Source organism: Crinia signifera, chromosome 2 (assembly GCF_055691185.1).
Source record: "Crinia signifera chromosome 2, ASM5569118v1, whole genome shotgun sequence".
Taxonomy (NCBI): Eukaryota; Metazoa; Chordata; class Amphibia; order Anura; family Myobatrachidae; genus Crinia; species Crinia signifera.
This window is the reverse complement of record NC_139218.1, coordinates 321,219,744-321,347,295: the sequence shown is the minus strand read 5'-3', so window position 1 is coordinate 321,347,295 and position 127,552 is coordinate 321,219,744. Positions and strand designations below refer to the sequence as shown.

General features: G+C 45.7%; 1 protein-coding gene and 2 long non-coding RNA genes across 4 annotated transcripts; 2 read left to right on the top strand and 1 right to left on the bottom strand.

Moving 5' to 3' along the window:
- The first annotated feature begins 8,809 nt into the window (after window positions 1-8,809).
- PA2G4 (proliferation-associated 2G4) lies at window positions 8,810-59,068 on the top strand. Its single transcript, XM_083169171.1, has 13 exons — window positions 8,810-9,159; window positions 20,957-21,085; window positions 28,224-28,329; window positions 36,735-36,804; window positions 37,986-38,078; window positions 41,383-41,446; window positions 45,228-45,306; window positions 50,979-51,057; window positions 52,439-52,572; window positions 53,080-53,174; window positions 55,071-55,198; window positions 55,742-55,795; window positions 56,324-59,068. The coding sequence occupies exons 1-13, from the start codon at window positions 8,844-8,846 to the stop codon at window positions 56,375-56,377; spliced, it is 1,401 nt and encodes a 466-aa protein (XP_083025297.1). The 5' UTR covers window positions 8,810-8,843; the 3' UTR covers window positions 56,378-59,068.
- LOC146057668 (uncharacterized) lies at window positions 41,189-111,228 on the bottom strand. 2 transcript variants are annotated; one of them, XR_014469762.1, is made up of 4 exons: window positions 111,097-111,228; window positions 108,811-108,909; window positions 73,864-74,031; window positions 41,189-42,890 (listed from the first exon to the last, which is right to left on the bottom strand). It is a non-coding gene; the product is annotated as an uncharacterized LOC146057668 (long non-coding RNA). The 2 variants fall into 2 exon arrangements; XR_014469761.1 differs by lacking the exon at window positions 41,189-42,890 and having other exon boundaries at window positions 72,622-74,031.
- A 4,187-nt stretch (window positions 111,229-115,415) lies between these two features.
- LOC146057666 (uncharacterized) lies at window positions 115,416-117,615 on the top strand. Its single transcript, XR_014469760.1, has 3 exons — window positions 115,416-115,555; window positions 115,974-115,996; window positions 117,327-117,615. It is a non-coding gene; the product is annotated as an uncharacterized LOC146057666 (long non-coding RNA).
- The last annotated feature ends 9,937 nt before the right edge of the window (window positions 117,616-127,552 follow it).

Below are 127,552 nucleotides of genomic sequence, written 5' to 3'. Positions count from 1 at the left end.
TTGAAAAATGATAAGGTCCCAGGACCAGACGGCTTCTCTAATAACTTCTACACTGCCTTTAATCTACCCTTATCCCGGTCCTTTTGCAGGTGTATGACTCTGGTCCTACATTAGGATCCTTCCCGACAGAAATGCTTGAAGCCCGTATTATCACCATATTAAAACCTGGTAAAGATCCAACTTATCCCCAAAATTACAGACCCATAGCCCTGCTGAACACTGACATTAGAGTATATGCCAAGCTTATTGCGAACAGATTGAACCCACGGTACTTATGTATTAGCAGGGCGACCCTTACGTAGTTTGCGTAGTGGTGTATTGAGTATACCAATACACCACTATGCTGGCTACTTAAACTACGTAATTTACGCAAATTACGTAATTTACGCAAATTACATAATTTATGTAACTGGAGCTGTGCTAATACATAAAGGATCATATCCCCACTACCCACGTATCCGCTTCGGGCTCGGTGGCTCGCTGCACTGACCCCAACTTCTAAAATTAACTCCACGCCCATGTGGTATGATGTGGATAGTGGGGATATGATTGTGTTAGTGCGTGTAGTGTGTGTGTGTGTGTGTGTGTGTGTGTGTGTGTGTAGTGTGCATTATACTTACCATCCAGGATGTCCCTGGCACCTCTGGCACTCGGCTCCCCGCTGCCGCTGAATCCCCGCCGCCCGTCACATATTAGCTGGGCGCCCGGCAATGGCTACTTTGTCAGCGTAGCGTAGCCGGGCGCCCAGCTAATACATAAGTACCAAACCCACTGCTCCCTAGTTTGATTCACCCGGACCAAGTAGGTTTTGTCCCTGGCCGTCAAGGCCCAGATAACACACGGAGAGCTCTCGTTATTTTGGAACACTATATACTTTCCGGCTCCTCCCTGATAGCTCTTTCTCTAGATGCTGAAAAAGCCTTCAACAGGATTCATTGGGGCTATATGAAGGCAGTGTTACTCAAGTATGGCTTTTCAGGACGTTTCTTACAAAGTATTCTCTCACTTTATTCATCCCCAAGTGCCCGGGTTTCTAGTAACGGCTTCTTATCTTTCCCATTCAAAATTAGTAATGGCACCAGACAAGGATGCCCCCTATCCCCGTTAGTGTTTGTCTTAGCAATAGAACCCCTTGCTGAGCGCATACGCACCTCACCCCTCCTCACTGGCCCAATTATTAATGGTTCCCACCATAGAATATGTTACGATGCCCTGGCCTGGGCGCTGGAGACAATCGTGGGTTCCCGAAGGCGAGGTGATCAGGCGTGAGCCCGCAGCCGGGACCGCCGGTTAGGAAGGCCACAGCGGGTCCTACACTCACTCTGTTGAGTCCCCGTAGCAGATGGCAAACCCCTGCGGAGCTAGGCTTCACCTGTGGCCGCCGCGTCCGAAGGAGCGAGTTAGGCCCGCTCCGACCCCGATGCAGCCAGGTCTTATGTAATGACAAGGGGTAAGCGATCGCCACGGGGTATCCCAAGAGGATAAGCGGACTAATGGACCTAACTGGGAAAAGGGCCCCTAACTGCAGGCACCTGGCCAAGACGGGGAGTGCGACCAAGTCGCAGACACCAGCGGATGGAAGGGAGTCCCCAATAAAGCACACCGGAGGGACCGTGACTCCCAAAGCAGGGATCTGAAGGAAGAGGCGATACTCCTGCCTAACCTGAATACTGATGACAGACAGGGGCAAGGGAACATATACTGAAAGAGGGGATAAAGAGGCAAAAAGAGAGGTTTACAAAAGATAATCCCACGGAGGGGAAACGCCACGGAGGGCCAGAGAACCAAGGAAGGAAAAGACCAGGGCTCCACTGGAGCACTTACGTGACCCACGGAAGATGGAGACTGTGGGTCCGATGCAGGCTCACAGGCTGAAGATGGAAAACAGCTGAGGAGTCCTGGGGATGACAGGAAACAATACCGCTGGAACAAACGGACTGGCAAGCTGGAGAACCAGGAGACTGCAGTGGGAAACCACAGCCAAGGTAACTAGGACCTAACAGACCTAGGAGACCGGAGGGAAACAGCAAATAGCTGACAAGCTGAAAAAGCTATAACCGGCGTCTGTGCCCAGCAGACGCCGGCTATTTATTCAAAATTCGCGCCGCCTGACTAACGTCAGGCGCGCGCGTTCCCGGCCGCCGGGCGGAAGCTCGGGGACGTTGCCTAGCAACGCCCCGGCACTTAGCCTCAGAGTGAGGCTTGGGACGCTGCCCGGCAACGTCCCCCGCCGCGTCAGATGACGCTGCACCCGCCGTCCGTCCGGGTGCAGGGATTCCCGGACGGCGGCGTGCAACAGTACCCCCCCCTTGAGGAAGGGTTAACAACCCTTTCCCACCAGGTTTATCTGGGAATTGTTGAAAAAAGGCCCTTCTCAGGTTGGGCGAATGCAAGTCTCCATTGGAAACCCAGGACCTCTCTTCGGGACCAAACCCCCTCCAGTGTACCAGAAACTGCAAGGAACCTCTCACTAGTCTGGAATCGAGGATTTTTTCCACACGAAATTCCTGTTGCCCCTGCACCATCACTGGGGCAGAGCCACTCCTAACTCTGCGAGGAAATTTTTGTGAAAAAACCACTGGCTTAAGAAGTGAAGCATGGAAGGTACTCGAAATTTTGAGGGATTTAGGTAGAGCAAGACGAAATGCTACCGGATTAACCCTCCTGACAATCCGAAAAGGCCCAATGAACCGAGGCCCCAACCTCGCCGAAGGTTGGTGAAGCTTTATATTACGGGTGGATAGCCACACCCAGTCACCAACCTTGAAAGGGCAAGGCCGTCTGGACTTGTCAGAGAATACCTTCTCTCTGAAAGAGGCTTCTTTAAGGGCCAAGTGGACTTTCCTCCATATGACTCTGAGTTGAGAGGCAGCTGCTGAAGAAGACCCAGGGGCATCAGGTCCCAAAGAATTAGCCCGTGGATGGAATCCGTAGACTGCAAAAAAGAGCGACGTCTTAGAGGCCGAATGATGTGCGTTATTATACGCAAATTCGGCTAACGGCAGGAAACTGACCCAATCATTTTGCAGTTTGGAAACAAAGACCCTCAAATACTGTTTAAGGGACTGATTAAGACGCTCTGTTTGTCCATTGGCCTGTGGATGAAACGCGGAAGTGAGGCTGATCTTTACCTTCAAGGCAGCACAGAACATTCTCCAAAACTAAGCCACAAACTGTGGACCCCGGTCGGACACGATATCACTGGGAAATCCGTGCAAACGAAAAATGTGCTGAAGGAATAGCGTGGCTAGTTCTTTAGCCGATGACCCAAATGACTTGACAGTGAGATGAGACTGGAAGACCGACAATAAAATCCATGGCCAAATGGGACCAAGGCCTGCCTGGAACGGACAGGGGCAACAACTCTCCCAATGGTCGAGAACGTGGAACCTTATGTCGGGCACACTCCGGACAAGACAACACAAAGTCCTTGTTGTCCCTGGCCATCCCCGGCCACCAGACCACACGGGATATCAGAGCAAGAGTCTTATATACTCCTGGGTGACCAGAAATCTTAGTATCATGGCACTCTGCCAAAACTCTGCGTCTCAATGAAGGGGGAACGAACAATCTATTCTCCGGAGTTTGGGCTGTAGCTTGCCCTTGAGCTTGCCGGAGAAGACCCTCCAAGGTCTGACTCACTCCGGCATGAATACAGGAAGAAGGAACGATGGGCTCTGACTTGATCCTACTCTCCTGTTGTGGAATGAAACATCTGGAAAGGGCGTCTGCCCTGATGTTTTTTTGATCCAGGAATATAAGAAATAATGAAATTAAACTTCATAAAGAAGAGAGCCCACCGGGCTTGGCGAGCGTTCAGTCTTTTGGCTGACTCAATGTATTGCAGGTTCTTATGATCAGTTAAGACAAGAATCTGATGAACAGCTCCCTCCAGCCACTGTCGCCATTCGTCAAAGGCCCATTTGATGTCGAGTAACTCCCTATTGCCCACATCATAATTGGACTCTGCCTGAGAAAATTTTCTGGACATGTAGGCACAGGGGTGGAATTGTAAAGACTCCGGATCTCTCTGAGCGAGAACCGCCCCGGCCCCTACTTCGGAGGCGTCGACTTCCACCACAAATGGCAGTTCAGGGTTGGGGTGTCTAAGAATTGGAGCCGAAATGAAGGCCTGCTTCAAGGTCTTAAAAGCCTGTTCTACCTGAGGAGTCCACGCTGATGGATCCGCCCCTTTTTTGGTCAGAGCCACCAAGGGTGCCACAATAGAAGAAAAGGTATGAATGAATCGCCTATAATAATTGGCGAACCCAAGGAATCGCTGGACAGCTTTTAAATTGGTGGGTCGAACCCAATCCAAAATGGCCTGTAATTTCTTGGGGTCCATTTGGAACCCTTGCGAAGAAATTATATATCCCAAAAAAGATACCTGGGTCACCTCAAATTCGCATTTTTACAGTTTTGCGAATAACTGGTTTTCCCGCAATTTTTGCAGCACCTGGCGCACTTGTGCCCTATGTGAGTCCAAGTCTTGGTAAAAAATTAAAATATCGTCTAAATACGAATTTGCCCAAGAATTCCCGAAGGACATCGTTTATAAAATCCTGATAAACGGCTGGGGCATTGGAGAGACCGAACGGCATTACCAGGTACACATAGTGCCCCGTCTGAGTACTGAATGCCGTTTTCCACTCGTCCCCTTCCTGGATTCTTATGAGGTTATAAGCCCCCCTTAGATCAATTTTAGAAAAAAATGGTAGCAGATCGTAATTGATCGAACAGAACCGTAATTAAAGGAAGGGGATAGGTGTTTTTTACCGTAATTTTATTGAGGGCACAGAAGTCTATGCACGGCCTCAAAGAACCATCCTTTTTTTCCACAAAAAAGAAGCCGGCACTGAGCGGAGATTTAGAGGGCCGAATAAACCCCTTGGACAGACTTTCTTGGATGTACTCATCCATAGCCTATGTCTCCGGGAGAGACAATGCATAAATTCTGCACTTGGACAATGGCGCGTTGGGGACTAACTGGATGGCACAGTCGTATGGCCGATGTGGAGGCAAACTGTCGGCCTTACCCTTCGAATAAACATCTGAGAAATCCCGGTAAGGAATGGGAACCCCTGCTAAAGAGGTGGATTTCACAGGGAGTGAAATATGAAGGCACTTCTGTTGACAATTGGGGTTCCACTGGGTAATCTCCCCAAGGCGCCAATCAATGATGGGATTGTGTCTTTTCAACCAGGGGAAACCCAACACGATGGGCACCGAAGGACATGAAGTTAACAGGAAAGTGATCTCCTCCTGGTGAAAAAGACCAATGGTCAACCGTAAAGGCGGAGTCTGAAATGTGACGGCCCCATTGGACAGCACCCCACCATCTAAGCCCCGTAGGGTAATGGGGATAGGAAGCTGGAATTGAGGAATCCCCAAACTCTGGGCGAGGGCAGAATCCATGAAATTACCGGCTGCGCCACTGTCGATAAACACAGACCCTGAAAAATTACCTCCTTGAAAAGAAATGTGCCCCGGGATTAATAATGAATCTAGAGAGGAAAACAGCTGGAGGCCAAAGTGAACCCTCTCTTCGTTCACTTGGCCCGGCCTTTTACTGGCCTATTGGGACAATTTCTCAAAATGTGACCCTTACAGCCACAGTATAAGCAAAGACCTGAGCTCAGTCGACGAGCCCTTTCTTCCGGGGAAATGCGAGCTGCCCCAAGTTGCATAGCCTTCTCGCTTTCCTCAGGGGTCACCGGAACATAGGGAACCACCTGAGTGAGCGAGCCCCGTTCCGACCTCCGCTCACGGAGGCGACGGTCAATTTTAATGGCTAATTCCATTAATTTGTCCAGAGTTTTTGGTGCCGGGTATTGAATGAGGCAATCTTTGATCTCATCAGTTAGACTGCAACGAAATTGACTGCGTAATGCAGGGTCGTTCCATCCGCAATCATTTGCCCATCGGCGGAACTCAGTACAATAAACCTCAGCTGGGTCTTTCCCTTGCCTAAGGGCCCTAAGATGAGTCTCTGCTGAGGCTTCACGGTCAGGATCATCGTACAATAACCCGAGTGAACTAAAGAAACTGTCTAAGGAGGACAGAGCTGGGCTGTCCGAAGGCAGTCCAAAGGCCCAGGTCTGGGGGTCAACCTGGAGCAGTGATATAACAAGTCCAATACGCTGGGCCTCGGATGTGAAGGAGCGTGGTTTGAGCCGAAAATACAACTTGCAGCTCTCTCGAAAATTAAAAAAGGTTTTGCGATCCCCAGAGAACCGATCAGGCAAGTTCATTTTGGGATCTGAACCCCCTGAGTCTGGAGGCCGCATCCTCTGCTCTTGGGAAGCTACCTTCAAGGATAATTCCTGGACCATCTGAGTAAGCCCTTGAAGCTGATCAGAAAAAGTCTGGGGAGTGGTACTCATAATACAAGATGACACAATTGACTACCCCACAAAGTATCTGACAGAGGAAATCTGTCTTATCCAGGCCGGTTATAATGTTACGATGCCCTGGCCTGGGCGCTGGAGACAATCATGGGTTCCCCAAGGCGAGGTGATCAGGCGTGAGCCCGCAGCCGGGACCGCCGGTTAGGACGGCCACAGCGGGTCCTACACTCACTCTGTTGAGTCCCCGTGGCAGATGGCAAACCCCTGCGGAGCTAGGCTTCACCTGTGGCCGCCACGCCTGAAGGAGCGAGTTAGGCCCGCTCCGACCCCGATGCAGCCAGGTCTTATGTAATGATAATGATATAATCTCCACGCCGGCAGAGCGCAGGAGCGCTCCTGAAGACGCAAGAAGCCGCCGGAGGACGGCGCAGAAGATGGCGGCGGGGAGAAGAGTTCCGGCGCCGCTGAAGAGGCCAGAAGACGCCGGTATCAAGACAGAAGATCTCCGGCGCCTTCTGCAAGAAGAAAGAAGATGGCTCCCGGAGAGGCCAGCGGGGGTGGGAAGCAAAAGAGCTGACGAAGCTCCCCCCAGCGGCCTCTCCCAACACCAGGTAGGGGCCTTTGGCCTCCTACCCCCCATCCACCCTAGACTACCGGGTGTCGGGCACTAGGCCCATGGGCACATTCAGGCCCTTCCGGCCTGTGGGCGCATTAGTCGGGCCCTCTTGGCCCGTGGCTCATTTGTTTGTTGGGCCCTCCTGGCCCTCTAGGTGGGCCCTTTAGTTAGGAAGCTGGGCCCTCCAGCATAGGTGTTGCACTGTGTGCAACACCTGTGCTGGAGGGCCCAGCTTCCTAACTGTGGGGGCATATGATGTTTGGCACTGTGGGGGCATATGTTTGGCACTGTGGGGGGCATATGATGTTTGGCACTGTGGGGGCATATGATGTTTGGCACTGTGGGGGGCATATGATGTTTGGCACTGTGGGGGGCATATGATGTTTGGCACTGTGGGGGGCATATGATGTTTGGCACTGTGGGGGGCATATGATGTTTGGCACTGTGGGGGGCATATGATGTTTGGCACTGTGGGGGGCATATGATGTTTGGCACTGTGGGGGGCATATCTGGCACTGGGGGCATAAAGTTTTGTCATGTGGCCACTCCTCTTGTGTCATATGACCATGCCCCTGGCCACTCCCCCGATCACGCCCCTTTTCAGCGCGCGCATGATGTTGGCTCTTTGGCTTGACCAACGATATTTTTCGGCTCTTTACCTCTGACCGGTTGGCCACCCCTGGTCTAACCTGTTCTCATCTGTCTTTAAAGTGTCCAAATGTATTTCCCATGTAGAAATGTATATGAAACTGTTCTACCGCATGTATCTAACCCCTGCTAGATTACACAAATTCTGGCCAGCACAGTCTAACTTGTGCTGGCGGGGCTGTGGATCGGTGGATGATGATATCCACATTTTTTGGTCATGCCCACATCTCCGCTCTCTATGGAGCTGGGTTGAAGACCTCATACTGAAGGCAACTGGTCTCCATATCACCTTGTCCCCACATGTCGCACTCCTACATATCTTCCCAGATTGTATTCCTAGTCATAATAGATACCTTATCACGCATATTTTTATCGCCACTAAAACCGCCCTAGCACAATTTTGGAAGCACCCTGCTCCACCCCCAGTAGACCTAATAACAGCTAAGCTTACTCACAATTGTACTATGGAAACCTTATATAGTCGATACTCCCCTTCTCATTCCTCACTCCTACCGAAATGGTCTGATTGGCAGGAGTTCCTCTCAGGGGGTTCCCAACACACATCCTCTATGTAGGCGGGCTTCTTTGTATTTTTCCCATTGATGCTCTGTTTTATAATTTTGCTATTCAAATATGTATACACGCATCTTCTATTGTCAATTGTAAATTTCATGTTATTCTGTTTTTCACATTGCCCTGTGACCCCCCCCCCCCCCTCCCATTTTCTCCTTTCTGTATCCCCCCTTATGTTTTACAAACCTAATAAAAATTATTGTGTTAAAAATAAAAACCATGGTGAGGTGCAGGAATAAAGACAGGCAGTCACAGAACATGTGGAGTGTCCCAGGTTATATGGATACTAATGGAAACTCTACCTAAATCTCTTTCTGAAAAGTTTGCATTAATAAGCCCTGTGTGGAATCTCATTTACTGAACAACAGTTGTGATGTCTATTGCACAGGTTCCCAAAATGGTCATGTTTTCCAGGTCACCTGAGGACCAGGTTTGAGAACCTGTGCTCTAAAGCTAAATACAAATACTACGAAGCTCAAGCTGGACAGTGCCCTAAAAACGGGACTGTCGGCTGAAACAGGGAGCATGTCGCTATGCTGAGAGTGACAGTGACAGGCAGCGGCTATAGACACTCCTCGCACCCCGCCCCGTATACAGTCACACTGGGAGCGCCTGGCATACATATCCCGGCATACCCTGCGGGCAGCGAGGCGCCGCACATGTGGGTGGCTCAAGTAACGACGAGCCGCCAGCGCGCGGCGCCGCACACGTCACACCCGTGCTGTGACTGCGAACTACAACTACCAGCGTCCTTAGCGGCCAGCTCGCCTGACCCCCGACCCGACGCCTGCGGAGCGCTCCCGCCTCCTGAGCCCTCGCTCTCTCTGTGTCTGCCGCTCGCCGCAGCCGCCTGTGCCCGTGCCGAGGGGAGACCGCTTAACGCCAACATGTCGGGTGACGATGAGCAGCAGGAACAGACCGTCGCCGATGACCTGGTGGTCACCAAGTACAAGATGGGGGGAGACATCGCCAACAGTGAGTGTCCGGCTGTCGGCTGGAGCCGGGGGTGAAATGTCAGGGGGGGTGAAAGCCGGGCTGACGGGAGAGGCCAAGAGGTCCCGTGTACTCCCAGCCCCGACCCTCACCAGTCCCGAGCCCGCGGGTGCGCTGCCTGGCTGGGTGCTAATGGGCGTGGGGGAGGGGATCGCACGTGTCCCGGCTGCCATGTGCCTCCCCGGCACCCATACACCTCCGGGGCACCCACGTGTCTGCCGGGCCCGCCGCCCCATGCTGCGCCCGCTCCATCGTGCGGCGGCACATGCGTGACAGGCCAGCAGCCGTCCCATTGTCCCCTCACTGCGCGCTTCCCGTCTCTGTCACTGCCCTGTGCCCCCATATTGTCACACTCACCTTCCCACTACCCGCGCTGCGTGCACACCCCCCATATGCCCGCCCCGGTCACCCATGGCATTGCTAAGGTTCTCGCAATACTTCATCAAATTACACCCCAATGCAGCCGGAGGAATCGAATAATATATAATCTAGGTCACTAGGATCCGTATTTATTAGACTTCTCTGGTACATGCAACACATCAGTATTGGCGATCATCATTGTAGAGATCAAGGGATGCTTCATCGGTGGAGATCTTTGCAAAATGTAAACTAAAGTTGGAAAATACAACTTTGATAGTTTGCAGGAGGCTGCATGTTATAGACAGATATTATAAAGTGATAACACAGCTAACTGTTCGAGATGTAGGTAGCGCTCACTCTGCGATAGTCAGGTGTTTGTTTTCCAGGCAGGGCCGGGGCTGTATGTGTGCACCCAGACAGGTCTAGTCTGTTTATATGCCCCTGTGGTATAAGGTGCCAGACAGTTTCAAGACAGTCGGGATCCTGACAGTCATTAACCTGACACTTGGGGTCCTGACAGTCAAAACCCTGATACTTGGGGTCCCGACGGCCACCGGCTATTCTCCCTCGACCCCATAGAGGGAGAACATAATGCTTTGCTTGCCACCGTGCCCACGGGGCTTAGTTGCGCTTGCCCTGCTGTCTGAGTCTGGCCAGTTGGGATCCTGACGTCGGGCTAATGGCTGTCGGGACCATATACCACACCCGTGGTGTACATTTAATTACTCCAGCTGTACCAAAGATTTTCCAACTCCTGTTGAAATGGTGTTCTGGAGCCAGCATTTCGTATATATCTGCATTCTACTCACTAAAACATTGGCCATGGCTGTTCACCTATGGACAGATGACATATTCCTATAGGCCTGATTTTTTTTTTTTTCTTCTATGGTACTAAATTTGAGCCAGGGGTTATTCCTCGCTCTTCCTCGGCTGTCTTTTAGCAAACATCCTAAATTCTACAGATGTGTTCACATACACCTATCCTCGTGTCGCTGCAATTACCATGCTACAGACTTTGTTCTGTTGCAGTGAATAACCTAGTATAATATCGCATACATTAATACAAAGTTGAGTGGCAATGTCAGTTTAGAGCAGCGGTTCTCAAACTGTGGGTCCTGGCCAACTCAGCATGGGGTCACGACTCTCAGGCTTATGTTTCTGTGAAGGGTATAACTCATTAATGCCGTATTCACACTGCGTGTGTGAACTATACAGCTTTGAGTGGCGGCGACGGACCCCTGTGCTCACTGCTAGGCAAATTCCCGGGTGAAGCAGTTCTACCCTGTAATTTGCCTTTTAACATGGTCTTTTTTTCCGCAGTGTGAACGGGTCAACCCATGTCTGCATACCCGGATCTCAAACAGGGGTAAAAAGAAGGGTTTTACCCATGTATGAGATCTGGATATGCAGGCAGTTCACACTGCAAAAAAAACAGTGTTAAAAGGCAAATTACTGGGTAGACATGCTAGAGAACAGAGTGAACTGCAGTGAGAACAGAGTATAAGCAAACACCCACTGCTAGCCACTTCCATCCCCTGGTCACCCTTTTCCATCCCCCCCATTACCCACTGCCGCCCAATCACAATAACGGTCACTTCACTGATCAAACATGTGGTGGCCATTCAGTAGCAACATGCTGGGTGTCTGTAATAATTATTATTGTCTGACAGGGTCCCATGGCAAAATAGTTTGAGCACCCCTGGTTTAGAGTAAACCTAGGTAAGGTGCACCCAATACAATGGAATGGTACTATGCATCCATATTCTGCAACTTTATAACAATTGAAAATGTCTAGGGGATGCGGTCATTATGTTAACAGTCGACATGAGTTTTTCATGTTTTTTTCATTTACTTTTTAAAACTGACTTGTTCATACGTTTACCTTCCCAGTGGGCATAGAGGGAGAATAAAAGTGCCCAAAGAACGGTGAGCAAAGCACTTATACGGTGTCCATGTTGAACTATGTCAATATAGATTAAAGAAAAAAAAAAACTGTTAAAAGCTTGTGTCGACATTTTGACTGTCAACCTAACAACCCATAAGCGTGTCTAGCACACTGAGGGTAATTCAATTGATTATTTCCACCCCCAATCCTGCATAGTGTTGGAAGATTGCGGGCTGATAATCATTTCAAGCTGCTGATCTCACTCCGCTAAATCCAACTAAACTAATGGGCGTGATACGAAATTCCCATTTGGGCGCACAAACATGTCCCTTTGCTTATTTCAGTTCGCCAATCATGGCGGTATGAGTTGACATGCTGGCAGCCAGTAGCACCTTAATGGAGCAGCAATTGAATAGCTCTGTTGGCTGAGCTATCTGCTGGTGTGCTAACTTTAATTCTACCCTTTAAAAAAAAATAGTAAAATACAGTAATATTGTTATGCTTTAGCTGCAACTTTGTAGTAATTACTTTCTAAACAAAGAGAAAAAGGCCAATCGGAAGTACCTGGTACGCTTTGTGAAAGATTCAACAATGTCAATAGCTGCGATAATGGGTGCTCTATGGAGCAATTCAATTGTTCTAGGTGCCCATTAATTATCCCACTTGTCACTCTCAAATAGTCTGGATTTGGCAGTGTAGAGTGGCTAAAACTGACTAAAGAATAAGGTGGAAAGTGCCAATCAGCCGCCCGAATGAAACCTTATCTATTCAATGTCTCGGTAGGCTGTATACAGAAATGCTGGCAGCTCTGCAATTGTTTCTGCCTACGGACGCAATTCCATGATTTCTATCTGGCTACCTTCTGAAGTGGCATGCTGAATAGGCAGAAAGGTCCAGTTTTTGGGCTTGTTAGCCAAGACCTTAGACAGATTTAGCTGTTTTACTCATATAAACTAGTCTGTTTGGGCATGATGTGTGGGGAATAAAATGTTGTCTAGTCTATTTAGACGAGGGATAATGTACAATCTGGAGAGCTAAGACAGTTGAATGGCCCCTTGTGTACAAAGATGCAGGGGAATTAAGACCTATGACGCAAAACAGGAGTATAGGTATAAGAGGACGTGTGTGTGTGTGTGTATAGTGAATTTGTAGCTTCTGCGACATAAGGATTGGAGGATAGAGAATGCTGATGCCATTTCATTATTAAATGGTGACAAGAAGGGCGATACTCATGTTTAAGCGTCAGCAGCCACTAGAGGCTCCTATCATAGGTATTCAAATGTTGTTCCATTCAGGTACGTCCAGCTGCCGGCCCTAGCAGTTGAACATCGCTCCACATGAGGGTGGCTAACTGAAACCTGCAAAAATGGCACCTGGTTAAACCCTCAAATGGGACATTTTGTGGCACGGCTATACCCCTGCAGTCTCCCATCGCTATAGAAAGTAGATTGGCACAAATTCAATTGACATATCCTGTCCAAAGTGTCTTCGTTATACAATTTAAATTGCCCCATCTAAAGTAACAGTCACTAAGTTCACATGAACAAAAATATCAGAGTTGCTGACTGCGGTTGGGTGCGCACTGGCGACAAGGATAGTGCAGTATGACGGTTAAGAGCCCTGCTTGTGAGAGTCTAGGGCAGTGGTTCTCGAACTGCCATGGTACGAAGGGGTGCCTCAACGTTGCAAGGGTACCCTGGTGGGTGGTCCAGGACCAATTCAATTCAGTGTTTGTGGCTTCCAGTCATAACACATGTGGACACATAGAAGTGGCTCCTGTCCTTGACCACAGAACTGACCCTAAGGATGACTTATAAACACAATTTACTTTAATATTTTTTCAAAATATCTCGATAAGAAAATTTGCCTATAGGTACCGTAAATAAAATTCTAATACTCTAGGGCACCAAGATGAAAAAAAAAAAAAAGTTTTTAAACCCCTGTTCTAGGGGAAAGGTGAGATGTGGAGGGGGCAGATTACCTGAATTAAGAGTGTAGTTGGGGCTGGTTGGCTTTAATGAACAGGTTGGTTTTCAGGCCACATTTGAATACATTCAGGCTGGTAGACAGATTGATTGTGTGGGGAAGGAAGGTCTGGAGCAGGACTTGCTATTTCTCTGCAGTTTTTTGCACAGCACTTAATGTGGCCAAATGGCTGTGCATATGTAATTTCATGGTCCCCTCGTAATCCGGAAGAAGAGTTGACACACACTATTCTTCTCTCTGTGACAGATCTAATGTAACATTGATTTTATACAGAATTTAGGGCTATCAGTTGTTGTGACTACTTTTTTGGTCATTTTATCCTTTAAGCGTAGCACATTTTAGATTGTGCCAATAATGGTGTGACCCATAGACGTCTGTATTTGACTTTGAAACTGTTATAAAACAAACTGGGCACTTACAGACGGTCAAGCTTACAATCTAATCTGTTCTGTGGTAAGTTTAGTAAAAGTATATGGTAAATCAGATGGCACACCAGTGTGGGAGAATGTGTGTTCTTTCCAGATGTGTTCTGATTTGTGTGAGTCAAACCCATCTGAACTATCGAAAACCAATTTCTAAAAACAGGCTTAGGTGCAGAATGTATGCAACCTGTTGGGTGGTCTGTGTTTGGGAGCATGACTTTGGGTGGATTGCGCACGCCACTTCTGTGGGATGTGATCTGAAAGAATGGGCATCCATTGAATAACTCCCAGTAGTTTAGACAGGAACGGTGGCTGCTAAGAACTGGACTCTGCCCACTCCACCCCCTCCCCCCCCCTTAGAAAGAAAAAGCAAGCACATGAAAATCCTATTCAAACTATATCAAAATCATGTCTGACCTTAACAGATAAATGGAAGTTGTGGTAGTAGCGCAGTGAGGGTGATATCCTATTACCCGCTGTTCACAGGTAAGTCTTGATCAGGTTTATCCTAGCCCGATAAACTGGTTTATCACGGATTTGCTAAGCATAATCCCGGAAAGTAATGTAGGGGAAATGGGTTTGTGGCTTTCCAAAAATACACCGGTTTCAATGATTTAGCTAGGATAATAGGATACCCCACTGCAATGTAATTGTGAGTATTGATAGTAATTACGGTCTGGATTGCTGCTTACCTTCCATGTCTAGTGTGGGAGAAGTGCATCTGAAATTAGGGGGAAGTGTAAATTGTTACTCATGATTTTAAATGGTTTTATTTAAATGATTTGCTTATACAATGAAGATAATAGATATCCTAATGTTAGGTTTTCTAGTTCTGTGCTTTTGTTCATAAAACATGTCTGAATGTGTTCTAGTGTAGAAGTGCGTGAGCATTATTATGGGTGTGGCGGATTATCAGAGAGGATCCTAACCATCTGTGTTGAGGCTCTCCATAAATTCATCAGTTGTTTCTGCACCTAAATTAATAAGGCCTACACATGCCGATATTAATAGTGTTCATTCTAGCACCAGCTATCTTTGAAAACCCATGCAGTTCCTCTTCCCTGCCTGGGGTGTCGCTGTCTGCTGTAGTGCTTCTAGCACAGTGTGGTCTGTATATCAGCACTGATATACAAACCAGACCTGTGCTAGAAACACCACAGCAGACAGCGACACCCCAGGCAGGGAACAGGAACTGCATATGTTTTCAAAGATAGCGGGTGCTAGAATTAACACTAATTAAGGCTTTTCTAAGCGACTTTGCTTAGTTTGACAAAGTCGCTTAGAAAATGCCCCTACATCGTTGTGTGGGCTATAGCGACAGCAATGCGCATCGCTGGATGAGATTTATGGACAGTGTTCTCCACCGGAGAACACTGGCGCTATCGGCTCGCTCAGCACACATTGCTGACAGCTCCCGCTGTGTGTGGGCTGTCAGCAGTGCCCGACCTAGCACAGCTAGGAAGCCCTGCACACTGCTATGTAGGGCCCATAAGACAAACATCATGTGTCTGATTTTATTTTATTTACAAAAGATTTTATTTGCTATCTGCTTGGAATAGCAACAGCCAGGTGCTATTTGCTTAGATTATGACTCCAACAGAGATAAATGTATTTACAATTCTGACTTTAATGGCCAGGTCCATTTTTTAGTTAAAATTTGAAGCTGTAAATATTAAATAGTAAGCTATTATCTTTATCTGTTCCACGGAGATGTCCGCCTTTCACTCTGCTGCCGCAGCACAATATCTTAGCAGAAAAAGTTAAATCCAAAATCAAATCTAGTGTAGCCATAATCAAATCAGATAATTTCGCCTTTTTGTTTATAAAACAGAGAAAAAGTTGTGTGTAATAGAAAACCTTGATGTGTTCACATACTGTAACATGAGACCTATAATTTCAGTGAGATCACTATTACAATATTACAATGTACAGTGGTCTAAACACAAATTTTCCCCTACAATTACCATATGAGAATTTGTCCCTGCGGCTGCCGCTAGATTGCGCCCTGTGGTGTCGTTCAATTGTTGCTCCATTTGTGCGCGCTAAGCCGCAGTGAGACGCATCAACTTGCAGCAAACCCCCCTTCTCCTGTGCATTTTTTATAACCATTTTATCTGCTCTTGGGGACTCTGGATTAAAACAAATTTGGGCCAGTGGAGAACTCTACATTCCGTGTATATACAGTATATAATAGACGTCCATCATTCGCATATGACGAGAGCAGGGTGGTGGTTTGGGAAATGGCCAGATCACACAGGTCTGCTTGAATTATTGCCCCTATCTTAATGTATATTAATTCAATCCCTGAGACAGCCCAATGTACTTTGCCTTCTTTAGACCTCCACTTACAGACCTTGCTTTATATCCTTGAAAGGGCAAATTTATTGTAGCTTAAAAATACAACCTATCAATTGCAGTTTGAATGATTGGGTGCTTAAATCCAGAATCTATCTAGCAGTCTCAAATCTAGCAATGAAAATACACACATTATGGAGCCCCAAATGATGTATAGAGTGTCAACTGAATCTGTGTGCTGAACTAATAATCAGATTTCAGTTACTTGGAACTATTGACATAGTCAAGGCCATATAGAAGGTCTTTGTTCCCAGGCCTGTATTGTTTAAACCTGCAAAAGGTTTATGTAGTGATTAGATACTGAAAAAGCATGATGCTTCAAGACCATAATGTGTTTAAATAGATAACCTTTCTAGTCTACAGTTCTTTACATTAAACTAATGGGGCCAACACACGGGGCAATTTCAGAGTATTTTCTAAGCAATCTGACTAAATTACATAGAAAATGCCCCTACATCAGTCTGTGTGTAGATGCGATAGCGATGCGTGGTGCTATCGCCCGATGATTTATATCAAACCTGCTGGATAAATCTACGTAATCGCCAGGTGCCCTGGCACTGGCCCTGACAGATTGCTCAACACACAGCGCTGACATGTTGGGGAGTGATGAGCGATCTAGCATCACTCGGAATGCTCAGCACTTAAGCTGGGTACACATATGTACAATTTCCTTTTTCTTGCGACCGTTCGATCGACCGAATACACGTTCGGCCGTCCAAAACATACGACCGTTCTGCGCGTACACATATGTACAATTTTACTTGCGACGTCCGATGTACTCCCGTCCAAACAATCGCAAGAAGAAGTATATGAGAGACCCTGTAACCCTTTGCCTGCTGTTTTAACTAATGTGTGTTTAATGCCTCACTGCTCAACACTTTAGACGCATCACTTTAAGACATTAATCAATGTTGAAGTTTTAATAGTGTGTTGGTGCCCTGAAAAGAGCTTCCAGCCCACTCTATTAAAACTTCAACATTGATTAATGTCTTAAAGTGATGCCTCTAAAGTGTTGAGCAGTGAGGCATTAAACACACATTAGTTAAAACAGCAGGCAAAGGGTTACAGGGTCTCTCATAATGCAGCATACCACCTTGCTTTGTCAAGCATATCGATCGAACGTGCGTACACACTTCACTTTTGTTCCGATATGGAGCCGTCCTGTCGGATGAAATATTAAGCAGCAAAGAACCTTCGACCGACCGACCGTGGACGGCCAAGAGCGTTTTTGGCCGTTTATCGGTCGCACAGCAGCAATTGGGACAGCGTACACATCTATACAATCGAACGGCCGTTTGCCCCCAGATTGGAAGAACGGCCCGACGATTGTATATATGTGTACCCAGCTTTAGGCCCCATAAAATGCTGGTTTGCAGCAGACAGATTACCGTAGGGCAAAGAGCAGAAATTCGGCTGACCAGAGTGTAGAGCAGGCATGTCCAACCTGCGGCCCTCCCAGATGTTGTGAAACTACAAGTCCCATCATGCTTTGCCACAGTTTTGCTATTAGGGAATGCTAAAACTAAGGCAAAGCATGCTGGGATGTGTAGTTTCACAACAGCTGGAGGGCCGCAGGTTGGACAAGCCTGGTGTAGAGCATGGGTCTTCAACCTGTGGCCATCCAGATGTTGTGAAACTACATGTTCCAACATGCATTGCCACATTTTTTTCCTATAATAGCATGCCAAAAAACCGCAGGGCCTGCTGGGACATGTAGTTCCACAACATCTGGAGGGCCACAGGTTGAAGACCTGTGGTGTAGAGGATGAGGTCACTGCATCAAGGACCCTTTGAGTTAATTAAAAATATCTTTCAGCAGTTAAGCTATTCCAAAAGTACATAAATACATTTCAGTAAAACTAAAATAACGTGAAAATGGTGTGAATTGTTTTTTCACATCTCTTTAGCAAAAATATTGATAAAACTGGCGACCACTATCCATATTATGTGCTTTTCCAAGATTATCTGTTATCTGGAAGAATACTGACGTGAGAACTACATGGGTAAATGTAATTGCGTGCATTTTTGAACCAGTGTGATTCCAGGAAGAAAAGGTGCGTACACACTGTACGATCCCCGCAGCCGCTGATATCGGCAAGTGCATGCACACTTACCAATAGCGACGGCAGGGAGAGTGGGCCCTTATCAAACCTCCAGTGTGTGTGTAACGGCCATTGGTGGGTGCATACACATTGCGTGATGTAGTCCTTCTATGAACCAGGTCGGGCAGGGTGCCGCTGCACTTGGGCGGACCAGGCCCGCCAACATCACGAAAAGGGGCTTCCCAGGCCTCCAATGTCACGAAAAGGGGCGGGCCCGGCCACCACAGTTACAGAAGGGGGTGGGCCCGGCCCCTCCGAAGGCTATGCACTGCCGGGGAAGCGCCCGGCATCACCATCTACGTCACAGGTCTTCAACCTGTGGCCCTCCAGATGTTGTGGAACTACATGTCCCAGCATTTCCTGACCGTTTTGGCATGCTCTTATTGGAAAAAATGTAGCAATGCATGTTGGAACATGTAGTTTCACAACATCTGGGGGGCCATAGGTTGAAGACCCATGATCTACGTCATCGCTGGGCTTCCCCGGTCAAACCAGCTGGGCCGGAGGCAGGCTTTTTTAGCGGGGCACTGCTAGAGGGGCAGTGCGCCTTTTGCCCTCTAAAAACCGGGCAGAGCGCAGCGCCCCGCTAAAACAGCCTAGCGGGAACACTAGTGATGTACTGAGTGATACTGCTCAGAAGGGCTAAAGGGGCAGCTGTATTAAGCCTGGAGAAGATATAAAGTATAAGTAGATAAAGCACCAGCCGATCAACTCCTAACTGCCATTTTTATACTCCATTCATTGGCTGGTGCTTTATTTCCTTTCACTTTATGGTACTTGTGTATCTTGGCGGCGCCCGATTTCAGCATCGTTCGATGAACGCATCGCATGCCATGTACCCGATGGCATGCGATGCGACGCGATTTTGACCCCCTATGCGATGAAAAATCGTATAAGCACCCTAATGGGTGCTTACAATGTTAAATGCACCCCCACGCCACCCCCCCACTATAAACGTGAACCCGAAGCGTGGCGCACAGCGAGCCCGCGAGGGGCGGCGGTACGCGTCCTACGACCTTTTCATACCCCCACTATCCACGTCGGCGTGGAGTTGAGAATAGAAAGTGTGGCGAGCGCAGCGAGCCACCGAGCCCGAAGCGTGGCGAGCGGACGCGGATACCTTCACAGGTATACGCGTCCCCTGGCGGGCTTCACAGGTGTCCGCGTTCCCTCGCGTGGCTCGCCACGCGGACACCTGTGAAGCCCGCCAGGGGACGCGGATACCTGTGAAGGTATCCGCGTCCCCTCGCTGCGCTCGCCACGCTTCGGGCTCGGTGGCTCGCTGCGCTCGCCACACTTTCTATTCTCAACTCCACGCCGACGTGGATAGTGGGGGTATGAAAAGGTTGTAGGACGCGTACCGCCGCCCCTCGCCACGCTTCGGGTTCACGTTTATAGTGGGGGGGTGGCGTGGGGGTGCATTTAACATTGTAAGCACCCATTAGGGTGCTTAACATTGTATAAGCACCCATTAGGGTGCTTATACAATGTTTAATCGCATCGCATCGTATGGCATTGTATGCCATCGTACACTATGGCACGAAATCGCATCGCATGCGTTATGGTATGCGATGCGATGGGCGCCGCCAAAATACACAAGTATCCACCTTATTTCTCTTCTCCAGGCTGGATACATCTGCCTCATTATTATGAGCTATATTGCTGTGTATGAGGCTATAGTCTTTTGATTTAAAGCAGCAATTAATTTCAGGATGAAATCATCCTTTGGCATTTGCTCTAATTGCCCCAATGACTCTCTTGTTGCTATTGCACTGGCTTTTGCAAATCTGGGGCTATTATGTAGCCAATACCTTCAATTTGAACTTTTTGGACTGCAGAATATTCGAACTGCCGTTTGTCTGAACTGTTTTAGTTCTCTCCATCCTATAATGTTATAATATATAGATGTGTCTTGGTGTTGTACCAGATGGATGGACATATCAATAGTGACTTTGGGCCAGATGCTCTAAGCTTCAAAAGTGATAAACAACCAAACAATCAACTCCTGCCTGACATTTTTCAAACCCAGCCTGTGACATAGCAGGTAGGAGCTGATTGGCTGGCTATTTATCACTCTCCATTTTATCACTTTTGAAGCTTAGTGCATCTTTCCCTATATCCTTTAATTTTACCTGCTTAGCTAAGACTGGCAATTAGCAGCTGATTGGCTGACTGTTTGTCGCTCCGTTTTTTTTTAATCACTTTTTGTAGCTTGAGTCATCTGGTTCTCAATTTGTTCTTGCAGAGTTATGGTGTATACACATGTGAACAATCTGCATGAGATTTTGACTATTGTCAGTGGTGATTTTGACTATATTGTCAGTGGTATCGCATGGGTTTTTAACCCTTGCGATCCTGATGCGTGTTCATGTATCGCAAGCGGAAAATCTTGACTGCCTTGACTGTACATAGTCAAAGTTGTATGCAGATCCCAATGCAATCAGATTGCCTCTGAATCGCATTGCATGGTACTCGCACCGTGTGTACACAGCTAATATATAATACTTCCTACATTACATATGCTCTACTAACTGAAATGACTGCTCTGCAGAAGAAGAATTCTAAGACTGGAATCTCCCACACTAACTAACTCAAATGCTGCTCAGCCCACTTGCTCAAGCACAATGTGGCACTTACCAATGAACTAATCTTCTGCTTGTCCATTTTAGGGGTCCTGCGCTCACTCGTGGAGGCTTCCACTGCAGATGCTTCTATTCTTGGCTTGTGTGAAAAGGGAGATGCCATGATTATGGAGGAAACTGGCAAGATTTTCAAAAAAGAAAAAGAAATTAAAAAAGGTAAGTACCATCTGCTTTGGTGGGAGCCTGCAGCGTTGGCCTAGCAGTTGAATAGCAGTGCGTCCAGCTTGTCTGTCTTTTTACAGAAGTTGTATCTTCCAGCTGCAAACACTGTGACCAGGGTGTGCGGATTTAAATAATGGCTTTGTCCGTCACCCTGGTTGTGACCAGTGCTAGTCCAGTTGTTCAGGATTCTATACAACAACTTGAATAATTATCAGTGGCTATACTAATGGCTGTCAACAAGGGAAATGTCAGTAAGGTGACACATGTAAAAAGCATAATCAGTATATAATCTAGGTGTCTGAAGTTATGTGTGCAATATGAAACTCTTCAATAACTTTGCTTGTGACCACCACACACAAACTATCCTTCTGTTTGTCTACTTCATACGGTTTTCAGAGCGAGTATTTCCTATGGCCCTGTAAGTGAACCACGGCCACTTATGACCTACTGCTGTTAGGGGACTGTCTCATAAGTAACACAGATGAGAAACAATCTCAATTCCTGTAAGGGACCTTAGAAATCTCATTCACTTCAGACTTCCTTCTGTGCCCCTTTTCACGCTTTCAGGAAAGATAAAACAAAGAATATTTAATGATATCTGTATTCAGACACTTGGTATATTCAATTAAAGTTGGATTTATTCAGACATTCATTGAATATACCCAATATATTCATTCCTATTCAATCAGCAGCCAAATCCGACTGTTGGATTTGACTACTGCTGCTGCTTGCCCGGCTGCGGTACTGGGCGGGTGAGCGGATGGCGGTGGTTGCGCTGCTCTGCTCACCTGGTGCCGTCCTCCCTGCCTCAATCCTACTTTATTTAAAGCAAGTCTGATTTGGCTGCGTTTCAGACAAAAGCACATGGATCCATGGCTAGTCCACCAATCCACGTGCTCTCCGACAGGTCGGAGAATTCCAACCTGTCAGGAATAAATGCCCTTTTCTCTTTCAATGGTCCTGGTGACACAGCTCAACACTGGGATGTAGGAGGGTCCGAAGGAGCCAGGCACCTATCCTAAAGCTTTAGAGGGTAGGCTCCTCCCCTACTGCATCCCTGGACTCTTCAGTTCGTGTTAGGTGCCCACTGGAGTGGGTGCTATTCTAAAGGGCTGCAGGAGCAGCCGAAGAATTAGAGTAGTTAGGGGATTTTTATTATTTTATTAACTATTACCCTAGCTAGGTAGGCACAGTGTGAGGATTTTCATAGTGAATCCTCACACTGCTAGCGCAGCAGGAGCTGACAGAAGCGCGTCCTGTCAGCTATCTGTGCACAGGGTAGACGCTGTCTGGTCTCCCTGTGCTGCGCTCATAGCCTCTATTAAGAGGCTGCCTGGGCTCCGGAGCTGCCTGAAACCGGCTCCACAGTTAGGTGGGGATCATGGGGGACAGGCGCTCCGTGATGGCGGCGGCCATTTTATGCGGAGCTTACACGCTGAGCTCCTGACTGAGAGGACAGCAGCGCTGTGACAGGCATGTTCCAAGTGGTCCCCATTTGAGGGGGAGACACTGGAACAAGGAAATCCTACCTAAGGAGCGGCTAGCTGGGGGTGGTTGGCGCCAAAAGGTCACGGACCCCGCAGCAGCAGGGACTTTGGTCTCTTCCTTCACTCTGACTTTGGCGCCTTTCAGAACGCTTGCAGCGGAGCTGAGCTGGCGAATTGATCCTGGCAGAGTGACTTGGATTTCCTGGGCATCGCTTCCCCGCAGAGAAACCTACAGACAGCTAAGTGACTGGGTGCATTGACTTTGTATAAGCGCTTGTACAATTGTTTGCACTGTGTATACTGTTAGTTATACAATTATCACTTGCATCATGTCTGAGCATCAGGCTGTGGTTTTGGGGGAGGGAGCCCTTAATGCACTGAGCGCGTGCAATGTTTGCACACAAAAGTTTGTCCCTGAGCAGATGGCCAAGGGGGGCTTATGTATTACTTGCGCTGATGTGAGACCCATGGGCAGCGATCCCCATAGGGCAGAGCATATGGAACCTGCGTGGGCCAGGGCCCTAGGCAGGTCAGTAAACGCTTTGGTGCAGCTTTTGGACAGGCAGAGTGATGGGCTGGTAGAATCACAGAGACCTATGCCATCATCTCAGCAGTCGTCTGGCTCCTTGCCTCTTACCCAGGCAGATCCTGCACTGATTCAGGTGATGCAGGATACTGCAAAAGGGATTAACAGGTTCAGTGAAATGCTGGACAAAATGGATGATGTGGCAGGGACCCCTAGAAGGTCTTATGCTTTAACTACTGTGGTAGATGAAGAGGAAGGAGAGTATAATGACATCCCCTGGGATCAGGGTGATGATTTGGAAGAGAACTCTGCTGCTGGTATAGAGGATCTCATTGTAGCTGTGAAGTAGGCTTTAAAGCTAACTGTGGAGGATAAGACTCCTGTTAAGGGTGTTTTTAAGCGACAGCGGAAGGAGGCTGTTACTTTTCCTTCAGATGAGGGGTTACAGGAATTATTAGAAGGAGCTTGGAAAACTCCTGATAAGAGGCTTCAGATGCCTAAGCGATTCCTTAGTCTGTACCCCATGCCAGAGTCTCATGCGGAGCTCTGGGAAAAGGTCCCAGTGGTGGATGCTTCAGTGGCACGTTTGTCCAAGGCTACTGTATTACCAGTACAGGGCGGTGCAGCTTTCAAAGATTCTGTGGATAAAAAGCTGGAGGGAAACCTCAAAGCTATCTTTGAAGGGGTGGGGTTTACCTTACGGCCCCTTATTGCTTCAGCCTGGGTCTCTAAAGCCATGATAGAGTGGGCTGGTGAATTATGCACCGTGCTGCAGGCTGACCCTGGTGCATTACTGCTTGCAGAAAAGATTAAGGCAGCAGCAGAATATGCAGTGGAAGCAGAGGAGGAAGCTATTAAAATGGCTACCAGAGTGTCCACAGTCTCCATTAATGCCAGGAGAGTGCTTTGGCTTAAAGCCTGGGAAGCAGACAATGAGTCCAAGAAGGCTCTGGAAACATTAGCCTTCAAAGGAAAGGTACTCTTTGGTACCGAGCTAGAGGAGATTATAAAACAGGCCACGGGTGGCAAAAGTACATTCCTGCCGGCCTCCTCAGCAAAGCAGATGTCAAGATTTTCTGCTTTTAAGCCGTCCTTTCGGCCCTCCCCTAGAGGTGGTGCGTCCTTTCGAGGACAGTCTTTCAGGGGAAGGTTTCAGTCCTCTAGAGGCAAGACACAGAAGTCAAAATTTGGCTCTTTTCACAAGAAGCCAGCCACAAAGGGAGAGGATAAACCCTCTGCATGACTGTCAGGGGCTTCGCCCGACAGTGACAAAAGTGGGGGGGCGTCTCACACTCTTCAGGGACGCTTGGACTGCTTTAGGCCAGGATGCCTGGGTGTTAGATATTATAACACAGGGTTACAAAATCCCTTACAGAGGGCCGCCTCCGAAGAGGTTCATCCCCACATCCTTACCAAAGGAGGCACGGCTTCGTACAGCTCTTGTGAGAGCAGCTCACTCCCTTTTGGAGAAAGGGGTGGTTACACCAGTCCCCAGGGCAGAGTGGAAGAAAGGCTTTTACTCCACGCTGTTCCTGGTGCCCAAACCAGACGGGTCTTTCAGACCAATACTAAATTTGAAATCCCTAAATGTTCATTTATGGGTAGACCATTTCAAAATGGAGTCCCTACGGTCAGTACTCCTGAGTCTGGACCAGGGAGAATTTTTGGCGTCCATGGATGTCCAGGACGCATATTTGCACGTTCCTATACACCCGGAGCATCAGACCTTATTGAGGTTTGCCATAGGAGACCTGCATTTACAATTCCGGGCGTTACCCTTTGGGCTAGCAACCGCGCCAAGGGTATTCACAAAGATAATGTCAGTAATGGCGGCGGTGCTGAGGCTCAGGGGAATCACAGTCATACCCTATTTGGACGATCTCCTGTTCAAAGCAGAGTCAGCAGTCTTGCTGCAGAGTCATTTGGCAGAGGCCATCAGTTTTTTGCAGGCTCACGGCTGAATTTTAAATTTGCAAAAATCTCAGTTGGTACCGTCGCAAAGGCTCCAATTCCTGGGAGTCATACTAGACACCCATCTTCATCGGGTATTCCTCACGGAGGTAAAGGCCAGGGATCTGGTCTCCCTAGTCCAGGAGATTCTCAGGGCTCAGAGCATTTCAGTATGGAGGTGCCTCAAGCTTCTGGGGAAGATGGTGGCGTCATTCGAGACGCTTCAATTTGCCAGGTTCCACTCTCGGAGGTTCCAATGGAACATCTTGTCAGCCTGGTCAGGAAACACTTTGACCATGAAATCCGAGATGATAGTGCTGTCTTCGGACACCCGAGAATCCTTGAAGTGGTGGACAGAAATAGATTCACTTCAGTGGGGTCGGTCATTACAGACCTGGGACTGGTTGATAGTAACTACCGACGCCAGTCTCAGGGGCTGGGGGGCAGTAGTCCTGGATCTCAGGCTTCAGGGCCTGTGGACGGCAGAGGAATCTGCGTTACCAATCAACATCTTGGAGCTGAGAGCTGTCTGGAAAGTGATTTCCTTGGCGGGAGACAGGTTACAGAACCTCCCTTTGAGGATTCAGACCGACAATGCCACAGCTGTGGCGTATCTGAATCACCAGGGAGGTACACGCAGCAGATTGGCCATGTGGGAGGTGTCCAGAATCTTCCTATGGGCGGAACAGAATGTTCCAGCTGTATCGGCTATATTCATCCCGGGGATAGAGAATATAGAAGCCGACTTCCTGAGCAGGGAGGAGCTCAAGGAAGGGGAATGGAGCTTACACCCTCAGGTGTTTCACCAAATCACTTCGAGGTGGGGAACTCCGGATGTGGACCTGATGGCATCCAGGATCAACCGTCAAGTGCCCAGGTTCTATGCCAGAACAAGGGATCCACTAGCGGAGGCAGTGGATGCCATGACTATTCACTGGCAGGGAGATCTCCTTTATGCATTCCCACCTGTACCAATGTTACCGAGACTTCTAAAGAAAATACAAGGGCAGAAGGTTCCAGTGATCTTAGTGGCCCCAGATTGGCCAAGGAGATCCTGGTACTCGAGGCTTCAGAGGTTGTCTGTGGACTCATGGCGTCTACCTCTGAGACCAGACCTTCTAAGACGAGGCCCATTCAATCACCTGGATTCAGATCGATTGATTTTGACGGCCTGGCTATTGAAACCATCATTTTAAAAAGAAAAGGGTTTTCTGACGCAGTAGTACAGACGATGATAAAGGCCAGAAAAGCTGTATCTTCGGCAAATTATTATAGAGTCTGGAAGACTTACATTCGATGGTGTGAGAGAAGAAAGGCTCATACATCTCATTTTAAGCTATCAAGAATGATGGAATTCTTACAAGATGGTTTTTCATCGGGCCTAAGCCTTCAGTCACTGAAGGTGCAGATCTCGGCCTTGTCCATCTATTTCCAGAAAAAGATAGCCATTTTGCCGGAAATTCAAACTTTTTTACAAGGAGTATCCAGGTTGAAGCCTCCATACAAGCAACCAGTAGCTCCTTGGGATCTATCACTGGTTTTGGAATGCCTTCAAAAGGCACCTTTTGAACCTTTAAGGTCGGCTGACTTTAAGTTTCTTACGTGGAAGCTAGTATTTTTGTTAGCAGTAGCATCTGCTAAAAGAGTTTCAGAGTTGGGAGCTTTATCATGTAAATCTCCCTTCTTAATTTTTCATGATGACAGGGCTGTTTTAAGAACAGTGCCTCAGTTTTTACCGAAGGTGCTATCTACTTTCCATTTAAATCAGGAGATTGTTCTACCTGTGTTTCAACCCCCAGAGGGTTCTAAGAAAAGGGACAAATTGAGAACTTTGGATGTTGTGCGTGCCTTACGCATATATGTGGACAGAGTGAAGAGTGTCAGGAAGACTGACACATTGTTGGTATTGTATGACGTACACAAAATTGGTTGGCCTGCATCTAAGCAGACTATTGCTAGGTGGTTGCGGTCTATGATAGCCTTTGCTTACACCAAAGTGGGTAGACCAGTACCGGCCAAAATAAATGCGCATACCACCAGGTCAGTTGCCACCTCTTGGGCGGTTCGACATGGGGCCACAGCAGAGCAGGTTTGCAGAGCTGCCACTTGGTCATCTGTTCACACATTTGCCAAATTCTATAGATTCCATGAGTTCGCGTCGGAGGACGCATCATTCGGGCGAGCAGTGCTGAGAGCTGCAGACCTGAGCGTACCCTCCCAAAGGACCGGCTCTGGAACGTCCCAGTGTTGAGCTGTGTCACCAGGACCATTGAAAGAGAAAAAGGGATTTTTGTAAGAACTTACCGTTCGAATCCCTTTCTCTGATATGGTCCTGGTGACACAGCGATCCCTCCCTTACGCTCAGTAAGTATGCCAGAATTTCATGATGTTCATGTTAAAATGGTTAAAAGTTAACAGTTTCTGTTATAAAATGTGCAGATAATGTGCAGGTGTTTGTACTGAGTTAATGTATTCCAGTGGCTTTGAAAGTTGAACTGAAGAGTCCAGGGATGCAGTAGGGGAGGAGCCTACCCTCTAAAGCTTTAGGATAGGTGCCTGGCTCCTTCGGACCCTCCTACATCCCAGTGTTGAGCTGTGTCACCAGGACCATATCAGAGAAAGGGATTCGAACGGTAAGTTCTTACAAAAATCCCTTTATTGAATTGGTCAGAACCCCCAACAACCTATTCAAGTCGGAAAAGTCTGTCTTTCCCACAAGATGGTAGTTTTGACGGCAAATTAAATATACCCCCATGTCAATCAGTCAGGTGTTATAGGAGGGCATTGTACAGCTTTGGACTTCTCTGTGTAATCTTGCATAGTAAGTAAATTGTCTGTTTGCCTCATAAAATATATGAAAGGTGTTGAGAGGGTGTACAGCTGCCAACACAACTAGCAGCCATTTGCTGCCAAATGTTGCAAGCAACCCAATCAAAACATGCTGGTAAATGACCAGACCAAACCAAATGGGCCAGCCCAACCAACTTGTTGAAATGTGCGATTGATACATGCTCCCATACATTACCAGATTTGTCTAGCTGGAAAAAAAATAAAAATTTTTAGATGTGTGGCTGGCTTTGTGCCGCTCAGAGCTATTCAGTTTAGAATGCAGCCCAGGTTTACAGTCTCTTTAGTTTCCAAACTTAATTTATTTTTATTTTTATTACAGGAATCGCCTTTCCGACCAGCATATCTGTCAATAACTGTGTGTGTCACTTCTCTCCTCTGAAGAGTGACCAAGATTACCTTTTGAAGAATGGTGACTTATTAAAGATGTAAGTAAGAGTTGGATGTTAATCATTTTCTAAATGAAAGGAAGTAACCTATAAATACTGTATATATAGTGCAGGTAACATATTGCTTTATGCTTCCTTCATTTCATATTGTTTTGCTGGATTTGGTTGAGCACAGCACATTGTCTGCTCTAGGATAAGTGCATCTCTGTCCGGTTTAAGCGCTAAAGGTGCGTACACACGGGTGCAATTTCAGCACATATCGCTGGGAATATGGTCGCTGAGCGACCACATTGCCAGTGATTTGTGTGTGCTGTCAGCGATGAATCGCCGGGTGCGCGCTCCCGTGTGCAGCCCCTGATGGTCTGCGATCAGCTATTTCCCTGCCTCTTCCCCCGGCAGAGTCTCCTTATTATCAGCGACCATCTCTGGTCGCTGATGAACAGGAGAGACACTCAGCAATATATTGCTGAGCAATATATCTCCCCCGTGTTTACGGGGCATTACTCAGTGGTTGATAAGCTGGTCCATATATTTGTCTTGGGTAACTTTATTCAGCGGTGAGATCTGCAATCAGACGGTACTTCTTTACTTTCACGGCGCCAGCATGGCGCCGTGCTACTTCCGGCTTCTACGCTCGCCACAAACTATGTAAAATAAAGGAACTTAACGCCATGCCAACATGGATAGTTCATACCTCCACTATCCATGTTGGCATGGAGTTGATCTTAAATAGCGTAGCGAGCCACCGAGCCCGCAGCGTGGGCGAGCGAAGCGAGCCCCGCAAGGGGACTCAGACGCACGGCGCCGTGAAAGTAAAGAAGTACCAATCAGACTTGCTATTACCAGTAAGATAAGCAAAGTGTTCATCTTTGTGGATAACAATAAATTGGGCATGGTTTTTAAATCTGATCAGGATGTCTCCTTGTTACAAAGGGAATAGAACAAACTGGAGGAGTGGGCAGATATATGGATAATGTAATTCAATGACTATAAATATAAGGTCTCGTACCTTTAGGATAAATATTCAGTGAGAAACCTACAAACTAAATGGGATAGAGCTAGCAGAATTGTAATTAGAGAAGGCCCTAGAAGTACAAATCAATAACAATCTTGGTTGCAATGCTCAGTGTCAAGGAGCGGCAAATAAAAAATTAGATAACATAGAAGCAAGGGATGACACTGTAATTATGCCACTATAAAGCACTGGTGAGGTCTTATCTAGAATGTGTGCAATTCTGGGCTCCACACTACAGAAAGGACATTCTAGAACTGTAAAAGGTTCAAAGAAGGGCAACAAATCTCATAAGGGTGTGGAGTACTTGAACTATGAAGCCAAGTAGGAATCCTTAGGCTGGAAAAAAAGACTTAAGGAGGAGATCTGCTTAACATGTACAAATAGTGGCATTATAAGGAACTGTCAGGTGTCCTATTCACCTTGAGGTCTGTGAACAGGACATGTAGGCATCCCCTGAGACTTGAGGAGAGGAAATTACATATCCTCCAAACAAAGGGGTTTATTGTTTTGGCAATAAAGGTTTGAAATCTCTGCTAGAAGAGGTTGTGCTGGCATAGATAATACAGTTCAGAAGGCATTGGGCAAATTACTAGCAGAAAACACCATCCAGGGTTAAAACCCTCTTTCTCTATCATTCTTATGGGATACAGGGAGTCGTTCATAACGATGGGGAAAAGAGCTTATCCGAAGGAGACAGGCACATATAAAAATTTATACAGGGTGTACTGGCTCCTCCCCTCTGCTCCCCTCCCTCTAGCTTCAGTTTGAGAACTGTGCCTCAGGAGAAGCACGCATCAGGAAGAGCTCCAGAGAGTTTTTCTTCTGTTTTATTTTCTTTATTATTTTGGGGCTGCTGTTTGGACTTAACAGCAGTCCTGCGTCGTGGGAGACTAGGGGAAGGGTTCAGCTGCTGGCCACTTCAAGGTACCGAGCTGTCCCTGCCACAGGACCACCGTCCTGAGTGGGTGATGTTACCGCGGGCATTGCGCTGCAGCGCGCACACCCCTGGCACGCCGCACACCCCTAGTCCAGTCTGAAGACGTCAGTGGTGAGTATTACCCCGGGGTCCCCCGCCGTGGGGTCCCCGGGTTATTGTGCGGCAAGATGGCGGCGGTATGGCGGTGCCCTGCACAGGGACCGCGTAACCCCCTGCCTACACTGAGACAGGGTACAGTTCCTGTTTTGTCCAGGGCAGTTACCAAAGAGGATTTGGACATTCCCCAATGTCAGTCTCAGTATAAAACGCAGGTAAGCTCCGGCGCCATTACGCTGGGCGGAGCTTACCCAGAGTGAGACCAACTCTGTGAGGGCGCCAAAACCTGCTTCCTGCTTCTTCCCTGGCTGCTGGAAACGCCATTATACTGCTCCAGACACTCCTCAGCGGTGTGGATCAGAGGGAATCTGCTTGCAGAGACAGCTTCAGGTTTTCAGCGCTTGTGTACTTGTGCACTTGCCTGCTTACACTGTAAAGTACTGTTATTGATTACTGTACTGTATTACCAGCTCTTCTAATCGGAGAGCTAAGGTTATCAGGTGTATTGGTCTCCTCCATTATCCTCTGTACACCACCCCACTGGCTTGTTAAGCTGTACAGATCAGATAAGGCTACACATAGTATTTATCTGGTTAATTTCACACTGCATATCCACTGTGTGTGCGCGCTGTGTGAGGGGAGACTGTTTGTTTGTCACAATGGTGAGGAAACTTACATGTATGGTGTGCAGTGATAAGTTTGTGCCAGCATCTTCATCACAGGTTACTTGTGAGCCATGCATGTCCCCTCAAAGTACTGGGGTCCCCCCACAACTAACTGGGCAGCAAAGTAGCACACAGGACAGCTCACAGGAGCCAGCCTGGGCTACAGGTATAAAAACCATGCTTGAAACTGTGACTACACAGTTAACTGCTACTGCAGCACAGACCCAGAGAGTACAAAGGGAGCTGGCTATCCTCTCTGCCAGAGTGGATGTAATTACCCCCACCCCTGGGGATACTCGTAAGAGAAAGGCCCCCTCTCAAACCCCTGATTCCGGGGCTGACGATGGGGATGATGATGATGATGTGGAGGATGCAGACGCAGGTGATGACGAGCCTGATGCTTCACAGTCACTACTGCGGGGCACAGAGCCATTGATTATGGCAATCAGGGAGGTGTTGGACCTTCCCTTGGCTGAATCCACAGCAGGGGATGCCTTCTTTGCTACTCAGAAAAAGCAACAGGTAGTTTTCCCTGAGCAGGCTGACCTGGAAAGTACATTCAAGTCAGCGTGGAATAACCCAGAAATGAGGTTTAAAGTGGCTAAAAAGTTTAAGTCCACGTTTCCCTTTGATCCTGAGGGACGTAAGGTGTGGGAGGAGCCACCAGAGGTTGATTCTTCTGTGTCTCGCTTAGCCAAAAAGATGGTACTCCCAGTACCAGGGTCGTCTTCATTAAAAGACACCACGGACAGAAAGGTTGAAAACACTTTGAAGTCCATTTTTACTGCTAGTGGCGCGTGTCAGCGTCCGGTATTAGCTAGTTGCTATATGGCCAAGTCCATATACACGTGGGCCTCCCAGATCCAGGAAGGTCTTCTGGGCGACATGACAGTAGCACAGGTGTCTGAGAAATTACACCATATTCAGGACACTGCTAAAGTTCTGTGTGAAGCGCAGAAGGAGTTAAGAGCCATTAACGGCCGTAACTCAGCCATGGCAGTGTCAGGGCGCAGGTCCCTCTGGCTCCGGCAGTGGGTAGCTGACGCTGACTCCAAAAGGAGTGTAGAAAGCCTCCCCTTCACAGGTGGCAGGTTATTTGGGAGTGATTTAGACGATTTAATCTCTAAAGCCACGGCGGGAAAGTCCACTTTCCTACCATCCACTCCACAGGCGCCGAAGCGTCCTTTTCAGGCTCACTCCCAGCAGTCCTTTCGGGCAAGTAAATTCCGCCCTAAAGCCAGGGGTGGTTCAAACGCTGCTAGAGGCTCCCGTGGTAAATTCAGGAAGCCATCCGCTTCAGCCACCGCAGAGCGGCCATCCGGGGCAGCTGCAGGGAAACCAGCAGCATGACGGTGGGGCTCCACCATTAGCTCCGGCAGAGGTGGGAGCCAGACTGGCGTTCTTCGGCCAGGTTTGGGAAGCCTCGTGCCTCAATTCTTGGGTGCAGGCTCTTATTACGCACGGCTACAAGCTGGAGTTTGCAGTTCAGCCACCTCAGAGGTTTTTCAAATCAGGCCTTCCAGCATCCCCAGAGGACCAAGTGGTGTTGCAGCAAGCAATCCAAAAGCTGGTACAGGCCAAGGTAATAACCAGGGTCCCTCCCCTAGAGAGGGGGCAGGGTTATTACTCGAACCTATTTGTAGTTCCGAAACCGGACGGGTCAGTACGCCCAATTCTGAACTTAAAATCCCTGAATCCCTTCTTGAAAGTAACCAAATTCAAGATGGAGTCCTTGCGGGCCGTGATAGCGGCACTGGAGGAGGGGGAGTTCTTGGCGTCCTTAGATGTGAAGGACGCCTACCTTCACATCCCAATATGGCCCCCTCATCAGAAATATCTGAGGTTTGCGCTGCTAAACGAGCATTATCAGTTTCGCGCACTGCCATTCGGCTTGTCCTCAGCCCCGCGCATATTCACCAAGGTGATGGCGGAGATGATGGTGGTCTTAAGAAAAAAAGGGTATCTGTGTGATACCATACTTGGACGACCTGTTAGTAAAGGCGCGGTCGCCACAGGAACTACAGACAGCCTTACAAGTTACCATACAGACCCTGTCGGGCCATGGTTGGCTCCTGAATCTGGCAAAGTCTTCTCTGATCCCTTCACAGAGACTCCAGTTCCTGGGCATGGTGATGGACACAGCTCTCATGAGAGTGTCCCTGCCACAGGACAAGGTGTTGGACATCCAGCGGCTGGTCACAGACTTGCTAAGGACCCCCCAGGTGACGGTGCACCAGTGCATTGTCCTATTGGGAAAGATGGTCGCCTCTTTCGAGGCTCTCCAATTCGGGAGGTTTCACAGCAGGATTTTCCAGCTCGATCTCCTAGGGAAGTGGTCCGGTTCACACCACCAGATGCACCGGCGTATTGCGTTGTCATCTCGGACCAGACTGTCACTACAGTGGTGGCTCCACACACCCAACCTGCTGGCAGGGCGTCGGATTGGCATCCAGGATTGGGTCTTAGTCACCACGGATGCAAGCCTCACGGGATGGGGGGCAGTGACCATGGGTCAGTCCTTTTCAGGGCAAGTGGACCCTATGGGAAACACGCCTCCATATCAACAGCCTGGAGTTACGTGCTGTGTATTACGCACTTCTGAAGGCGGGCCCTCTCCTCAGCGGTCAGGCGGTCCGTATACAATCAGACAACGCCACCACTGTGGCATTCCTGAACAGACAGGGCGGGACCAAGAGCAGGCCCTGTATGAGGGAAGCATCGAAGATCCTGTCCTGGGCAGAGAGTCATTGCCAAGCGCTCTCGGCCATTTTCATACCCGGGGTGGACAACTGGGAAGCAGACTTCCTCAGTCGCCACGAGCTCCACCCCGGGGAATGGAGTCTACACCACCAGGTATTCAATTCTCTGGTGGCTCGGTGGGGGACCCCACTGGTAGACTTGATGGCATCAAGAAACAACTGGAAAGTATCCAGGTACTTCTCGAGGGCAAGAGACCCTCAGGCAGAAGGAGTGGACGCCCTCTCCATACCGTGGACGTTCAACAGCCTGGTCTATGTCTTCCCACCGATCCCCCTAGTGGCTCGGGTGCTAAGGAAGATAAGAAGAGACGGAACCGAGGTGATTCTGGTGGCCCCAGACTGGCCACGAAGAACGTGGTACCCGGAACTTCTAAGTCTGCAAAGGGACTCGTGGCGCCTACCCCTGCAAAGAGATCTACTCATGCAAGGACCGTGCGTCTTCCAGGCCTTGGAACAGCTGCGTTTGACGGCCTGGAAGTTGAACGGCAGATCCTGACTCAGAAAGGGTTTCACACTTCGGTCATCAGAACTATGACAAGTGCAAGGAAACCGGTAACAGCTGCACATTACCACCATATCTGGAAAAGATATGTGGGTTGGTGCGAACAGGGAAAGTTTTCTCCATCAGAGTTCAAACTTGAAAGATTTCTTAGCTTTCTTCAAGCTGGTCTGGATCTCGGCCTACGCCTAGGCTCTTTGAAGGTGCAGGTATCTGCGTTATCAGTTTTCTTCCAGAGGAAACTGGCTAATATTCCTGAAGTGCAAACATTTCTGCAAGGAGTATTGCATATACAGCCTCCTTTTGTGGCCCCTACCCCACCGTGGGACTTGGATGTTGTGCTAAAGTTCCTTAAATCCTCCTGGTTTGAGCCCTTGGAGGAAATTGACCTGAAATATTTAACCTGGAAGACAGTGGTCTTACTGGCCCTAGCTTCGGCTAGGAGGGTCTCGGAACTAGGGGCGTTGACTTGCAAGAGTCCTTATTTGATATTCTTTGAGGACAGGGCAGAATTACGCACTAACCCGCGTTTTCTGCCCAAAGTGGTGTCTGCGTTCCATGTGAACCAGCCAATTGTGGTTCCTGCTGGTGGGCCTCATTCTGAGGTGCCGACATCCTTGGACGTAGTAAGGATTCTCCGTGTCTACATCAGGAGAACAGCAAGGATTCGAAAAACTGATGGACTTTTCGTCCTCTATGACGCCCAAAAGATTGGACGTCCTGCTTCCAAGCAGTCTATTGCACGATGGATATGTGCAACCATTAAACAGGCTTATGCGGTAGCAAAGCTGCCTATGCCTGTTGGGGTGAAAGCTCACTCTACTCGTTCCGTGGGGACATCCTGGGCGGCTGCCCGAGGAGTTTCGGCCTTACAATTGTGTAGAGCAGCCACATGGTCTGGCCAACACACTTTTGTCAAATTTTATAAGTTTGATGCTCTGGCCACTGAGGATACTCAGTTTGGGCAAGCGGTGCTGCGGCAATAGGTTCCGCACAATCCCGCCCGTTCTGATATCTTTGGTATATCCCCATCGTTATGAACGACTCCCTGTATCCCATAAGAATGATAGAGAAAATAGGATTTTAATACCTACCGGTAAATCCTTTTCTCGAAGTTCTTATGGAATACAGGGCACCCGCCTCTGTGCGGAGGTTTGCCTTGCTCACTTTGTGAGATATGGACCAATACTGGGTCCTTCTGCTACCCTTCTAGTTCCTGGTGGACATAGGGTGTAGGTTACCTAGGTAACTTAATCTTACATAGTGTACCTTAAAGGTCCACGAGTGTAATTTGTCATTTAGGTGATAATTCTATACATTGTTCCAGTTGGAACACAGTTCAAAATAGTTGTCATGTTGACATGTTCTTAGGCCCTTAGACTTCCCAGGTTATGGGGTTGCTAATGTGGTCTGTTATGTTGAATGTTGGGTGTGCTGGATGAATCTCACCACGGTAAATATACACATATTCCTCTCATATTGTTCTTCTCCTTCGGCACAGTTCACTTAACTGAAGCTAGAGGGAGGGGAGCAGATGGGAGGAGCCAGTACACCCTGTATAAATTTTTATATGTGCCTGTCTCCTTCGGATAAGCTCTTTTCCCCATCGTTATGAACGACTCCCTGTATCCCATAAGAACTTCGAGAAAAGGATTTACCGGTAGGTATTAAAATCCTATTTGTTATGGTTTATTAAGGTCAGTGTTCAACGCACTGACCATATAATCACTGGGTAGTCTAGCTTAGTATCCACTTACTTGACTCTGTTTTAGGGATATACAGCTAGACTTCGACTGGTTTCTAAATATTTAAAACCAGTTGCACTCGATGAGTCAAACAGGTTTTTTTTTCCACCATCATTAACTGTTACTATGGGCCTTATTTTGGTTCATTCTTTCTGACAAAATCCTTCTTAGATGGGCAAAACCATGTGCACTGCAGGTGGGGCAGGTGTTACTTGTGCAGAGAGAATTAGATTTGGGTGGGGTTTTATTTCAAAGTGAGATCTATATTGCAGTGTAAAAATAAAGCAGTCAGTATTTTCCCTGCACAGAAACAAAATTACTCACCCAAATCTAATTCTCTCTGCACATGTTACATCTGCCCCCCCTGCAGTGCACATGGTTTTGTCCATCTAAGAAGGATTTTGTCAGAAAGAATGAACCAAAATAAGGCCCTATGTGTGTTAGAAACCATATAAAATCCTAAAACTATACTTAAATACCATATACCAGCTATTTAAAAATATTCCACTTTTTGGCATTTTCTCTTAGATTATGGTGCCAAAGTGTGTGTGGGTGTGGGGGGGGGGGACAGGGGGGAGCGTAGCGAGGCACTGGGCCCGCTGCGTGGCAATCCACGGCGATCCACTACTTTGGTAGTTCCTCTGCATCTTTGTTATGTGCTACTTATCTACTTGTCTGAAGGTGTATTATAAATAAATGAAATTAATACCCGACTTTCTTCATTGCAGTGACCTAGGAGTCCATGTAGATGGCTTCATTGCTAACGTTGCACACAGCTTTGTTGTTGGTGCGACAAAGGTAAGTTTGTGGTAATTATTGATGACTTGGATAACATTTAAATGGAAATTCTATACAGCGAATGTTTTATGTAAGCTGGTTTCTGCTATTAGCTGTGCTTGATGAAAAGCTGTCCTGTCCTCAGGCAGGGTAAGCGTCCAGCCTGTGCGGTGCTTATGCATGGTGCGCTTTGGCCATGCAATGCAAACATCACACAGCACAAATAATATGTGCAGCCCGTACTTTTTGTACTAGATCGCATCTAGTATACAAAACGTACAGAGCACATTGCTCCAAGTATGGGCACATTTAGGGCTGTCAGCTTTTTTTTCCCTCCTCTCTCTGCAAGGAACTTGAGCTGTATCGTTCACAAATGGCACTATTGTGGAAAGTATCTTTTGTGTTGTCTTATATGGTAAGAATGAGGTGTGCTAATGATTAGATGTTGCAGTGTACACATGGTACAATTTTACCCTTCGATTTTAACTTTAGTCAAAATTGAATCGGTATTGCAAAGACATCGAATGGAGATAGAACCGGTTTAAACTTTCTATCCCAATTTGATGCCACTGTGCTCCCGTTAAGCTGAAATGGAAAAGCCAAATAGACAGTGCAGCAATGACTATATAGTGCAGATTGGATGTAGATCGTATGAATTGTATGTAAATAGCTTGAGTTTGCAAAAATTTAATAGTAATCGATCTAATGCTGTGTACACACTTGTACAATCTGCATGAGATCCAGATGCGATTACAATTTAGACTATCTGCATACAATTTAGACTATATAGTGCAGATCTGCACTATATAGACAGGGCAGCCAAGACTTTCTGGCTGAGATATGGGAGCGCGCATCTTGAACGCATCTGGATCGCATGGGATAATACACTCTGCATGAGATCCAGATGAGATTTTGACTATATAGTCAAAATCTCATCTGGATCTCATGCAGATTGTACAAGTGTGTCGAATAGCAAAGGAATCTGTGTGTACACACCATATTTTACCTGTATTAAGGATAGTTTAAGGCAAGCCTGGCCAACCTGTGGCTTTCTACCTGTTGTGACACTACATATTACATCATACCCTGCCACTATTTTAGTACACTGTTGGGTTTTGTAGTTCCCCCATTATCTGGAGAGACACTGGTCCGTCAGGTTTAGGGTTTTCTTTAAACTAAAAAAAAAAATGTCTTTGTTGCAGGAAACTCCAGTAACTGGTCGTAAAGCAGATGTTCTCAAGGCTGCGCACTTGTGTGCAGAGGCGGCACTGCGTCTGGTGAAACCAGGGAACCAGGTGAGGGCAGGGTCATCTCTAGCTTATGGGGTATTGGATGTTTTTGCGTTTTATAATCTGAAGTCTGCTGCAATCTTGTTGCGTTAATCTTTTTGCCATACTATTTTATCTATTACTTTTCTTGATTTAGTGGCTTGGATTACTGGTTTCACTAATGCCTACAGAGGGAAAATTGCTACACACCTTGCAGTCTACCTATACAGACTTAATAACAGTAATGATCTGGCTATAAATGCAGCAGAGCTGGATGTGATCATCTTCAGTGCTTTCTGCATTATACTTATTTTCCATAGCAACTCATTTCTATTGCAAAATATACATACATACTATCCCTTATCCAAAATGCTTGGCATCAGAAGATTTTTGGATAACTGATTATTCTGTATTTCAGAATTTTTTTTTTTTAGAGGTATCTTGAATTTATGTTGTATAAACACATGAAATACACACATTTTATTTGCACATAAAACCAGGTTTAAAACATGAAACAAGTTTGGTACTTGTGTATTTTCACGGCACCAGGCTACGCTACGTTTTCACTGTAGGCTAAGCTACGTTGTCAGCCCAATGGCAGCCCTGCGTAGTCAGCATAGCAGCCCTGCGTAGTCAGCGTACTGTCCCTGGCAAGCCAAGTGAGCGCCTCTCAAACAGTGCTGGTAACCGCCAGATCCCCTGCGCTGGCGGACCATCTGCCCGAGACATAAGAGCGTCTCATACGCTTGCGCATCTCAGTAATTCTTGCGGCAGCGTACGGCAACCCTGGACATGTCCGCTTCAGGGAGACGGACAGGGTTAGGGGTCTGGTAGCGCGTGCGCCTTGTGCGCAAAGGAGGGGGGTGCAAGTGTGCTAGTGGGTCTTATGAACAATAAAGGACGCATTTGCCAGTGCTCAATGTTACATACTGGCAAATGCCTCAATTTTAAATCCCCACTATCCAATATATCCCGAAGTGTGGCGAGGGCACGTGGTACGCATCCTCCCGACCGGTTCATACCCCCACTATACACGTTGGCGTGGAGTGGATTTTATCAAGTGTGGCTGACATGGATAGTGCGGGTGTTTCAGGAACACATTCACCTGTCATGTCAAGCAGGTTAAAATGGTCAATGGTTCCCACACAATGTAATAAGCGTTGACTGACTACGCTAACTGCGTAACACTGGCTAACTACGTAAGCTCTGGCTAAATGCACTGACTACGCTGGCTGCAGTAACACGATGCTGATACTGACAGGGACACTAGCCGCGGGAACACTATGCTGATACTGACAGGGACGCTGGCTGCGGGAACACGACGCTGATACTGACAGGGACGCACACTACGCTGATGCTGACTACGCTGGCCGCAGGAACACTACGCTAACTATGTAACGGGCGCCGCGATAATACACAAGTACCCAAAGTTTGTGTACAATCTCCTGCACTGAACTTGATTGCCAAGCATGATCTCTGTGCTTCCTTTAAATAGCTTTGATGTGGATCATGGTATCAAAGGTCTGTGTGACTGCAAAACATAAATGATGCTTCTGCTAATTATACTTATTTGGCAAAGGTTCTAGTGGTTCCTGCTTTTTTTTTTTTTTTATAGTGGGGATGTTTTGCCCATAAACCTTTGCCCTTCTGAAAAGAATATGTAACACCGGTTTATGCCACCATAGAACTTACATTCCAAATTTACAAACTCACTCAATTTTTTTTTTATTGCTGAGCAAAATCCACAATAGTCTTGGTTTCCTGTGGAGTGTGTGCTGGGCTCTTTTCCCATTGCAATGCTTTGACAACTGCAGGCGGAGACCTTCTGATATTTGTATCTGATCTTCCTTTAATTTTCTTAGAATCTTTGGTTGTGTGAAATGGAACTCCCTGCACATCTTTCATCCCTTGTCCTAAATTTTCAACTTCAAACTGTATTTGAGACTCATGTTAACATTCAGGCCTAACGTGTCTGCGTCAACAATAATCTCTCTCAGATATAGCAGCAACTCCCCTTGCACTGGCTGCAAGGACTGACCTCAACGCTGAGAAGGCAAATTGAAATGCCTGCCCAGTTGTGACGTGTGCACACATAACAGCAGCTGACATGTAAGTGTGTACAGGCATTCTGCTTATATCTGTACAGGGTGTACCCAGGTTTATTGGCTGGTCATGTCCACATGTCTCGGTTTAAAGGGTGGATTGGTTCAGAAACATTAAGGAAATGTATGGTCTGTTAAGAGGATGAACTACCATGTGTCACAGGAAGCCTTCCCTAAGATAAAACATATTCGGGTACTAATGTATTATCTGGGCTCCCATGTTAAATGCACCCCATTTTTTCATTCCCCTACTATCCAACTATGCATGGAGTTGATTTTATATAGCGCAGCGAGCCACCGTGCCCGAAGCGTGGCGAGCGGACGCGGTCTCATAAGAAAAACGGGAGCCCAGATATTACATAAGTACCCATATTCGTTTTGCACAATAATTACATCATTTAAGGCAAATGCATTTCTTGGGTTTTCATTACTTGAAAATAACATCAGAAATATAATTTACTTTGACTAATTTCAGGCTGGAGCAGTGTAAATGGATTCTCAAACATCTGGCTAAAGCTAAGCCTTCTGTCCAGTTATAACATTTCACAAAATGGCCGTTCCTGCAGTCGATAACATGATGGTGATTTACAGTTTCTGCTAATTCAAATGTGGCGACAAAGTGTGACCATTTTTAGTAGCTTCTGCTGCTTGTGTCCCCGGGAGCCCTACTTCTCCCCCACAAATTCTGGGGCAGGCAGGGAGGCTTACATCTCCCTGCCTGCCGCCGTTCCCCGGGGAACACCGCAGGAGTTAAAAATCGCCGTCAGGGGCAGCCAGCCCCTGCGGCGTTAAATAGGGTGAGAGGGAGGGCTGGCAGCGAATGCTGCAGCCCGCCGGAACCCTGCGAATGTGCAGCAAATCCTTGACAGGATTTGCTGCACATAGCATAATTTGTCATTGAATACTGCCCTGAGTATGGATCTAACTGCAGGAGAACTAAAAGTTCTACCATTACTTGTTCATATCCCAGTGTCTCTCTATTAATCCCCTCTGGTACATTACTTTCTACTGGACTGAATCTCCATTATCAGCCCTCGCAGTCTCCCAATACTTCACAATTCATAAACCATGTCCACTACTTCTGCTCCCTGGCGTCACCATTGTGGCTTTTTGTGCCATGTGCTATATATAGATCGGTCCTTTTCTATGCTTTAATGGGCAGATTACAATGGGAAACATGAGTTATAACAATGGGCTTGTTAATAATGCAGTGTATTTCTCACTTTCAGAACACCCAGGTGACTGAAGCTTGGAACAAGATTTCTCCATCTTTTAACTGTGTACCAATTGAAGGCAAGTAATCGTTATTAAATTTTTCCAAATGTATTCTGGGAACAAACCTGGGGGAAAAGGCATTGTATTGTCAAATTTAAGGAATAATATTTTTTGGTATATTTTTGGTAAATAATAGTTTTGGTTTTCTGCTACTGTGTTGAGGGCTACCATATTGAAGAAGAGAAAAATCATTGTAAAGGTGGCTGTTTGTGCAGCATTCCAGACTTTGATGAAGATATATCAAGATACTTTATAACCAGGGATTTTCTGCATTCTTTGGACTGTGTGGAAACAATTAAACACTATTTGGTCATTAAATCTAAATCACATGTTTACCGCAGTGTCTAGTGTGGCCTCCTATTTGAAATATGAGGCCAGCAGATCCCAAAGTGACAGCTTCTGGGTTGCGTAAAAAAAAACCCCAAATAGTGCTAGTGCGTCGGTTTTAATTTTTAAATACACCGGTCTTTCTGATTCAATTGATTTTCATTCCAGTGGTTGTTTTTTTTTTTTTTTTTTCATGTTTTCCCTATAATAATAATAATAATAATAATAATCTATACCTTTTTCATCCTATCTGGGGGACACTGCAGCTGTAGGTTTAGAGGAGTAGGCACTAAACAGCTAAAACTATTTGAGTTGAAACTACTCTGCTCCAGCAAGCCTTTTATGTAACACCCGCAGGAGAGTCATGAAGATCTGAAGTTGAGGTTATTTATTTTTCTAGTACTGTATAAGTATATAATCTATAGATAAACTTGCGAGCAGGGCCTCCAATTCTGGTGTTTTCTCACTGGTCTCAATTGTAAAGTGCAATGGAGTTTGCTGCGCTATAGAAGAGCCTGTAATGACCTAAAAATATATATTAATCGGTGATCGCAATAGCGTGTATTTTGCCCCAAATTGTGGACCAGGGGCTCAGTTTTACAAACTTGAGTGGGTCCCTGGGTCTGCTGCGGCCACTGTTGTGGAGCTGTTGGCGCCGGGAAGCAGGCGAGGGGCAGTGGCAGCCGGGAGCAGATGAAAAGGGCAGTGGAGGCTGAGGAGCAGCTGCGGCCAGAGAGCAGGAATGCCAGGAGTAATCCCTGTTACTGACAGGTCCCCCGTCCCGCTTCCCTTGCCACACACACCCCTACCTTCTCTCTACCCAGTGCTGTTTCTCTCGCTCTCTCACTCAAGCTTTAACACTTCCTGAATCTTGCTCCCAACTTTCTCTCTTCCTCTTTTGCTTTCTATCAATGACGTTCTCCTGGCCCTGGATGTCCTGAGAAGGAAAACCGTGCATTTCACCATGAGGCACCAAACTTAAACCAGTGGTTTCTATTTCATCCAGCAGGAGACGCTGCAATGTAGACTTCACAATGGGTATAGAAATGTAGTAACTGGGAGCTGGCACATTAAATCTTTCCTCAAGTCATCTTAGGTTAGTGTCTTCAGGAGCTGGTCACATTTTTGGATTCTCCTGTGAGGCAAGAATAGGAAATAATAGATTTATATAAAGTGAACACGCAAGATAATAAAAAAAAAATAGATATTACACCAGTGGTTCTCAACCTCTGTACTCAAGGAACCCCAACAGTGCACGGTTTCCAGGTCTCCACACAGAATCACAGGTGAATTAATTAGCTCCACCTGTGATATTTTAAAATGTGCCAGTGATTAATGACTGCACCTGTACAACTGCCAGGAGACCTGGAAAACGTGCAATGTTGAGGACCGAGGTTGAGAATACAATTACATTGTTTAGGTGGCCATCTATGAAGAATAATGATAAATACACTTAATAACTCATATCAATTGATATGAAATAAATTAAATAGAAATATATAAAGAGCCTCTAATGTTTACTTTCTGAAATATAAGAGCAATTTGTTTGAAAGATATACTTTTGCAGTAAAATGAATGGCCCCGTGGCATGATGGAGATGGCCACTTGTGGAAAAAGAAGTGGTGTCGTGTGAGGAAATGTTATTTAGCTAGGGATTATTCTCGCAGCAAGAGGAGGACAGTGGAGCAGCTGCTTTGCCTCTCCACGCCGGGGAGACCCCTCCGCCACTGTGGTTTGCGCAGGGGTCTCCAGCTCTGAGACTCTCTGGGATTTCTGGATGCTGCTGCCCACAGTGCTCCTCACGGACCCCAGCTTTGACCACACTGGCACCTTGTGAGTATGGGCAGGGCACCTGGTTAGGGGGGATGCCCTGAATTAAAAATCTGTTGAGTAATAGAAAAACGCCACTTTAAAATATGTGCCATTGTAAGGGTGGAGCTACACTCCCCCCTGCTTCCCAGCAGCCCCAGTGCACCAGAGTGCCGGTGGCCATATTTAATAATTACATCTGCCGATCCTTCTATGCTGGTCGTCTCATCCTGCTGCTTGGGGACAACGTTGATCACTAAACTGTCTTGAAGCTAAAATAAAGAGGAATGGTTGTGCACTAAGTATGCCCTAGGTGTGTAGAGGTGCTTTTTACTATTTGGAGCTGCAGTGAACGATATTGGTACTTATCCACATAAAAAATTAACCAAAACACTGCGGTGAAATAGCAAAAGGATTTTAATATTTAATTAAAAACAAACATATGTATGTGGATATACAAATAAAACGGTACTTGTGTATTATCACGGCACCCATCGCATTGCATACCTTAATTAGTGGTATACGATGTGATATTTGGGTGAAAAGACCCGCAATGTACAATAAAATATTGCATGGCATGCGATTTTTAATTGTACAAGCACCCTGATGGGTGCTTGCTATGTTAAATGCACCCCCATTATCAACGCCAACCCGAGCCGTGGCGAGCGCAGCGGTACGCGTCCTCCGACCTTTTCATACCCCCACTATCCACGTCGGTGTGGAGTTGATTTTAGATAATGTGGCGAGGGGACGCGGAATACATGTCAATCCGCATCCCCTCGCTGCGCTCGCCACACTATCTAAAATCAACTCCACGCCGACGTGGATAGTTGGGGTATGAAAAGGTCAGAGGACGCGTACCACTGCGCTCGCAACTCTTCGGGTTGGCGTTGATGGTGGGGGTGCATTTAACACATGAAAAGGTCGGAGGATGTGTACCGCCACCCCTCGCGGGCTCTCTGCGCTCGACATGCTTCGGGTTGGCGTTGACAATGGGGGTGCATTTAACATAGTAAGAACCCATCAGGGTGCTTGTACATTTAAAAATCGCATGCAATTAAACATCGCATGCGATGCGATCAGATGCCCTGCGATCAAAATCTTGGGCGCCGTGATAATGCACAAGTACCAATAAAACAAATCCCCAAATAGAGATATTAATATTTCAACAGGTGCAGAACCCTAATGGTTTAACTTAATACTTGTAGAGCCAACTGCTATCACTGTATACGAATATATTGATGATTTCGTATTATTATTAGACAGTTCAAGTATAGACTTAAAAATCTAAGCAGGTAGAAATGAGCAGATGTATTCTAGTAGCCAAAAGCAGTCCAATTGGTAGCTTAGAGTTTTATGAAAATGCCAGGATGGTAAGCAGCTGTTAGATGTTAGTGCAGCAAAGCAAATTGTGCTAGTTGTAAGTTAGCAAGCAGGCAGCATGTAGATGGGTTATATTTACCACTTTCTTATGTGATCTTATGGTAAGTAAATGTTTAGTTTTTACTGAAAGCGAAACATGTTTAACCATATGAGTTGGGGGTTTTTTTGCCCCACCTGTCGGTTTTTAATTAAAGGAATGTTTAGGAACAAAACTGTGTTTGTAGTTTATTTTCTTCCTCAAATGCTCACTGAAAGTAAGGCTATACTTCTCTTTCATCAGGGATGCTTTCTCATCAGTTAAAGCAGCATGTCATTGATGGAGAGAAGACCATCATTCAAAACCCAACTGACCAGCAAAAGTAGGTTTCTTTGTTTCCAGACTTTTTGTCCATGAAAATGCTACTCCTTAAAATGCCAGCTTCACTTTGGGAGAGTGCTGTTTGTTTGTACTGCCTGCATATTTCAGTTATCTAGCACACAATAGATTATTCCACGCAATCCAAAACTTTATTACTTTTTTGGTGATGCGACATGCTCCGATCTGTGGTTCTTCTACATGAGATTGGCGCTAAACAAAGAAACTGTGGAACCTAAATATGTAGCGCAGAAGAGAACTTTGTGTAGCTTCTCACTGTGCTTTTCTGAGTAACACGCTTCATGGTTTCCTTGCTCTTAATTTTTTTTTTTTTTAAAGAATTCCCCCCAAAAAATAAATGTACAGTAAGTAATATGTTAACTTCTATAGCTTCAGCAGTAACTGTTATCGGTTTTGTGCACTACAGATTTATGCTCCACTGCACTGGTGTACTGGTTTACTTTTAAACATTAATTTGAGGACCGGCAGACAGTTCATCCCTGTCTGCCTGCTACGTGGGAACCCTGGAGGGTCCTGGTTGCCACTGTCGTGTGCCTCCATGACCCGTCCAATGGTGCTCCTGGGACCCGCTGCATGTAGCTTGCGTTACGTGTCCACGGCTATCTGCCACACCACCAGGGTAAGCAGACAGTTAAGGGTGCACTTGCACCACCTTGGCACGCCCCCAGAGTAACGCACTGGTCGGCATGAGGACACAGACACTGTCAGGGTGGCTGTGTTTGGCGCGCCTTCCATTGACAGCCGCATTAGAGGATGCGCCATTATAGGGCAAGGGATTGGTTAGTGTCTATGGCTCATACAGAAATAGTTTATTTGGGAGTAATAGTTTCATGTGGAGATGAATAGAAAGTATAGTCTGTTTAGGAGGGTACATGAATCTCCAAGTGTTCACTAGTTGAAAATCATGGAGAATAGTATTTTTAACTTCTTTTAAAGAAGATCTTAGGGCTCCAGTAGATGTACCTAAAGAGGTTCCAAGGCCCAATTATAATCACCTCTAATTGGAAGTATCCCCTCGATAGTGTGTTCAATCACTTCCAGCGATTCCCTAAGGAAACTAGGTGGGGCAAAGTTTAACAAAAGTAAATGTCTGATGGGCAATATAGGCCCTCACCAATAATACCCATAAATGGCATAACCTTGACTTAAACAGTTTAAGATGTTTAGCAAATAGGATAGTGCCATCCCTAGCCTTTGCATCTGAACAAATCAGCATCCCTGAGGAAAGTGACAGGAGTGAAGACAATGTGTTTATTATAAGAAGATCCCTTCAGCTTTCACGGTGTGCAGAGTATGTAAAAAAAATGTGACCTTCTCTGCACATTAATGCCTAGAACATTGAAAAAAAGGTTTAAGCTAGCCATCTTTAGGTAAAACCCAGTTTGACTGTCCAGATAGAAATTCTCTCTCCGTGTAGACCCCTAAACAGGAACACTTTATCAAAATGACTTGCATAGTTGAATGAATAAAAACAAATGGCAGAAGGGGGAGGGAAGAGGACTAAGGAACAGAAGTTGAAACAAGACGCATAAATGTATGGTTATCGCAAACATACAGAGTCATGAACACAAAAATGCATGGATACTTTAAGAAAATTAAATCAAAAATAGCATTGTGATACTTTGATCCACAATGTTGTGACCAAGAGGTCATAAACGAAAAAAAAAAAGAACATTGAGAAATACTCGGCACGAATAGCCATGGAAAACCAGTGTTGGTCCAGAATATGTACAGCGGAGAACGAGGGTTGTAACGGATGTGACAAAAACAATTATTATGCTTCGTAGTGACTCGAAAGCCTAGGCAAGATTATATTGTCAAACAGCGGGACTTATTCAAAGTGAATAACCGCAGGATTAGCAACAGAGATCCTTTAATATGTAATCCTTCTAAAGCAATCTATAAGGGCAATATGGTGGAATAAGCTATATGTTAACTATATGTTAACTGACATTTATCAGCAATTCGTTTTGGATAACTAAGATATAAATAGTAGAAATAAATAGCAATTTATACTTATCCAGGACATATGAGATATTGAATATCCAGAATTCAATCAAAGGCCACTGTTGGTTAACTGCGGATGTGGTAGCTGTTCAACACAATGACGCGGTCTGGAATTCTTGACCTTGCTACATGTTTCCCTGCATGGAAGGGACGATGTGGGCAGTTCAAGGGGATCAATTAGATTAGTGTAATAGCTGGTAATACTGAAGCTGTACAAACTTTAGGGACATCTTCATATTCCTGTAACATGTAGAAGGATACTTCATGTACAACCCCAACTTCAGGGAAAACGCCAACAAAATCTTAGTTCTCGGTTTTTGAGTTAGTCAGTGAGGGGAACGGAGGAGATGTCTTTGCTGCAGAGTGGTCCATGAGAGAGCTTAATGTAGCTGTATGTGGTGACCATTAAATTCAATAGCTGGAGCTTGTCTGGCCTTTTTCATTAATTCATCTGAAAGTAGTGGAGGCGGCATATGAAATCATAAGGATGTTCTGCAGGGTGCCTTTAGGGCACAGTGCTCTATTGAATACTGTCAGAGTCTGGGGCAGCTTTTAATAACACATTTAAATATTTTGGTCTATGCATTTGAGACCTTGAAGATGGACATCCTTAGGCAATCCCTTCATCCTCGGATTATTTCAACCACTTCTGTTCCAGATGTCATCCAAGCTACACTTTATATCAACCAGGGCGTGAGACTGGCAAGAGGTCAGCCTGAATGAATGAAATGCGGGTTTAGATGGATTTCTGAATCCTTTATTCAATGGACTGATAGTCATGTTGTATATCCTGGCGTGTCGGAAGTGATCGCAATTGAGATAATATAGCAATCCTATCCGAAGTCTTCCTTTTGGATTTGGTGCAAAGGTGTATGAGGCGTGGCGGAGCCAGATGCTAAATTCCTATCCATGTTTGATGGTGATGATGGGGGTAGGTAGATTGAAGTCAGAGACAGGAGCACAAAACAAGGAATGAAAGGCTGCACTCTGAGTAGATTTTGCAGGGTTATTTGTAGATTTCTTGTAATTATGGAGTTTCCTCATAGAGCAAAACTACACCGTATTAAAGCTAGATCCATGTTCGAAGCTTGTAATAGGGAGCTAGGGATATATTCAAAAACTTCACATCAGTTTCCCCTTTCGTTATGTGGTAGGTCAGGTCATAGCGACTCAAGGCACTCCAACATATGCACTGAGGAAAAGTCATCTCCCAGAGAATGTTAGCAAAGTGGCATCTTCAACGTATCAGATATAATTTCACTTACAGTGCATTCATATCTGATGATGGGGCAGATGTATTAATCCTTGGCAAAGCGATAAAGTGGAAGGAGATTACACACCAGCCAATCAGCTGTGTTTGAAATACGACAGTTGGGAGTTGATTGGCTGGTGCGTTCTTTCCACTTTATCTCTTCGCCAGGCTTAATAAATCTGCCCCAATATTACATACATTTTAGCTGCGTTTTGCATAAAGGGGACAATGAGATGTGTACTTTTTATGTGTATTTCAACCCCAAGAGACTCACATCAGCAAATGTATACAATGCCTTTGGGAATATGTATTCTAGGTATCAGAAGATGCCTTATCCACTTAGACTGTAAAGGGGTAATGTGAGTGTGCAGGTAACGCAGGCTTTGTCTGCTATCTTAGTATAATATATCTGCTGAGGGTAGCATGGCATAGCGTGTGGATGCTTCCAGCGTATAACCAGGTGATTGGAGTAGCCTCAAACAGGTGAGCCTCTGTGGCCTCCAGCAATAATGCTTGGCTTCTGGTGCCAAAATTGAGTCCGAGATTGTTAATATGATCTAGGCCTTGGACCCATTTTTTCGGGGATGTCTGCTACTCCCGGAGATTGGTGATTGGGTTGCCCTGGTCAGACTTTCCCATCTAGTGACAGCACCGTGGTCACCATACCCAGTGTGCGGCATCCACTCCCGCCATGGCAACCAGATTCACGGGCGAGGAATGGAGGGATCCTCAGTCGCCAAAGGGTGCAATGAAGTGGTTCCACGCTTCTAAAGTCACCAGGGCGAATACATGGACCTTTGTGCCAACCTCTGTTCCTGTTCTGGATGTGGTCCAGCACACGATGCCATGGCTTCTCCTTGGAGGTTGGGCCACAACCTCAGGAACACAATAGATGCGCTCCATGGCGATACCTACAGGTACTAGGGGGTTCTCCGACTGGAACTGGGGTATAGAGGGAGATCACTTTTCAGCGCCCAGGACGTTTAACCCTTTCACTGGTGGGTTTTTTTTTTGTTTTTTTTTGTTAGCGCTCCCCACTGGGCAAGCTATTCAGGGGGAGCGCTACCTTAAAAAAAAAACACCACTGTGTCCCCCTGGGCCGGGCAGCGCCGCTGATCACTGTCAGCCACTGGCCGGCCCTGCACCCCGACGCCGTGACTCGGCATGTCAGTAGCCGGTGCTGGAGACTTACATAGAAAAGCCGGGGGGAGTAGGAGGCGCGGCGGAGGAGAGGGAGCCCAGGCAGCGCTGGAGCTACCCAAGTTCAGCAATTGAACTCAGCAGCCCTGCTCAGCTCTAAACAGTGGCAATCCCGAGAATTTTCCGGGCTTGCCAGACTGGGAAATGGGGCACAGCCTGGAAAATTCTCGGGATTACAAGTTAAGGGGTTAATGTGCAAATTATAGGGATAAGGCTGGAAGCTCCCTTAAGGTGCTGCCTTACAAGTCGCAGCCCAGGCCATATCTCCTAACCAGGCCATGCCCCTCATATTTTTTTATCCTAGTGATGCCCTCTTTGAGCATACAGCTATCTAGTCAGTCTCTCCTAGGGGAAGCTGTTGAATGTCCCATGGTCTAGTGTCCCACAGCCTTGCTGACATGGAAAATTATTGTTGTCTGCTTACCATTGAATCGTGTCAGAAGTAGGCTATGGCACAGGCCTACTTCAGAGTAGGCCTGTCTCATAGCCTACGCGCTCAGTTGAGCAGGGTTTTGGCTCTTGAGTCTTTTTTTTTTTTTTCTTCTACTTGTGTGGGTTTTTTTTTTTTTTTTTAAGAGCGCTCATATGAGTGAACAGACAGTGTCAACAATGAGCTCATATTTTCAAATGGGGAAAAATACAGTAATCCAACCAATGAAATAGAAAGGTGGGGGAAGCAACAATATAAAGTAAAAAGCATTGGGGGATGAGTGGTATCAAAGGAGGGAGCAGAAATATGTCGAAAGAACATCTGGAGGAGCGTCAAGAGATGTGCGGGGACTAGTAATATATCAAAAGTATCCAACTGAGGAAGTAGAATAAGGAAGGGTGCGGCAAGTAAAGAAAACGTCCATCCTATTGCACATGGGTCCAGTGGGGGATTTAGGTATAAAGGGTGTGTGGTGTCTAACTATTTCTCAGGGTTACTGCTACTTGTTAGAGGACCCCCCCCCCCCCCCTTTTTTTTTAAATATATATAAATATAAAGAACTGGCATGTTGGTCACAAGAGGAGCTCCGATTTAAAGCTATAGTTTAATATTCAAGTGCCAGCTCCCAAAGTCCCAACCTTCAAACCCTGTGGTGCAGTGTCCCCCCTCCCCCAGCCTTCTTCAGAGAAAGATTCCACTGTAAGTGACCAAAAATTATGTCTTTTTTGGGGGGTATTTTAGTGATCATGTCTTGGTTTTGTTGTAGGAAGGACCATGAAAAGGCAGAGTTTGAGGTTCATGAAGTTTATGCTGTAGATGTTCTCATTAGCACTGGAGAAGGAAAGGTAAGATTTGTGGTATTGGTCAAACCATTAACTTGTACATACTGTGGCTACATTGTTGGGTACACCTGTGTGCAAACACTATTGACTTCTCCACCAATTATATGGCCTCAACTCAGTGTATGAAACATTCATACAGTCCCTGTCAAGAAGTGCAGTAGTTGTCAAGGCCAAAATTCACTAAATGACTGGAATGATGGGTGATAGAGAAATTCCCAGAAGATCAGCGCACAGATTTCTAAACCACACATCTATCATCCATAAGTGATACTGGGGTTCACTTAGTACGATGGGTCCAAAGGAGCCTGTGCACATAAAAAAACTTTCAAAAGGGTCTGCTGGCTCCCCTTCCCCTCCGCCTCTCCCACAGCCCAGTTTAGAAAAATGTGCCCTCAGGAGAGGATGCAAACTCTGGGAAGGGTATTCAATGTGGGGTCATGGGTGTGGAGCTGGCTCGGCAGCCGTGACCCTGTCCCATTCTCTGCGGGATTCAATGTCCTGCCTGCCATGAGGCGAGAAAGGGGTGTGGCCGGGAGTTGGCGAGCTGCGGCCGGGAGCTTGGCAATTCCCAGACGTTCTCGGCAGAACAAGCCCGACTGCTTGTGAAGTCGGGCTCATTCTGGGAGATCCGCTGTTCAGTTGTGTCGAGGAAGACCGCATTGAATAGGGCCCGGCGGCCATCTCCCCCTGACAGGAGATGGTCACCAGCGATTGAATATCCCCCTGGAGCTCCAGGAATTTTCTTCAATTTCATTTAAAAGTATTCTTTATTTCGGCATGTTGTTTGAGCATACAGCAGGGTACTCCGTTTTGGGCATACTGACCCTCTCTGGGGTGGCATCCCATACCCCGTCTGCATACACTGGCATTGATGGGTGAAATAGGGCTCTTTAGCTCTCATTTCCCACTGTATAACAGTTTTGCCAGTATAAATATCAGTAGTTCCGGTACACACACAGTTTTTCATGTGCACTGGCTCCTTTGGACCTCGTCGTACTAAGTGATCTCCAGTATCCTTACCGGTAGGGATTTAAAATCCTATTTTCCCAAGACACCGCTTTTAGCATTCAGAGAATGGTGTGTAGAACCGAAAACCTGGCTTGAACGGCTTCAGCTGTCTGAAATAGCCTTTTTAATGAGGGGGCTCTGAGAAAATTGTCAGACTGGCGGTACGCATGTGTACAACAGAAATCTGCAGAAGCGGTGTGATGTCAACATGGATCAGAATCTGTAGAGCATGTTTCTAGTAACTTGTTTAACAGTGGTCATGAATTTAGATACAAAAAATGTGTAATTAATAAAGTGGCCAATTAACTTTTGTCTATTGTGTATTACCATGTTTTCTGTAGGCAGACAGACATGCTTCTTGATTTATTTTAATTAGGCAAAAGATGCTGGACAGAGGACAACAATTTACAAAAGGGACCCCACAAAGCAGTATGGTCTGAAAATGAAAACCTCTCGTGCCTTTTTCAGCGAAGTCGAGAGGCGTTTTGGTGCCATGCCATTCACTCTCAGGTATAGTTCACTAATGGCTGCTGCCTCCTAAATACAGAGACTACTGGCAAATCAGGAGAATCTAAGATGTAATATCTGGTTTTTATCAACCTTTTTCCATTGTTTCACCATACAGTGCAATTGTTCTGGTTAATTGATCTTTAAGGAACCTAGACTTTTTTTGTATGCTTTGTATCGCATGCATGTAGCTCTTTCCCATAGGAACTGTGTGACCATGCTAATGGAATGGGCACTGGAGTACTTTCCTGGCTTAGATTTCTACATTGACTAATGCTGGCCTCAGCCTTGCTCGGTCTACTAGACTGGATTAATCCGTACTGGCCGCGAATGCTGCATGCAACCTATTGTAGATGGCTGCAATGCGTTTCCTGGCTTTCCAAGTGTAAATAGCTTCTAAACTTTTCACGTTTAATGTTTTCATGTTTAATTCCCTGTGCTCATTGCTGAAATTATTCTGTGAATAAAGTAGTATGAAAATTGTTTTTTTCTTGTCCAATTTTTCTATAGGGCATTTGAAGATGAAAAGAAGGCGCGGATGGGTGTAGTGGAATGCGCCAAGCATGAGCTCCTCCAGCCTTTCAATGTACTATATGAAAAGGAAGGTGAGCTTATGATTAAACAGGGCTTAGCACTTGCTCTTTCCTCCCTTCTTCTTTACTGATTTGTGTACAAATGTCCTTTTGGCTCCAGCACTTGTTTTCATCATGAACAGTTAGAACAATAAAGGGCAGATACAGCATTGGCTATTTGCACAGTTTTACACATGTGTGACTGCACTGGTATGTACACTTTGTTCATTATTCCTGATACAATAAACCCCTCTGGAACCGTGGTGTGGATCGTTGGAGCAATAAGTCAACCTGTAAAAAGGGTCACCATGCCATAGGTCGACAGAGGCCAAAGATTGACATGTAAAATGGGCAACATGAGTAGTTTTTGTGTTTTTTTTTTTTTTCTCATCCAGCAGAGAACACTGGAGTGATACTTACAAAGGTGCCCATACACTAGCTACTTCTACCCTCGGCGAAGTCTCCTACAATCCCCTGCCAGTCGCCTGGGACCCTCCCGGGGGCAGGATCGCATGATCCACTCTCCTGCCGCCGGGAGGGGGACTGTCACGTATGATCCCCCATGAAGTTAGGCGGTATCTGTCCTTTCCTATGGTTTTGACAGGCTGTTAACAGCTGGCACAATAAATTATAATTTCCTCCATTATGCTACTGCAGTCATTATACTGCAGTAATTGTGAACCTGATGCAGTTCAGAGGCATGCAGGCCTCCTAGAGGCTTGTACAGTTTTTCTGTTAGTCTCATTCTTTAAAGGACCTACAGTTATTTCTGTTCAAGTCTCATGTCTGACGGGGCTTGAAGGTTGTCTCTGTTTAGGTCTCAGGCATGACCAGGCTTACAGTTGTCTTTGCTTAAGTCCTTTGCCTCACGGGGCTTCCAGTTCTTCTGGTATAGTCCCAGGCATGAACCCCATAGTGCTAGGGACCTGCTCTAATGAGGAGACCTTAACGTTGGTGGGCAGGTAGATATATTTGGCCAAATGTATGCCAACATCCTCATAAATGAATTATAAAAGGAATACATGTTAGCAGTAATGATTGCATAGTGCACCTGCAAACCCCCTCTGTCCTGCATATAGTCCCATGCCTCACTGGTATGAGACTGTTTACTGCCCCGGCCTAATATAGCTTACAGTGGTCTCTGTTTGTGCCACATGTCTCACAGGACTTCTAGTTCTCTCTGGTTTAGACCCATGTTTCACAGGGAAGTCTCATAACTGCATTGCATGCCTTTATCTATGTGTCACCAGACCTCACGGGTCTGACAGGACTTAGGGGGTTTTCCTATTCAACTCCCAGGAAAAAATTATGTTTTTGTATAATGTACCCTGGGACACACAGTGAGCGCTGTGTTGCTGCTTCAAATATAATCCATGTTGGTGCCAGCTCCTGTAGCTCTTCCCTATACCCACAGTCCCAGTATTCACCATGGATTCAGAAGAAAGGATTTTCCAGGCAAGACAAATACAGTGACTGTGTGTGTATAAAACCTGTAAAGTGTTGACATTGATCAATGGAGGTGTATATGTTAGTAGGTACCCCAGTATACAGTGAAAAAGATAAACCATTTTTATATACACAATGATCAGGTCTGTGGTTTTGTGTAGATCTGCCCATAAGTAGGTGATGTGTACCGCCATGTAAATAAAAACCCAAACTCAAAATCACACACATACATTTCTTGGAATAAAATATCAGATTGGTTCTGTAAGTTGCTGAAACTACTATAACGTTAGGTATCATTGCATTTACTTTTGAGATAAAAATGATCCAATGTGAATTATTTATTTTGCTGGTGACAACATAGGTTGCCTCAATTATATCCAATCAAAGTGCAAAGACCCCTTCTAATCATTATGCTGGAGGATTCCTGATTTCTATTTCTTTGCATTATGTAACTTCTTGCTTCTTTTAATCCTCGTTTCTCAGGGGAATATGTTGCACAATTCAAGTTCACGGTTCTTTTGATGCCTAATGGTCCTATGAGAATAACAAGTGGCCCCTTTGAACCAGATGTTTACAAATCTGATCTTGAGGTGCAGGATACAGAGTTGAAGGTGGGTGCACTTTTCTGGTGTTGGCATAGTGCAATTATCGGTTTGTAACCGTGAACGAGCCTGCCGAATAAGGTGAGGCATCTACATATCTACATGTGCTGTATTTAGCATATCCTCTACATTCCACATCTAGTAGAATCACACGATTACCGGAAAGCTCCCGGTGACTCAAATGGTCACCTCTGGCAATTAGCCCTCATTGTAATGTGTATCGCATTTATCCGCGGTTGACACCTTTTGCTGTGATGATGATTTTCTGGTGGTCCTCAAAACCGAACCACTGTGTTTGTGCAAGTCTTTGGAAGGGGGGGCACGCTGGCGCACAGACTGTTAGGTGGGTCTTTGTAATGTGTTCCCCATCCCTGTATTTGGCATATACACAACTCTACAGTGGAAGAGCACATCAATAATATGAAGGTGGAGCTACCTGCTTACAATTTCCAGCTAGTAAAATTGAAAAGATGCTCTAGAGGTTGTTAGCTAAAAATATGGTAATAGTGGACAAATAATTTGCTTTCTTTAACAAGATCTTTTACTTTTCAGGCACTCCTGCAAAGTTCAGCTAGTCGGAAGACTCAGAAAAAGAAGAAAAAGAAGGTAATTCGTATACAGGGTTCTATATACTAAGTGTTAAAGAGATAAAGTGGAGTGACAATGTTTGCGCTAAACAGCCCCTGTCCTTTTTACATACAGGCTAGAACGTTGCAGTTAGGAGCGGGTTTGGCTGGTACTTATTCATTCTCCCTCTCTCTCTCTTTTTCTCAAAGGGTAAATAGACCCAAGAAAGGTCTTCTGTTCTACCCAGATAAGACTTTATAATACATTGTGTGGTCTATTTACTAATAAGTCTTAGAGAAAAAGTGTAGTTGGGAGCTGGTTGCCTAATCCTTATTTTCTCCAATGTTACAGGCTGTGTGTAAAAATGACAGGATCTAGTGCAGTCACAGTTAATCGATTTTATGTTTTTAGCCAGAATACCTTAATTCTCAATCCTAATAGTGGGACAGTTGGAAGCTATAAACAGGTGGGAAGGTTTTGTTTACGCACAACTTTCTGTGTTGTAAAGAGGGCTGGTACTGTAATTTAATCTTTAAATGAGACTTATTACAATGTTGTACGTTGCAGGCTTCAAAGAACGCTGAACAGGCTACTGCTGAAGATAATGAAGGCACAGAGTGAGGGAAAGCTTTTTGGAAATGATCGACCTGCCAGTTTATTTTTTAGTATGTGTTACTTTTGCCTCTTTCCCCCCCTCCCACCAAAAATGAATTGAAACCAATAAAAGCCTCTGTCAAGAGATTTCAGAGTGCTAGAGGATCCAGGCCTATCCCCCACCCTCTTTGGATACAAACATGGACATTGAGGAAAGGGCCTTTTTGGAATTCACATCAGACTACTTAACCAAAAAAAAATATATATATAAAGACAAAAAATAAAATCAGGCATAAAAACCAGTCTTAAGCCCCTCTTTCTAAAATAATGTTCAAAGTTTTTCTATGATTAGGATAAGTCGTCATCTTTAAGATTAAACAACTGCTGCCGCGAAGTCTGCATAAATGTTACTCTGCTCTCATGTAAATCGGTTACAGACTACCATAATACTACTACTTCTCACTGATGTGTGCATCTCATGCCATTTCTGGACACATCTACTGGAAACTTGAAATTGGAAACATCAATTGTAGGGTATAAAGCACACCGTGCGTTTAATAGATTTTGGGGAAAAACATTTTTTTTGTATTCTTTCTGAAGAGCCTTTTGATGTCCGGTTTATTTACTTGATTTATAACTGATTACATCTGTAAGAAGGTCTCCACATGCTTGCCCATACTTTGCTGCCTCCGCTGTTCTGAATCTCCTTACCACCTACACTGAATTCCTCTTCTGCACTGTAATTTCCTTAGAATACGTGATTGTTGGTCTAGAGGGGAGGGCTCATTTAGTATGGCAAGAGCAATTTAAAAGTACATATTGGAATCGTGTGCCAAAGAAAAATGTTCCCAATTCTAAAGATTCTGTTCTAGTATTAGAATTTGGTACCTAGAGATATTAAATAAAACTTTATATTGAAGGAAATTAAGAGATGGGGGCCAGCAGATTTTTTTTTTTTTCCCCCCCCAGATACAGCTGCGCTCATTGGTCGCGCTTGTCTGTCTGGCTCACCAACATCACTCTTGTGGTGCAGAAACTCTATGAAGCGTCATTGCCACTTAATGCGTTTCTTGAGCCAAGACTGAGTGTATTCGACGCACGCGTGTCACACCCGGTTCACCCCATTTACGAGTTATGTCCCATGTTGCATTTGGCACATCGCATGTGGCGATGAGCGTGGCTGCATCAAAATGTGGTGTAAATGACTACTCTGATCTTAGTCATCCAGTAACCCTATATAGTATTTCCTTTTTTTAAATTTTTGATTTGTCATAAATGGCCTTTGATCGCCATTCTTATAGAACAACGTGATAGTTACATGATACGCCTATTATGTGATTTCTTAATGAAATGGACATGCCTAAAAATCTTCCTGACAAAATGACTTTTTGAAACCATGATTCAGTTCACTGTAAGTGTGGGATGTTGATCAATTGATTCTTTTTTTTTTTTTTTAAAGCGGCAATCCATTACTAGGCTTGGTTTTTGCCTTGTAAATGATTGCTGCTTTAAAAAAAAAAAAAAAAAAAGTCTAAAGTTTGACCAGTCAGCATCTGGCACCTACAGCGAACCCAGACTCGATTACATCCAGCCAATGAAGGCTTATGTGTAGCTTACTTTTGTTCCCATTGTGTGCGCTATGACCAGCACAAAGTGGTTAAGAACCTGCAGTGGTAGGAGAAGATCCTCATGAGAATGAAGCCTATTCATTCTCTAAGCGCATCACTAGCTCCTAGTGCGTAAGTAGTCCTAAGTCCAAAAAAGAACTGCCACAAAATTGTACATGATAGGTACACTTGAAAGCAGGGCTGTACAGTAAGGGGAGCGAAAACCTAAACCACTTACTTGGGAGAACCAACATGCTTCCTAAACTCCAAATTAAAAATGAACAGAGCAGAGTGTGTCCCTGAAACTGGTATAATTCATCATACTCAAATTAATAAAATGTACAGATTTCCTTATTCATGGCTCTAAGAATATTTGTGGTTTATTCCTGTGGAAATGGTGACCCAGTTGTAGCGCTGAGAAAATGTTGCATCAAATTGTGCATTGTTAGTGCAGCAGATTGGTGATGGGATCTCCCTATTCCTTTTAGTTTACCATTGGATCACACATCCATCCAACTCTCCCCCCGCACAGGGGAATATATATATTTTTATATCATGTAATTAAAATATCAAATAATCTTATTAAGAATGCAATGTGGATTGTGCAGAACATGTGAAGTGTGGAAGATCTTCACTCTCAGATGTGTGGAAGCTTCGGAACATGAACGTCTCTCCTGCCTATGTCTGCTGCAGGAGACTTCAGTGTCCTTTTTACATCTTATGAATTGTATGTTGAAGAAAACACTGCTGGCTGAAATTGGCCCAACTTAGATTAATTTAAAGCTTTGCATTTTAAAGATGTTATACACGTTTTAACATGAATGTGATGAGAAAGGACAAACCTTTTCTTATAATGAGGAAGAGACTGGGCGACCCATGTGCATGGTAAATCCGTGTGCTGATGGAGGACTTATGGTGCAATTTCCCTGTGGGGCAGTTGCAGTCAAGGACAGGTGAAACCACTGTGACTGCAACAAGGAAGTAACATGTTTTCTACTCCATTTTACTATTGGATATGTATTTCTTTGAAATAAAAAAAAATCTGCAAGTTGTGTATAAAATTCCCTTGCAATCTGTATATTTTCCCAAATAAAATTGGATTTGACTGGTATGTTTTAGCAAAGTATTCTGTATTGATCATGTTGAAGTTGGGTTTCTGGTAGGAATTGTTATGGTCTGTTGTATGTAAGGTGCAGTAAGAAACTATACTTATTGCAGATTGGTTTGCCTGGACAGTTCCTGTCCAATTAACACAATAAAGGTGCGTTCACGTCACATGTACAGATTTTTCGGTCTGATCCATCTGGTGGGGACAAAAACCTGGAAATGTATGGGAGCAAATGCCAATCCAAAATTTCCACCCAAATGCAGGAAACCAGAAAAAAATATCTGCTTTGATAAATTTGTTATCAGAATGATGAGAACCAGGCATGTCCAACGTTGGCCCTCCAGATGTGAAACTACACATCCCAGCATGCTTTGCCACAGTTTTGCTATTAGAGAATGCTAAAACTATTGCAAAGCATGCTGGGATGTGTAGTTTCAAAACATCTGGAGGGCCAATGTTGGACGTGCCTGATTTAAACAATTGGTCTGACTGATCACTGTTTTCCAGCATTTGGGAACAATTTTTTTTTGATTGGCATTTGCTCCCATACATTTCCAGGTTTTTGTTCCCACCAGATAGATCAGACAAAAAATCTGTACGTGTTTTTGCACCTTTATTGTGTTCTACTTATTTTCTTCATTAAACGTTAGACATCTTTTAATTGAGTATCAAGATGATAGGTTGACACCATATGGTTGGCATGGTCAGGTCGACCCAAGCAAAATGGTTGACTAAGTTCAACATGAATTTTATTTTTTTTGTGGTGTTTCCACCCATGTAGACTTTGATTGAGAACTCTAAAGTGTGCCAAGCTTGGCAAGCGAAACGGTACAATGATTGGGGGTCCGCATGCTTTGGTGTCGACATTGACATAAAAAGTGTGTGAAACGCAGATGATTTTTTTTTTTTGTGGCGCTGTCGTCCTTTAGGTGTATTAGCCTAGACATTGACACAATATATCCCATCTGGCTTTTTGCTCTAACAAATATACAATAGGTGGTGGTCTGAGTGACAATTTTATTATTATTAAATGTGTTGCATGTACACTAAAATAGACTTCAATTTCATTCTCCAGTTCATAAATGCTTTGTACCCTGGCAGATTACGCAGTATTACACTACCTCCTTTTAACCTCTATACACAGATATCTGATGTGCTTTTGTTTTTTCAATCACTTGAAGGATATTGCACTGGCCTCATTAAAGTACTCAGTCACTCTAATTTTGGATATTTTTTTTTTTTTTGGGTGATAACACAAAATATTAAAGTGATTTAACCGCCACACAACTCACTATATGTGTGTTATGTTTGGGTACAGGTTTCTAAAGCAAATGTCTTAAAGGCATCCTAAGCTTCTATCTAATATGGAAAAGTGAAAAAGACAAGTGCTGTGTACAAATACTTAAGGTATTATAGAAAATCTTAGTGTGTTTTGATAAACAAACATGCATGTTTATACTGCACCCTTTTAAGGTTTTCACCGAAGACGAGTACATTACATGAGAGCAAAATCTAGGAGTCTAAAAGTGACTGAGCAATTCAAAAGGGCAAGTTCTGGTATCGAATGTAAGGAAAAAAAATGTAATTACATGTATTCAGTGCCTGGAAGATCATTATTATTATTTTTTTTATGTAATAAAAAACCTTTTTAAATAACTTAGGCAAAGGAGAATAACATTGTCCATAAATCCACACAAGGCATAAACACAATACATCACGAAATACTGCAATGAGACAACAAAGTAATTGACACTACAGTGTACTAGAATATCCATTCTGCCCACCTTAATCTCAAACTCAACCTGTACGAATAAGTTTGAGGGGTCCAAATAAAAAGTACATTTATCCCTAAGGGCCACTGGACCATTGGTAGTGGGTAAATATCTATTTATTTATTTTTTGTGATCAAGGAGCCCTCTCCTCACATGGTTTTTCTGACTGCTGTTTTTTGGACCACCTGTAGAAACCAGCATGACTGTTAACTCCCAGGTGATGTATTTGTCAAAACAGGTTCTAGTCCAAACCCCTGGGGCCATGTCAGCTGCTGCTCGGCCCTGCCCTTGTCATCCCAGCGTTTCAGAACACCGCTCCGCAGGCTGTAACACAGCAGCCAGGGGGGAGAGGAGGAGGTGCGGCCGAGCAGATAGAGCCGGGCAGCACTGAAGCTTGCGGAGTTCAATGATCAACTCATCAGCACTAAACAGTGGCAATCCTGAGAATTTTCCGTGCTTGCCAGTCTAGGCACTGAACCATAGCCTGGAAAATGCTCGGGATTACCAATGAAGGAGTTTAGACACCTGTGTTTAAAACTAGATATCTATAAAACCTGGACTGTTAGTGTAGATTGTGGTTGGGATTTATGGGAACCAAATGTTACCTTCTATAGAAAACACCAATTTGTAGCTCAGTCTTGTTACCCTGCAGGAACATCATCTGGTAGTGGAGGATCTTCAGACACACAGATGGCGCATAACTTTGCACAAGTCCAGGCTTTTTACTTATCAATGGATGATTCATGGGAGGGTTTTGCTGCATTCAATTTGCGAGGGCATTGTTCTAAGGAGGGTCAAGATAGTGCTCATGTAGACTATAGTACTGTATCTTCTAGAAAGGCATTGGGTGTGGGATCACTTATAACTGTTGGGCAAGTTTCCACTATGATGGGGTGAAATATGCTCCGCTTTTGCGCTGTGCCAGGAGACCTGGAGACGGTTTCTATTTTTTTATAGTTTTTATTTTATTTAATATTATATTAATAATATTGATTTAATAATATTGTTACTAATGCTGTGTACATACGGGGTAATATGATTGCTGGGGATATATTGCTAGCAATATATCCCCAGCAATCATATTGCTCAGTGTCTCCTTTTCATTAGCGATGAAAAGGAGACGGGGCGGAGGGGGAGCGCAGCAGCAGCAGCAGACGCCGCTGCTGTCACTTTCATGGGAAGAGGGAGGGAGCAGCGGCACGGGGCTGGGGAGATCAACGCTGATCTCCACGGCGCTGACCTCCCGTCACAGCGAGCGCCGGGGAAAGCCGCTGGTCGCAGGAGCATGCTCCTGCGACCAGCAGGGAGTGCACACGGGAGCGCGCAGCTGGCGATTTATCGCCAGCTGCGCTCCAAATCACTGGCAATATGGTCGCCCAGCGACCATATTCCCAGCGATTTTACCTAATATTGCTCCCGTGTGTACACACCTTAATATAAATATTTCTAGTTGTCCCCAAATGTTTCAGTGTAGCCCCCCACCCCCACTGCCCCAGCGTAGCTGCTCCTAAACTGTAGCGCCCCCCCGCCCCAGTAATGTAGCTGGGGTACATATATTGTTAATTGATGGTATAATTGGTTACAGGACTAGTTACAGTTTTAACAGTTGTACGTGTAGTGTGTCCCCTGCTTGGGGAGGTGTGCTGCTGAGCCTGGTGAAAAGTGAGATGTGGAGAGGAGGGAAAGCGGTTAGCTGACACGCATGCTGAAATAAATCAGAGAGTGATAACCTAACGAACTGTGCTGATGATTAACAGGGTAGTGTGTGGTGGGTATGATAAATAGTGCTGGTCTGGGGGAGTGTACCACGGATGGGATTGTTGTGGCAATGAATATATACTGAAAGTGAACAACAAGCAGTGCTCTGTCACCTCCGGGCTGAGCCCCAGCAGCGTACGGTGTCTGCGCGGCTCTCTGTGGACTCCTGTTTTACATTCTTATAACACTGGAGTCTACAGAGAGCCGTGCAGGCAATCAGCTACCGTACACTGCCGGAGCTCAGCCCAGAGGCGACGGAGCACTGCTTCTTTTACCGCTCAGTGCTGTCACTTCGTTTGTGACAGCCTGACAGGAGGAAGCTGCGGCGGCTTCTCAAGTTCTCTCCGGCAGCCGAGCGGCCATTTCCGGTGACGTACACATGCTGCGGGGGGCGGGTACAAACATATAGATATATCGCATCTGATACATCATGGGTGCAAAAGCACCCACGATGTGCCCATGATGGGTCAGATGCCGACATATCTTATGTTCAGCAGGTCCGATCACCTGATCAGATCCGATGCGCACGGGACCGCGCATCGGATCAGATCAGATGTCAAACACATGCGATTTTTGGCCGATGTCACCCGATTTATTGGCCAAAGTGCCGATATCGGGTGAAATCGGCCGAAAATCGCATAGTGTATGGGGGCCTTTACTTCAGGCTCCTTCATTCAGGACATCTATCCAGGTTAAGCTGATTCTACATTCATCTTCTATCTCCGGTTTGTTACTACTTGCAATGGTGGCTCCAGCATACCCTCCAACATGACCCATTGCATTTGGTACACAATGCTCTGTTCCTGGACTTCCCTCAAAATGTATGAGTGCAATCGCCTCAATTGAAACACCCTTCTTGTCAATTACCTAGTTCCACACAGGTGATGGCAGTCATAAATTAAGAGGGAAGTCTAGACACAGAGCATTGTTCATGTGGGAGGGTATGCTCCAATCGTCCTGCTTGAACAAGGGATAGCGTTTCTAAAGGTGCGTACACACGGGGGCGATTTTGTGTAATATCGTTGGAAATATGGTCGCCGAGCGACCATATTGCCAGCGATGGTAGTGTGCACCGGCGATATATCGCCGGGTTGCGCGCACACGTTTTTACCCCTGTAGTGGAACATGTGACCAGCTGTTTACCACTGCCGGGCTCCCCCCCCCCCCAATATATCTCCCCCGTGTGTACGGGGCTAAAAGTCTGTTTATCTTCCTTCTCATCATAGATGTGAGTCTGATGTGTTGAGTACTGTGGCTTCCCAATACCGCTTTCAGAGTTGCTAAAAAGATAAATCCTCCTGCCAATCAACCTAGATATATAGGTGCTTTACCCAACACTTTTATCAAGGAAAAAACAATTCTACAGGGTGGACATGTTAGTCCAGACATAGATCTCTAATCTTGCGAGCCAATTTCATTTTTTTTTTCTTGCCTTTGGTCTCCTTTTTTGTTTATATCCACATGCACGATCAAATCTGTTTAAAAATATGCATTACTATAAAACCCATGAAGTATTGCTGTACACCCCTGGTCGTCTTGTTTATAACAAACTGGTCCTCTGTTGCACTTTTCTGCTACATGTTGGTGGCTATGAAAAAAATGCAACATTAACTATCCTAGTCAGCGGACCGGTTCTACCTCAGCTATTATTATTTTATTTTTTACAGTTTCTTATATAGAGCAGCAAACTTGCACTTTACAATTGGAAACTGTAATTAAACAAACTGGGTAGTAACAAACAGGTACTGTAGGAGGGCTGTGCTCTCAAGCTTACAATCTCTAGGGACTCTTGTGCTTTATGCAACTTTTATAATGAGCAATTGTATGGCCTGTAATTGCCATAGACTGTACAAAAATATGCTCATTGTGCCTTCTTATATTGTTGAGGGCAGTGGCAAAAGTTTGTCCCAGTTACCTGGAGGCAAGATAAATATTGTCGCCTTCCCACCTCCCAACACACACACCACCTTATATTAATATATATGCGTATGTATGTATACTGTATATGTATGTTATCCTGATGCTCAGCATGCCGATGGTTCGAATCCCAGCATCAGAATCCAGTGTTCAAAATCCATCTGGATTTTGGTAAGTATTGTAACCCTTCACAGTTTGGGAACCACTGTTTCTCTTTCGTCCAGTCCGGTGACACAGCTTCACATTGGGATGTAGAGGGGTCCGCCAGGAGCCAGGCACCTATGCTTCAATTCTTTGGAAGCAGGCTCCTCCCTTCTGCATCACATCATGCTTCAGTTTCGTTTAGGTGCCCACAGGAGTGGGTGCAATGCTGAGTCAGAAAGGCTTTTATTTTTTTATTAAAAGTTAGCTTAGATGCAGGTTTTGCCAGTGTGTGACTTCTGTTGAAGTCAGTACACGCTGAGAGCGCAACAGGACGCTGACAGAAGCGCGTCCTGTCAGTGTTCTGTGTGCAGAGAGGGACATTCACTGAGGAATGTGCGCTCTGCACAGCGCTGAGCTCCGCTCAAGCGGAGACCTGTCCTGGGCTCCGGGGGACCCCATCCAGCGCCTTGCATAGAAGGGGATCTTGGGGACGGGTCCCCCAGCGATGGCGGCCGCCATCTTTAAGAGTTTAGAAGCTGAAATCCCCCAGGGGAGTTGAAGCTTCTTACAGGACGCCCAGCGTTTCTGGGCAACTCCAAGTGGTCCCTAGAGGGGGAGTTACTGGAGGTAGAGAGACACAGTGGGAGCGCCTGTGTGTGAGTTTGGCGCCAAAAGACGGCGGTTACCCTCACGGAAGGGAGACTTGGCTTCTCTCTTTGATCCTGGCGCCATTTCCCGTGCGTGCTGCGGAGCTGAAATAAACAGACCTGCTGAGAAGTCTCTCTGGAAAACGCTTCCCCCGCTGAATACTGGCAACAGATACAGATAAGTACACTGTGTGCATTACTCTGTGACTTTGCCTGAACGTTAAACAGTATTGTTATATTCTGATATTAACATGGCGGAAGAGTACAGTTCTGTTGCTGGGGGGGAGCGCTGGAGATGTTTTATCATTGCAAAAAATGTAATGTAAATTTATCTTGTGAACAGTTGGACCAGGGGGAATTGTGCCCTTCCTGTGAAGCTGTACCCTCTGGGTCACGGACTCATAGCCCAGGTAGAGCTGAGCCTGAGTGGGCTGTAGCTTTGGGACAGTCTGTCAAGGCTTTGACAGAGTCTGTAAATAAGCAGAGGGGATCTTTGGTGGGATCACCGGGTCCTATACCTTCATCTCAGGGATCTTTACCCTTTCACAGGGAGACCCTATATGGCTTCAAGCTATGCAGAACACGGCACAGGGTGTGCATAAAATGTCTTCTCTTTTAGAGCAGTTCACAAAAGTATCTGATGATGTCATGTTTAGACAGAGTTCTTCTATGGCACCTCCGTTAATTGCAGACAGATGATGGAGTTGATGAAGAGGATTTATGTTGGTCACAGGGGGAGGATATAGATTCTTCTACCTCTGGTATTGAAGACCTCATTTTGGCTGTTAAACAGACTCTGAATTTGCCTGCGGAGGAAAAGGCTGCTGCACAGTGTGTGTTTAAAAGGAGCCGTAAAGATCCTGTATCTTTTCCCTCTGATAAAGGCATGATTGCCTTATTAGACGAGGCTGGCAAGTCTCCGGAGAAAAGGCTGGTAATGGCAAAGAGGTATGCTAACATGTATCCTATGCCTGAGGACCATGTTAAGATTTGGGAGAAAGTTCCATTAGTGGATTCCTCGGTGGCAAGGTTATCTAAGGCCACGGCTCTGCCAGTGCAGGGTGGGGCGGCCTTTAAAGATCCAGTGGACAAAAAGGTTGAAGGCTGTCTCAAGGCAGTTTGTGAAGGTGTTGGTTTCACCATGCGGCCTATCATTGCTTCGGCTTGGGTGGCGAAGGCCATGATCAAGTGGGCAGAGACTTTGGGGAGTCTTCTCCAACATGATGCAGAGGTTTTTTTCTCTGGCAGGAGAGCTACGATGTGCTGCTGAGTACATATGTGAGGCTAGCGAAGAGGGTGCCAAGATGGCGTCCAAAGTTTCGGTCACGTCTGTTACGGCTAGGAGAGCTCTCTGGTTGAAAGCCTGGGAGGCTGACAGTGAGTCTAAAAAGTCTCTGGAAATTATTCCTTTGAAAGGAGAGTTTTTGTTTGGCTCAGAGCTGGATGAGATTATCAAACAGACTACCGGGGGTAAGAGCACTTTTCTCCCCACTACCTCAAAGGCGACTGGATCAAAGTTTGGAGTGTTTAAGCAGTCCTTTCGTCCCTCCTTTAGAGGGGGAGCTACTGGCAGAGGTCAGTCAGGTCGTGGATGTTTCCAAGCCAGCAGGGGTAAAGTGTCTAAGTCCAAGATTGGCGCCTTTGCTAAGAAGCATACCGCCAAGGGGGAAGATAAGCCCTCTGCATGACGGGGCGGAGACTCCCTGTTCTGGAATCAGAGTAGGGGGTCGCCTCCTACACTTTCAGGACAGTTGGAGGGTGACCACGGAGGATCCGTGGGTACTCTCGATTGTTTCAGAAGGATATCGAATAAAACTCAGGGGTCAATCCCCTCACGGATTCCTCCCCACTCCCTTACCGAAAACCGCATCTCTCAGAGCTTCACTTCTGGGGGCTGCTTTATCTCTAGAGGAGAAAGGGGTAGTTATACCTGTCCCTCGAGAGGAAAGGAGAAAAGGCTTCTACTCGATACTTTTCTTAGTTCCAAAACCAGACGGGTCTTTCAGGCCCATTCTAAATTTGAAATCTTTAAATGCTCATCAATCGGGGGAAGACATTGGCAGTTCCAAGCACTTCCGTTTGGACTTGCAACGGCTCCGAGAGTATTTACCAAGGTGATGTCCATCATGGCTGCAGCTCTCAGGTTAAAGGGGATAATTATTATTCCTTATCGGGACGATCTGCTTTTCAAAGCAGAGTCGGCAGAATTGTTACAGGTTCACCGGGAAGTGGCGACACAGTTTTGAAAAGTCAGGGCTGGATTTTAAATCTACCAAAATCCCAGTTGACACCTACACAGAACTTGAAGTTCTTGGGGGTGATCATAGACACACATCTTCACAGGGTGTTTCTCCCAGAGTCCAAAGCGGTAGAAATTTGACTGAGGGTCTTGGAAATTCTACAGGCCTCAACACCATCGGTGTGGCAGGGTGTAAGATTGCTAGGAAAGATGGTGGCAACTTTCGACACCTTACAGTTTGCCAGGTTCCATTCCAGAATTTTCCAGTGGAACATCCTAGCCTGTTGGTCAGGGAATGGCAAGAGAATGAAAATGGAAGTTCTAGCCCTGTCACCGGAGTCCAGGGAGTCCCTCTTGTGGTGGACGGATGTGGAGAACTTGCAACTGGGGAGATCTCTCAGGTCCTGGGATTGGCTGGTCATAACGACCGACGCCAGTCTAAGGGGCTGGGGAGCAGTAGTTCTTCATCTGAGATTGCAGGGCCTTTGGTCAGTAGAAGAGTCGAGACTACCCATAAACATTTTGGAGCTGAGGGCAGTTCTAAATGCATTACTCTAAGCGGAATCCTTGCTGAAAGGGTCTCCGCTGAAAATACAATCGGACAATGCGACAACAGTGGCTTATTTGAACCATCAAGGCAGGACTCGCAGCAGGATGGCGATGGCGGAAGTCTCCAAAGTTTTCAGCTGGGCGGGGACAAACGTACCAGCATTGTCAGCGATATTTATTCCAGGAGTCAGGAATGTGGAAGCGGACTTCCTTAGCAGGGAATCCCTTCAGGAGGGAGAATGGTCCCTTCATCAAGAAATCTTTCAGGAGATTGTGAGTCGTTGGGGTCTTCAGGACATAGACCTGATGGCGACAAGATTGAACCGTCAGGTTCAGAGATTCTGTTCCAAAGTGAGGGATCCCACTGCTTGGGCAGTAGATGCCATGACAGTTCAGTGGGACTTCCAGATGATATACATCTTTCCTCCATTTCTCATGTTGCCAAGAGTGTTGAGGAAAATAAAGAGTCAGAAGGTACGAGCAATTCTGATTGCTCCAGACTGGCTCAGGAGGTCTTGGTACTCCACTGTACTGAGGTTGTCGAAGGATTCTTGGAGGCTTCCTCATCGACAGGACCTGTTGAGCCAAGGACCGTTTCTTCACGAGGACCCAGGTCGTCTCAATTTAACGGCGAGGCTTATGAAACCTCCTTATTAAAAAAGAAGGGGTTTTCTGATGAGGTCATCCAGACTATGCTGAGAGCTCGTAAGCCGGTGTCTGCAGCTAATTACCATCGGGTGTGGAAGATTTACATCAGATGGTGTGAGGGACAGAATTTTCCCACGTCAAGATTCAAATTATCAAGACTTTTGAATCTTTTACAGGATGGTTTTTCATCAGGCCTTAGTCTGCAATCCTTAAAGGTGCAGTTATCGGCCTTATCCATATTTTTTTCAAAAAAGAGTAGCCTTGCTACCTGAGATTCAAACCTTTTTACAAAGGGTTGCTAGGCTTAAACCTCCTTACAGGCAGCCGGTGGCGCCTTGGGACTTGTCTTTGGTCTTATCCATGTTACAGAATCCTCCTTTTGAACCATTAAGATCTGCGGAGTTGAAGTATGTGACGTGGAAACTTACTTTTTTGTTGGTCATTGCATCAGCCAGAAGAGTGTCTGAGTTGGGTGCTTTGTCGTACAAGTCACCGTTTTTGATTTTTCATGATGACAGGGCTGTGATGCGAACAGTCCCTAAATTTCTACCTAAGGTAGTGTCGTCTTTTCATCTGAATCAAGACATTGTACTTCCGGTGTTTTCTCCCCCAGAGGGGGTTAAAAATAGGGACAAACTAAAGAGATTGGATGTGGTTCGCGCCTTGCGAATAATACATTGAAAGGGTGAAGGACATTCGGAAATCGGATTTGCTCTTGGTGCTATATGATGTGCATAAGGTTGGGTGGCCTGCTTCGAAGCAGACCATCGCTCGATGGTTGAGATCTACCATTGCTTTTGCCTACTGTAGAGCAGGTCGACAAGTTCCGTCTTCGGATAAATGCACATACCACCAGGTCGGTTGCTTCCTCCTGGGCGGTGCGCCATGGGGCTACGGCAGAACAGTTGTGTAAGGCTGCCACCTGGTCCTCTGTTCATACCTTTACCAAATTTTACAGGTTTCATGAGTTTGCGTCGGAGGACGCTTCATTCGGATGGGCAGTGATGAGAACTGTTGGTCTGAGCGTACCCTCCCAAAGGACCGGCTCGTGAACGTCCCAATGTGAAGCTGTGTCACCGGACTGGACGAAAGAGAAAAGGGGATTTTTGTAAGAACTTACCGTTCGAACCCCTTTCTCTGAGTCCAGTCCGGTGACACAGCGATCCCTCCCTTACGCTCAGTTAAGTGTACCGTTCATGTGTTGCCATGTTATGGTTATGTTATGTTGCCTTAAACGATATATGCATATATATATATATATATATATATATATATATATATATATATATATATATATATATATATAAAAGATGTTCAGGCATTGTTCTGAGTTATGTATCCTAGTGTGCTCTTGAAGTTGAACTGAAGCATGATGGGATGCAGAAGGGAGGAGCCTGCTTCCAAAGAATTGAAGCATAGGTGCCTGGCTCCTGGCGGACCCCTCTACATCCCAATGTGAAGCTGTGTCACCGGACTGGACTCAGAGAAAGGGGTTCGAACGGTAAGTTCTTACAAAAATCCCCTTTTAACTCTAACCCAGTGGTTCCCAAACTGTGTGCCTACGCACCCTGGGGTGCCTCATGACACTTGCAGGGGTGCCTTGGGTTGGTGGACCAAGATCAATTCATATTATTTATGGTCAATGTACCAGGCAAAACCAATGCTTATGGCTGCCAATCATAATATATGTGGACAAACAGGAGCAAATCCTGTCCCTCACGAGATAACTGACCTATAAACACAATGCCCTTAATTTAAAAAAAAAACAATTCTGAATTTCTCGATTAAGAAGCATTTGGCCTAGGGGTGCCTTGAAAATATTTTGATGCTCTAGGGCAGGCATTCCCAACCACGGTCCTCAAGGCCCACCAACAGTGCAGGTTTTAGTGATATCCAGGCTTCAGCACAGGTGACTTAATTAGTACCTGAGTGATTCTGATTAAACCATCTGTGCTGAAGCCTGGATATCACTAAAACCTGCACTGTTGGTGTGCCTTGAGGACCGTGGTTGGGAAAGCCTGCTCTAGGGTGCTGTAATTCAAAAAAGTTTGGGAACCACTGCCCTAACCTCAATACTTCCCATTGGGATTCTCACTGCCGGCATGCTGAGAGCTGGGATATTGATTACATCCCCTTTGAGGAGAATAGTCACAGCTTTTCTTGCACATCAGGTGATAAAAGTCCAATAAAGAAAGGGGTCATGTGTTAAAACTACCAATCAATTGCTACTCCTACTTTATCTGACTGCCTGAAACCAGTAGATAGATCCAAAAATCTTCAAACAAGGAAGCAATACCACAGAATGTTGCAAGGCCAAACATCTATTACCGGCGCTTGTTACCTCCAATGCAAAAATGTTTTCAAAAACATTTAAGATTGCAGCCCAGTCGCTATACTACCATATTCATTTCAAACACTGATCGATTGCGGTTAAAATGCTCTCTTCATCCAGATGGGTGCTGGATGATGCTCAGGCAGTGGGACTATTCTGCCTTATGGGGGTCCACAACCCCCATAGAGGGAGAATAGAACCTGTAGCGAGCCCCCAAGGGGCTTCTTTGCACTTGCCCCCCTGTTGGAGTACTGGCAGTCGGGATACCCACTGTCGAAGGCGCATACCACACCCACCCAGATAGCCTGAGACACTTGCATAGGCAAAATTGCATATAAAAAAAAAACAGTACTTGTGTAGTTTCATGGCAGCAGTTACGTAGTCAGCGTGGTGTCCCTGTCAGAATCAGCGTAGTGTTCCCGCGATCAGCTTGTGTTTGCACCTATGTGTACGGTCGCGCCTAACCGGAGCTTACGCAGTTAGCGTAGTCAGTCAGCATTGTGTCAGCGCTTATTACATTGTGTGGGAACCATTGACCATTTTTGACCAGCCTGACATGACAGGTGTGAATGTGTTCCTGAAACACCCCTCATGTACACTCACCACCTCATGTATAATCTCTGCACCCTTCATTATCAGTGCTGCTATCTGTAAGATATCATGCCGATGTGCAGGGGCAACGTAAGATCAGACTGGCTCTCCAGCTGTCGATTTTGACAGCTGCAGGTGTCGTTACCCCATTGATTGTCTTTGTAACCTGGCTTTTGGGACTGCCAGCCCTTGGGTCCACAGAAAATGTCATTCATGTCCAGTGACCCTTGGGAGACCGATCAACATTACTAGGCTGATTAGTGGCATTAACAGCAATTGCTAGAGATGGTATTTTCTGTAATCCAGGGTGGGAGGGCTGGTGGCCTATGCAGGGGACCGCCCCACATGTCATAGCCCACAAAAATGGTGGGAGCACCCATAGAAACGCTGGGCGTACCACTATGAAGGCAGGTGTGTCGATGCCTGCTTGGGGCTGACGTCACATGACGTCAGCACCCCCCACCCCTTGAATTTGGCCACAACAAATGTCAGTCTAAACTGACTTTTTATTAACAAAGGGGGGGAAAATTGAATGATGAGCGTCCATCGAATGATTTGTCTCCCGCGCGGAAGTTTGCGAGCGGAAGTGTATACAAGCGTTACCTGCTTAATAGGCTGAGAATATATGCAGCCTAGGGAACAGGTCTGAATCATCCCTAAGTGATCAAATTAGTGGTCACTTCTGTTCTGCTGACCACACATGTGTGGCGGCCTTTCTGTGCTAACTTACTGAGTTCATGTAATCATTTTTATTGTCTGATAGGGTCCCAGATCAAAATAGCTTGAGAACCCCTGCACTAGAGAAATGATAGACAGAGTCTGATTGGTTGCAATGGGTAATATCACCTCTTTCCCTTTTTAGAAGTTTTAGTAAATTTTTAGTTTTAATACTCTGTAGTATTTAGTTTTAATACTCTGTAGGTATGTAGCTGTGTTTTGAAGGTACAGGATTGAAGTACAGAACAGTTAAGAATGTGGCCAAATTTGTTTGCACCCTTCCACACAAAAAAAAAGTCATAACAATGAAAGTGTGTGCATAAGATAACATGCAACATTTACAATGCATCATCAAAGTAAAAGGTATGGTACAGTATCATTCCAATGTATCACTGTCTCTTATTTACAGAGTAAGATCACTAAAATAGGAAAGAAAAAGAAATAGACTAAAATAATAAAATGGTACCACAACATATCGATGGCTCCGGGTCCAAATGTCCCTAGCACATCCCCTACACAGACAAGCCCAAGAGAACAGAATATACATCTAAGGGCAGGCATTGCCACACACCATTATGCCCTTTGCACAATATGTCACACAATGTTATGCTCCCATCACCATAATATGCCCCCACACGATAATGCCTCTTACAAATTATGCCCCACAGTAAGACTGCTGGTTGCTAGGGGTTTCTTGCTTGTTACGAGGGGTTTTATGATCATAGCCAGGGGTTTCTTGCTCATTGCCAGTGTTTTTATGCTGCTCAAACCACCTTTCCCTGGGGCGCCAGCAGCCAGTGCAACCACTCTGTCAATTTCCGGCACTTCCAGGATCGTGCTTTGTAAATCAGATGCTAGAGGTCTATCTAGTCTACACAAGATATCAAAGACCAATTCCCCCCAGGTGGCACCCATAGGCTGCAGTCTGATCAGCCTAATGTATAGATTGCATCTTTTCAGGTTCCAATTCCTAATACAAAGCCTCGATTGTATTGAATTGTAGCTGAGGCTTATCGGTTTGGGGATTGATGTGACCTAATGCTGTCGTTGCTGTGGCACAGAGTCTTACCGTGTTGGGAGGTTTCTCCCAGTGACCCCTCCAAGTGGTATTTGGGCTTTTGCTGTGCCCGACATTGTGGTTGTCTAGCCAGTTTGTGATCAAAGCGAGCAAAGCAGGTACTGAAGGATAAGGCATTAGCAAGCCCAAAGTCAGGCTGGGTCATACACAAATAAGCACGGTTTGCAGTACACTGAGATGAGGCAGAAGAATAGTCAGAAGAGCAAGCCAAGGTCAATAAATTGAAGTCAGAAGAATCAGAATAAGTACAAGGGACTTCTGAGCAGGTTCGTGAACCTATACTCTGCCTGGGATTGCCCACCAGGTAGTGCCTTTTATTGGTCTTGATGCATCACAGATGCTCATGCGTAGTGACAGCACAAATGCATCTCTGGTGCGGCCGGCGAACCCTAAGGAGGCCACGCACCTGTCATTAAACTCATGCAACTCTGACAGCCGAGCACCCGGTCTTGCCGCCTATTGCGATTCTAGTCGATTCTTGCTGTGCCGTCTCAACCAACAGCAACTCAGATGTCCGCCCAGGACCCCGCTGCCATCGCCCAGTGCACCAATGACTCCGCATAGGGTAAGTGACCTGAAAAGACAGAAGACCTGTGACATCGCTAATCTGTGATCGTCAGCCTCTAAGTCACTTTCCTTTTTTCCTATAAAATAGTTATGCTTTGAAGGAATCCCAGATTACGTCCACAGACGTGGATCCCATATTATCTACAAATAACCATCCCACACAGCCACAAGATCAGAGCTGGCCTTCATTTGAAGGAGCCTTGAAGGGTGAAGCTTCCAGAACAACCTTCCCTTCTGGCACGCCACCTCAACCCAGGGCCATCTTAACATATAAGAAGTTGTTACCAATGGTAAGACAGGTGCCCACAGAGGTGTATTTTTTTTCAAGCCTCACACACAATGGAGGGTCAATTCGCCAAAGGGTTAGGGGCAAGTTATGAAAGCAAATAGTGGAGCGCAACAAAGGTTCAGTAGGATCAATTGGATATTACAAAATTTATAAATGTATTACTATATTATTATTTTCACAGGTAATAAGTTACTTTGACAAGAATAACAAATATTATAAAAAAAAATAGAATATAAAAACAAGTGTTATAGAACACATTCAAAAAATGGTATACTTATTGTTGGAGTCCCTCTTGTTCCTAGATTGCTCACTTCTTAGATGGAATGGTCCCCCATTATGGAGGAAAGATGTCAGCGTGGGAGTCCATATACCTGGCTTGGTTAAGGGAATGTTATGCTCCAATGCTAGAAATCCGGGATTTGATAGGTGGTGGTCTCCAGTTGCTGTATTGTGGTGGATAAAATGACTTGATCAAGTTGGGGTGAAGGTTTAGAGTTGGTTCAATATGGGAAGTCTGTCCAGCACTATTACTTTTAAGCTCAATTGGACATTAGAGGACCTGGACAGACTTCTCGCATTGAACTAGCTCTAAACCTTCACCCCAACTTGAGCCCTGTCCTTTTGAACATCTGCAGCAAAAACAGCAATTGTAGATATCGTCACCACGTTTTTAGTTAAGGGACCTTTATTGTGCCCCATGTGGAGGATCGTATCATGATCCTTGTAATGCAGAATCTTTGCTATGAAGGCGTGAGTAAGGGGCACCAGGAGGCAGGAAACAGGTAGATATTGTATGACCTTGTTCCACTGGGTCCGTGTGGTACTACACAGTCAGTTTATCATTATAGCTGTAGCAGATGGCTGTTTTATATATAGCACCGGGCATATTTATGAATGGCCTGCTTATTTAGCTTATCTGAGGCAGTATTTAGGGCGCACTAAGTATGACTAAAATTTATAGGCCTCAAAATGGCCGTGCGTTCCAGCTAAATAGGATAGGAGCTCACTGGCAAATTAGGTCACTTCCTATGATTCTCATCTCATAGGTACTAAGAAATGTGTCTTATATATAGGATGGGTGGAGACATCAATCAGTTTACAAACAATTATCAATACATAATATAAACCAACATTAAATACTAGTTGGTACCCATCTTTAAATATCAATCACTATATTAAAGATAAAATAAAAATAAAACAAGGACTTGATGTCATATGTATAGATCTTATACAGGAAGGAGCCTCTATTCCCGTATTCATAATGTTTTCATAACTATATAACTACACAATATTCAATTTTGTACCTCTATAATAATTAATGAATTAATCACTTAGCCTATATGTATATATATATATATATATATATATATATATGTATATATATATATATGTATATATATATATATATATATATATATACACATACATACACATACATATATATATATAGTAAGTCCAAAATATCGGTACTCTAATTTCTTATGCCCGGTGCCCTCCTGGGTATGCAGTCTAGATATATGGGATGGATGGCGGCACTCACGGCATGTAAATAAACAAACGCTGCTGCAAGCTGGAGCATAACGTTTCAATTCGTGTTAAGAATTTTCATCAGAAGCCTTCTGATGAAAATTCTTAACACAAATTGAAACGTTAAGCTCCAGCTTGTAGCAGCGTTCGTTTATTTACACGCCATGAGTGCCGCCATCCATCCCATATATATTTGTTCTCTTGACATAAGTAGCCTTTACAGCAGCATTCCACATTGTGAAGGCTTACAAGCTACCAGAAAATTGTTGGAATCCGATCCCCAATATAGTGGCCCTCCTGTCCCTCTCTTCATCCAGCTACTCGAGCTGACTCTTAGTCGAAACTTTTTCATTTTTAACAAAGCGTTTTTTCAGCAGCGAACGGGGTGTGCCATGGGATCCCCCGTGGCACCCTCGTTCGCTAATGTATGCATGCACTATGTGGAACACGACCTTTTTTTACAGTCTGGCTATGCTGCTTCGATTTGCTTTTATTTAAGGTACATAGATGATGTCCTGCTGTTTTGGACTGGGTCCAAAACATCCTTTGAAGAAATGATCCATGAGATCAATCACAGAGAATGTCCTATCAAGTTTATTTACGACCTAAGCCAGACATCCATACATTACTTGGATGTTGAAATTTCGATGGATAATGACAAGCTGGAGATGGCGATTTTTTTCCAAACCAACCGACAGAAACACGCTGCTGAGTGCCCAGAGCCACCATCCACTGGCACTCAAAAAAGGCTTGCCCTTCTCACAGTTAATCCGGGTAAAGAGGATTACCAGTAGAGAAGACCAATTACCCACTGATTTGGACAAAATGGTCCAAAAGTTTGCGCACAGAGGGTATTCCTCACGCACCCTGAGAGATGCCAGGGATAAAGTAGACAAGATACCCCGTACACAACTGTTGCAGAAATCTGGCCCCCAAAAAAACCTTCAGGACAGACTCGGTTGGGTACGTGAATTCAATCATGCGGACAATGCCATTTCGAAAAACTCCAAATTGCTTTGGCCTGTCATTCAGGCCCTTATTCTGATCGGTGCGTACTTTCCCGAATTCTTTTGGATCGCGTTTTGTAGCCGTCTGCGCATGCGTGGGGAACGCCATGCGCATGTGCCACGCATGGTCTCCGTACTTGTTCTCATGAATACCGTACAGAAACAGTCGGCCAATATGGGTGTGTTATGGGCGTCATGCGGAATGACACAGGGGCGTAGTTTCAAAGTGGGCTAAACTGGGCGGAAACATGGGCGGACACGGGGGAGTACACATATTTTGGTAGGCGTGCATTCGGACAGCACGCCGAATGCACGCGAACAAAAAGGGAAGAAATGTGCGGTGTCCAAAAGGCTAGTATTGCTTAGCGGACACCACTCGGTCATGCGCTAGGCAATCGGAACGCCTAATCAGGACGGACGCACCTCAACCAATGTCAGCTGAACACAATACAATCACCTACTTTACTCATTACTTGTTAATTACACGCTTCTCACTGCTTCAATTGGAACCATTGCAGCTTAAAGGGAACATTACATGCTGCACTTGTCACACACTTTTACACTGCAAATAATGAACACAACTTAATATTAATAATACTAATACACATGTCACTTCTGCATGTATCAATTAATACAGACATTTGTGGGGCCAAAATAACATTTATTAAAGAAACTTAGAAAATAATTTCGAAACCATCTCAAAATAAATGGTACCATAACAGGACTAAAAGTAAATAATATATAATAAATAGCCACAGCAGAATCATTAGGAACACATCAGGTGGCTTCACAACAAAAGTAGAGCACCAACACTTCAAGTACAGCACACAGTAATGCTAGCCGAAACTGGGCAACAGGGGAACCAAACATGACATTTGAACCGCGGGCAAATGTGGTGACCCTCGGCACGGATTTTGACACAGGATGCTGACACACACAGCTCAATGGAAGATTTGGGAAGACATAACGGTGGAGATTAATGGGGACACAAGTTCATTTGCGGGCACGTTTGCCCCTGGCAGGCTCCTTGCCACATGCAGCAGCTCTTCGGCCTCGCCCACGGCCAGAGTCAGATGGTGTGTCACGTGGAGCACATGCTGGGGAGGGGGGGGATCTTCTTCCCCCTCTGGCAGCAGGGAGTGATGATGGTGGTAATGCACCAGAAGCGGGTGACATTAGGACCCTATTGGTGGTAACTAGCTCCACCATAAGTTCATTATGGCGGAGGAGGAGTTCATTTTGCCGCAGGGCTTGATCAGCCAGCACCTGCAGGCTAGCAGCAATAGCCTGCATGCTCGCAGCAATACTCTGCTGGCTGGTGGTCAAACCCTGCAGCACCTCCTCGGCCCTACGCACCCGCTCTGATGCCGAGTCTCCCTGCTGCACAATACTTTCTAGCACATGCCCCCACGTGGTTAATTCAGCTGCGGACATTGCCGGCTGCTGCTGCACGGGCCTGCTACTGGGGCCAGGTGGCACAGACTCCACAACCTCCTCAAGAGATTCTTGACCAAGCGGTGGGGATGCTGTTGAACGAGAAAATACCAATTACCACACATTCCATGCAAAATTCAAAACATCTACTTATGGCCTGGCAAATAATTACCTTCAAGCGTAGAAACCATCACTTCCGCTGGGGACTCGCTGTCTATGGTGCTCACCCCCCGGACCTCCTCCACTGCTATGCAGCACTGTGCCATCTCTTCAGGGGGGTGAGCTTCAGCTTGGCAGGCATGGGGCCAGCCCCAGAGGTGTGGCTGTGTTCCCACCGCTGGGTCAATTTCTTCTTGAGGTTGCCTTTGAAGTCGTGCCACCTGCAATCAAAGTGTACATATTAATACATGTCACTCCTCATGTTTGCTGTAGCACCCATTGCAATCTGAAACATAATACAACATGTGCCTACTGACACCAAACTTAGATTATATTAATTTTGAAAAACAACCCTTAGAAGATACAACCACAGTCACCCTACAATAACTATCAAATCAATATCATGGCAAACATGCCTGTGCCTCCAAGCAACGTGACCACCCATTGACCAACTCCATCTAATATTGAATGTAAACATTACTGGACTTGTACTGCTCAAATGTAACACACATGTACTTGCCTCTTCTTAACGTGCTCCGCCTCACGAACTTGTGGAGCCACCGCATTAATCTCCGCCGTTATCTCCTCCCAGATCTTCCATCTCCTTGTGTGTGTCAACTTTACCGGTGGGCACTCTATCAAATCACGTGCCCGGGTCACCAGGATGTCAAGCTCCTGCGGTTCATATGCCATGTTTCTTGTGGTTGGTTCCTCTGTTGCCCGACTGCGGCCACGGGCACGACCACTGGCACTGCCACTGCCACTGGCACGGCCACGGCCACCGGTTGCTGTACTTGAAGTGCTGGCCTGGCTACTCTGTTGGGAAGCCACCTGCTGTGTTCCCAATGATTCTGCTGATGCTGAGGATGGGCCAGCTGCTGATTGGCCTGATGTTGATGGCCCATCTGGCTGCTCTGGGTTGAGGGGGACATAGGTGGTGTTGGACTCCATGCGGGACAAGAGGTTCTGCACCACCTGTTCTTCCTCTGACTCTGAGCCAGCCATGTTTGCAACAACTGTTTGCCTTTCTAGGACCACTTTAAATACTATTTTTGTAATTGGCGTTCATCAGCTGCAACCTGCGTTCCGTACGGCCGCGTTCCGTACGGCAGCGTCAACCGTGCGGCGCATACGGCACGCCCCTTGGTGTGGATAAATATTTCACAAAAACCTGGCAAACTGAGTAAGTCTGATTTAGTAGCTAAATGCAGATTTGAACACCAAAGACCAAATAAAACTGAGGTCACACATGAAATGTATATTTGAATGTACATCTGTACTGTGCACTTGTTTGGTATGTAGTACAACTGACACTACCCATTCCATATGTAAATCCAGTCCACCACTTAGCCACAAGTAATCAGTGCTAGCATCCAAATCACATGTGAAAGCACTCCAAATTCAGGCTGGATGCTAGCTACTTTTCATTCCACCTCTGTAGTATGGGCCAGTAGAAGGTAAGTGTACACATGGCAGCATGGCCTTATTTTGGCAAAAGGTCTGCCACTATTTGCTATGTTTCTGCTGCATAGCTTTCATTATAAAATAGCTGTTTAGTACCTTGTTGAGTTATGTGTAAGTGTCTAGTGATGCAGACTATTTCACCTGTTGCTTATACCCATGTTTGGTGAATGTTAGAGATTATATATAATGTGTGTCCATCTTATTTTACACTGTCTGTTTAGGATGGGTGTGCGATGCAATGGGTTAGCCGTCTGTTCGGGCGCATACACGCTGTTAGTGTTAAAATGAACAATAAAGTTAATACCAAATATCACTCTGATCAACCAATGACAGGACATGATGGTTTGATTTGTGCCATTGCTAAGATGGCGTCCTATGGCAGAGCAGCCCCTTTTTCCCCTGCAGAGCTAAGGACACTGGTCGCCGTTATGGAGACCAGGCTGGGCCGTGCAGGGCCATTCATTACTAACAGGCAGAAACGTAATGCCTATGCGGTGGCCCGCCGGCGCATTTACGCCCGTACGCAGGTGCGGCGGACCATCGCACAGCTGGAGCGGCGGTGGTCCGACTTGAGACGACGCCAGCCGGATTTGCTCCAGCAAATCAGGGCCAGCATAGCGAGATGTGAGTGTTTATACATGAAATGGCCATTTGTACATGATTGCTTACATGACCTTATTTAAGGCAATAAGGCCACCAGCCTGATCATGAGTGAAACATGGCATACACTATATGTGTGCTACTTCCTGTTTGACACCCTGTAATGGTGATAAAATATGTCATTGAGTAGGATTAATGTTTGTGATGCTTACAATGGCCCAAATGTCACAGCATACCTGCCATGTTACAGGCTGTGTTTTGTAAAGGCCACAAAGGAGCTGTTTGCCTGTACAATTATCTGCACTTATAACCTTTGCATTTATAGCTTGATAAGGCTTAATACAAATGACCCCTAATCAGCACTTTTTTCCAACACAGCACGGGATCGAGCAAGACAGGCCCGGGAGGAGGCAGAGGTGGCCCAGGAGGAGGTTGGCCAACCAAGGGCCCAGGAGGTGCCTCAGGAGGAAGGGATGGTGGAGGAGGTGGCACACGAAGTGGAGGAGGAGGAGGAGGATGGGTGGGCGGTGGAGGCGCTGGCAACAGAGGAGGAGGTGCCAGCAGTGGAGGCCCCTAATGAAGAGGATGAGGCCTGTGAGGTCGTCCAGGCGCCAGAAATTGGTATGTATACATAAGGATTAATTTTTACTTTTGTCATCTACTATTTGCTATGTAGCACTGGTGATTCAATTGTGTTTTTCAATACTATAAAGTGATTAAACAAACTGGGTAGCAACAGACACACTTAGGGGTTAGATAGGGTGGGCAAACCATCCCTTTCATCCAGGACACATATTAATGACACAGGTTGTGGGGATGGCTTTCAGGTCGATTTTAAGTGTCAATGAACCAGTGTAGTTAATCTGTATCCTGGAAGAAAGGGATGACGTGCTCATGTAAGGGTTACATGTCCCTGCTGCAAGCGTACAATCTGTAGCCTCATATAGGTGAGTATAGTTTACAGGTGCTTAATTTGACCAAACTAGATTCAGTATGGCATAAATGGAGTATGGACAGGCGTGGCTTAGACTGGAGTAACAAGTGGTCAGTGCCCCTGGGCCTTCCTGTAGCTAACCACCCCCTGCGGTCTGCATGTATGTTTGCCACCATAATTGTTAGATGATTTGATCTTAGTAATGATTTTGTGCATGGGAGTGGCTTAGTGCTGCAGCTTCACCTAACTGGCATTATGACAATGATTTCTGGAGCAGACCATCAGCAGGCAAGCAATGCTTGATTGCACCAATGTACTGTGCATTCCTGAGAGTTGTGTAACTCCCCTGCCAGGCTCCATCATATAACAGACACTGAACTTTGTTTGCAGAATTGTGATTGGTGCAGCGCGTGACATGCTTCTCAGAGCTTAGTCATGGGTGGGTTTGGATTGAGAAGGAGCAGTATGACTGTGAGGTGTTCTACAGAGTAAAGGGTATAGGGCCAAAATCAGGCTTTCCATGTAGTATGTATGCATGTATGTATGTATAGGTGTATGTGTCATATATATAGATATATATATATATATATATATATATATATATATATATATATATATATATATATATATATATACACACACATATACACACACACCTGTCACGGTGCATGTTTAAAATGTAGGTTTGACTATGTTAAATGTATGCATGAATATCATTATTCATTTTTCTATTTGTATTTCCTCCACAGATGAGTCTGCCCAAGCAGAGGAGGGTCGCCGTGGGGCCCTCCTAAAAATTCGAGGCCTGATGCGGCAGATGTTGTCCGAAATGGACCGCCTCATTGATGCGGAAAATTAATTTATGGCCCTTTTTTTTTCATTTTTATAATAATAAATAGTTATTTAAAGTTCAAAGTTGTCAGTTCAAAGTTTAAAGTTCAAAGTTAACATGCAAAAGTATATGTGTAACTTGTTTAAAATCTTTTAAATAAGCAAAATGTAAATAGTGTATATAGATGTATGTTAGGGTCACATGCTGTAAGGGTTAATGTGTGTCATGAATGTAGTAGGAATGTGGGTCAGTATAGATGAGCATCTAATTGATTGCAATTGATAACAATCCCTTTTTCAGGAGGTTGCCTAATTGCCTAAGTGGGTCATGTGATCGCTGTGTGTACTCAGTAAAAAAGTGTGGGATTGAGCGTAAATACTTCGCATTGGGGCGTACGGACAGCTTCCCGTACGTTCTGACGCGGTAAGACCGTGCTTGTGCGGGAAGACCGTGCAGAATCTGTACGTTTCCACCGCACACGCACGGTTTGTATGTCGTCCGTACACACGCCCTGTTCTTAAAGAGTGAGTCCGTCCGAATGCGGAGGACACGTGGGCGTTTCTACGGACGTTAGCCGTACGTCACCGCACAGCGTGGCGTGCGGACCGCACCGAAAGAATTCGGGAAAGTACGCACCGATCAGAATAAGGGCCTCAGTCCGACAAAGACCTCAAGACTCTGAAGAATGTAACCCCAATGGCATGCTACAAACGTGGCCGTAACCTGTGGGATTGGGTCGTTAGGACGGACATCTCTCTCAGACTGCCCCCCAACACACAACGCAAACCGGGGGGGTGCACCAAGTGTGTGGGGTGCACTACATGCAGTGGCATGCGCAACACGAAGTCCTTTCCACACCCACATTCAGGACATCAAATTCCCATCAAGCACGCAGTCACCTGCACCAGTACCCACATGGTATATATGATCACTTGTCCCTGTGGTCTATGCTACGTGGGTAAGACCATAAGGACGTTCCGTGAGCGGATAGCGGCTCACAGGTCCACCATAAAAGCTGCCTTAAATAACAAAGATAATGACCAGCCGGTGGCTAGGCATTATGCATCAGCAAAACATTCCCTATCAAATTTGAAATACGTGATAAATTAACCAAGTCCCTCTGGATGTTAGAGGTGGTGACAGGGCCACTAAGTTACTCAAATTAGAGACTTACTGGATTTTTAGATTGGAGACAATGAATCCGAAAGGTCTCAATGAACAAATGCCATTTAACATTTTCCTTTAGGTTTCTATGGGCCTATTCCTGGAATTGACAGGACTTCTTGATTTTTCATGTTGTTACCTATGTCTGTTGTGTTAATGTAGTATGATGTACATTTTTTGCTTATTTTTGACACTGTTTCATGCCTTGTCATTCCAGGCCCTAGGCAGCCGGTTGCTTAGCAACCTGACGGCAGAATCGGATGTCCCACAAGCGCCATACTGTGACTGGCTAGGAAGCGTCAACACCAAACTTAGTTGCCAAGGGAGGTGAGAAGCCGACGGCGCCTTGTTTCTACAAGCGGAATGCAGGATCATTCATTATGATTGCGCCTCCTCGCTGATGTGAGCGGTGAGCGCTGCTGGCGTCTGAGGTCTCCATGACAACGAGGAGACGGGCGGGACACAACCGGATGACGTCACGGTGCTGGGGAAACGCTGCACGGGGATCCGGAAGTAGCGAGGACACTGACACCGGCTGTCTGTGGGCGGAGAGAAGGAGGAACATTGCTGCACACACGGTATTTATGTCTGCTTATTGTACACTGTCTTTTGGTTTGTCTTGAAAACTGAGTAAAATCCGAAACGTCGACTTTGACCTTGAGTCCTGAGTTGTTTGTTCATTGAAATCCGAGTGAGTGCTGCTGTGGCGTGCATCCAGCGTGGCGTGCGGACCGCACCGAAAGAATTCGGGAAAGTACGCACCGATCAGAATAAGGGCCTCAGTCCGACAAAGACCTCAAGACTCTGAAGAATGTAACCCCAATGGCATGCTACAAACGTGGCCGTAACCTGTGGGATTGGGTCGTTAGGACGGACATCTCTCTCAGACTGCCCCCCAACACACAACGCAAACCGGGGGGGTGCACCAAGTGTGTGGGGTGCACTACATGCAGTGGCATGCGCAACACGAAGTCCTTTCCACACCCACATTCAGGACATCAAATTCCCATCAAGCACGCAGTCACCTGCACCAGTACCCACATGGTATATATGATCACTTGTCCCTGTGGTCTATGCTACGTGGGTAAGACCATAAGGACGTTCCGTGAGCGGATAGCGGCTCACAGGTCCACCATAAAAGCTGCCTTAAATAACAAAGATAATGACCAGCCGGTGGCTAGGCATTATGCATCAGCAAAACATTCCCTATCAAATTTGAAATACGTGATAAATTAACCAAGTCCCTCTGGATGTTAGAGGTGGTGACAGGGCCACTAAGTTACTCAAATTAGAGACTTACTGGATTTTTAGATTGGAGACAATGAATCCGAAAGGTCTCAATGAACAAATGCCATTTAACATTTTCCTTTAGGTTTCTATGGGCCTATTCCTGGAATTGACAGGACTTCTTGATTTTTCATGTTGTTACCTATGTCTGTTGTGTTAATGTAGTATGATGTACATTTTTTGCTTATTTTTGACACTGTTTCATGCCTTGTCATTCCAGGCCCTAGGCAGCCGGTTGCTTAGCAACCTGACGGCAGAATCGGATGTCCCACAAGCGCCATACTGTGACTGGCTAGGAAGCGTCAACACCAAACTTAGTTGCCAAGGGAGGTGAGAAGCCGACGGCGCCTTGTTTCTACAAGCGGAATGCAGGATCATTCATTATGATTGCGCCTCCTCGCTGATGTGAGCGGTGAGCGCTGCTGGCGTCTGAGGTCTCCATGACAACGAGGAGACGGGCGGGACACAACCGGATGACGTCACGGTGCTGGGGAAACGCTGCACGGGGATCCGGAAGTAGCGAGGACACTGACACCGGCTGTCTGTGGGCGGAGAGAAGGAGGAACATTGCTGCACACACGGTATTTATGTCTGCTTATTGTACACTGTCTTTTGGTTTGTCTTGAAAACTGAGTAAAATCCGAAACGTCGACTTTGACCTTGAGTCCTGAGTTGTTTGTTCATTGAAATCCGAGTGAGTGCTGCTGTGCAATCCCCTCTACATTCTCCACGTGGGCAGCACCCCGGTCTTATATCACATTGCTTTGCTGGAGTGCCGGTTCCATCCATCTATATATATATATATATATATATATATATATATATATATATATATATATATATATATACTGTATATATAAAGGGCTAACATAAGAAAATAATGAAAACAAAATATTGTGAAAGTTTTTTTTTTTTTAAATTTAAACCGGAGAAGATATGTAGCCTTCATTTTCCACTCACATTCCACCGACCACCAAATAGCTCAACTCCAAAAAAAGGTTACAGGAAGCAATTTAGAGGATTATTTTCATTTAGCCCCCTCGGGGCCACAGTGTCAAGATTATAAATCCACATAGGCGTGCGCAGCCCATTTTATTAGTAGGTGCACAATTGGAGGGGCATGCCTATCACTGCCTACTGGGCATCGATGCAAACCAGCACATACTGTTTGAACGGTGCGATGGGATGCACGTGGGAGCGCGCATTGCATTGCACAGTAAAAACGCACCATGTATGGGCACCTTTAGTCCATCTAGCAGTAAGTTTGTTACAATATATTCCCCCCTTGGCCCTCTCTCCCCTAACAGATGCCTGCAGCAGACACTCAGTGACTGCTGCAGCAGCTCCTACCCACCACAGTCAGTCAGTACGAGTACTGTACACTACTCAATGTGCATATCATTTTGAAATTTATTACTTTACAATTGAATTGCTATTTTTCTCCTCACCAAGCAAAGAAAATACCTAACTTACAATAGCTTGCTTCCTCCTAGGATGCAGCTCACGCTGGCTCCTGCTCAGCGTGGTTATCACTCGCTGCCTGCCTGAGGTACAGGAGGTTGTGCTGCTGAGAGTCTGCTGACAGTAACTCTCTGGGAGCGCAGTTGGGAGGACGGATGCGCACTGTGACATCACAGCGTTGTGCGTGCCGGAGCTGGAAGCTGACTTGAATGGAGCACCGCGGCCGGCCAACGGGTGCTGCTACTGCTGCTGCATATTTTGCGTGCAATTCTGTGGGGGGTGCCGGCGGGCATTAGGAGGTGCCTGTGCACCCCTGGCACCCCCGGCACCCCCCGTGCGCACGCCTATGTATATCCACTGTACCTCTTGTTGTCTTAGTGTCTTAATTCTGTCGCTACCTCTTGTAGGCAAAGGGATATGGTCTATCAGCATTGATTTTATATAGGCCACCTGATGTCCACACTCCATGCAGTGTTTTGCAACCGGTTTGTCCATTTTGCCCGTCTCGAAGGCAAGCCGAATAGTATATCAGTGGTTTGCTATACATTCACGAAATGGTATTGTTGTCATGCCTACATAGTAGTATTAGCAATGGCATGTCAAAATGTAGATACAGATGTTTGATTTTTAGGCATTTCCCACTGTGTGGGTGTGCAACGGTACCTCCAACCAACATAGTATTACATTGCATGCAGCCCGGTTTGCCCGAGCGAAGCCACTGTGTTCCCTTCGGGCTCGGTCGAGAAACGTGCCTTCATTTCGTTCAATTGGAATGTGATTAGTTCATCTGTTGAATTAGTGCGTAGGACCCTCAAAAATTGAGAAATAGGGAGACTATCTTAAAGTTGAACTGGGTGTTGGCTTGTTGCTTGTAGCAGGGTGTTTCCGTTGTTTTTCTAAACACTGTAAAGCCCATTGAGTTCCCATACTTGAATATAGATTTGTCCAGGAACGTGACCGTTTGTTGATCGATGGTGTGAATTAATCGGATAGGCTCCGGCACTATATTGAGACCCCAAATCATCTCCACATATTACCTTTGCGCATTGTCATTTTTTTCTTTTTGTACTTGTGTTCATTGTATCCAATTGTGATAAAGCTGCATGGTAAATATGGCCAAATTCTCTGATATAAGAGAGAAAAGGCAACAACAGAGAATTAACATATTTTCAGACAAGACCATTAATGAGAGAGTAATTGAACAACCATCCACAGCAGACAAAGATGTGTATGATGAACTAGAGCATTTATTGTTGAAAGAAATGCGAGTGTGGTGGGATATTGAAACGTTAGAAAATTATATTAAATGTGCACGGGTCCCTAGGGGATTACGTTTAATTAAGGAGCCGATATTCGGACAAAATAATGATAAATTCCTTAAAGAATGGTATCGAATTTTAGACAACAGTTCCTTAGAGCTTATGAAATTGATTGTATTCGAAAAAAAGAATAACCAAACAGAAATTGAAACTAATATCACAGCTTTAGAGACACGGATAGAACAGAAAAATCCCACGGAGGTACTAGAGTTTAGAAATTATATTAGCGATAAGATTGTTATAGCAGAAAAAGATGTGACACAGACAAAAATAAATAAGTTTAAGAGAGATAAAGAGGACTACAACCTCAATCAAACTAGATCTTGGCATAAGAAATGCAGAGAATATAGAGATAACAAAACCACCCAACCATATAGACAAAAAAATGCCCATAACAGAAAACCCCGATCATGGGAAGAAAGAAGGACCGACTCGGTCTATGAAAAAACACCAAACAAATGGGTTAAAGTAAGTAGAGAAAAAGCGTGAAGGAGAAATCCCATAGAAGAGGTGAAGCCACCTCCCACCTTTAATAGATTTCAGCCCTTACAACATGTAACTGAGCCCAACCAAAAATTTTTAGACCAGCGCCAGGGTCCAGTGTTCAAACAATCGGAACATCCAACGCCACAAAGGTGGGGCAAAAGAAACAGGGACAAAGGGGCAAGAGAGGGGGAAAGGGTACCCACCTTCAAAAAGAGAACATTGAATTAACTAATGTAGTACCAAAAGGTATTTTCAACCTCTCCAGTATTGATCTCACTCCATCCCAATTAAAACTATTGCAGAATGGATTATCCTTTGCTCCGTCAACAGCAGTCAATAAGTTTGAGTTATATATTGATTTAAACTTATATATAAGAAAACTAACACTCAAGCGGCATTTTATTAAAAACGCTAAAGAGCATCCAGGACAAGAGTGGATAGATCGTCCTGTAATAAATCAGACAGGACTTAGAAATCAAAGCACATTCTACCCGGTAGAATCCCGTGGCCCCAATATAGATTTATTCTTCCAGTTGGTGAAACGGGACTTAGAGAAAATTTCAAATCAACTAAGCATAAATGAATATAATATAACAGCTGTTGAAAATGTGGCTCTGAAAGAATTGTTAAATAATAAAGATCTTGTGCTGAAACAAGCAGACAAGGGGGGAGGACTGGTTTTGATGGACAGAGAGAAATATATAGGGAAAATTAATAATTTACTTTCGGATACAGTTTCATATAAAATGTTGACTAAAGATCCCACCCCAGAGTTCCTGTCACAATTGAAGGAACTCCTTATTATTGGTCTTAACAACAAGAGCATTTGCAAGGATGAATATGACTATATGTATAACGAACAGCCAAGGGTGGCAACGATTTATCATTTGCCGAAGGTCCATAAAAGCCAGTCCTCCCCACCAGGTCGCCCGATTGTATCGGGGATTGGTTCCCTGTCATCTAGGGTATCCGAATGGGTTGATTTTTATTTAAATAAGTATGTTCCTGAATTACAGTTATATGTCAAGGACTTCACTACAGTTCTCCAAATTATGGAACAACTGAAATGGGAAAAAAATGCATGTTGGAGGACCATAGACATAAACTCACTGTACACATCAATACCCCATGTTAAAGGTGTAGAGTGTATATATAACGTTTTGTCACGTGATGTGACTCTCTCAGAGGAAAAAAGGTGTTTTATTGTGAAATGTCTAAAGTATGTGCTGGAATCAAATTACTTTACTTTTTTGGGTGAATATTTTCACCAGCAGTGCGGAACTGCGATGGGTACGGTTTGCGCACCAGGGTACGCAAACCTGTACCTGGGTGAATGGGAAACAGAACATATTTATGGTAACAATCCCTTCTCTCAATATATCGTCACCTATAAAAGGTATATTGACGATTTGATCGTGGTATGGTCAGGATCTAAAGACCAGTTTGTGGATTTTATTCAATATTTACATGTCAACACATACAATCTGTCTTTCACTTACCAATTTGAGGCCAATACTGTAGACTTCCTAGATTTGAACCTTGAGGCAGTAGAAGCTCCTGATAATGGGGGATATACTATCGAAACTTCAACCCTCTTTAAGACAGTAGATTCAAATAATTATCTGGATTACAAGAGTTGTCACCACAAAAAGTGGAAAGACAACCTCCCCTACTCCCAGCTGCTGCGTTTAAGACGCAATTGCAGCAATCTTGAGCTCTTTGAGAAACAAGTAGACACATACTGCAGTCGATTCAGAGAATAGGGGTACCCCAAACCCCTAATCCAGACAGCCATTGACCGGTGCAGAAGTCTAGAAAGGAAGGACTTACTGACATATAGGGACAAGAAGGCGAATACAATGAAATCTAAAACCTTCTGTCCATTTGTCACTAAATTTAACAGCAGAAGTAATGACATCAGACGCATTGTCACAAAACATTGGTCAATAATCAAGATGGACACCTACCTTCAAGAAATAGTCGGTCCTCGCCCCGAAATAATATTTAAGAGAGCAAATACGTTAGAAACAAGACTTGCGCCAAGCCTGTTACGTATAGATCCTGCACCAGCCAAATTATACCAGATGCCCTCCCTACAAGGGTTTTATAAATGCGGTAAATGTAAGATGTGCTCACATGGAATGAAAAATCTAAAAAAAATTTGAGGGTAAAAATAAACAAAATTTTTCACTAAAAGGGGCAATGAATTGCCTTACCACATATGTGGTCTACCTACTCGTTTGTCCATGCGGAAAACGGTACGTGGGCCAAACCAAAAGGATGCTTAAAATTCGCATCCTGGAGCATTACCGTAATATTAAAAATGGTCTTTTATCCCACAGTGTACCCCGGCATTTTAAGACCTGCCAAGCTGGTAGTCCAGATGGTATGCAATTTATGGGACTGGAGCATGTAGTTCTGGATATATGAGCTGGCAATAGAGATACCCTGCTCCTTAAAAGAGAATCATACTGGATATACGTGCTAGACACGTTGTACCCCATAGGTACAATGAATGAAGGGATGGAGATTACTCCCTTCCTAAAATAGAATGCCAGAATCCTGTTTTTAAGAACATATTCCTGCGATTTTTTCTGCTATTTCTATTCGTACTTTTACTGCTATAGTTATTTATATTATGTAACATAACCGGCATATATTGCTGTCACTTCTTAGACAGGTGCGCATGAATGTGTTCCACGCACCTTGGTTACGCTGATATATTTCAGATAGAGTTTTTTATGCTAATTTTAGGTACTAAAAACTATTTATCTTTTAAAACAATTTTATGACATATGTATGTATTTGTATGTAATTCTTTTATATTGTACTTTTATATTGTAATTTTATACTATGGTATCATTGTGTCACAATTGCGTATATTGTTAGGAGATTCTATCCTAAAAACACAGAATTTTATAAGTCAGAGAATCTGACAGGCAATCAGTGCACAAACTCGCCACATGTGTGCTGAAACCATGCCACTTTATGTTTTTGAGTCAGAGAATCTGACAGGCAATTAGTGCACAAACTCGCCGCATGTGTGCAGATACTATATAAAGAGGACTTAGTCTGACGCTAGGCCAGCCCTCTGACGAAGTCCGGTGTGACGAAACGCGTAGGGGCGTGGCCTAGCGTCTCTGTGATCGTGTGCTTGAGAGCTGTAAGGAGTGTAACCTCTCCAACTGTTTGTCCTATGCTTTGCATACCAGCGGCAGGTAATAGCCGCAGTTTGCGGTACGTGACCCTACCTGATTGTTCTTAATCTTTCTTGTCCAAATAAAAAAGTGGTAACACACTATCAGAGCGCCCACTCTTCTTTTGTTTGTAGATAAACTGACCCGTTTGGATTCGGGATATATAAGTGGAGCAGCCGGCTTAAGATATAAGCACAGTGTCGACCATTAAGGAACTAATATCCATAGGTGTGAGGAACAAAGACGCCCGACCTGTGTGGAACTTTGAGAATTATCCCGTGGGACTGGTATCGTTTACCACACAAACATTATACATATTACCTTTGCGCTTTGTCATTTTTTTCTTTTTATATATATATATATATATATATATATATATGCTGGCTGGACTCCAAGGAGTACACAAGGAACACACATAGACCTGAAACCACCACCTGAGTCTGTTTACTTGCTTACAACTGGACTACCAAGTTGACAGCATTTCTGAGGTGAAATAAACTCTTTTTACCCATAATATAGGAGAACTTCTACCTCAAAAAGAGGCTATTTTTTTTGTGAAGGCCTTATTTCCCACTAAGTAATCTAAGGTCACTGAACATCACCATTGGTGACTGAACGTCATCTGCCTTGAGAATGGAGTTTCAAGACTTGCAAGCAACATCTGTTATTACCCCAGTGGGGGAAACTTTGTGCTTCTCGGACGATGAAGCAGTAAATATTTTGTTTGCAGAGGAACCAGCAAGTAATCCAGAGAGCGAGGAGTTGTACCACACCTTGCTCAAATTACAAAAACGTGAGATTGATTATTTACTTCACGGACAGTCCCTATCCGATTATTGGAGGCAACGCCTCATTCCCCTCGGGGTTTGGGGTCCGCAATGTCCCCACCATAGGCAGATCAAGTCCAGAGTTCTGCAGGCGTTGGATTGCCATTCTAAACAAATGCAGCCTGGATTTGATGCTGCATGGGGTGGAGGAGACAAAACTTTTTTTAAGTATATAAGTGAAAGGAGAAAATCAAATGGAGGAATAATAAGACTGCGGACAGACACTAAGAATTTGGTGAAGGGAGACAAGGCAATTGCAGATCATCTAAATAATTACTTTTGCTCCATATTCACTATAGAAGGAGAAGGAAAGGGACCACAGTTCAGTTGCAAGGACAGTCATAAAAATAAGGTAGATGGAAGTACATTTACTAGGGAGAAAGCCCTAACAGAACTTTCAAGACTGAAAGTGGATAAATCAATGGGGCCAGACGGAGTGCATCCAAGGATACTAAAAGAACTAAAAGATGTGTTGGTAGCGCCATTAACAGATTTATTTAACCAGTCACTAGATACAGGTGCAGTTCCAGAGGACTGGAGAAAAGCAAATGTAATTCCACTGCACAAAAGCGGAAGCAAAGAAGAAGCAAGTAACTACAGAATAGTGAGCCTTACATCAGTAGTAGGGAAATTAATGGAAACACTATTAAAAGAAAGAATAGTGGAATATCTTAAATTAAACAACTTACAGGATCCAAAACAGCATGATTTTACTGCAGGGAGATCATGCCAAACAAGTCTCATTGACTTTTTTGACTCCGTGACCAAAATTCGAGATTAAGGGGGGGCTGTAGATGTGGCATATCTAGACTTTAGTAAGGCATTTGACACTGTCCCACATCGCAGGCTGCTAAATAAACTTGAAAGTGTGGGATTGGATTATAAAACAATTAAATGGATAAGAACCTGGTTGCAGGATAGGAAACAGACAGTTGTAGTAAATGGAGTGCATTCTATGGAGGGACATGTTACCAGTGGAGTACCCCAGGGATCTGTACTTGGACCAGTGCTCTTTAATATTTTTGCATTGCAAATGGTATTGAAGGGAAAGTATGCCTTTTTGCAGATGACACAAAGGCCCTTATTCTGGTTGGTGCGGATATTCCCGCATTCTTACGGAGCGGTCCGCACGCTACGGTGTTTTGCCGCATGCGGCCATCGTCCGTAGAAACGCCCACGGGTCCTCCGCATTCGGACGGACTCACTCTTTAAGAACAGGGCGTGTTTACGGACGACATACAAACCATGCGTGTGCGGGAGAAACACTCCGATTCTGCACGGTATTACAGAGTATTACAGAGTATGCTCGGAAATACCGCATCCGACCGGGAGCCAAGCGGTGCTACCGCCCGTAAGCGGAGTATTTACGCCAAACAACCCACTATTATATATCTTCTGCAATACATCCCATGACCCACTTATTCAATTACCTATCCTCATAAAAAACTGCTTATTTGGAATTGGAATCAATTAGATGCCAATATATCCTTACAAGCATGCCTAACACATGCATTGCACACATTAACCCTTACAGCAATTGAAGTGCAATGGTTTCAATTAAGGCACTGACAAGCGGCCTATTAGTGAGTAATGAGTAAAGGAGTAGATTCTATTGGGTTCAGGTGTTAATGCTTGTAGTCATTAGGCGTACGTTCGCCTACCGCATGAACGAGTGGTGTCCGCAAAGCAATAGTACACTTGTGGACACCGCACATTTCTTCCCTTTTTGATCGCGTGCATTCGGAGTGCTATCCGAATGTACGCCCCCCAACATAAGTGTACTCCCCCGTGTCCGCCCATGTTTCCGCCCCGTTTTGCCCACTTTGAAACTACGCCCATGTGACATTCCGCATGACGCCCATAATACGCCCATATTTCCCGAATGATTGCGGGGAACAGTTTTGTACGGGATTTGGCCGAACTGGTACGGAGTCAAGGCGTGGCACATGCGCGTTGCGTTCGCCACGCATGCGCAGACGCCGTAAATACGCGATCCGAAAGTATGCGGTAAAGTCCGCGTCAATCAGAATAAGGGCCAATGATATGCAACAGAGTAGACACACCAGGAGGGGTAAATCAAATGACTGATGATCTAAGTAAACTTGAGAATTGGTCAAGAGCATGGCAACTACAGTTTAATGCTAAAAAAAATTGCAAAAAAATGCAAAATGATGCACTTGGGACTCAAAAACCCAAAAGGCTCAATATAGTATCAAGGGTACTACAATGGAAACTACTGAGGAGTCACTATTTCAAGTGACTTAAAGGCAGGAAAGCAATGTAGCAAAGCAATGAGGAAGGCTAGTCAGATGCTTGGTTGCATAGGGAGAGGAATAAGTAGCAGAAAAAAAGACGTAATAATGCCACTTTATAGGTCATTGGTACGGCCTCATCTAGAATACTGTGTCCAATTCTGGAGACCATATCTTCAGAAGGATATAAATACATTGGAGAGTGTACAAAGAAGGGCAACTAAAATGGTGCATGGCCTACATCACAAAACTTACCTGGATAGACTAAAAGATCTTAAAATGTATAGTTTGGAGCAGAGAAGGGAAAAGGGGGACATGATAGAAACAGTGGCGTAACTATAGCACAGCAGCCCCCGCCACCGCGGGGGGGGGGGGGGGGGGCGCTGTGCATGTGGGGGCACTGGGGGCTGCGGTGCTATAGGTACACACACCCCCCCCCCAATCCCCCGCAGACTTACCTATCTCGCTGGTCCCGGTGGCTTCTGCTGAGGACCACCACAAAATGGCCGCCCCCATATAGCACACTGTTCTCTGAAACTGTCTGCTGTATGGGGGCGGCCATTTTGTGGTGGTCCTCAGCAGAAGAACGGAGCCGCCGGGACCAGCGCGATAGGTAAGGCTGCGGGAGATTGGGGGGGGGGGGGGTTTTGCATGGGCGGGGGGGGGGTTTCTTGGCAGGGGGGCGCCCAAAACTTAGCTACGCCACTGGATAGAAATCTTCAAATATATCAAGGGTTTTAACATAGTACAGGAGGGAAATTTTCTTCAAAGGAAAAGAAGTAATAAAACACGAGGACATGCACTGAAACTGGAGGGAGGAAGGTAGGTTCAGGGGAAATGTTAGAAAGAATTACTTCACAGAAAGGGTAGTGGATAAGTGGAATAGCCTCCCATCAGAGGTGGTAGAGGCTAAGACAGTAGAACAATTTAAACATGCTTGGGATAGGCATATGAATATCCTTACAAAGAAATAAGGATTAAAAAGGGTTGAGATTACCTGAAGGGTAAAAAAAGGGGCAGACTAGATGGGCCAAATGGTTCTTATCTGCCGTCAAATTCTATGTTTCTATGATCTAATTGCAGTGATCAACATTAGGGGCTCCAACCCACTATTGCTCTCCATATTTTCCCCCTATCCCCCACACATTATTGTTTTGTCCTGACGACGGGGGAGACCCCGAAACGTAGACTACCAGGCAATAAAAATTGTCCTACGTTCACCAGCACCTCTAGTCCCTGAGTGCCCTTCTTGCACTGACTCTCTCTCTCTCTCTCTCTCTCTCTCTCTATATATAATAAACAGAAGCCAGCACATCCAATTCCTTTTTGCAGAAATAAAGTCTTTATATTAAATAGAGCAAAAAAAATCCATACAGGCAGAAAGAGACTCCATGGGACAAGTGAAATAAATCCAAGTGAAAGACAAATACTTATGGTCACAGAGGTAACACGCCATGGAGGTCCTTGGGTGGATTACTCATGCCCGACGTCTGTTTCGGTGGAGTCTCAACATCATCAGGAGCATGAGTAAACCATTCTCCAGACTGGATATATATGGTACAAGCAATCAATGTAAAATAACAACATCTGCTCACCTGAATCAATGTGATGGGACCATGTTAGTGTGCACCGTACAACTGCTATATTGAACACCTGAGTGCGCCGTGATGACAGCACGCAGGACACAGCCAGCGCTGGTCACTGCATGCGTCTGTCTGGCATCAGACTCACTGACTGCTGGCGTCATCACACTTGTCAAGACGCTGGGTAGGGAAACCCCCAGCCAGCACCAGTCACTATGGAAACAGCCAAAAGCATGTGTACACTAGAGCGCAATCAGTACCTGACACAGCGGGGACCGAATCAGAAGCCACCAAGTCAGCAACCGCAGTGAACTGCCAATCTGAGCTGCCGATCAAGGACTATACACAATGGATCTGGCCCTGAGATCCAATACCAATGTGGTCCGACTGGCCAGCTCCAATATCTTTTATATATATATATATATATATATATATATATATATATATATATATATATATATATATATCACACTATTAGTTCCCACCAACTATGTTACAGGTCTAATACACATAAAGATACTACTTCAAATGACAGATACATATTCCTTTTGTAGGAGTAAAACTCCTTAACTATAGAAAAATAAGAAACAAATCAACAAATCTTAAACTTGAGAAGATAAATTCATAAAAATCAGTGAAATGAATGTTCCTCGTTCAGTCCATTGGGAGAAATGCAATTTAACCGATGGATCCAGTAACATTCCGCGATCACCACCTCTCCTCAAAGGGGGGATGTGATCCACAGGGAGAAATCGGAAGTCCTTCATGGTATGCTTGAGATAAAAAAAATTCTTGGCCACAGGGTGGGGGGGTGGGGGGGTTTATTGGCATCAATTGAAACAAGGGCTTTCTTTAAAGATGATCGGTGCATGGCAATCCTCTCTTTCAATGTCCTTATGGTCCTGCCTATATACACCAATTTACATGTGCAGATGATGGCATACACGACATAACATTTTTACTTCTTTTGTAGCAAAACATGGGGATGTTTTGACAGTATTGTCCCATAATGATTGTCAAATATGCCAGTGACTTAGTATTACCTCACGTATCCTTTTGGAGGCTATGGAGTAGGTGCTAACAAATGTCATTCTGTCATTGCCACCCTGTCTGACTGTAGGTATTAAAGCCTGAGCTTGAGGTAAATCCATACAGCGTTGGATGGCATCCTGAATTTCATGTTGTGGATAACCCCTTTCAATGAATTTATTACCCATTTCTGTTAAGGCAGTGGTCAGTTCATCATCATTAGAAGTAATACGCCTCACTCTCAATAATTGTGACAACGTCAGCCCATGTTTGAGAGGGGTGGGATGAAAACTGTTCGCTGCCAACAACCTATTTTTATCTGTGGGCTATTTATGATCACTATGACCCGGAAGCATAGGCGTGCGACCACTGGTCTGGGAGGAAGATGTCCCCACTCCCCAGTAAGCACAAGGTTGCAGCAGCAGCCGCTCAGAAAGGGGAAAGTTTCGTGATTCGCGGGTATTAAGGGGCGGGGCTTAATGCAGCAAAATGCCCGCCCCCATCAGTTACCTTGGCTGGATCAGGACAGGTAGTGTGCTCGCCCCCCTGCCCCCTCTCCTGAGTCTTTTCCTAACACTTTTCCTCTCTCTCTAACACTCTGCTCCCCTCCCTATGACACTCTGCTCTCTCTTTCTGACACTGCTCCCCCTCTCTCACTGACACTGCTCCCCCTATCTCTCTGACACTGCTCCCCCTCTCTCTCTTTGACACTGCTCCACCACTCTCTCTGACACTGCTCCCCCTCTCTCTCTCTGACACTGCTCCCCCTCTCTCTCTGACACTGCTCCCCCTCTCTCTCTTTGACACTGCTCCACCACTCTCTCTGACACTGCTCCCCCTCTCTCTCTCTGACACTGCTCCCCCACTCTCTCTGACACTGCTCTCCCTCTCTCAGACACTGCCCCCTCCTCTCTATGGCACTCTGCCCCCCCCCCTCCCCATGGCACTCTGACGCCCCCCCCCCCCCTCCATGGGGCCTTATTCTGGTTGGAGCGTCCGGGCCGTACGCGTACGTCCCGGGGTTTTTCACGATCTGCGCATGTGCAGATACGCTAATGCGCTGGCGCGAACACTCCACAACGCTTACGGCCGGGGTCTCAACGTGCGAAAAAACCTGTACGCGAGTGTACGGGTAATGGGGCGGCATAGGGGCGTGTTGATGGGAGCGGCCGAAATAATGAGGGAAAATGGGCGTAAATATGGGCGTACACGGGGGTGTGCACCAAAAATGAGCGGTGCTACTACCGCACGATCGACTAAGGCACCGTTCATTTCGGACACCAAACAGGCGGCCGCCAACCGCCAGCTCAAACCACCCCTACAGATACCGCATGCCAGCGTGCGCCTGAGTTGGCTAATTAACGCTGATTACTACTCAAACACATACACCTGAATGTAATAAGCAATGCTGCAGTCTATTAACTCCAAACCATGATTTCACTGCCTGCAAGCCACACATACAGCACGCAAACACATTGGAAGCTTATGTTTCTATACTTCTCCACATTTAAAGGTTTGTTTAATTTAAGGTAAGAATCTTTTTATACGCTAAGGTAGGTATTTGCTAAACAGTTAGACACATTCACTACGTGCTTTCATAGACTTTACGCAGTAGCACACTCAATCTACACAAGTCGACATGTGTCAACGTGTTCACTCTAATACTAACATAGGTTTTGTATTTAGGATACAATAACATAAACCACATCTAACACCTACAAAGGATGTTTCAGCAATGTTTGAAGCCCATGACCACTATTTTCCACACAATCTTTGTATAGTACCCAAAATAATGACCTGTACCACTATCTCATCTGCTATCATTTGGATTTGACTACACTCTGGATGTAAGATGCCACCAATCACATTATTGCACTCTCATCTCTCTAACAAAGGATTCCTACATCTGCTTATGACACTGTAAAATCATATATATTTAAAAAGTTATGCATGTTTGTTCACAAGCTAATTGATCATGTTTGGCCCATTCACACATCTTTTTTTAGGGAGGACACATATGCATTCCTACACAAATGTACCTTTTCACCCTTGTTTGTCTGCCTCACCCACTCCATGAGGAAAGCATTGTTCTGGACCTGCTTTTACCTACTACTGTAGGAGCTACCTCACCTGCACACAAACTGCTTTCTCACCTATTAAGTTGCTCTGCACATGTGCTGACACAAACTAATTAGCAGGGAAAAGTTGGATAGGAACATGGGAATGGCCATGGAGAGGGTTACACATGGGAAACCTCGACCACACTTCCACAAATGTTCAAAAATACCCTGGTCAGTAAGTACACATAAATCTAGTATTTGTTTCACACAAGAAATGACACATACCACAATTTAGATTTAATTTGTAAAATAAATTTATTTGCTGTTCAGCATCACAGCTTGACACTTTAATGTGAGAAATCAAATAAACAAATAAAATAGACACACAAATAATAAAACAGCCAGAACAAGAGGTTGCATATCTCCAAACATGTGTTACCCTGCAAATGCAATGGTGAAAGAAATGGGGACACCAGAATACGTACTGCAACAACCAGGGTGAATACTAAGCAAGATACACACCACCAAAAAAAAAAATCCTGCATTTGTAGAGGTCAAAATACGAACTTTCATGCCCATGGCACGCAAATGGATCGATGGGCAACTCAGGAAGCGGATGTCCAGTGCAATTTAAACCTTTGGCCTCCAACCACAGAGGAAGTGAACCAGGTCTCATTTGGGCCCTTTTTTGCCCCTTTTAGATGGGGCCTTGGGGACAGGGGCCTTTGGCTCAGCTGGCTTTCGGCGTCTTCCCCTAGTCGACACAGGAGGGTCAGCCGAGGTGGAAGGTTGGGGAGCAGCTTGGGGTGGGGCAGCAGGTGGGGGATTGTCCCTTAGGGACCTGGCGGTGGACAGCTGCTCCGCAATAAGTTCATTCTGGCGGCTGAGGTGTTGGCCAATGCTTAGCATGCCAGCCGCCAGAGTTTCATTAATGCGGTTCAAGGCCTCAACCTGCAGCTTGTTTGTGGCCTTCCACTCCGCCAGAAAATCCGCCACCTGCTGCTGACGGATCGCAGCATCCACCCCTTGCTGCTCGATCCTGTCCAGTATCACCAGCATGCTCTGATCCCATGTCTCCTGTGGCTGGGGCTGGGGGCGACGTCTTGGTGGAGGCTGGACCACTTGCTCCACCTGTGGCTCTGCAGAGGAAGATGCTGCCGGTACATCCTGGCTTTCTGCTTCTGCTAGGATAAGAATTGAAAACAATGTCACCATCACATACGCAATAAAAAATATCTTTCTAAATACAATGCATTACTGTGACTTACCATCAAAAGCAGCATCAAAGACCTCCGCCGGGAGCTCACTGTCCATATTGGAGATCCCCCTGATCTCCCCCACATCGATCACGTCACAGGAGTCCAGCTCCAGGGGGGTATACTCCAAATGGTCAGGCATAGGACCTCTCCCGGTGGACATGCTGTGGTTGTACCGGTCAGTCATCTTCCTCTTCAGTGCACTTTTGAAGTCAGTCCACCTACAAGTTTAAAAATACAAATATCACCATGAGATATGTGCACCACTGTGCTACGTGTAGGGTTAACACCTAGTCCCTTTAATTCCGGACACATGTTACTTACACAGGTTCTGTGGCAGTTTAAAATTAGGTGAAGTGGAGTCTTGAAGTCAGCCAGCCACAGAACCTGTGTAATTAATATGTGTCCGGAATTAAAGGGACTAGGTGGTACCCCTAGCTACGTGACATTTCCTAGTGTGGGTGATCTTATGTTTTTTTGCCATATGTGTCCCACACACACATTCATGTCTCAATTAGGAGGCATTTCAGTGTCTCATCTCATTCATTAGGCCACTAAATGCACATACATACATCACTATGCAGAAATGACATCATCCATGGCCAAATTAGGCACCTCCACCTGGTGTGAAACTACACATTCCACCATAGCTTGACAATGTGGTTATTATGGAGTAATTTAACTATGGAATGGCATACTGGGATGTGTAGTTTCTCACCAGCTACATGTGCACAGTTTGCTCATTCTTGTTTCAGTAGCATCATATGGAACATGTTACAACAACTCTTTCAAAAACACACTTTCTCTTGTCCCATCACATACTTCACATGAGCAGAACTGTGCCCATAACCTCACATCACACCAATGGTGCATGTTTCATATATCAATGTGGGTTATTAGACATGGTTGTGTTCACATGTGACATTGAAGTGTAGCACTATCTACAAACACACCTTTCTATTAGTCTCAAAACATACATGTAACATATGTACACACATATGACATTATCAGGGGGACAAAGACCAGGGCAATTTTTCAGCAGTCTCCAGCAGGAACTGAGGCCCTTATTCTAGTTCACTCTTTCTGCCCAAATATTTCTTTGATGGACAAAACCATGTGCACTGCAGGTGAGGCAGGTGTAAAACCCCACCCAAATCTGATTATCTCTGGACAAGTAACACCTGCCTCACCTGCAGTGCACATGGTTTTGTCCATCTAAGAAATATTTGGCCAGAAAGAGTGAACTAGAATAAGGGCCTCAGTTACTGCTGGAGACTGCTGAAAAATTGCCCTGACAAACACACTAACCTTTTCTTCACCGCGTCCCAAGTTCTGACCACTGGTGACACCTGGTTCACTTCCTCTGTGATCTTGTCCCAAAGGTTTCTCCTTGCACTGGCACCCGGCTTCCTGGTTGCCAATTCAATCCATTCGCGTGCCCTGGGCACTAGAATTCGCATTTCGGCCTCTACAAATGCAGGGTTTCTCTTTCTGGTGGTGGTATCCTGCTCAGTCCTCACCCTAGATGTTGCAGCCTGTTTTCTGGTGGCCCCAGTTCTCTCACCATGCACCTGCTGGGTCACACCTGTTTGGAGAGATGCAACCTCTTGTTCTGGCTGGTTGCTTGGCCCTTGTGGAGCTGGTGGAGGTTCACCAGGGCCTGTTACTGAGGAGCCCGCTTGATCTTGCAGGCTACTCCTCTCTTGGGCCCTCCTTCTCCGCTCCTGTTCCCTCTTGTTCAGTGCATCAAGCAGGGATTGTGCTGTAGCTCTCTGCAGAGCGTCCTCAGCTGCGGAATCGTCTGAGTCAGACATGTTTGCAGCAATTGTGGGCTGCATCTGACTGAATATTTATATGTTAATCTCCCGCCACGAACAAGGGGGCGTATATTTTTTCCCGCAAGGTAGATGCAAATTTACGCCGATATTTCCCGCCGATAATTGCCGCTTAAATTACGCAGGTCTCAATGCACCTGATCAATCACCCGTATATGCATATACACAGGTTGTGGAGCATTGTGGGCTACATCGTGAAATGTGTGCACCTGTCATTCCAATGATGAGTGTTGTCAGCTGGTATCTGTTGGAGTTCGTGTATGCCTTGTGAGTCACATTTCAAAACATCACGTTACAATGCTTTCCTTACATATGTAATGTGTATGAAATTGTCATACAGCAACATGTCGCATTGTGGCCCTTTAAGCAGCGTAGTTATAAGTAGAGGGTTGCGTGTATTATTTTCCGCACACTGTAAATACAGTACTCCTCTCCATGGATATCGGTGTATTGTGCCCCCTTTAAGCAGCGTAGTTATAAGTAGAGGGTTGCGTGTATTATTTTCCGCACACTGTAAATACAGTACTTCTCTCTTCATTGAATGCATGCTGTTGGTTGTGGTGTGTGTATATCGGAACGGTCCGCGTAAGTTTCTATTCGCATCCAGTTTGTTAATGTAAGAAGGTTTAATAAAGTTAATACCAAACAAACAATTTTTTACACCAATCAGCAAGCACCAAAAGTGATATATGTACCTGCAATTAATAACTGCGCCATTGCCACCATGACTTCAACCAGGGCTAGGGCGTTTTCTACCCAGGAGCTATTGGCCTTGGTTGAGGTCATGGACCGCCGCCTGGGGCCCAGGGGCCCTTATGTGGCAAATAGGGAAAAGCGGCGGGCATACAATGCTGCCCGCCGGCTAATTTTCGCCAGGACCGGCGTGGATAGGAGCCTGGCTCAACTGGAGCGGCGCTGGTCGGACCTGCGCCGGCGGCAGCCAGTGTTGTTCTGCACACTTCGCCGCCATATTGCCCGATGTAAGTTTTTATTTACTAGTATGCCTGCGTTATTTTGCAAATGTTTTCTGTACTTTTTATAAATGTGTCCCTGAGTATGTGGGTGTATATGGGGTGTATATGGGGTGTATAGGGGGTGTATAGGGGGTGTATAGGGGGTGTATATGGGGTGTATAGGGGGGGTATAGGGGGTGTATAGGGGGGGTATATGGGGTGTATAGGGGGTGTATAGGGGGGGTATATGGGTGTATATGGGTGTATATGGGGTGTATATGGGGTGTATATGGGGTGTATAGGGGGTGTATAGGGGGTGTATAGGGGGTGTATAGGGGGTGTATATGGGGTGTATAGGGGGGGTATATGGGGTGTATAGGGGGTGTATATGGGGTGTATATGGGGTGTATATGGGGTGTATAGGGGGTGTATAGGGGGTGTATAGGGGGTGTATAGGGGGTGTATAGGGGGTGTATAGGGGGTGTATATGGGGGGTATATGGGTGTATATGGGTGTATAGGGGGGGGTTTAAGTAGTTGATCAGTTTTTGGGTGTAGGATATCAAATAGTTTGCATGATAAATGTCTGAAATTTCACAGCAATGATAATTTTGAAGGTTATGAGCATGACTAATGTGAATTTTTCTTTCCCCCTTTTTTATGAAACCCAATCTTCGATTTCTATGCCATCAACATGAACATTTCAGCACGGGCAAGGGCACGCATTGAAGCCCGGGAGCAGGCAGCCCGGGAGCAGCCGGAAGAGGAGGAGGAGGAAGAGGAGGAGGAGGAAGAGGAGGAGGAGGAGGAGGAGGAGAAGAAAGAGGAGGAGGAAGAGGAGGAGGAGGAAGAGGAGGAGGAGGAGGAAGAGGAGGAGGAGGAAGAAGAGGAGGAGGAAGAAGAGGAGGAGGAAGAAGAGGAGACACTGGGTGCAGTTTGGACCCACACAATTTCCCCATCCCCTTCCCCCTCCACAACCCCCCCCCCCTCCACAACCCCCACCCCCCCCCTCCCCACCCCATTTCCAACCCCCCTACACCTCTCCACCACCCACCCCCAAACCTCTCCACTCCCCACTCACACCCACTACCTCGGTCCAAACTCCAGGACCATCCCCCTTGCTCGTGACCCCCCCAACCACTGCACAGCCAACCAGCGGCGACCAGGATGGCTCAAGTAGCCGTAAGTAAATAATGTGTCTAATGTTGACCTACACATTTCTACACATAAACAATCACAACAACCACATATGTGTATCCAACATCAACATTAGTTGCAACATATCACTGCAGGCCGACCATGAGGTGTGTCCTGTCCTTCTCCAGGAACAAGGCTCCCCTTGGTGGTTTTTTTGAGTGTGGCCATGCCTCACCCCTTGAATAATTGACATAACAGTACATCCAATGAGATATCCGACATTAGTGGTGTGGTAGTTATGTGGCTCCAGGTGTTGGGTAACTCCAGTTCCCAGCATGATGTGCAACACAGGGCCGGATTATAATGGAGGCGCAAGGGGTCAGTGCCCCTGGGCCCCCCTCTAGCTAGGGGCCCCCTGTGGTTGTCATGTATTTTTTAAAAAGAAAATGTTTAAGTTATGTTTTTTTTTTTTTAGCTAAATGTTTTGTGCATGGGTGGGGTAGTGCTGCAGCTTCACCTATCTGCCAATGTGACAATGATTTATGGTGCTGAGCATCGGGAGCCAAGGCACACTGATTGCACAAGTGTGCAGTGCATTTCTGGGAGTTGACTAAGTCCCATGACACTTTGCACCAGAGGACAGAGGCTGAGAAGTTTGTGCTGAGCTCTGATTGGTGGAGCTCATTACATGCTTCTCAGGTCCATGGAGAACAGCAGCAGCAGCTTAGTCATAGGAGGGTTTTTAATCAGAGGCAGCACTAGGACTGTGAGGTCTCCTCCAGAGTAAGGGGCAGAGGGACAAACACAGGCTTTTCATGTGGTGTGTGTATATATATATATATATATATATATATATATATATATATATATATATATATATATATATATATATATATATATATATATCCCCTGCAGGTAACCATTGACCAAGTTTATTCTGCCTTTACTCTATGTTTTGACAGTATAATATTCGCCCATGCAGTGTGCGGCCAGTAATGACAAGTGCAAGGGGGCCCCCCGCTCTAAAGTACCCCGGGCCCCCCAAAGGCTTAATCTGCCACTGGTGCAACTTAAATGTAGAGATTGTTTTGGTAATAGTGTGTGAGGCCATGCGGATGCATGCTTTACAAACATAGCTGTAGGCCTATAATTTGTACAGCAATGTCCTAAATTTAAAATACTAAGGAGTGCTTAAGCCACAACAATGTCATAACCCTTAAATAGCACAGGCTAATTGTGAGGTTAGAGGACAGTCCCCCAAAACCAAAGTACCAATTGGGATACAGCATACATTCATTGATGAAGGAGTAATTGAATTAATGTTATTTACTATGTACAGTATGTGTGTGTTAACATATTTTTTTTTAGTACTGTGTTTACAGCAGACCCATCTTCAATGTAGTTTCTAAATGTATGTGGCCTTCACACATAACTCTGAACTTTTTATTATGTACAAATACAACAAACATTTGTGTATGTTATATATTAATTTTTTGTTTTATCCCTTCATTACAGACACTGAACAGCAGCAGGAGGAGGTGGCAGCCCTAATGCGGGAGATCATGATGACCCTCCTGTACCTCCAGCTCCTTTTTGGCCTTCTGGAGGCCCGCCTTTAATTTTTTATTTATCCCCCCCCCTTTTTATTTTTGTATAAAATAAAAGTTTGATTACAGTTCGAAATTGCCTGTGTTTTTAATAATAAATATGTTAGAGGGCGTGTAAGGGTAGGTACATACAGATGTGTACTGTAAGTTATACTTGTAATTTGAGGTGAGGGGTAATGATTGATGTGTGAATGTGTGTGTTTTTGAGTAAAATAACACATAGTGAAAATGCATGAATGTTTAATGTTGTTCGATTAAAACATCACACATAACATCAGGGTAGGTATACATGTTACACATTTTGGACAAAGTAATTACGGACATAATTTAGTACATATACAGAAACACCAACATAACTTGATTTAAAAGTAACAGCAATATGGGGACACATAGATAGTGATTAAAATGCCACATTAGAACATAACAAATATACATGTAATGTGGGTTCAAATGTAGTTTTATTAGGTCTTTATTAAGGTAGACAATTGAGTTAATAGAAAACAATAATTGAATAACAAATAGATTAATTAATCAATTGTCAGATTAGTAGTTGAGAGGCAAGATTTGCAGGTCCATATATGTGAAGGGTATGCCAGCGTGCACGGACGTAAGCTCACTCTCACGAGCGGTGACATAAGCTGAGTTTTCCATTGAAAACAATAGGGACCCGTCCGTGCAAACTGGCGTACGCTCAGATCTCCGCAAGAAGTCGGTGGGGAGACGGAGGAAAGACGGCCGTAAGCGGCGCCGTACGCTCAGTTGTACGCCTGTTGTCGGAGTGCAAGGGCTGAGCCGTCCGCGTACGTTGCCGTACGCTCATTTGTACGCCACTCCCCTTCTACGGTATTTCTGGCCGTACGTAAGCGGCTGATTTGTGGGTGGACTTAACCCTAACGGCCGCGTACGGCTAGCGTGCGGTAATGGCGAACGTACGCACGTTTGGCCGCTCCGACCAGAATAATGCCCATGACACTATGCCCCCTCTCTCTCTGACACTGCAGCCCTCTCCATGGCACTCTGCCCTCTCTCCCTGACACCGCTCCCCCTCTCTCTATGACACTGCCCCAATCTCCATGGCACTATGCCCCCTTTTCCCTGACACTGCTCTAACTCTCTCTCTGACACTGCCCCCCTCTCCATGGCACTCTGTCCCCATCCGCTGTGTGTCCAGCGCATGCACAGAAGCTACTGAAGGTTACTGAATGAAAGCCCTGGCATCAAGCATGAAGCGCCGTGTTTAATGAGCATCACGGTGTGAGGCGCAACATATAATCGGCATTATGGTGGGTAACGTAATGTGTAATGGGCATTACGGTGTGTGGTGTGATGGGCATCATGGTGTGAGGCGTAATGTCTAATGGGCATCACGGTGTGAGGCGTAATGTGTAATGGACATCACGGTGTGAGGCGTAATGGGTATCACAGTCTGAGGCATAACTTGTAATGGGCATCACAGTGTGAGGTGCAACATGCAACATATAATGGGCATCACAGTGTGAGGCGCAACATATAATTCGCATTATGGTCTGTTACGTAATGTGTAATGGGCATTACGGTGTGTGGTGTAATGGGCATCATGGTGTGAGATGTAATGTGTAATGGGCATTTTGGTGTGCGGCATAATATGTAATGGGCATTATGGTGTGTGGCATAACCTATAATAGGCATTATGGCATGTGGTAAACTATGTAATGGGTGTGTGACTTGTAATAAGCATTACGGTGTAAATTTTTGGTGCGCACTGTCCCTATTGTCCATATTTTACTAAAATTGTCAAGCCCTGGTATAATGTGTAATGGTCGTAATGCCATACGGTGTTTGGAATTATGTGGAATGGGCATTACTGTGTGTGGCATGTGTGATGGGTATTATGGTGTGTGGAATTAAGTGTAATGGGAAATATGTTGGGTGGCATAATGTGAAATGGGCATTACTGTGTGTGGCATTATGTGTGATGGACATTACTGTGCGTGGCATTATGTGTAATGGCCATTACTGTGTGTGGTGGCCATTACTGTGCAATGGGCATTACAGTGCGTGGCATTATGTGTAATGGGCTTTACTGTGCATGGCATTATGTGTAATGGGCATTACAGTGTGTGGCATTATGTGTACATTTTTGGGGGAATGATTGTCTGTGAAGTGCTTATACATAAATAAGTCACCTATTTAGTTTGCATTGATGCCCAGTAGGCGGCGATGGACATGCCCGGTAGGTGGCGATTGACACACCCAGTAGACTGTGATGGACATGCCCAGTAGACGGTGATGGACACGCCCCTTCAATGGTGCACCCCTTAAGAAATGGGCTGCGGAGCAGGGGCGGATTGGGAATTAAAACCAGCCCGGGAAATATCTTGAGGCAGCCCCAGGGGGGGGGGGGGGAGACGTTGCGCGCCGCAGGCGCGCCCGATTTTTAGGGGCGTGGCCTAGCAATATGGGGGTGTGGCCTAGTTCAATGAGACCACGCCCCATTTTTGACGCTGTGGGGCATGGCTAGTGGCTCTGAGCTGCTGGCTATGTCCCCGGCAAGGACAGAGAGAGTGACAGCAGACAGAGAGTGACAGCGAGGACACAGAGAGAGCCACATATGTATATTGAGCATCACTGTGTGTGGCAAATATATACTGGGCATCACGGTCGGTGGCCTATGTATAATGAGTCCATTATACATAGGTCACACACCGTGATGCCCATTATACATATGCCATACACCGTGATGCCCATTATACAAAATTGAAATGTCAGCCGAGAGGGGAGCATGAGTGCGTTCTGCGCTGCGCTCTCCTCCTGTCCCTGTCTCTCAGCTCATCATCAGTAGTTCAGCTGCTAGCAGCCAGTGGTGGGTAAACGGTGCTGCCAGATGGTGTGCCCACAGTGCAAATGCACTGTGGGCAAGGCACAACTGGCACACAGATAGTTAAGTCCCTGTGTGGGACACAGATCAGGCTGCTTCTGCCTCCACCCATACACATTATTATGTTTTTCACTAGTGTTTAATGACAGGGGGCATGTGTTGGTGTTGGTGCACTGCCCTCCCACTAAAACAACAACTGACTGCCAAGATAATGATCTTTCTTTTACTTACCATGTTCTTGGTCTTCTTTCTTCTCCTTCTGTCTTTCTCTTTTCTTCTCCTTCTGTCTTTCTTCTCTTTTCTTCTCCTTCTGTCTTCTAGGGCTCCTCACTGAATGATGCAAAATGTTAAGAGGTGGGAGGGGGTCTCTTTTCAAGTGTAAAGGCCCCCCTCCACTAGTGCACTTTGGAATGTTTAATCCAATGCAGAGCAATCAAATTAAATCAAATAAAAATGTAAAATGGAGGTAGAATCTACCTTCATTTTACATTCCCTCTCCCCCAGGACCCAGATAGCAGCATATTCTACCAGGTACCAGCATCTTCTACATTCATACATACTACACCCACTGCCGCTCTCATTCATACATACTCCACACACTGCCGCCCTCATTCATACATTCTACACACACTGCCACAATCATTTATACATACTCCACACACTGCCGCCCTCATTCATACATACCACACACACACACACACACACACACACTGCCGCCGTCATTTATACAAACTACACACACTGACGCCGTCATTCATACATACATACATACATACTACACACTGCCACCCTCATTCATACATCCTACACACACTGTCGTCCTCATTCATACATACTGTACATACATACTACATCCACTGCCGCTCTCATTCATACATACTACACACACTGCCGCTCTAAATCATACATACAACACACACTGACGCTCTCATTCATACATCCTACACACACTGACGCTCTCATTTATACATACTACACACACTGCCTCCCTCATTCATACATTCTACAAACACTATCACCCTCATTCATACATACTACACACACACTGCCGCCGTCATTTATACAAACTACACACTGACGCCGTCATACATACATACTACACACTGCCGCCCTCATTCATACATTCTACACACACTATCACCCTCATTCATACATACTACACACACACACACACACACACTGCCGCCATCATTTATACAAACTACACACACTGACGCCATCATACATACATACATACATACTACACACTGCCACCCTCATTCATACATACTACACACACTGCCGCCCTCATTCATACATACTACACACACTGACGCTCTCATTCATACTCCACACACTGCCGCCATCATTTATACATACTCCACACACTGCGGCCCTCATTCATACATACTACACACACTGTCGCCCTCATTCATACTACACACACACACTGCCACCATCATTTATACAAACTACACACACTGTCGCCGTCATACATACATACATACATACTACACACTGCCACCCTCATTCATACATCCTACACACACTGTCGCCCTCATTCATAAATACTACACACACTGCCGCTCTCATTCATACATACTACACACACTGCCGCTCTCATTCATACATACTACACCCACTGCCGCTCTCATTCATACATACTACACACACTGCCGCCCTCATTCATACATACTACACACACTGTCTCCCTCATTCATACTACACACACACACTGCCGCCGTCATTTATACAAACTACACACACTGACGCCGTCATACATACATACATACTACACACTGCCACCCTCATTCATACATCCTACACACACTGTCGTCTCATTCATACATAAATACATACATACTATACACACATGTAGGAAGTGGTGCTTCCTCCTGCACCCACAGGAGACGGCGTGCACGAGAGGCAGATTCCTGGCATGGTCAGGAAGCTCCGGGTCCGCCGCTGTATCCGGGTCCGACCTTGGCTGTCTTCCGGAGACCCAGCAGCAGCAGTGCTGCAATAAGCCCCACGCCTCTTCCTACCGCAATAACTTCCCTGTACTGTACATCATTACACACACACTTTTGTACACAGACATACTGTACATACATACATACATACATGGCATACTCACAAAAACATCACACATACTACACACTACAGACACAGACAGTGCATATATACACACTTCAAACACACACACACACACACACTAGCATAAAAAACATGATGCAACATATACATCCAAGCATACATAGCATACAGTACATACAATCATCAACACACATAGCATATACACACATTACTTACATATATCATATACATACATACAGCATATACACATGGCATGCATAGACACAGCATATACACACTGACACACACAAAGCATAACATAGCACACATATACAGCATGTACACAGACACACACATGCACACATCATGTACACACTGACACATATAGCATACAGACACACACACTCCCCTCTCAATATCAGGAGAGCAAATGCCATAATAACAAAGGCATTTAACACTCACGTTCCCTGCTTCAGGTTCTAAAGAGACTTCCTGCATCCCCCGGCCTCATGGAGTACAGCCTGAGAGGAGCTGAGCTGCACGCTGTCTCCGCAGCTAGCTCCCCCTGCTGTCAGCCAGCAGCACAGCAGTAAAAAAAAACTCACTAGGAGGAGGAGGAAGCCGAAGCTGTCAGCTCTGTTTATCGGGCTGAAAGCACCGCGGGAGGTGCTGCGTGCGGCCGCACATGTGCACCAGCCCTCCCGCGGCCATTTTTAGTTTGGTCACAGCTGAGGCCATCTTTGATTAGAGTATTTTGCTGCGGCCGCGGCCGGTAACCGCGGAGATGGCGGTTCGGCGGGCCGCAGCCCAGCCAGGGAGGGTGGGCGGCCGCAACAACTGTAAAATGTGCCGGCCCACCGGGAAACGGCCCGGTTTCCCGGTGGGCCAATCCGCTCCTGCTGCGGAGTCATCTGAGTCCCCGCCGCAGATGGGAACTAGTAGCGCTACTAGTTCCCATCTTCCGACGGCCCCCCACCGATGACTTCCCATTCGCCGAACGGACCCAAAAGCACACTGCATGATACCCGCTGCCCGGACCTCTGTGAGCTGACAAGTACCAGGGGAGGGGGCGGAGTGGGCATACAAGTACCAGGGGAGGGGGGGAGCGGGCATACAAGCTGGCAAGTACTAGGGGAGGGGCGGTATATTACTGGATTACCGTTTTTGTACCTTTCACAACTGGTTCCATGTGAAAGGTACAAAAACGGTAATTAACCAGTAATATACCATGGTACTTGTGTATTATCACAGCGCCCACGATGTTCATCATACTGCATCTCATCGCATCGCATGCAATATAGCGGCATGCGATGTGATGCAATTTTTAATTGTACAAGCACCCTGATGGCTGCTTACAATGTGAAATGCACCCCCATTGTCAACGCCACCCCCACTATCAACGCCAACCCGAAGCGTGGCGAGTGCAGCAGTACGCATCCTCCCACCTTTTCATAACCCCACTATCCACGTCGGCGAGGAATTGATTTTAAATAGTGTGGCGAGCGAAGCGAGCCACCGAGCCCGAAGCGTGGCGAGCGCAACGAGCCCCGCGAGGGGACGCGGAATACATGTAAAGTAATCCGCGTCCCCTTAAGGGGCTCGCTGCGCTCGCCACGCTTCGGGCTCGGTGGCTCACTGCGCTCGGCACACTATCTAAAATCAACTCCACACCGACGTGGATAGTGGGGGTATTAAAGGTTGGAGAATGCGTACCGCCGCCCCTCGCGTGCTCGCCACGCTTCGGGTTGGCGTTGATAGTGGGGCTCGCGTTGACAATGGGGGTGCATTTAACATTTCAAGCACCCATCAGGGTGCTTGTACAATTAAAAATCGCATTGCATCGCATGCCATTTGCTGGCATGCGATGCTATGCGATATTTTATTGTACATTCCGGGTCATTTAACGCGAATATCGCATTGCATACCATCGCATACCACTAAATAAGGTATGCCATACAATGTGCGCCGTGGTAATACACAAGTACCTATACCGTTTACAACACGCAGTGTGAAAGGGTCTTTATAGCTCAGACCTGTTTTAAATTCCAGGTCTTTACCCGTTTCTGCAGTGTGAAACCAGCATGAGGCAAAAAAACAATGTATTGATAAGTTATAAGCAGAAAAACAACAAATTTAAACACTTTAACTTACTTAGGACTGTATAAAGTACTATATAGCACTAAAGCCTTCTATTACAGATATAGGCCCTTATTCTGATTGACGCGGACTTTACCGCGTACTTACGGATCGCGTCTTTACGGCGTCTGCGCATGCGTGGAGAACGCTACGCGCATGTGCCACGCCTTGACTCGGTACCAGTTCGGGCAAATCCCGTCCAAAACTGTTCACCGCTATCAGTCGGGAAATAGGGGCGTATTATGGGCGTCATGCGGAATGACACATGGGCGTAGTTTCAAAGTGGGCAAAACGGGGCGGAAACATGGGCGGACACGGGGGAGTACACTTATGTTGGGGGGCGTACATTCGGAAACCACACCGAATGCACGCGATCAAAAAGGGCAGAAATGTGCGGTGTCCACAAGTGTACTATTGCTTTGCGGACACCACTCGTTCATGCGGTAGGCGAACGTACGCCTAATGACTACAACCATTAACACCTGAACCCAATAGAATCTACTCCTTTACTCATTACTCACTAATAGGCCGCTTGTCAGTGCTTTAATTGAAACCATTGCTGCTTCAAGGAAACCTTACTAGTCCCCCACATATGCTGTACTTGTCAGACACTTTCAAACTGCTAACAATGGACATGACAGAATATTAATACTAGCAATACACATGTGTATTAGACATGTACTCATGAAACCACACACATTGATTCCAATTCCAAATAAGCTGTTTTTTATGAGGATAGGTAATTGAATAAGTGGGTCATGTGATGTATTGCAGAATTGACATAATAGTGGGTTGTTTGGCGTAAATACTCCGCTTACGGGCGGTAGCACCGCTTGGCTCCCGTTCGGATGCGGTATTTCCGAGCATACTCTGTAATACTCTGTAATACCGTGCAGAATCGGAGTGTTTCTCCCGCACACGCATGGTTTGTATGTCGTCCGTAAACACGCCCTGTTCTTAAAGAGTGAGTCCGTCCGAATGCGGAGGACACGTGGGCGTTTCTACGGACGATGGCCGCACGCGGCAAAACACCGTGGCGTGCGGACCGCACCGTAAGAATGCGGGAATATCCGCACCAACCAGAATAAGGGCCGGCCCTTATTCTGGTCCGTTCGCAGCAGGGCTGCATTCACTCAGGAACCGATGTTTTTGTACTGCGCATGCGCATTTCTATGCATATGCAGGGTGCACGCACACACCCAGGACAGCGGATGGGGGGGGCAGAGAGGGGGGGTGGACAGCGCCATTAGCTTATGAGAACGCCCAGCATTTCATGGGCGTTCTCATGCTAATGATGCCATGGCGCGGGTGCGGGGAGCAGTCAGCTGACATCACTGGATGTCAGCTGCCTGCCCATTCCTAGCATGCACGCATATGTAAGTGACTTGAGAGTCACTTTTATATGCGTGTACCTTCCACATCTTTCGATGATCGGCGAAAGTCATTATAAAAATCAGCTTAGAATGAGCTGTTTGTTTAAGCCCTGAGGTGAGACACAGTTCAGCTCCCCTGCTCCCAGCACTGGAGCAGCAGTGTAAAGCTGTGTACACACGGTGCAATATATTGCTCAGTGTCCTGTTTTTAGGGATGGCCATCGACTTTCGATGTTCCCAAAACATCGATGGTTGGGGCCTAGTGCTTCGATGGTTGGGACCTAGTGCTCGATGTTTTGGGCATCGATAGTGGTTGGTCGATTAGTTTTATGCTATTGATGGATGGCTTCCGATGGTAAAAGTTGGGGGCGCATGCGCACTGGGGGCGCAGCGTCATTGCGTCCATTGGCGTCGCTGCAGACAGCAAGCCCCGCCGGGAGGTGCACGCATGCGCAAAAGAAAGTAAACCTGGATTTCTTCTGCACATGTGCACGGATCCCGGCCGGGCAGGCTGCCCGCAGCGACCCTTCCCATTGCTCTGGCAGGAACCATCGATGGTGTGAGGTAGAATGGTTTAAAGCCATCGATGGTTCCTGCTCTAGAAGCCATCGATGGCAATGATCAATGGGGGATGTGCGATGGCAATCCCTACCCGTTTTCATTAGTGTCCAGAGATGGTCGCTGATGAAAGGAGACTCTGCCGGGGAGCTGCAGAGGGAAACAGGTGGTCGCAGGAGCAGCGACCATTGGGGGTAGAACACGGGAGCACACACCTGGTGATTTATTGCCACAGCACAAACAAATCACTGCCAATATGGTCCCTCAGCATATTGCCAGCGATATTGAACCGTGTGTACACAGCTTAAGGGGGAGATGCATAGACTATCAATGACCAGTTGCATTATTGCCATTGATGGCAACCATTTATGGCAATGATGGCTATCCCTACGGCTGAGTAGCAGCAGCAGCACCACCACTGCATCACCTGTGGTAAAACGCCTTTCTTATCAATTAACTTGTTCAGCACATCTGAAGTAAATCATATATTAAGAGAAAACTCCAGACACAGCGTATTTTGTACCTAATGGAATGGGTCATGTTGGAGGGTATGGGATAGATAGGTATTTTACTTGAAAGTGTGTATATAAACTACATCTCCCAGCAGCTATCGGGAGTACAGGAAGATAGGCCGGATATGACGTAATATTCAGCCCTATAAATACGGCCGGCCGCGACGTTAACGCCCTCTTGTCATTGGTGCCATCTTCGGAAGGTATAGAAGTCAACGCTGGTCAGGCTTTTGGCCTGTACCTCATCTATCGCCATCCTGCCTGCTCCGGGCCATCAGCACCGCGTACTAACCCTAATCTGTTCTCTCCTCACAGGTTCATCTCCTGAAGATGAGAGCCAAGGTAAGCAGCGATGCAGCATTGTTCTTAGCGCTTCAGTCCTCTTCCCCCGGCCTCCGTTTCTCCGTTTCCCAGCACGGAGCCGGAGCCGTGTGTTAGTGGGGTGTATGTGGCTGGGTGCATCATCCTCGTTACGGTCACGTGTCTACCGTGTAAAATGGCGGCGTAGCACGGAACATCGCCGTTGTCTATTTTTAAGCGTGGAGCGTAATATCGTTGCGCGTCCGGGTCTGGTCCTTCCTCTGCCTCACACTGATTGCAGCTCATGGTCGTGAGAGGCGCATTGCGCTGCTGGCTGTGCTCTCCCCGCAGCACTGCGCCCACTGTTTCTGCATGAGGGAGGGTCGGGTCACGGTGTGGCTGGTGCATGTGGTCTCTGCTCATGGCTGCTATATAACTCCTATCTGCTTTTCTCTTTCAGTGGAGGAAGAAGCGTATGCGCAGGTATGTTTCCCAATGTGACCAGTCATGTCGGGTTTCTATCCCCTCCCTCTTTCTACCCTATTAAGCGTTGTAGAGCCTCATGTACATTCAAGTGACTGTCTCGATATGTGGTATCCACTAAATACTAAACAAATTATTTGGGGGAATAAGTTGCTGGTAGCTCACTTAATCAATGATACGTATTTAATATTTGTAATCACTTTTTTTAATTATACTTTAACAATTCCCTAGCGGTATTCCAAGGACTCTGTTTGGCAATCCCTGACCATGCATGTTTTCCAAATCTTTAAATAAATGCAGTAATGTGTAACTAAAATCTGGTCAGTAATGTGCCTCAATAAGGAGATGAGGAAAACATGCGTGGTCAGTGTTCTCAAATTTGAGACTTTTCTAAAGAAAGATATGATATGGTGCAAAATGTAGTTGCAAATTAAATGTTAGGCTAGCAGCCATGTTTATGACTTTATTTTTATTGTAAAGTCACCACATAATGGGGTATATGCATGAAGCTGTAGTGAAGTTGGCTATAACAACCAGTTAGGTTTGCAGTATCTTTTATGAAGTGCCTTAAATTCTAGTAGTTGACTGGTTGCAATGGGCCATTTCTAAACTGGTGCAACTTCAACTTAACATAGAAACATAGCATTTGCTGGCAGCAGATAAGAGCCACATCTGGTCTACTTTTTTTTTTTTTGTCGCATACACACTAGAAGATATTCTATGAATAATGGTGACCTGTTTCCCCATTTTAAATTATAGTCAGTGATGTCAGCTGGTTCATGCTCTGTGTGGAAAACTGAGCACCACAACAACCTGCAGCAGTGTATGAACAATAGTGTACACACTGACCAATATCACCCAGAAGGGCCACATTGAGCAATATTTGTAATATTGCTTAGTGTGTTTGTGTGGGGCTCTAGATCAGTGGCTCTCAAACTGTGGGTCCTGACCTTCTCAGCATGGGGTCGCGACTGCATGTTGCTGACCATCAGGCTTATGATATTTCTTATCTCAAGTCAGTGATTCAAGGTGTCTGGAAAAGCTGTTGCATTGTCTAACTTTAGACTCCATAATTTTGTACCTCCACAATGCTGCCATGTATGTGCTGTCTGCTGCCATGTATGTGCTGTCTGCTGACTACACGTGGTGACCTTCCGCAGTAACTACCTGGGGGTCCCAGAGCCAAACAGTGTAAGGACCCCTGCTCTAGATAAGATCAACCCTTTTTTTGGCTGCTTCATAATTTTTTTTTTTTTTTTTCAATGGGCTGTAAGGGCAATGTGGGTTTCCTGTAGTATTTGAAAACGTGCTAATATTTACACTATTGTAGACTGAAGCGTAAGAGGCGAAAGATGAGGCAGAGGTCCAAGTAAACGGCTCTTCCATTGCTGCCTCTGAGGTCTGCAAGCTGAACACTACCTTCCTGAAGAAATACCATCTTCCTTCTGAGGCTTTCACCTGGAACTGTCTGGCAAATGTCTCCTTCAATTGGAAGTCTCCACAGTACAACCTGAGCACATGTGATTTGGACTGGCATGCTGACACCTTGTCAGGAGTTTGGACTTGTTTGTTTCTGATCTCATGCAGCAAGTAAAATAAACACCATTTGGTTAAACAAAGCTGAAACTACTTTACCTCTTTTTAGTACAACTGGATCTTATTTCCAGTAATCCATATAGGACCACAATATCTTAATGGGGGTCTAAAGTTCAAGGCATAGGTCCTCTCTCCCAAGAGCAATAAATCCAAATGGTTTTAATGTCAAGCAAAGTCTAAACTTTTGTCTGGGGTTGGAATAAGTGGTCATTCACAGCTTACAGCAGTGCTGGCTAACCTTGACACTCTAGCTGTTGAACTACACATCCCAGCATGCCCTGCTACAGTTTTAGCATGGACAAATGGTAAAACTAGTTCAACAGCTGGAGTGTCAAGGTTGGGAATTACTGGTTTACAGTAAACTAAATTGGTCCTTCAGACTTGCTATAGGTAGCAGTTATTGCATGCAGGAACTTACTGGCATAACTTTGTATAGTGTAGCATAATGTAGGGTACACACCACGACGACCCGCTCACGATGATGCGGGGGGGCACAACCCGCTCACGATGTGAACCGTGAGCAGGTCCGATCCAATGGCGACCCGCACCCGGCAGTATGGTTGTTATTCAGATCCTACCTGCAGCAGGTAGGATCTGAATAATGACCGACCTGCGGGACCGCGTATCTGTCCACACCAGGACAGAAAAGGGTCCAATCACCACACAATCTACATCCAATTGGTCGGAATTGGATCTAGATTGAGGGGATCGGGCCCTAGTCGTCCTGGTGTATACCAGGCATAAGATATAGATCTGTTTAATGGCCGGCATGCATGGGCAATTAATTGCAATGTCCCAACAGGTGGTCAGGTAATGGAAAAGTAAATACTTTATAATACAGATTCCAGCCACTTTCTGTGACATTTTTAATTTGTATATGGGGGACACAGGTTACTGTTAAGACCACTGAGACACTGCCTGTCAATGGGTGCAGGTTCCTGTACCACTGGCACTGCAGTTTCTCTAAGCATACATATTGGAAAGTGTAAAGGTGCCCACACACTGGCTCTGCAATCATTAGATATGCATGAATTAGCCTTGACATTTTTTTGTCCACCTTGGACGCAAGTGAAGATGTGCGCTTGCCTGAAATCTTAAGATCCATAGGAACAACCCCATGTGCGGTCCTATGGCTCTTTTGCCTAATCTTCAGATTTTTCATGTAAGATCAGACTATTTAGCAAAAGATCTGCGGCAGTGTGCGGCCATTCGATTACTAATCGGCATAATCTTCCTAGTGTGTGGGCACCTTTTTAGAGCAGTGGTTTCCGACACCAATTATCCAAGACATGCTATCTGTATGTATTAGCAGCTGGTATAATCTACATATTTAAAGAGCCACAACCTATTAAATGGTGCCTTACAAAGCATAGAAGCTAGGAATATAGTAAGGGATTTGCAGAACATGATAAAGGATTATAAATGTTGCTAGAGCAGGGTGAACAAAGGCTTGCTGTGAGGAGGCTATAGAAATAGGGAATAGGCTCATGCTTCACTAATACCCCTTTTACACCAAAACGCCGGGTCTCACCCGGCTTTTTTAGACCCAGGTTCAAGCCGGGTGCGACCCGGCGTTTAGTGCAATTTACACTGGGCGGACAGCCCGGCCCGCACCCTCCCCTCTCCCGGTGCTTGGAGATGACAGGATGATGTCATCTCCAAGCGAAAATCACCGCCGCGACCGCAACGCTGCTGGGGGCAGCCCAGCACTAAGGTAAGCTGCTGGGCTACCCCCAGTCACTGCGCGCACCCCCCCGCCGTCGCACAGGAGGTGAATGGATGACGCACACAGGCATCCGTTCACCTCAATCCGCCGCTGCTGTCTGCAGGGTATAGCAGACAGCAGCGCCGGCTGTTAGTGTCAGGCTGACAAACCGTCCAAAATGCGGATGCTGCGGTCCGCAGGTTGGACGTTCCGCCTTCATGTAAATGGGAGCCGGGTCATCCGACCCGGCGTTCCCAATTTACACCGCTCTCTCTACCCAGGTCCTAGCCATGTTCTACCCAGGTCAGGACCTGGGTAGAAGTCCCGTGTAAAGGGACACGGCGTTAGGGATTTACACCGCCGAAGATCCGGGTCTGACCCGCCGCTGACCCGGATTTTTCGGCGGTGTAAAAGGGGTATAAGTTGTGGCCGGTACTGTACTGGCTATGAAGGCCGTATTCTTGTATCCTCAAGGGAGCAATTGGCAAGTAGTTCATACTTATCAGGACACCAAAACAATTCTCCCATAGGCATTATGTTGGTGGTACATGAGGGCTGAAGCATAACACCTGTGATAAATATGTCTTCCTAGGTAGTGTGACAGAAGCTACATGTAAGTAAAGCCTCATTAGGGAGTTTAATTAGTAGTTGTAGGCTGGGGATGAGTCTTGAGCTAATACACTGCATGTGGTCAATGAGCACACTTCTGCTTTCACATCCTAAAGTGAGCAGAATTCCATGCTTTCTAGTATAATTACTTGAGTAACTTTGAGGGGCAGATGTATTAAGCCTGGTAGTGATAAGTGGAGGCTGGCACACCAGGTTTGGCTGGTGCATTATCCCCTTCCACTGTATCACTTTGGTAGGTTTAGTACATATGCCTTTAATGAGGTTAAAGGTGCCCATACTAGAAAGATCTGCGATTGTAAGATGTGCGCATAAATTAGCCGTAATCTTTTTTTCCGTCCTGGACAAAAGATTTCAGGCAAGCGCACATCTTTACAAAAGATTTTTCTTAAGATCCCATGTGTGTTCCTATGGATCTTTTGTGCAGCACGTAAGATCAGAAGATTCAGCTAAAGATCCACGTGACCGCACATCGGACGATATATCGGTAAATTTAGCGAAAATCGGCCCAGAAATCGTTCTAGTGTGTGGGCACCTTTACAGCCAAGATTTCAGCCCATTTTCTAAGCCATCTGACTAAAGCGCATCCACACTCCATTGCTCCAACTGAAAGGTTTGGGAACTTGAATTTCACTTAATTGCATTTCCTACTGATTAAATCAGGTTTCTTTAATGTGGCTTCCATGCTGTTTAATTATCTCGCCATACCAGTTCTGTAATCAGGCATGTTGTAATGTGGTCAGTAGCTGAAGTTCTCCATGTGGATTACCTCTGCTTGTCTGCTCTCTTCTCTACATATTTATGAATGGCTGTAACAGTAACTAGTTTATTCGGTGCCTGCACGGTTTCAGAGCTTAGTTAATTGGTGTAAGGTATTCAGTTTGACTAACAAACTTGCTGCAGGTGCCTAAATGCCAACTTCAGGATCCAGGCTGGGTACACACTGCAATAGCTTCAGCTCTACAGATGGAGCGCCTCTCTATTGTGCCGGGATTGCCAGAATCTGTCTGCTGGCGATTGCCGGTGGAGAGGCGCCCCATCTGACACGCGTGTCTCACACGCAGGCGCGTCTGTTTCCCGTCGACGGGGAGAATGGAACCCTGTCCGTCTCCGCTTCAGGGAGACGGACAGGGTTAAGGGGGGAGCGACAAGGAGGTGGGGACCCGGAGCGACTGTCTGCGAGGACCCGGGGGAGCCCTGTTGTAAAGGGATGCGCACGTCCCCTGGCGGGGGATGGCGACTCTTCCGCCATCCCCTGCAAAGTTGGGACCCGTTCCATCTGTAAGTTGCTAGTGCAGGTGTACAGCCAATGACTCACCTGACCTATTTCTGTTCAATCTGTCTGATGGAAACAATAACAATCCTTTGCGTTAATGGTGGAAAACTAACTGTTGGTATAGTTTGATCAAACTATAACCAAATTAAGTATTTTTTTTTCCCCAGCCTTTCTTAGCAAAAGGCTGATTGTCATGCTCAAATACATTATCAGATCTTTGTTCCCATCAAACAGATTGGACATAAATTAGTAGGTGTACCCAGCTTTAAGGTATGTACACATGGTGCAATTTGGTTCTGATTTGATCAGTCTGGATTGCATAACATGGTAGGCAAAATGCACTTTATTTTTATTATACAGTAGTACAGATAAAGGGTGGTATGCAATGTGCTGCTGCTATTTCTGACGTGGGAAATAGTGGCAGCTCCCTAATGGTGTCATTAACGACAGCATTGATGTGGGATCACAGCAGAACGGGCCCATTCTGCCTAACGACCGTGGATTGTCAATCCATGGCCGTTTTCGTGGCCACGCCCCCTTTGCGCCCATTGGCAGGCGGGATATTGGATCCAGTCTGTCGTTATGCGGTCGATCTGACCGCAAACGGGCCGGGATCACGGCTGTCAGCGGGTATCGACAGCCTTGATCCCAGATTGCATACCCCCAAAGTCTATTTGATGTAGACTAAATGGGAGCATGCATCGGGATTGAATGCACTAAACTTTATTTGATTTTTGCCTATACAGGTTGAATATCCGTTATCTCAAACGCTCAGCACCGGAAGAATTTTGGGTAACTGGGTATCTTGCATTTATGTATAAATATATTTGTGCATAAAACAAGGTTTCAAAACATGAAACAGTATTGTTTGTTCAGCTTTAAATGTAAATGCCAAGCAATCATTTTCTTGCACATATTTGGTGCCAGTTACATATCCTGTTCCCAGTAGTACTTTTACGAAAAGTTTTCACTTTCTGGAATGTATGGTTTTCAGAATAATTGGATAAGGGATACTTGACTGTAAGGAAAATTTGACTAAATCAATCTATACACCCTATTAGACTCCTATGAATATAGGAAGTGTGAATGGGGTTCAAAAGGAGGTGGGGTGGCATAGACTGGTAACTTTTTTTATTTTGGGAGGGTGTATAATAAAAAGCTTAGGTGGTGGCTCATAAGGACTAAGTTTTGGTCTGCAACGCAGGATTGACCTATGAAGGGATGGGTACTATAGATTAACCCAGTGGTTCCCAAACTGTGCTGTGGCACCCTGGGGTGTTTTGAGGCGCCTGAAGGGGAGCCCTGGGTTGGTGGTCCAGGACTAATTCAAATTTATTTAGTCAATGAAATAGACAAAATTTGTGTTATCAACTTCCAATCATAAGATATGTGTACACAAGTGAATCTTGTTTCTCACCACTTAACTGACCCTAAAGATGACCTATAAACCCAATCTACTTAATTTTGATATTTGTGTCGTAAAATTTATTTTTTATTAATCTCTCATAGAAACTTGGCCTAGGGCTGCTGTGAAAAAAATTCTGATAGTCTAGGACGCTGTGATGTCAAAAAGTTAGGGAACCAATTCTAGACTTGTGTAATGCAGTCAAACACGCATATAGCAATGCATTATTTATAGAACTTGCCACAATGTAGTTGCAGTTTTATCGGACAGACCTGCTCACAATTATGATTGTGTCCAGATTTCCCTTCAACTTCCCAGCAGAATCCATTGTACAATCTAATTGCTGCACACATCCAAGCAGTCAGTTCACATTGCCACGGGGTTCATGGAAGTGCTTAAAAGCACATGCAATCTGGTCCAATCACGAGTGATAAGAGAGATATATGATCCCTAAAATAAAACTCTACAGTGTGCAGCACGTATGATCAACGGACCAACTATTTGTGTAAGTGCATCTACCCAGTTGTGATGTTGCTGGCAGATTTATCTGCAGATAAATAACTTGGGCAGTGTATTCTCCATATGATGGTATATTCAATTAAAGTAGAATCTATTCCAACATGCCCTATTCTATGAGCAGCCAAAGCCGACTGTCAACTGCTAATCACCTGGCCGAGTGATGGAGGAGAAGGTGGGATGGCGAAGAGGGCACTGGGTGAGCTGCTGCTCACCTGGTGCGGTGGTGGGACAGGTTTAGCAACAGGAGGACGGTGCTGAGTAAGCTGCTGCACACCCGGCTGATTGGGTTTGGCTGTGTTTACAGCAAAAGCACATGCATCAGCGGCTTTTCTGCCAATCCATGTGGTTTCCGACCAGTCAAAGCATTAAACCCTTATTGAATCGGTCGGAACCCCTTTCTGACCCTGTTCAAGTCGGAAACTGCTTTATTTCTGACAAGACTGCAGTTTTGACTGCAATTGAATATACTCCTATATATGCCAGTGTGTGCCAAGCATTAGTGTCTAGAACAGTGGTAGCCAACCCTAGCCCTCGAGAGCTACCAACAGTTCATTTTCCAGACAACCTAGCTGCTGCACTCATTAATCACTGACACATTTTAAAAGATACACAGATGGAGCTAATTAGCTCACTCGTGATTCTGTGAGGAGACCTGCAAAACATGCACTGTTGGTAGCTCTCGAGGACTAGGGTTGGCTACCCCAGGTCTAGAACACTATAAGTAAAATTGAATACAGCTATGATATAAATAAGAAACCAGATTCTGAAATTGGAGGAGCATTGAAGATGTGCTGAACACAAAAAAGGATATCGATAGAAGAAAGGCTTTCACCAAATTGGGCCTTTGTACATTTTGCTATGATACAAGATGTGGATTTTTAAATTTCATTTGTAGCGAACTAATATGCTAATAGCGCCACAGCTGTCTTTTATACAGAGTTGCTCACTCCTAGTGTCTCGCATACAAAAATGGAAACGATCTATCTACTGTATCAAGGTGCCCACATATGGTGCAATGTATTTTGTGCATTTTTAACTAGATCGCATCTAGTTCAAATGCATGCGTATTGTGTTTTGATTAGATGCGATATAGTTCAGAAAGTATTTGCTGTACATACTTTTTGTACTTTGCGATGTGTGTGGGAGTGTGCATTGCAAGCAAAAAACTGTGTATGGGCACCTTAAGAATAGGTATGTCATGTAAGATGCCTGGCTCTCTCTTGCTGCAAACAACTTCACAGTGACTGATGCAACACATGCCCTGAATACAATATTGACATGTCTGCATGTTTTTTTTTTGTTTTTTTTAAAGACCGTCCCGCTAACAGCAACTTATACTGACTACTTGTTACTCAGTTTGCGAATAAATCTTTCTCCGTGCAGGATTGCAAAACGATCAGTGTGTTTATGCAGTGAGGCTGTGACATGTGTAGTAACAAAACACTTCACTGCATTGACATTAAGCACACCTCTGAATTAGGCCCACATTAATACCATTTTCACATTGCCTAAACGTTTTAAAAACTGGAATTTTTAAACGGTATTTAAAACGGGTCTGATCCTTCGCACTGCAGTAGAATACCGTTTAAGTACCATTCACCTCAATCAACCCGTTTAATCTCCTGAACACGTTTCAAGACACAATGCAGGGGACAGCCTATGACAGGTCTGTAGTCTGTTGTTTTTATGAAATACTGTTTCAGAGCCATTCTCACTGCATAAAAACGTCTCTGAAACGTGTAGGACTCTGCTTTTTATACGTTTTGAAATACTGGTTATCTTTAACCGGTAAATGAACTCTGGTGCTTTCCCACTGCAGCCTTAAACGTTTTAAAATGGAAAAAAAAACTGCAATATAACGTTTAACAAGTGCAGTGTGAAAGGGGTATAACTTACAGCAATTTGTACCAACTGCCCCCCTCCCAAAAAAAAACACTGCATCATCACCTGAGACTCACTGCCTGCCAGGAGGTAATGTTCCCCTAATTGAATTTCGGACTGTGCTGCAGCCCAAACCCTGCATCTGCCGCTGGCAAGGAAGACTATATAGTGTGCTCAACTGTTTTCCTCATACTTGCCTACCTAATGAATGATTGCCAACACCTTTCTGATCAATTGCCTAGCTCCCCACAGGTGATGGCAATCATACATTACCAGGGAAGTCCAGGAACAGAACATTTTCTCCCTCATGGAGAGGGTCAGGTAGGCAAGTATGCTGTTTGTTTTTCTCAAAATTACACCATTTTTTTCTGGCCCTGGTCCAAGAGGACACCTGTATAGGTTTTGAGGGGCGATTCAATAGCTGTAAGCATGACTGCAGTGCCCATTAATTGTTTGTTGACTGCTTGTCTGCCATATTCCTGAAAGGGAACTTACATTAACCACCCTGGGCCTGCTCCCTTGTCCATGTGACACAACCACATGCCCTTCCCTTTTCCGAAGTGATGATGGTCTGTCCACCCAGGAGCAGCAGGACTGCAGAAGAAACACTGGAAGCATGGACTGGAATCTGCACTATCAGTGTAAGAGCATCTGGGGTAGTGCTACACACTGATCACATCGCCGTCCTCCATCTCTCACCTTCGGGCCGACAATGGTCCTGGTGTTTCACTCCCTCCTCAACTGGATCTGGACAGTGGGTGCAACCTAAACAAAAACACCCAGGGAAAAGGGGTGCGGGATTTGCACAACACAGCATGAATCATTCTCACCGGATGTATACTCCTTCCCTGAATGGTTGGGGGTCCTAGTACCGGCACCTAGAATAAAGCACAAATAACCAATGACCCACAGGCTACATACAATGGCATGGGTTAAAACACAGTGCAAATGCAAACCAAGAAATCCACACCAAAAATACACTCTCTGTAATATACAAAGAAAGCCTTGATGAAGACTTAACTTCACTGTGGCTGTGCCGGCACCCCCGAGCTTGCTGCCCTGCCCAACTACCATATTCCCATGGGCTTGATGCCCACCTATCGTGCATTTCGGGCCTTCCACCCGATTGAATTGGCCTCAGACCTCGGAAGCCTTGGGCCTAGTGTCCACAGCCCAGGAGAGCCCAAGTGCTGCCCCAGCAGGTCTAATGACCGAGCCCTGGTGGTCTAGGGCTGTGACCGTGGAGCCCGGGTCGATTGTCCACGGGCCAGGAGAGCCCGACTATTGTCCTCACAGGCCGCGGGAGTTCTGGGAGGTGTAGCATCTGACACCACCGTCTGTTCCCCCAGGAGCTTGAGGGGGAGCCGCCAAACAGGACTACAAATCCTGAGGTGCCCCACGGGTGAACGCGGCGGGCCCACCTCCCCTGCTCAGGGATAGGCTGCGGTGGGATGAATGTCAGACTGTGGAGAGTGTGCAGGGGCAATGAATCAATGCGCAGCAGACGAGGAACGGCGCCGGGTGGGAGACGTGGGGCAGGGCAGGTAAGGTGATACATACCCTCCAACTGTACCATTGAAAGTTTAGGAAAGGGGGATTGGCCATGCCCCCTTTCCCAGTTGTCACACCCCCTTTCAGATTGTGTACTGATTTCTGACCCTCAGATGTTGGAGGGTTTGTACCACACCTGCACCAGGAGGGTGCTTTGGTAAAATTGACTGGAAGTGCTGACAATCACAGGCAGTTAATTATAAAAGAAATACCCATTTGATACTTGCAATTATTTATTTATTATTTATTTGCAGTTTCTTATATAGCGCAGCAGATTCCGTTGCGCTTTAAAATAGTAGATAGTGATAAAACAAACTGGGTAACAGACAGACTTGGAGGTTAGAGGGCCCTGCTGCAAGCTTACAATCTATTAGGATGCAATGTATTATCAAAGTGCAAATGCTATTATAGCCCACTGTGCTCAGCAGTAACAGCTGATTTTTAATACATCCATTGCATAGTGAATAATTATAGGGGGGTGTTTGCAATAAAATAAAAAATACATTCAATGGGCCAGATCCTCTTAAGCTTCAAAAGTGATAAAATAGAGTGATAAACAGCCAGCCAATCAGCTCCTACCTGACATGTCACAGACTGTTTGAAAAATGCCAGACAGGAGCTGATTGGCTGGCTGTTTATCACTCTCTATTTTATCACTTTTGAAGCTTAGAGAATCTGGCCCAATATGTAATGTAATAAAAATGTACATTACATATTGTACAATTACTATGCTGTAAGTCACCCAATGCACTGCAGTCCAACCACTACATCTACACAGGATACATTGCTCTGATAAGGAACGTCACCCCTTAGATATTTAATAGAAATAAGCAGGTCCTCAAGTAGCCGTTTATCTTGACATAAAAATAAATTTTCTATAATCTTTGCAGTTTGAAACTTGCTTTTTTTATTTATTTTTTATTACATGAGATCAATTTTAACGACGTACACACTGTGCGCACACATTGCAGGTCCTGGTCGCCACACGCGGGAAAC

Bases quoted from the DNA above. Each gene is read 5' to 3' on its own strand.
- PA2G4 (XM_083169171.1), top strand. From the start codon at position 8,844: ATGTGGGTGGCTCAAGTAACGACGAGCCGCCAGCGCGCGGCGCCGCAC. The intron at 45,307-50,978 runs GTAGGTTTCTTT...GTTTTGTTGTAG, and splicing joins AACCCAACTGACCAGCAAAA to GAAGGACCATGAAAAGGCAG. The intron at 53,175-55,070 runs GTGAGCTTATGA...CTCGTTTCTCAG, and splicing joins TGTACTATATGAAAAGGAAG to GGGAATATGTTGCACAATTC.